The 144,179-nt window shown below is 32.4% G+C and overlaps 1 protein-coding gene and 1 non-coding gene across 5 annotated transcripts; both read left to right on the top strand.

The window, feature by feature from the left end:
* Positions 1-47,285: 47,285 nt before the first annotated feature.
* Positions 47,286-132,831, top strand: LOC118185726 (AN1-type zinc finger protein 4-like). 4 transcript variants are annotated; one of them, XM_035355631.2, is made up of 11 exons: positions 47,286-47,408; positions 90,633-90,800; positions 97,070-97,191; positions 101,631-101,774; positions 102,092-102,143; positions 103,004-103,129; positions 105,709-105,838; positions 109,150-110,089; positions 113,983-114,041; positions 118,525-118,679; positions 132,624-132,831. In XM_035355631.2, exons 3-11 carry the CDS (start codon positions 97,074-97,076, stop codon positions 132,757-132,759), a joined length of 1,860 nt encoding a protein of 619 aa, XP_035211522.2. In that variant the 5' UTR covers positions 47,286-47,408; positions 90,633-90,800; positions 97,070-97,073; the 3' UTR covers positions 132,760-132,831. The 4 variants fall into 4 exon arrangements, with proteins under 4 accessions (XP_035211522.2, XP_085662796.1, XP_035211521.2 ...); XM_085806670.1 differs by lacking the exon at positions 47,286-47,408 and adding an exon at positions 69,807-69,944; XM_035355630.2 differs by lacking the exon at positions 47,286-47,408 and adding an exon at positions 87,393-87,547.
* Positions 132,832-140,175: 7,344 nt separating this feature from the next.
* LOC118185730 (U6 spliceosomal RNA) lies at positions 140,176-140,278 on the top strand. The gene has a single exon (XR_004757636.2). It is a non-coding gene; the product is annotated as a U6 spliceosomal RNA (small nuclear RNA).
* The last annotated feature ends 3,901 nt before the right edge of the window (positions 140,279-144,179 follow it).

Genomic DNA, 144,179 nt, shown 5'->3' with positions numbered 1-144,179 from the left:
TCATGTTCTCAATTTTTTTTTTTTTTTTTTTTTTTTTTTCTGCTATGCCTAGGAACCTTGCCAGAATTTAAAAACCCTTCTTGGTTCAAGGAATGAAAAAGGTTAAACGGCATTTTTGGTAGCAGCCATTAATATTGCGCTTATGACTGTAGTTCCAGAGGCGTGAAATCTCAGAGAAATTAAACTTGTTATCAAATGCTCTAAATTTGAAAAAAATACGGCTAATAATACATTTAGTTTTGTATGATAATGACATAAAACTTTGGTGTAATAATGTATATAATTACCTGTCAAATTAAGGAAAGAAAATGTCTCTATTAATAGGAAACTTAGCCAATAGGAAGACATTGAGAATTGTAAACGAAATAGTTCAATCTATTTGACAAACGGCTGAATAGGATAGACCTATATTTTGCTTTTCTCTTTTTATAGCGGACACTTGCCATTTTGAGGCTTTCGCCACTGCTAAGGCCAGATATGCTGAAAATTTTACTAAGGAGGCACCTAGTTGCCACCGTTACCTCCTATGAAGGGACAAACAATTTACATCCATGCCTTCTCCAGGATTCGAACCCAGGCCTCTCGTTACAGCAGGCGGCTCCCTAAACCATTATACCGTCAAGGCGGCTAGCTTAGATTATCTATAAGCAATTTCGGCAGCGGTACTATTCATAAGACAGGATGTATTTCGGAAGATTTTTTGAAAATAAACTGGCTCGTATTCATGCTATACAAAAGGTAAATCTTGATAAATTCAGCGGACAGAAAACAGATCATGACGCTAACTGGTAAAGTTTCGCAATTTTGTCAATCAGTCACTGAAGGGTGGGGGTTCAGAAACAGTACTTCTGTTTCCTTAATTAGTTATCTTTCCTTTTAATATTATACGCGATTCGCTAATGGAAGTTCAATGTACAAAAGATAGTTGAACAGATTTTGCTATTCCTAATTTTCGAATGCTCTTAATTTGATCTGTGCCTAATACAATAATTTAATGAATCTTAAATAGCTGAAGAATTATTTTAAATGCAGTAGCATTTTTACATGCAAGAAATTAAGTTTGTATACTAATAAATGCTTTTCAGTAAAATACTATGGCTGCCAGTTATTTTAATTAAGTGCATAACATGCTTCAGTTTTCAAATCCTCTATATTTTTCAGCAAAACTCGTTTTTTATCTGATGTCAAGTATAGCGGACACTTTTATATCTATTGTCCAAGCGCTCTTTGGTTTTTGGTATTAGTAGAAAAGGCTAAGCTGAATAGTTTGTAAATAACTATAACCTGCATCTCATCATCCTTTACTCATCCTCTTATTCGTATTAATTATCTATACTATTAAAATGTGTACACGTTTGTTTGTTTGTTAGTGACATCATCGCCTCCGGAAGGAGGGGAGTTGAGCTTCGAAAGAGGTATCCCCGGATTCCAATAATTAGTCTGATCTTCGTACGGCTTTACTCATCCGAGATATTAAGTAAAAACTACGAAAACGCTAATTTTCGCCTTCATTTTTCCGAGTGGCAATAGTCTCGCGCGCTAGAGATAAAAATGTGCTTTATTTCGAAAAGTATTGCCGTTGCTCGGTTTCATGGTTGTAGAGTTGGTTAATAAAAATTTTGTAAGTTTCACAAAATATGAAATAAAATAGCGTTTCCAAACATTAAATGTGTTATTATTATATAAGTTCATATTATGACGTTGTAGAAAACTCGCGATTGCATGTGACGTCATTGTATGTCGGAAATGTTTCGTGAATGTCAGCATTTTAAATAAATATCTGCTGTTGGCAACTTTTTTTGTTTCAGGTTACGATAACTGGCATGGTATGTTAGTGCCATGTTAATTCTTTCATTGATATTGAGAAAAAGTTGTTAAATTACATTAAATTTAAATCATGATGACATACGTACACGTATTAACCTAAAGTGTCAAATGTTTTTGCTTCCTTCTTTGGCAACCAAAAAATTAATTATGAATTAGCTGTTGCTTGGAAAGAATGAACTGATTTCATTTATTCTGAAATGTTTTTATGCATTTTCTTTTCAGGTGTATATAGAACTTAAAAATTTTTTATTGGCCGCAGCCAGCTCATCTGCCGGGCTTACCCGCTAGTAACTTATATGTCTCATAACAGTTCGTCTCATACATCAAGATGTTCAGTTTTACAGAACATTCAGCTTTGCGGTTGTTAGAGTTTATAACTTTGCTCTAAAGATAATATCTTCTGTAAGAATGCACTCATACTGTTGCACATGGCATGATTTGCTGTGAACAGATGTCAGCGACTGGACATCTTGTTTCCCGTTCTCATGAAAACAAAGGATTTTGTATGATGTTAAAGATACAATTGAATTCGAGAGTTATCTAAAAAATAATTCTGTGATAATGTAGCTTGCTTTTGATTTCTTATTCCTCTTCCTCTTCTTGCCAATCTCTCAATCAAACCAATCTACTTGAAGACTCTTTTCGATTTTTCTCATGAGAATCTTTTGTACCATTACCTTAGGAAGTTAAATTATTTCTTAATTTGCTCGATAGAATATCTGGAGAAACACAAATAGAATGAAATTAAATTAAATGAAACATTAAATGATGGAATAGAGTAGTAAATAACATTTAGTTCATTAACACTCAAAAAGAAACATTAATACTGCAAAAAAAAAATGTTAGTGTAAAATTTAAAAAGTAGGCAAAAAACAGTCTTAAGCTGGAATAAAACTATCGGTTTTGAGGACAATCAGACATAGATCCTTCTACATCAGTAGAAAAAATTTTCCTGAAAAAGAGGAAGCTGTGTCTTATTGCCATCGAAGTCAACAGAGTTTTGTTCAAAATAAACAGAAATCTGTAGTTGCTTTTTACTGTATCTAATTTTAAACATTTAGTTTGTAGCGGCTTACTTTAATTTCCTAATAGTTATTTTTAGTTTTGAATAAGCTTTCCTTTAATTTCTTATTTTCCACCTACAATTCCCTGCCAGAATGAGTTTTGAGGATCGTCTGTAATGTAAATTAGGTAGAAGCAGTATTTAAGTCGAAGTGTCCGTCACTTCAGTAGAAGTAGAAGTTCTTAGCAGAGTGTGTTCTGCCTTCTGGCCACGTCGTTGCTCAAGCCGTTTCTTACTACGTTGGGCAGTATTGTTACGTGGCTGCTATTATTCGCCGGTGGGTTTGGATAAGTGCCGAATCTGTTTGTTATTTCTGTGCAGCTTCGCCTCGTTTTTAGTTTAGTTAGCATTAGTTTCTTATTTTCTACCTTAAGTTAAAACCCAAGTGGAAGCTTTCTGCCGGTAAGCCGGAGAGAGGCCATTTGTGAATCTTCTTGAGTTGAATAAAAGAGTAATTTAACCCTTCTTTGAAATTTGTTATTGAAGTATTAGAATGTAGCGATTATTCACTAACAGTTCTTAAGTATTTTAGCTGCTAAAACTACAAATATAGCTGGAATATTAGTAAGTTAACTAAAATTATTCAATTTAATTAATAAATTAACTAATTTAGAAAAGTTTGAAACATTTTATTTAAATTAAATTTATTACGTCTTAAGCATTTATTTATACTGTTATGTACAAAAACATAAAATACTCAGCCTTTTTTTTTTAAAGAAAACAATATAACGAATTAAGTATGCCTTTAAAAATAAATGAAGCAAATCAGGTTTACTAAAAATGTAAATAAAACTCACGGCCATAGAACAATTTTCAGTTAGCATTTTACATATAATTAAAAAAAAAATCCTTAAAATGAATCAATGAAACTTTAACATGCTTATCAACAGAAATTAATTTTCGAAATTAAATCTAATTTGTTTGATGGACTTATGCTGACATAATCCGACTACAGATATTATTTGGCTTGCTTCTGCATTTTCTTATCTTTTACATGAGCCGCTTTTGCGTGGGTGTGTGTTTATCTCAGATCCGAAACCAACGAGCTTTCTTTTGATGCACCGCTCCTACCTCCTTCTAAAGGTTTTTAAACCAGTCCTCCTCACCACGAAAACTCAGCTTTGAAGATCACTATTCCGTCTCCTATCAGATAAGGGCGCGCTAGCGTTCCGTCTGAAGCATTCCACCTGTCCCTTCGTTTTTACTGCACGACAGAAATCTTCAAAGTAATCGATGCTGCTCAATCAGCGAAGCGACAGAGATCGAATGAACCAGTCACTCACCATCTTCCTTGGATGGCAGGAGATGAATAAGAGTCTGAAGACCCTTTGCTTTGGGGTTCTTTGCCTGGGGCGTTTTTTACCAGCGGAAGTTTACTCTCACTCTAGGGCTTATCTCTTACTCCGATTTTCTTTTAAGTGCACATGGATAAGAAGAAAATACGTTTTGCTGGCATTTAATTGTCAATGTCACAAAGGATGAAGACGTCCAATCTTTTATTTGGTGAATAAATACTGATTTTTAGTTTTTATTAATATTAAACCTTTTGATTACCTGAAATTAAACAATTATGACGGCCATGTTTAGCTTCAGTACATCAATTGTTCCCTTTCTGGAAGCCCCGCACTTTTCAAGGGAAACTTCTTCTTGTCTGTTAACAAATTTTTGTCAGATGTTTATATTGTTTTCATTACCCGAGTTAATTATTGAATCCGATCTTCGTGTAAATATTAAAAAAATGTGACAGAGATATTGCATTAATTTGCCTAAAGACTTTTAGCATTTTACAATTACAGAACGTTGAAGAGCTAATAAACAGCTACGACTTCTATATTTCAAACTTCTCATGTTTAGAGTATTCAGTTCCGTAATACATTCAGCATTTTAACTGTCAACACCAACACCTTTGTTCTAAAGCTAATGTTTTCGGTGGGAGCGATCACTGTTCTGACTATTCCATATGCCGTAATTTACTAGCAGCTGATGACAATGATTAGATAACTTGTTTCGCATTCTAAGGCCAGCGAAGAATTTCATATGATGCAAAAGGGGCAGCCGAATTAGAGAGTCATCCAAAAAATTATTTGCTGTTTTAATGGCATATTTTAAGCAATTGAAAATTTTCAACAAAAATTTCCTGAATGTATCTCATCCCAGAATTGAGTTCACCTTTTTTCTTTTTTTTTTTTCTTTTTTCTTTTTTCTTTTTTTTTTTTTTTTTTTTTTTGCTATATTCTATTTTGTTTACATAATATGAAAATTTCTTATACTCAGAAAATCTTTTCGCGTTTCATTTATTTACTTTTTATTTAACCATTTATTGTGTTACAATTTGTATATCAATAGTAGATCAAAAGCACGAATCTGAGTTTTTGGTTTTCCCTTATTTGTATGCAATTTCTAGGCTGTTTTTTATGTTTTTCATTACAACCAAAAAGCGATATTCATATTTTATTAGGAAAAAAAGGAGTGAGACTTGTGGACAAGTTATAAATCAAACTATGATTTTTCAGATTTGAGATTTTTGACTGATGCTGAAGATATATACCTATATTACTCAATAATAATAATAATAATAAACTTTAAAAGAAGCGAAATTATTACAAATCAATGACTCCCCGCATATCAATAGATTTTCTTACTTATTTTTCTCAATGATAATTATTAGTTGGAATCTGTATTTTTTTCAGTAGATTATACTGTTACGTGCATACGTGTTAGTAATGAAATGATGCACAGGGAATCGATGATAGCTTGATAAAATTTAATTTCACAAAAGAAACATTTTACAATTCTAGAACTTTCCACAAAAACAATTGTACAGCTCTTCTCAGTATGACAGAGCGCAAACATTAATTAACACCTCAAAGTACTAAAGAAAGGTAAATACAAGAGAATATACAAAAGCCTCAATGCATTAACTCGCAGAGTTATCCCTTAATACTCTCAATACTTTTTTTATGGCGAGTACTAGCCATTTTAGGATTTAGCTATTATTAAGGCCAGAAACGCCGGTCATTTATCATAAAGCACCTAATAGGCAACCATCGTTACCTTCCATGAACGGATAGACAATTTACATCCATGTCTTCTCCAGGATTCGAACACGGGCCTTTCGGTACGGTAGCCAGAATCACTACCTAGTTTTCCAGTCTAGGCGGTTTATTCTCAATACTCGGAGCTAAACTCTGACCTAAACTAACTGATGTTCTCTCCGGGTTTATATAGTTTTCTCGCATCCTCCGAGATATTTCTAGTACATTCGATTTTTCGAAATTGCTAGAAGGCATGCACAGTTGCAATTTAGGCCGGACATAGTTACAGTTACATAGAAATTGGACCAGAATGAAGCCAAATTGTTTCCAATCGTGGCGCTCTTAACGATTTCTCGCCAATATTGGCGACAAAAAATGAGTCGCTAAATCCGTCACCAACTTGGAGCTTTTTTGCCAATTTGGCGAGATAGCCATTAACCTGAAAATTAAATGGACCTGCTTCTGTAGCCTTATTTTTCTGGCGGAGCTTCGCATTCTTGAGACCTTTCATGTTAGATTATACAGAAGATAATGCAACTTACATATATTTTCACTAAAATTATTTACATATTTATTTATATATTTATCACCACTGAGCAGGCTTCTGACCTTTAAGGTGTATTATTTACATATCTACAAAATTCGTAACAATACAATAACAGTGGAGAAAACACCGACATTGTCCCATGTTTTATCATTCCAAAATTTTTCGCCTTATCCGAGGAAAGGCCGACATAATCTATGATGCTGAAATTGAGGAACTCAAACTGAGAATCTCTAGTTATTCGTTGCTTTAAAGATATTACGACTTCTTGGTCAATTATTCTTTCAAAATTAATGTTCCGTTTTTTCATATACAAGTAATGGATTTTAAATAAGTATATAAATTTATACTTTCAGAATACCTTCTTCAACTCTTTCTTAGAAAGATAATCATTCTTGTAACATAACTAATAAACAACAGGCTTTAATCACTCTACTATTAACGTCTTTCAAAGAGATATATTCAACAGACCTTATTGCTCTAGCTTTCTAGATGACAGCTGGTTTATTTACTATTCCTTGACTGATGCCGATATTAAAACATTCTGTGACGTAATAATTTTAGTTTAATTTTTGTTGTCCTTAATATGTCATGCGATGTATTATTTCAAAAAGTAGCTTAAATCATTTTAATTAAATCCTTTTAATATGTTTATTGCTTCGGATAGTTTTCAAAATAGGGGCAGTGAGTTCACATTTATAATGAGAATGAACCAGAAAATTAGAAGTAAGAATAAAAAATACGAAGCATGAAGTAGCTATTAGTACGATGTAATTGAACTGCTACTACGCCAGAAAAGGCTGATTAATAAGAACATAAAATGAATTGAAGTCTAGTACATCGTATTCGTATTTAATCGTATATTAGTATATATAAAAGTGTCCCAAAAATACAAACATATTCTAACAAATCACAACTAAATGAATTTTTTACTTTTTAAGCTTAGCAGGTTTCAAATAGTTGATGGAAACAAACTGAATTTTAAACAAAGAAAATTTATTTTAAAGTGTTACTGGACGTTTAAAAACCCAGTAGAAGTGCAATGACAGTTTAAGAGAGAATTCCAAACAGAAATTGTGTGATTTATTCAATCACTTGAATTTAGTGAGATCAGTTTGGTAAGCTGTAACTGTTCTAAATATTCACAGAAATTGCTCGGAACATAGTGGATACCAACACGCCTTACAAGGCAAGAAAAACTTTAAAAAAACTAAATTCAGACGATAGAAACTTATCGTCTAAATTTAAAAAAAAATGTTAGGAACGTGTGTGAATGAGACACAGTTTCAAAATTATATGTCTGTTGCGCTTTGAAGGACCGTCATTGAAAATAATTCATTTTAAGAATAATCCATTCTCTCAATAATGATCCAGACCAGAGATTAAAACCTTGCAAGCTTGCTTGACGAGAAATTTAGAGGCTGAAGAACTTCCAAGATTGGAACAATAAGACTACTATAAGGTATTCTCTCCTTCCTTTCTGCATGTCTTCGTGGTGTAATGGCCAGCACGTTCGACGCGTAGTCGAGACGTTCGAGTCTAGGAGAGGGCACTGCTCGTTTTTCATGTCTCCCGCATAAAAAAAATTCTAATGATTCGACATTTACACTACATATAAATATGGATATTAACAAAAAAAAAAAAGATATTTATACTCTGTATTCTTTTAAAATTTTAGAGATAATCTACTTGTTAACAAACCTTGCCTTTATAATAATTCAAAATGTACACACCTTAATTATAAGGTAGCTGAACAGTGTCACTGCTTTATGTGTTGGAACAATTTCATTTATGACAAAGACATAAGTATTATAAACTGCTATTACTTTTCTTTAAGGACAACCTAAATGCTAATGTAAACATCCTAATTTATTTACTTCTACAGATTTCCATCAAATGAACATCTAAAAATGTAAATATTTTGATGTACACCAGTATAATTGAAAAAGAAAATACTGTTTCGAAATCAGAGCACAAAAAGGACCGGTTAGCACTGGACTGATTTATTTGATCAAAGCAAAGCAAATTAGGGCTATCTGCCTAAGCGAAGGAATATCTTCGTGGAAGATTTTTTTAGGAAACGTTATTCATATTCATGTTACACATGAGCAAGAAACAGGAAAACTTCCAAGAAGTGGCCGCTGGTAGGCCCCCATTAAAGAAAAAATGGATTAGCTTGGAAATCTGATTATGAAGCCTACTAAGACATCTGATTAAACGTAAGATGCCTTCTTGGAAGAATTTTAAGGGAAAGTAAGAATGATCAATACATCAAGTTCATCTCAATTATGAGCAGTTTTGATACCTCTTCCCAGAGGGTGTCATTATCGAATAAATTCCGTCTATTGTAATTGTTGTTAGACGAGAAAGGTTATTAGTCTCGAAACGGCATTTTGCGTCGGTTCACTACAAAAGGCGTATTTTAAAATATTATTGTCCTTTTACATTTAAAGAAATTAAATAATGAAAAATTTGCATGAATGTATGTATCTTTCTCATATTGTGAAAAAACAATGGTGTCTAGAGCCATCAAATTTTTCCACCCAAATATAGGCACCTGGAAGCCAAATTTGGAATTTTCTTTATTGTTTATTTCATATTTTATGAAACTTAAATGAATTTTTGATTAACAAACTCAAGGATTTCAAAGGGAGTCATGGCAACACTGCACACACACACACACAAAAAAAATCTTTTTTATGTTTAATGTGTGAGAATATCTATCGGAAATTCTAAAGGTATACTGTTTTTAAATATTTTTAGCTCAAAAAGACACTAGCTGAAATTCTCTCGAAATGTGTATGTGTGTGTAAATGAAGAAAACGCCACTTGGGCGTAATATGAAATCTTAAAGCTTTCAAATTCTTTTGGTGTGTTTAATTTTAACTTATTTTCCAGATGCCCGAACACTTGACCTAGTCACCTTATCGTCGAAAATATTGTCCAGACTGCACCTCAGGGAGGTGAACCAATACTATACTTTGGAAAAGGTGTGATAATACATGTAAACAATCAAACATTAAGCATGAGTAGAACATGAACCGTTGATTTCGGACTAGCAGCCAGCGTCCATTGAGCAACTAAACTATCCAGGGCGACATATCATATGTTATTAAAAGGTGTAATTCTTTGTGTGCGATTAGATTTACAACTCGGAGTTATACAGTTTTGTAATAAATGTGATACACTCACGTTTGTGAAAATTGCAACACCAAGAAGGAATCGTCATAATTGAAAGCAATTTAATACACAGTTGAGTGGTAGTGGTACAAATAAATGATTAAATGTTCAAAGCAAACAAACAAGAACAAGAGATCAGAATCAGTATTTTGTGTGGCCACTACGCGCCGCAATAAGTGCTGCTACACGACGTGGCATGGAGTCAAACAAAGTTTGAATGTCTGACTGAGGAAGAGCATTCCATATCGTTTGTACGCGTACCCAAAGTTCGTCTGCAGACGCAACAGGACGAGGATCACGAGCAAGACGCCGACCAATGACATCCCACACATGTTCAATTGGCGACATATCCGGGGAACACGCAGGCCAAGGAAGAAGCTGTACCTGCTGCGCTGCAAAGAAGGATTTAACAATCCGAGCAGTATGAGGGCGGGCATTGTCTTGTTGAAATACAGCGCCTGGCAAGCTTTGAAGGAAGTGAACAGCTTCGGGCTGTAGAACTTCACGGGTATACCGGTTGCTGTTCAGATTGCCCACAATTCGTAGCAATTGAGATCGTCTATGATATGCTATGGCGCCCCAGACCATAACTCCGGGTGTTCTTCCACTGTGGCGTTCGATAATGCACTCCGGAAGGTGGCGTTCACCGGCATAGCGTCTGACACGAATGCGGCCATCATGGTACCACAAATTAAAGCGGGATTCGTCAGAAAACACGACATGCTGCCAATCAGCACGCCAGTCTCTATGCTGATTGGCCCATTGTAGCCGCAGGCGGCGATGGTCGTGCGTTAGGGGGATCCTGTATAAAGGAGTCCGTGCGCGCAGTCCACACTGCAGCAGACGTCTACGAATTGATGAAGCACACAATGAAACACCTGTAGCTATTGACCACAGTGCTGCCAATTGTCTAGAGGAAGCTGTACGGTCCGTCCGCGCCATGCGGACCAGGTGTCTATCATCGCGAGCTGACGTCACATTTCGGGGTCCACTCCCGGATTTCCGAGTTGTCCGACACTCGTCCGTCCACTGCTTCCAAACGCGCATCACTGTGCTGCTGTTACGCTGCACACGAGAGGCTACTGCACGATACGACAATCCAGCTTCACGAAGGCCGATGATTCTCCCTCGTTCAAACTCTGTAAGTTGTTCAAATCTCGCTCTCTTTCGTCGACGAGCCATAAGTACAGATTGAGTTAACGTTTACCACTAGCAGATAACCACCGATAACCATACACGCCTCGCTACAGCCGTCTATTTATTCGAATCCATCAGCCGTTCAGAGGGCGCTGCTCAGCATACGCATGCGCTACGGATTTGCAATTCTAATCATTTGCATATCATGCGCTACTTTGCATTTCCTGAAAATTTCAGCTCACTCGCGTAAGTCCTTCATGGTGTTGCAATTTTCACAAACGTGAGTGTATGTGAGTGCCCATCAGTAGTATTTCAGAGTGATAACTGGTGCCATTAATTTAATTAGGTGACGTCTAAGTCATTTTAGGGAATAAAGAGAGAGTTTTTGAGAACAAAATTTGTTAATTTAAAAAATGAAACGAAATTTAAGGAGTCAATAAAAACTATGATTTATATTATAAATGTATACAGATAGGTAAACACAACAATAGCGTTAAAAAAAAGTTAAAAGTTGTAGTTTTTCAAGATTATTCAGCAAGGATTGGAAATAACCTAAAAAGCAGTATTCCGCTCTCTTGTTGCATATTAAGAAAAAAATTTTAAAGCAGTGAACCGTGTTTTATTAGCTAAACATATAAACGGGGAACGTAAGCAGACAAAACAGGTCGGTGAAAACAAAGACTTCTTATTCATAGAACTTTGAAGACAATGTTTCTTTTCCTCGAGATGTATATGGCGAACTTAAACAGAGAATCCATTTGCTTAATCATGAAAGCGTCTACAAAACAAGAAACTGTAGTGTACCCCCTAATAGCTAGCAGCTGTGCCTTTTCTCTGGGTTAACCTTATCTCTTATCATAATTCCGCCGGAGTGACCAGTGAATCAAGGGAAGACATTTTCCGGAAAGAGCTTATCGGATTTGGTTTCGCCGTTATCTGCGTGTCCATTTTCTTTTTAAGCTCCTTAAGTAATTCTAAGAAATGCTTTCGAGCGGATGACGGCCTTTTTAGATGTAGTTTCAGTCTTTTAGTGTCTCCGATGCTTTTAAGCTGTCTCTTTGTTTTGATATTTTCAGACGCTTCTTTTAGTTATGCATTATCTCTGATTAAGGATGCGTTAGAAATGGCATTTTTCGATAAATTGGTCGGATTTATAGCCTTGGTTGCAGCTTGATAACCTCGTTGTTGGTTGATATATTCGCCCTCGGGTGAAGTTTCAGGCCATCATAAAAAGACTGGAATGTGGAAGATCAAAGGTAAAAAAAATTACCTTTGAACTTTAACCAAAGTAATATAATGATTGAAGCACAAACTTTGTAAACAATATTTCTGGTGTGTTTTATTGTCTTTTTTTTTTTTTTTTTTTTTTTTGTGAAGGTATTCAATCAGTTATATTTGACAGCATCCATAAAACATATTCATATTCTTCCAGGAAGTATGATATCATGAACAAAGTTTTAGTAACTTCGGGATATCTAATTACTTGAAAAACTGTCGAAGAGGTTAATTTTCTACCACGGAAAAGTTTTTTTTTCTACGCATAAAAGGAAAGGTTATTGTTCATGTTACGCATTAAATGCAGAGCATTAAGTAACCGGTTTCTAACAATCTGAAACTCCATATTTGGATCGATTAATCTTTTTTTTAATAAGCAAGGAACGTTAAACTTCTTATTGTTAATTTCGTTCATTTTTTAAATTCTCTAGTGATTTAAAAAATCCAGTGAAATAAAACAAAAATCTTAAAGCTTTCAGATTTTATATTACGTCCAAAGGTGAGTTTTTTAACGATTTGTGTGTTATTTTTATTAATTAAATATCATGTTCTTCGCACTTAAACCATAAAATTCAATTGAAAAGCAATATCGTAAAATATTTAAAAGAATATATCTTTAGAATTTTCGATACACAGTCTCGCGCGCTGGAGATAAAAGTATTTTATTTTTCGTACAGTGTTGCCATTGCTCGCTTTGAAATCGTTCAGTTTTTAATCAAAAACTCGTAGGTGCTTAACGAAATATGAAATAGATAATAAACAAATTCCAAATTATGGCTTCCAGACGCCCGTATTCGGATGGAGATGTGCGTTATTCAAAATTGGATGGCTCTAGGTACTGCTGTTTTATCACAATGTGAGAAACATACCAACATTTATGCAAATTCATCATTATTTAATTTCTTTAAATATAATACAGAGATCTAATATTTGGTGACAACAATTTAAAAAATGGTTTGCCGTTTATAGTGAATCGACGCAAAATGGCAAAACGCAATTAATAGCCCTTTTGTGCAAATTGCCCCTTTGGTCTAATTAAAATGCTATACAGGTCTACGAAAATAAAAATTAATTTCTTTATTCTGTTTCGGTTGAAATTGGGGTGTATTATTTGCTTAAGCAGTAAAAGTTAATTAAATTGTTTATTTTTGTCAGGCGTGATTAGTGATTTGTTTTCCGCAAACGTTTTCTAAAAGCTGTATAGTTCTTTTTAAAATAAAACAAGACTTCAAATTTCAAGGATTTAAATTATATGCTTCTTTTACCAAATTTCATTTGTATCTTCTTAATAAATTTTTAGAAGCCTATGGTGTTAAATTTGTTTTCAATTACATTCACTGTATGTAGATTTAAAATTTTTCAATCAATAAAAGCATTTAATTTTATCGTCTTGTAGAGACATTAGGATTTTTGAAACCAAGAGAGATGAAAAATGAGCAACTGCTTTCGCCAGCAATCGAACCACGGACCTCTGAAGTACCAGCTCAGTGTGCGGACCACGACACCACGAAGGCACGCTAGGAAAGCGGGAGAAGTACCTTATATACCCCCCTTTTAAAGGGCGACTAGGTCTTTAGGGGACCCAATCACCAAATCCTGGGCATGGAGAATCCTCATCCAACACCCTTTTAGTTCGTGCGCCACTGTAGAGACATCAGAATTTTTGAAAGCAAGAGAATGAGCAACTGCCTTCGCTGGGAGTCTAACCACGAACCTCTGAAATACCGGCTCACTACACCACGAAGGTACGCTAGGAAAGCGGGAGAAGTACCATATAGCCTTGTTCGTGTTTTTCATTTATATGAAGAATACAAGATATTTAATATTCAAAAGATTCGAAACCTCTCTAGGGTTCGGATTCGGAATCATGAAAATTTAGAATTCCTTCTGGCTGTGATTACAATAAGTACAAATCAAGCCTACAATAGGAGGAAGCAACATAATTATCCATCTGGACGTTTTTAAATACCCGGCTGTGCTCTGTTCTCGTTAGTTTGAATCGTTGAAGGTTTGCCACATCCAAATGATAAATATTATTACCTTATCTTAATTTAATGCGTGGATAATTTCTGATGCTTCTGAAAACCGGATAAAATACAGTAATTTTCGAATCCTACTTCGAATAGCGTTAATGACTTGAGTTAAAAAATACTAATTTTCACAGTAATCGCTTATGCTTTTGCTTTTCTCAGGTTTTACATGCTCAAGAAGAAATACAAGAAGAAAGAGTAGGATAGAATGCAATTTTTATCACTTCGTTTGTGGTTAGTTTTAGCAATGTTAATGCAGAAAATATTTTTATAGTTTCCAATGGTATTAGAATATGGCGGAAAATTTTTTCATAGAGTTGTATTAAAGGTTAGAAAAATTTTTCTCTTATGCAAAGTCATTATTACTTAGTAGAAGAGTACTCGTAAGGCATTTTTAAAGTTTATTTCGTGACGTGATTTAATAAAATTCATTAGAGACATATAAATTGGAATAATTTTGTAATTAATGTGAGCTAAGAAAGTAGTTGCTTAAAAGGACGTTGGACGTTGCGGTTGTAACCAGTCTTTTTATTTTTGTTTCAGTTCATAGAAGGAGACAAGAACGCTTATACTAAATAAATAGGAATACAGTCGACATCAGCCTCCGAGTTTTCTTATTCTTTCTTGCGGAATTCCCAGACAAAAATTATTACATTAATAGCTCAAAATATGTGAGGAATGTAATAAACCTGTAGAATGTGAATTTCTTTGCTAACATGCGAAGTGCTCACTTCAAAACAGACGTTAAGACACTCAACGCTAATTCCAAAAGAGCAGAAACTTGAGAAGGGTGTAAGACCCTTTATTTTAAAGTAAATAAGATGAGCAGAAGGTACTCCTGGTGCCTACAGATCCTCCAGCACTTATGGCGAGAAACTCAAAGTAGTAAGTCAAATGTAAAGCTAGACATTTGTATACCAAAGGCTACACACAGAATTTAACACGAAGTTGGCTCAGAAGTTCATCGGCATGAATTCAGCAATCGGCAAGTACAATACAAGGCCAAAGACAGGAACTCTTATCTAAAATAACAAACCTAGCAGAGTAGCCTTCATGAGGCAAAACACGTTCTGCCCCAGAAATCTGAAAATATACGAAAGTTCGAACATAAAAATCTAAAATACATTCGAACTCGTTTGGGTTCTGGAGAGAAAATGGAAAGAGAGAAGTTACAGTACGGATTCCAAAAATAAAATAACATTAATATTATTCAAATTAAAGAAACCTCACAATCCAATAAAAATTCTAAATACTGATTTTAACAAAGACTACTTTTCCAAGAATTTGTTTACTTCGTTAATGTATTAACTGCGTGTTTTGTCATTTTTACGTCCCCCTATATAGCGCATAGAAACAATAATAAAGTTAGGATTATATGAACCGAAAAATAATTTAAGAAAAAAATCTTGAAGGAAAACTTTTCTAGGTGTGTGTTGTTTTCAGCAAGCGGCTTTGGCATCCATGCTAAAATAAAAAAAATCTGATGTGTACACCACATGACTTCCTTGTACGGAATATTAAATTATACGCATTTTTTCTTGCATTTCATTTAAACTTATTGGATTGAATTAAATCTACTTCGCCGACAGCGCATAAACCACAATAGAATAAATGCATTCTTTAAAATTCACTCTAGTATTTGTTTACCATAGCGACACTCTGGCGCTAGATTCACTTAACAGTATTATATTTCGTTCATATTATAACTCATAATGCACAAAATTTATATCATTTAAAGAATAGAATTATCTAATCGTTGCCACATCTTCTATTCAAATACTATAATAAAGCTAGAATGATGTATAAAAGAAATTAAGCAAACAAAACAAAAAAGAAACAGTTTTTCAAAGACGATTGAGTCTTTCTCATTCAATTAATTCAGTTCTCACATCGCGAAAAGGCAAAAATACATAAAAACTCAAAATATCTATATTAAAAATTACGAAGTAAATTTTAATATAGATATTTATAAATTTTAATATAGATATTGCAGAAAGGATTAAGCATGATTTAATTGGCAATAATAAATGAAGGCGTTATCTTTGCTGTTGCGAAGCTAAGTTTCTCTAGATTGGCAACAAATCCACTAGTCTGCTGTTTCAAATGTAAGCAATCAATAGCCGCCGTCAAAAAAAAAAAAAAAAAAAAAAAAAAAAGGCTTAGCGGCACTTAAACATCTTTAAAATTGTTGATAATTCTAAAAACATTGCACACAGATTTACTAAAGGCATAAAAACTTTAACCGGAAGATAAAAGCAACATAATTCAATCATTTTTAAAACAAAAAATGTACAATTTACAAACATATAAGAGTAAAGAAACTGAGATCATTGAGCCGGGTAACAGAGTGGATATATATATAAATATGTTTATATACGTTTGGTGCGGCCGATTGCAACCAAAATACGAGGTGCACATCTACATGTTATAGTAGTCCTATATACAAAATTTCAACGTTATGAGGCTACTCGTTTTTGAGTTATGAGAGATACGTACGTACGTACATACGTTCGTACAAACGCCACGAAAAATTCTCTTCAGAATTAATTTTAAAGCAGTTTTATAATTTTTTTTGGAGGAAACGAGTCTTTTATTCTGTTCTTACGTACAGCTATCATGCAAAAACATCGTTAAATTGCATTCGATAGCGGTCAAAATGGATATTTTCGTTGAAATATGCTGCCTGAAACTTTTCGCGATTACAATACTTCCTTTTTACTTCGTACAAGGAAGTAAACAGTGGCTTTTAAAATATTTTCTTCGAGTGGGAGGAAAATATTTCTTATTGACCTCATCTGCAGACGACCTATTGAAATTAATTTATAGATACCTGTTGAATATTTAAATAATTTCTTTATTTGGTAAGCGAATAAATTTTTGAGGTGACGATAATTTAAGATGAAGTATATCGCAGCCATTTTTTTTTTCTCTTACCGTTAAGCATTGCTGTTTTTAACAGTCAGTTTTAAATATAGGATTTTATGTTCTAAATTTTGAATTAATTCTTACACTAACTGAATCTGTTTAATTTAAAATCATTTTTAGGCATTAAACTGGAATCTCCATTTTTAAATGCTAGATTATAATAATAATAATATAAATAACAAGAATTAAGAAAATGCATAATTGCAGTTTTTAAACGCTATTATGGTTTTATATTTTTCACTATTTTTGAATGCTTTTAAACTTTAATAATAAATTCTTCTAGACGATACACTTTAACACAAAATTTTCAAGGTACAATTTATTTATTATTTTTTAGCCCAAAGCAGCTTTAGCTCATAAGGGTTCGAAATGAGATATTGCGTTAAGTCAGAGTAAAAGACTGAATTACTTTTCAAATTGTTGCCAGCAAATATTATCGCCCTGTATTAATTTAAAGAAATTAAATAAAGGAGAATGAGCATGAATGTATGGATGTTTCTCGCGTTGTGAAAAAACAACGGTACCTAGAGACCTCAAATTTTGAATAACGTAATCCCCCACCCGAACATGGGAAACTAGAAAGCTGAATTTTGAATTTCGAATTTATTTTTTTGTCCGTTTCACATTCTGTAAAACTTTAACTAATTTTTGATTAACAAACTCAACGATTTCAAAGCGAGCAATGGCAACATTGTTAAAAAGCATTTTTATCTCCAGCGTGCGAGACTGTCTATTGGAAATTCTAAAGGCATGCTGTTTTTAAATTTATTGTGATATTGCTGCTAAATTGAATTTTATGTGGTTTAGGTGCGAAGAACATGATATTTAATAAATAAAGGGAAATACAAAACGTTACAAACCGCCCCTTTAGAGTAATATAAAATCTGAAAGCTTTCAAGAGTTTTATAAAAATTTTTTAAATTTATATTTTTTACATTATTTATTTATTTATTATTATTATTATTTGAATAAATTTTATTTTAATTTTCACGGAATCGTAGCCAGACACTGTAAAAAAATCTTCGCTGAAATTAAAAAATTATTTAATTTTTATTCTAGAAACATTTAGAGAAATTGTTAAATGCTGAATTAACGACATTCTATTGTTTTCAGTGTCATTAATCTGTTAAAAAAAGAAAACCAAATTGTAAACAAGAAAAGGAGCCATAAACCATGGAAGCTCATCATTTGATTCTGAGAATATTTCAAGAAATCCACTGTAAAATCTATTGGGAAATGCAGGATTAAATTAAATATTTGATACATCAGTTAATGTATTATAGTAGGGCCCTATGCCCGCGAGCATCATTGCTCCCGCCAGCGGTTTTACGTGATCCACTGCTGTGCGACCACGATAAAATATTATTTAAATTTTCAATAAAATGTTATGTAAAATTTTGTAAAGTTAGTAAATAATTAGAAAAATACAAGCGCATTGTTCAAAAAATATTTATTTATAATTATATGTGTATCATTTTAAATGGCCTTAGCGGACATCCTGGTTTGCTCGGGATTGCCGCAGTTTGAAAGTTTGGCCCCAGCGTTCTAGAGCCAATCTGTCATTTTGACTAGGTTATTTGTTAAAATTACAAAACATCAGAAAATAATAAATATCCCAAAATTAGAAAATAAGTCTGAAATTTTAATATTTATCTATGAGCAGGTGTGAATTCAAAAGCGTAACTAAATACAGATCTTGAATTACAGATGAACGTCTTGATGATTGCTTACGAGAAAAAATATCATGTAAAATATCACATTGACTTGACTAATTAAATTTTTATAAAGAATTTTTACACCAACGAATTGTAAATCATTGTAAACCTTTGTCTGTATTATTTAGTAATTATTTATGTTATGTAAGAATATAATCAGTAATATCTATATTTTAAAATATTATTATGTATATTATCAATTATGTTAAAAAATATATTTGATTTGAAAGAATAATTGTGTCGCCATCCCGCTGGTATTTTAAAATGTGCTCTTAGCTACAAAAAGTTTGGAGATTCCCGTATAATAGTACCGTTAGTTTCCCCTAGCTGTTCTAATAACGTATTTTAAATTATGCAAATGAAAATGCAGATATGAAAATTAGAATGCAGATATTTAATTCGTGAAATATACTTTGTTTCAAAAATTCCCTCTCAAAATAATTATAAAATAATTACTTCGGGGGCAGCTAAAATAAATTTACTGGCATGAAACCTAAATAATCTAAATTATTTTTGTCCAAATAATAAGCACTCTCGTTTTCGTCTTTTAATTTCACCTCTTATCTGACGTGATGATAAATGATGTTATTAATGAGACTTTCAAAAAGATAAAACGTCAGGCTGTATATATAAAGTATGAAGATAATGATCTGCCGTTAGTGGTATGTATAAACGGAATGGTTGAACTTTTTATGAATAAACTTTTTATGGATAGGCATGGGAATAGTTTGTTTACTTTACCATTAAATTTTATCCCATAATTACTTTTTGACATTAAGCGTTATTTAATCTCGGTAACATCGTTATTTTTTGACGTTTTTATCAATCCCTGAATGCATTTTTATTTATACGCACCATAATTCTGTAGCTCCATTTCTAAAGTTCTCAACGTCGTTTTGAATAATTGATGTTTCAAACTCCAACCTTTGCTACGCTAAACATATATTTTGCTTCATTGAAGTGCGAGAACACTTTTTTAACTTTTATTGGACTTATATTGAATACAAGTCAAAAGTGACATAATTTTCTTTTGCATTTGCTTCGTGAACGTTATGTTTCAAACATCCGCTGACGAAATCTTGTTGATTATCTCTGAAAATGGGAAAATAATAAAGAGAAAATACGAGCAGTAAAAAAGTTACTTGACTAGGAAATGGTAGGTATTCTAGTTTCTAGGTATCCTAGTTTCTCCACTCAAAGGTTTTCTGCACCTTACATTACGAAACCTACCCAACCATCTAATAAGGTTTAGTAAAAAAAAAAAAAAAAAAAAAGTATAAAAGATTTTACAAAATAGCTTTTAATTAAATTTCATAAAATAGTTAATACACTAAAAGAAACAGGAAAGCAATACTTTTTAGTCAAAATGGGAGTTAGCCCAGAAGGTTTGCACCTCGAAGCACCAGTTTGCGCTGAATCACTAAAAGCGTTATACCATTTTTCAAATTATTGCCATCCAATATTATCGTATTCTGTAAAGAAATTAAATAATGAAAAATCTGCATGAAAGCATGTATGTTTCTCTCAGTCTGAAAAACAATGGTACATACAGCTATAAAATTTTGAATAACGTAGTCCTCCATCCGAATATGAGCACCTTGAAACCCAAATTTGAAATTTCGAATTTCTTTTATTGTCTATTTCCTATTTTGTGAAACTTTAATGAATTTTTGATTAACAAACTCAACGATTTCAAAGCGAGCAGTGACAACACTGTGCGAAATTGTATCGAGACTCTCTGTCGGAAATCCTAAAGATGTGTTGTTTTTAAATATTTTTAGCCCAAATGCTGTCGAAACGTGTATGTGTGTGTAAATGGGAAAACAAAAGTTTGAGTGTGATATAAAATCTCAAAGCTTTCATTTTTTTTTTTTTTTTTTTTTTTTTTTAATTTGAAAGGTTTCAGGTTTTAACGGTCGCCCAAAATGGCGCAGTCCAAAAAAATTTGTTTTATTGAGAATAGAGTGACGAGTGTGTGTGTGATTATGGCAAAGCCTCGAGAGCTATTTGCCTAAGGGGTGGGATGCCTTCGTGGAGGACTTTCTAAGGGAAACTGGCTCATATACACGTTACACATGGGGAAAACCACGAAAACGCCCATGCGGCCAGCCCGTTCGCGGAACTGGAACCTCGTACCGAACTACCGGTGTTCAGCGACGTTACCGCTCGGCCGCTGGTGGGCATAGAGTGACGAAATACCTAAGTTAAAAATAAGAAATTAAGTTACTATTACTAAATTAAATTATAAAGCTGACTTATGTACTTTTTATCTTACACATATAATAAACCAAAATCTCAAAAATCGGAACGAAAAAGAAAATGCCGCATTAAATATTTGAAGGCTAAATCCATTTTCTCCGTGTAACAAATAAAACTGGTAAAACTCAAATTAAAGAAAAGTACCAAATTGAAAACACAAATTTCGTTTCAAAAGAGGAAAACTTCTAAAGTACGAGAAATTAGTGCAGATTAAAACGGAAACAATAAATGTTTTTTAAAAAATTATTAATCTGCTTTGTTTAATGTTTCAAACAGAACTTGTCAAGGGAAAAGTGTTTTAAAGCCTTAAACCAAGTTAATAAACGAGTGATGAAAAACATGTTACGTTCCAATGAATTCACTGAGACTTAAAACCGCCTTAAAGTAATCCAACTTTCTTTACAAACGTAATTTAATTTAATAGTCTCATAAAATTCATGTCTTTTTCCGACATGTTTTCACCCTCCTAGAGTACAACATTTATACATAAAGGGAACAAAATTATCTAAAAAATGAAAAGGGCTTAAAAAGGCTAAAGATCTAATCTGATGTGTACACCACATGACTTCCTTGCACGGAATATTAAATTATACGCATTTCTTTCTTGCATTTCATTTAAACTTATTGGATTGAATTAAGTCTACATCATCGATACCGCGTAAACCACAATTGAAGAAATGCACTCTTTAAAATTCACTATATTTGTTTACCATAGCATACTCTGGAGCTAGGTTCACTTGATAGCGTTATATTTTGTTCATATTATAACTCAGAATGCAAGACATTTATATCATTTGAAGAATTATCTAACATTGCCACATGTTCTATTCAAATACTCTAATATATCTAAAACGATGTATAATAGAAATTAAGCAAACAAAACAAAAAAGAAACAGTTTTTCAAAGGCGATTCAGTATTTTTCATTCAATTAATTTAGTTCTCACTTCCCGACAAGAGAAAAATACATAAAATATCTATATTAAAAATTACGAAGTAAATCTGAAACACTTATTTCCTCGAATAAATTTCAGAATGGATTAAGCATGATTTAATTCGCAATAATAAACGAAGGCGTTATCTTTGTTGTTTTGAATCTTAGTTTCTCTATAGATTGGCAACAAATCCGCTATTTTACCAAGTTTGAAATGTAAACAAACATGTCCGCCATCCGCAAAATTAATTAGAATAACAGCTTCACTTAAACAACTTTTAAATTGTTAATAACTCCACAAATATTGCATGCAGATTTACTAAAGGCATAAAATACTTAACAGGAAGATAAGGCCAATATAATTAAGTCATTTTTAAAGCAAAAAAAGCACAATTTACAAGCATATAAGAATAAAGAAACTGAGCTCACTGAGCTGGGTAACAGAGCGGATATACAAGTATATATCAATATACGTATTTATATATTTTTTTTATATATGTTTATAATGTTTATATATGTTTGGTGCGGCCGACTGCAACCAAAATGCGAGGTGCACATGTACATGTTATAGCAGTCCTACATACAAAATTTCAGCGTTATGAGACTTCTCGTTTGAGTTATACGAGATACGTACGTATACAGACACCATGAAAAATTCTCTTCAGAATTTATTTTAAATCAGTTTTATAATTTTTTTGGGGGGAAACAGTCCTTTATTCTGTCCTTACTTGCGGATGTCACGCAAAAACATCATTATTTTGCATTGGATAGCGGTCAAAATCGATATTTTCGTTGAAATATGATCCCCGAAATTTTTCGCGATTACAATACTTCCTTTTTACTTCGTACAAGGAAGTAAAAAACAATTTAATTTTCAAAAATGAAACTTGTATGTATAGTCCTCTTAAATATATCCAAAAATGAGGGCTGGCTCATTTAAGTGAAGTATCAGAACCAACATTTTCTGAAATAAAAATCCTGCCGAAGTAAAAAATAGGAAGCTAATTTTACTGAATAAGGAAAGAAATATTTTACCCGGATAACAATGAAACTACTGAAAAATGAAACTTACCCTTCTGTAAACGCCTAAGCCGGCAGTATATATGAACTGCCAAAATTTCAGAATGATGCCTCAGTTCTCGATAATTTTTAGTTCAGGGTCCGAATTAGCTATGTCATCTGCGTTACATAAGTCATGCGAGAACGATTGATCTAGGAATGACGCAGCCCAGTAAAGTTTTTATGATTTTGAGAATAGACTATTACTAATTTACATTATAATTTTGATTTATATTTTTTGGTCTTATATACACACACACACATATTTATGATAAATAAAATATTAAGAGAGAAAAACATATCAGGCAGTAATTTATAATTTACTACAATTTATAACCAGAAAAGAAACTGCTCCAAAGCAGTACTTCTAAATAAATCTAACAGGGGGAAAAACCGTAAGAAAAATATCATTTGACTATGCCAAAATATGTAATTCTGAAACGAAATAAAATAAATAATTGTCTTGAATAAAAATTAAGTAACTTACCTTAAATATTTTATTTATGCGTGTATACATATGTGTATATATAGAAAGAATGCTTTGCTCTTTCATTACAAGACTACTTAGAGCAAAATATATCATCAAGGATAACTGTAAATTTTGTAAAATTTTATGCCGTTATTCGGAGAACAATGCATTTTATTGAAAAGGAGAAAAGTAACTCAGAAATGAAATCTGTAAGTAATAACCGTGTTTTTGTCGCTAATGGATCAAACAAATCGAAAGAGAACGAAACTGTACCGCAATACGAAGTTCTTAATGGAAGAATGTCGTGTAATGGACTGAAATCGGATTTTGATAGCTTTCTTCAATAAGCGGAGAAGAAAATCTTCCATCAAAAAGCCTCCATCAATAATTCTTAAATATTTAAGCTCTTGGTTGCCATGCTCAAGTAATATCTACTTCAGAAATAAAATAATAAAATGTTATCATTTTTGTTTACCAGAACTGAAAACTTCAAATTGAAAATAATAAAACTAAAAATTGCTCTGTAAAGGTAAAAGCAATGAAAAGGAAATGGCCTTTCTGTAAAACAAGAATGTTTTTTCCTGGAAGAGTTCCTATGTGAAATCTTGTGAGACTTTTATACTTGTGAGGTTGTGTACCGTTTATACTACTTACTTTTACTTTTTTTGTGATTGAGAGATTTATTTTTAGAAAGGTAAGACATAAATAATTTCATGACTGTATTTTCAGTAAAGGTCAGAAAGTCTTCTATTTCGAAAGAGAAGCTATAGAAGGAAAGACTCTTCTCGAAATGCTCCAGCAGCCGAGCATATAAGACTGTTGAACATAGTCCAGGTTAAAACCTCGGGGAACTGGGGAGATTTTCGTGTTTTTATTTCCAGAATATTTTCGTGCGTTTTCTATTTGTAAAACAAATACAAACGGTTTTCCTAAAAACGTAATCCACAAAGGCATCCATTTCTTAGGCTGACAGTTCTCATATGCTTTGCCTTAATCAATTAACCCTACTTTAGGAATGCAAAATTTTCGTATAAATTTGTAAAGTAAATAGAGTCCTCTTTATTCTGTTGCAAAGTTTAAATGCCCATTAAGTTATATGGGTCAATGTTTAAAAATGTATAGTATATCTTTGAATAATATTTGAAATTATACCTGGCTATTCATTGATATCAGATTTTATATTCTTCTTTTCGTAATGGAACGTTAAAAGGCGCATGTGAAACATTGTTTACTGTAGAATTTCCCGTTCCAGTATTGCTATACAGTCTACTAGAAGCATCCAAAATAGTCATAGTGACGTCATTAGTGTACATCAAGTACTTTACTAGTTCGTATTTTTCACATAGTTATCACCTCAAAGCCCTTCCAAAATGTACCAAACTATTGGAAGCAGATAAAAACCTACTGGCAGCTACGGTTAAAGTTGATCCCATAATGTTAAATTAGTGAACTGACTATCGTGCGTTTAGTGTCATACCCAGCTATATATATATATTTAAAAAAAACTTGCATGAATTCGGAAAGATAAACAGAAATATAATTTGGGTGTTTTGTCAAATCTCATCTGAAAGCTATCATTTAGCGTTCTCTTCTGATAAGCGAGTAGGCTGACTAATTTTTTGAACCATATCTTAATTAGTAATGAAGCAGGGTTAATATCCAATGCAAGAAATAGTAAGTGAGTTCTAGCGAAAAACATTTTCCAACAAGTAAGTCCGGGCTTCATTTAATTTGCGGACAACCTACTCCAAGTTCTTGGACATGAACCAGGGCATCGATTCCAAGTTACACTGATATTAGCTCGAGGAACTGAATAGTCTAGCCCTCCGTAGCTGTCAACAGAAAAGTAAATATCCTTAAGCAAGACAGTGCTAGACCACAAAATGCAATTATAAATAATTGCTGACCCATCATATTCACCATACATCGCCTATTCGAATTACACCTGTTTTAGTCTCTGCAGCATTTTATGTTAAAGCATTTAAAGATCAGGATAATATCCATCAAGCAAACTCAGCTTTGAAATTCGAAACTAAATGACTTTTATAAGGAGGAGAAAGCGAGCAATGTTAATAAAAGAAGCTTCTTTGTGACGGGGGGGCACATTTCTTTAAAATCCATTTAAAAACGATTTTACTTTCTTTACAACCACCCATATCCTCATTTATTTTATAACCGTTGTTTCTGTTATTATAATCTCTCTTATCCAGAATATGCTTATGATAATTAAAGAAACTTACAATGCTCCCGCCTATGGTGAAATACGCAAATCCAAAAGGGAAATCAGATTACAAGCATATATATATATAGAGAGAGAGAGAGAGAGGATTGCCTCTTTCCAAATATCTCCTTTGAGCTGCTTCTTAAGCAACATCACCAGCAGTTTCTTTTATAGAAATCCTCTGTTTTGGTATTTTTATAATGCCTTTGACTCTCACTGTAACCAATTTTTCACTTCTGCTTGAATATCATACATATCATACGTGTTCAATCCTCATACTACTTAGCCAAATCGACTACTTGCACACCTTGCTTATATTTATTAATGATTTCACATCTTAATTTTAGGGTCATCCTCCGCTTTTGCACGTCGCTCTCTTTCTTAAGATCTATCGCTAGAAATATGACTTAGCAATATATAGCTACTTATATTAACGATAAATATAGATAAATATAACTTAATAATAATAAAAAAACACGAGAAGAATGCAAAATGCGTCTGAAGTAAGGTAATCATATGACTTAAAAAGCAAGTTTGTTCTTCGTTTCATTTACAACCTGGTGGGCCGTAGAGAATCTTTCGTTAGAACTCTTATCCAGGTACAAAGATTTGCTCGAAAGCCGCTCGTGTTCCGAAAATCTCGTACACTGAGGTACCGTTTATTTTGATTGCTTAACCCCCTGTCATTCCTGCAAGTTTTGTTGGTTTTCCCAGTGGTAACAAGGAGGTTCTAAATTTTTAAATGCAATGTGCAAAATTACGGTTCCTTCAATTATGAAACGTTAAATCTGAGTCCTTCGTCTCGATCAAGGCTGACTCAAGTAATTTCACAGCGAAAAGTCTATAATGAAATTTCTGTGTGCTGAAACAACTCAAAAGTGATCACGTTGCATTCTTTTTTTTTATAATAAAATATAAAATGGGTTTTTACTTTTATATATTATATTTGAATATTATGACATTTAGAAATGATTTCTACGGAACATTATCTAAACAAGTTCTGTTTCCTTACTTTACACAAACATGCACACAAATGTGCATATATATTCATAAGGCGTTTCATTATAGCGTGTACAAACTTCTAGAAAGAGTAAACTGCTCAAAGACAGAAAAGAACCACTTAGCTATGAAAGCGCACGCAATTCCATCTTCCTGCGGTAGATGCTGTCGAGGAACTGCAAAGCATCATCCTTTGCATCCTCTTTCAAAACCGTTTTACACTGTTGAGGGACCGAAAAGCATCATCACAGGAAGCTGTCTTTCGAGCAGAGGAGAGTCTCAGTGCCATATGAACATATGAACATATGGCAGTTGCCGGAGTCCAAATAATATGCCCATGCCACATAAGTGTTCTTCAAAACATGTGGAGCTGCAGAACATGTGGAATTGGAAGAAAGCTTGCCAGAGCTTTTGTATGAACAGCCGGTTCAACAGTCACCAACATGGTGAAATGTGGTTCCAGCAAGACGTCGTCCTTGCCCATTTTAGAGATAACATTCGTCAGTACTTAACGTGACATTTAGGGTAACAGCGGATCGGGAAACTAATTTCATTCATTGCCCTATACTGTTGGTGGATCAATTCTACCTTGATTACTCTTTCTGAGGTTTCTTGGAAGTTTTAGTATACGATAACCCAATGGACAGTTCTGATTGTCTTGTCACTCACTATCGCGACCACCTTTAATCTTCCAAAATAAACTTGGAAAACCTGGAATCTTCCAAAAAGTTTTCGATTCCGTGTGTAGATTATGTTAGGCATATTTAACAGCTCATGGGCACATCTTCGAACATACTTTGTGACCTCTTGATAATTTCGCATCACGTAGATGCCGCTTATTTATTTCTCATGTTCTCTGCACCTTAGCACACGATAAAGATGTTTTTGACCCTTGATAGCTGTATGATTTCAACCGGTCTTCAAGTAACTTAACCTTCTCAAAAGTTTGTATAAGCTGTACTGAAACACTGTGTATATGTACACAGAAACCGCAATGTTTTTTAGTGCAAAATTATTCCACAATTACAAAATCATTACTGTGCCTTCTTTATGTACCTTTTGAGAGGTACTAAAACTACAGGTATGAAAGTTATGAATATAAATATTTTACGATATCATTAGATGCGTTACAAGTAACACTAACCAAATGTGTAATAAGAATCCGTCTGTAGAAAGAGAACTTCAATGAGGCTTATGATGCTATCAGATCGAGATATTCCACCTATAAAAACTCAAAAGTGGCAAAAGAACAGGAAGAAAAAAGTAGAATGAATCAAAGAGTGCTAAGGTAAAGCCACAGGGAAACATTGAAATTTATACATAATTGAAAACGAATTAAATTTCATGACTTCTTAGATTTGGGAAGTGTTTGCAGTGCTGGCAATGGTTCTTATAAAAAATGGATACATCATAGGCCCTCAAGGGAAAACTTTAAAAAAAAAAGGTTCCACTATTATTTTAGTTAAAACGCGTTATAATCAATGCACTGCATGAGTCGTCAAAAGCTCATTTTGTACAATGAACAGACCTCTAATTATTATTTTCTCTGTTATGTGATCATCTGTGTTTAGTATTTTGGATTTCACATACCTCCAATTATATATCTAATTAAGGCACTAATGCATTAATTAGCACAGATAATAAGGGTTTAAGTCAATTAATACTGCAATTAATAAACTAATCTCAATGTTTAATGAATTTTATTACTTATTATTTGAATAACATTTTTGTTTTATTATTTGAATTATTTCAATATATTACTATTGATTCTCACACGTTAATTATTCAACATTATAATATAAGAAATTATATATGAGAAATATATTTATAAGAAATATATACGAGAAAATTGAAATTAGTAGTGATTAAAAAATGCGTGCAGCTTTTCATAGAGAGGTGGATTTACGAGATCGGCGTAAGCTGCTATCGGGAAATGTTCTATGCTATGTGAAAAATACATATCATACCTTGTGTAGTAAGATATATACTGTATTTCTTCGTAAATATGCCCAGCCTTTGTAATCACTTTAAAGATTTTCCCGTAGAAGTAACTTATGTTGCTAAATTTTTTAAACGAATGCGAGAAACTGTAAATTATGTGAAATTGCTAGTACTAATTTCTTCATAAATATAATAAAATTATTAGACTTTTTCCCCCTCGTTAATTGTAATAACAGTTCTTAATAATAGCAATATTGTAAAATGAGACGAGATGAGTATGAACGTCACCATCGAGATAGATATGAAACGCCAAGTATAGTGGCGCCATCTTTAAACCTAGTTTTGAAATAATATTTTGGAAAACCACGAATTATTTAAAATTATAAAAGTAACTATTATTTTAGAGATATATAATGTAATATTATTACAGGCAAGCTCTTAATATGCGTAAAATAATAAATTACTGTTAATTAGCGCTAAATATAAGCTTCTGTTCTTATTGTATTAATAATCTGCGTAATGCTAACAAGAAATTTAGAATTTGATATTAAGTAAAAGATTGAAAAACAAATTACTTAAAAATTATTTGTTCAATTTTATTAAATTAAAATGTTCATGAAATAAACCAAGTTGTAATTAAATATTCACTAAGCAGAAGTCTAGTCCCCTTAGGTACAAAGCTGCATTCGTTGGTGGTGGCGCCATCTATTATGAAAAATGCCGCAGACAGTGAATTAGTCTAAAATATACATTGTTGTTATAGTGTTTTTCATCACTAAAGGCGTTAGCCCAGAAGGGCTATTAATTTCGTTTTGGTATTTTGTTGCGTTTAACTATAAACGGCGTTTCAATTTTCATATTGTTGCCATCAAATATTATTACCTTGTTTTATATTTCAAGAAATTAAATAATGAAGATTCTGCATAGATGTACATATGTTTCTCGCATTGTGATAAGACAACGGTACCTAGAGCCATCAAATTTTGAATAACGTACGTCTCCACTCGAATATGGGCATCTGAAAGCCGAAATTTGGAATTTGCTTTATTATCTGTTTCATATTTTGCCAAACATTAAAGAATTTTTGATTAAGAAACTCAACGGTTTCAAAGCGGGCAATGGCAACACTGATCGAGGGGGGGGGATATTCCTAGCCTGCGAGATTGTGTATCGGAAATTCTAAAGATATGCTCTTTTTAAATTATTTTGTGATATTGTTTTTGAAATGAATTTTATGGTTTAAGTTAATAAATAAACGTAACACAAAAAACGTTAAAAAAAAAAAAAAAAAAAGCTCCTTTGGGCGTAATATAAAATCTAAAAGCTTTCAGTACTTTTACGAATTATCTTCTGAAATTTTTTAAATTTTTTCTTGAACGAATTTTTTTAAATTCATTTCTATGTCTCGTAGAATCTTAAAAAATGCATAAAATAGGATAGTTTCCAGATGTCTAAATTTAGTTTTTGTTAGACTAAATAAACAAAATCTGTGTCATATAACATGTTTACTTACGAATGAAATGTAAAAATTATGAAAAATTATCATTATTCGCAAAATATGCTTAAAGCGGTGTAAAGGCCAATATATCTGATTAGCTGTTACGAAAACTATTAAGTGACGAAAACTACCAGTTTGCATCTGATAAATAACTTTAATCTTTTCATCCGTAAAAAATCACCAAAGAGCGCTAAGTGATTGCGTTAATACTTAAGTACCGATAGGCCAAAAGATCAATCAAGAGAATTCACGAATGTTACTGATTATCGCTGTACCCTTTCTAACGTTACTATGTTTCTCTAATGATTCCTCTAAGATGACCCCCGACTCGATTAACAGACACCTCGGTTGATAGAGATACCTATCGATCTGCAGATCATAAAAGACCATGGAACTCTATTTATTACAAGAATTATGTAAAAAATAAAGATTTTATTTCAAAGTGTTAAAAATAAGGAGATATCAAGAGCAAATAACACTTTGTATTATATAAATTCTTTAGAAAGTTGCTTAACTTTTTTTACAAACTTCCAGAATCATAATTAAGTGCTTTATTCTTAAGGTGAATAAAACTTAGCGATGCCTGTAATCAATCTTATTTCGCATTTAAAAATTTCCCATTTTATGAAGTGTAATTAACTATTGCTTGTTTAAAAAATTTTCCAATAATTGACTAAAAAATTCATTTAAGGCGCATTATGAATGCGTTAGAAAGGAAAGGGGAAAAAAGTGAATCATTCCGATATTATATCAAGTTTTTGTTTTATTTTGAAAATCAACTAACATGATTAATTAACACGAGCCTTTTTAATCAAATATATTTAAAAAACTATGCGTAAAAAAATCCTCCATTGCGGTGAAAACAGATTAATAACAACACATAAAATAATATTCTTTATCAGTCGGGAGCGGTAAAGTAAAAAGTCTATAAAATTAGCTACAGGAAATGGAAATAGTCGGATGTAATGTTAGCTTTGCTTTGAAACAATCAATTACCCAACCGAGAATAAAAATACACAGCTCACAAATGATATCCAAAGTTAAAATGTTCCAGATGCGAAGGAGATGACAGCTCAGTTTGTTGATATTCTGGATAGGAATAAGGTATATCTCATTTTCTCTCCCCAGCAACCGGTAAAATCGCTAAGCACTCGTAATTCGACCCAAGTTTACATTCCAGCTGACTGCATGGGCGTTTTCGTGATTTTCCTTGTGCGGTGTAAATACGAGTCGGTTTCCCTTAGAAAGTCCTGTACGAAGGTACCCCTATTCTTAAGGTATCCGACTACGTTCGACACCCAATTTGGGCAAATAGTACAAATAAATATATTTATTATTGGTGTTATTTAGCAGAATACTACTTAAAATGATAAAAACATGTGATAAACATATTATCAAAGCATAATTTTTTGGTTTTCTTTTCTTATATTTTGGGTTAAAAACATATTAAGTTTTACAATTACTATATTTGTTTCCACAAAAATATTTATCACTACTTTACTTTTATATTTGTTTGTCCATTTAATTCACAGTATTTCACAAAATATTTGTGGAAAGTTTCATAGAATTACTGTAGTAATATTTTGAGTTAAAGGGTTTTTTTTTTTTCAGAGAAGTTTTTTAAAAAATCAACTTTTCAAAAAAAAAAAAAAAAAAAAGATAGGTAATGCAAACACAAATGGAAGGAAAAGTAAGAAAATTAAATTGCAAAACTAATCTTGTTCCGAAGCATTTAATAAGAAATGGATAGGTTAAAAATCATCTTTTGAATCATCACCAAAGGTATTGAAATGAAAAATTCTCATTTTAAAGTTATTTAGAGTAGTCTCTACAGACATCATCCGGGTGCTTAAACAGGTTCAAAGTGACCTCCGGTTTACAGCGTAGAATAAGAACAGCCGTGATTCTGCTTCTAACTATCGGAGAAACAAAATAAAAGTAGTTTTGGGAAACTTTAAAATAAAGTAATAACTTTTTTTTTTTTTTTTTTTTTTTTGAAAAATTTCATCAAATTGATGATTAGAACGTAGTCGAATACCTTTAGCAGATAGCCTTCGAGCGCTACATCGTAATCTAAATAATATGATACAATACAAACACATTCGATCAAAACAGAGGTTGCTACGAGTTGAAGCCTTCAGTTGTTAGCCATCAGTTAGCTAAGAAGCTCACAAAGAAGACAATCTAAAAACTCTAGACTGCGAATAATTCAAAGTGACTTAGGATTGCTGTGGTAAGAGTGATAATAATACTGGTTGGAAAATTATGTTAATATGGTATGCTTTGTAAAATTCTAAAGAAGCTTGCTAACCATATCCAGCTGCTATACAAAATGTCAACAGTTACTTTTGGTAAAGAGATACATATTGTTCCACAATAAAGGTAATCTCCGTACTAGCGGACCATTTGCTTCTAATAAGAATTGTGACTCAGCACTGAAGTAAATACGACTGCCAGTAAAGAACCTCACTTTGACTACCTGATAATTAGTCAATGCGTGTTAGAACGTAATGCATGTATTCCAGGAGTTATTATATTCCAGAAGCTTGTATTCCACTCCTGGAATACAGACATTACGTTCTAAGAATTAATGTTTATTACATTCTAAGAAACCGAACTTCGGAACTCATAAAATCTTTTAAAAATAGTAAAATTCTTCCAGAAAGATTAAATACCATTACGCAATTCCAGACGAAGTAAAAATTTTCTCCGACCCGTGGAAGAATTAAAACATGACATTGGAGATGAAACAAATGGGTAAATATCTAGGAGAACAAAAGATAAATCTGCTTCTGAATGCAATGGGAGCAAAAGAAATTGTAGAACCAGATCTTTAATTGGTCACTAACAAAATGACAGATCAGGGAGAGCGTTGTCTGATTATTTGTCAAATGATTTAAAAATCGCCAGCGCGCGTGTGAAACGTTAGGACCCATATGGGAAAAGATACGAGTAGAAAGAAGAGATGAAGATGTAACGCTAGAAAATAATGTCGGTCAAGGGATTCTGTACAGATGGCACAAGGATCATAATGTGGAACCCTGTAAATTATTAGTGGTGACAAATATTTTATAGAAAGAAAATTCTAGAATTGTGTCATGATGTGTGGGCGAGCCATTTTTGTGTGAGGAAAACCAGGGATAAGTAACTTGTTATTATTATTCATCGCATTGTTATAGAGAAGTCGAAGAATTTATAAGATTTTGTGATGGATGTCAGAGGTCATGAATACCTAAGGAAAAGGTAAAGGCTCCGGTAAAACTTGACGCAATCATCATTTTCTCAAAAACTGATACAGACGTGTGCGGCCCGTTAATACTGAGAGTGAGTATTAAGGGGTCCCGTAATAGTGAGAAGGACAGTCGATACATAATAACCCGCACAAAGTTTGCTTGACCTCGAAATACTCAGAAGCCATACCACCAGTTATATAAAATCGGTAGCGGTAACGGACGCAGTGTTACAAATATTTAGCACCAACAGTTTTTCGAAAGATGTTCGCTGCGACGTTCATTCACTTGTCACCTGACTTCTCAGGTTTTGACCATTTTGCATTAAAGTAAGTCACAGCTCAGTTAAATTTTTCTAGTATAAAGTTTCATAGGATTATGAGAAGACTATTACGGGCATTGCGCATAGATTTGGGAGCATGATGGGAGCGTAACTTGCCTGCGGATTTGCCGGCATTGATAATAATAACTCACGATTCCATCAGGTTTTTCGAGAGGTGGGTAGAAATTTGACGAAGCTGGGGGAAATTCTGCTATATAAATAAGGACTAGACTCTGGAGCAGAAGATGAGAGTATTTCAACCCCGCATGTACACGATGTCATCAACCGTTTGAGAATCTTTCAAGTTTTAGTGATTGAGAAAATGGCGGATGTGCAAAACAATCGCGAAGTTTGGTATGAGGGTAATGCGGTAAAGAATTTAAAGAGGGTGACAGGGTGTTGATCTTAGTACCCACGCAACCCATAAACTTGCAGTGCACTAGAAGGGCGAGGGTACCAAAGAATCTAAGTTATTAGAGACTAATTATGTCATGATATTAGAAGAAAGACGATAATGATCTCAGGTTTATCATATTAAAATGTTGAAACCTTATCATCAAAGATCTAAGCTTATATATCGATATGAGATGATCATAAGAAATGAAATGGGAATCCGTATAGGCGTGTTCCGTGGCTGGGAAATGGACCGAAAATCTTCAGTATTGAGGAAATTGTTGATAATAGCGCTTGAAAAATAGGTTGTAGGAAGCCGAGGTAAATCAGTTAAGGACGTTATTAAGACACCATGCAGATGTGTTCTCCAATACCCCTGAATTTATCCACTTAGTAGAAAAGGATCTCTTACGTCGAAGAAATCAGTCAGAGCTAGACCGTGTAAGTGATCTCAAAGGTAAAAAAATATTTAAAAATGAGAGAGAGAATAAGCTCAAGCCTAAAATAATTGAGATTGGAAAATCATATTGCATTTTCTCTATTTCAGTAGAGACCCTGGGATATATCCTGTATAGACAATTGGGAGTTGAATTGTGTGATTCGGATTGAATTTTTCCCTTTGTCAACTACTGAGGAATGGGTACGTCAGGTAGCCTTCGCCATGTATATAGAGGTGTTAGATCTAGGAAATGGATATTGGCAAATTTATTTCAATGAAAAAGCTCAAAGAATAGCTGCTTTTGTGACATCCTTTGGGAGCTATCGACCGCTTTGAATGCCTTTCGGGTGCAAAAACCCCTTTATCTTTTTGGTAAATTGCTGACCGAATTATTGGAAGGATGTGATAACTATGTTCTCCCTTATCTCGACGATGTTGCATTTTTTAATCGAAATAGGAGGAACACTTAAAACACGTGACTGAGGTTTTAGAGAGATTTCATCGGGTTCAACTAAAAATCATACCCTCTACGTGTAATTTCGCGCAAGGTAACGTATGGTATCTCGGACATTAAGCTGGAGTTGAATTGGATATACAGTAGACCAAGGCGAGGTATAATTGTTAGTTAATCAGATTTAGATTTTTTTTTTTACTTCTTGCTTCAAGGTTGTTAAGGCAGAGGACTCTATTGGTGTCTATATTGTTGTACTGAGTCATCAAGTTAAGTGCTCAGTTGATTGAACCGAACAGTTCTGATGAAACCTCTTTATCCTAAAAACTTCTCTTGCTAAGGATGTGCTGTAAAGTCAGCGAGTTGTAGTGTTTTGTAAACGCATGTGGACAGTTAGGCTTACACTTTCGCAGTGGTGCTAGGAAAAACCACGTGGCAGATACTCAAAAATGTTCCTATAACCATGTCTACTCACCTGGGAACTAAGACAAATCAACTCGTCCTATGGAATGTCACGAGCTCAGCATGTGTGCATCTCATTGTGCACTTCTTGAGAAAGCTGCCTTATGAATACAATGGCAGCTCGGTGTAAAAACGAGAATCGCAATATAATAATTATGTGTTTTTTTATCTATTGTACATAGTTTTCGTATGCGTTTTAGTACAAAAATAAAGGTTTTTCATTCCTTTAACTTCGCAGTTCTAATTTGATAATTGTCTGTGATATTATATTATAATATCTTTAGAATTCTTGATAGTGTTAAATGTTGCCATACATTTCTTTTTCGGTCTTTTCTCTATATATGATAACAGTCTTCAATTTTTTTTATCAAATGACCAATTTTTGTATTTGTTGTTTTAGCTTTATTTATTAAACATCACTTTCTTTGCGTTTGCGCTGCATAAAATTCAACAACAAAATTTTTTAAATCAGCATGGCTTTAGAGTTCTTACCCGAATACTAATTACTGCCATACATTTTTTATATTCGCTGAGTTTATACTTCCTGTATTATTTCTTTAGAAATAATATATACATAGCTGTAACATTTGGTAGCAGCATCCTTTTACCTGAAAAGTGATTCACCGCAAGAGTGAAACAAAAACAAAATAGAGGTATCATGTTTTTAATTATTTTAAGTAGGCTTGACTTCATAGAAACATAGTTGAACTATGTAGCGACTTATCGCTGAGTCCAAATGCGTAAACGACAGTCTACAAAAAGGATAAACTTACCCTTTATTATCTCAAATTAAAAGTATAGTTGCCGCTTTCTCGGGCTTACAGAAAAGCCTCCACTTGGGCTTCAAATCAGGATAAGAAAATAAGAAACTGATCTAATGCTAAACTAAACTAAACTTAACTGGAGCTGTGCAAAATTATCTAACGTAATTGGCCCTTAATTAAATTGAAGTCCTTAGTGGCGCTGGAAACACGGGCTTCTAAGGACTCCTAAGCTCCTGAATTAAACGAAACTCTCTTTATATACCTCATTTACATGTAACGCGCTACTAGAAACTTATTCTGGTAGGGAGTTGTAAGTGAGAAATTGGAATTTAAAGGAAAGAGTTTAAAAATTTAAAATAACTATCGGAAAATTAAAATAATCCTTACAGAGGTTTGAGATTAATGCATTTAATTGCTTCATAACGAGAGTTCGTCTTTATAATGAGCTTATTATGATTCCATTTAGTATAATTCCAAGATTAATTTAACGCTAAAAATGCAATAGGTTGTCTACAATTACATACCTATTTTATGTACAAAATTTGAGATGTTTTGGATGATAACGTGTTTTTTACGAAAGTCTCTTCAGATCTTCAACTAAAGTAACAGTTCAAGTTTATCAATTTTAGACAAAAATCGAATATTTTATTCCCATTAATATAAAAGTCTTAAATACTAAAATTGAAAGTTTTGGATTAAATTTTAAAATAGGATTTCATTAAAAACTATTATGGGCTTCAAGTAAAGTACTACTTTTGTTTGTCAATTAAAGACTGTTATGGGCTTCCTGTAAAGTGTTATTTCCCGGTTGTCGAATTTTGCCCAACGTCTGTTCATATGAATGTAGAACTGCTTATATGAATATTGGAAAACGGAATATTGGAATACGGAAAATTTTATATTGGAAAACGGAAAATTTTTTCGTTTTGCGATTTTGAGTTGAAAACTTTAAAAGCACTTTAAAAGGAAACTTTAAAAGACTGTATCACTTTTCAAATTGTTGCCACCAAACTAGTCAAATAATTCCGTAATTAAAATATTTTATGTTTATTTGTCTTCTCTATTTTCATAAAAGTTATTTACATGCTAAAAAAACCATAATAATGAAGGCCCTATGTTATATTTAAAGAAATTAAATAATGAAGAATCTGCATAAATGTATGTATGTTTCTCGAATTGTGTTAAAAAAACGTGACCTAGAGCCCTCCAATTTTGAATAACGCACCTTTCCACCCGAATATGGGCATCTGGAAGCCCAAATTTGGAATTTGGAATTTGTTTTATTATCTATTTCGTACTTTGTAAAGTTTTAACGAATTTTTGATTAACAAACTCAACGATTTAAGAGCAAGCAATGGTAACACTCTAACGGGGACGGAGAACCTTTTTATCTCCAACGGCGCAGAAATGTGGATGAAAAATTCTAAAAATATGCTCATTTTAAAATTATTTTGCGATACTGTTGTTGAACTGAATTTTATGTGGTTCAAGTGCAAAGAACATGATATTTAATAAGTAAAGGTAACAAGGTAACACACAAAACGTTAAACAGCGCCCCCACGTAATTTAAAATCTAAAACCTTTCCGGTTTTTTTTTTTTTTTTTTTTTTTGTGTGTGTGTGTGTTATTGGAAGTTTCATGTAGAGGAAAAAATTGTCATACACTTACAGACACACAGACATAGAGACATTATTATAAAAATAGTAAAATCTTGCTATGGGGATCCTAATTTGTGGTTATTCACTGAAATCTCATTGTCGAATTTCTGGAGCGAAATTGGTACCTCCGTTACCTCTATGTATAAGTTGGTGGGAGGTACTAATATAAAATCGCAAAATCGACATATAATAAAATTTAAATGAGTAGCAACATATAACAAATGAATAAATGCAACCTATAATAAAATTTCATAACATATTCAAAAGTAAACTAGTCAAATATTTCCTTAATTAAAATATTTTATGTTTATTTGTCTTCTCTATTTTCATAAAAGTTATTTACATGCTAAAAAAACCATAATAATGAAGGTTCTTTAAAAATTAACTATTTAAGTTTCGAGTGCAGAATTCACTTTATTATCACTACGTATTACTACCGTGTTTCGATTCCCGGCAAGGGCGTTGATCATTTTTCATTACTCCTTTAAAAACAACCTAATGTCTAAGTTATGCAATAGCGGCAGCTGAGCTTTTTCAAAGGAGGGTGGAAGTTCGTAAGACAGTTCTTTCGTAAAGACACCTGTGCTGTCGGAGGGAGGTAAGAAAATATTTTTGTGTATTTGCCTGTACCATTTCAGAAAAGTTTCAGTTTTGTGCAAATGGAACATTTTTTGCCCATTTTTTGGATAATCGGACCTTTCTTCAAGAGAGATGCAAAAGACATAGACCCAAAACTATAGTAAAATTAGACGCAAAGCAAATAATAGTCTCGTGATTTAATTTTTGTTTGTATGTAATTTGTAAAGTAACACAGCATTTATTTATTTATTTTTTAAATTTATTCATTGGCACTTTTTGGTTAAGTACTCATCGAGATTTACGGTCGAATCTCGGACTATCAGTCGAGCCCCGCTACTTGTTATGCCTTTCAGATTGGGTTGAAATTCGAGCAAAAATTGCAATCAGAATACTCTAGATTAGAGTCTAAAACGTTAAAATATAGTTTACCATTTATATTTTAAAATCTGAAAATTTAGAACATCATAAGAATTTTTGAAAAATGACTCCGGGCTTGTAACATGACAACGTATGGCATTAGGAGTATCTTTTATTAATTACAATAAAGATGCAAAGGCTCATGAAAATTATCATTTGGATATATGTTATAAATTAAGTACATTTTATTTTATTACATTTTGTTTTCCAAATCACTTCCTTTTTTAAATCCAGTAACAGACTGCATAAACCTGAAAGGTAAACCTTACGCTTTACTAAATAACAACACTGTAAGAAACGGCTATGCAGGAGGGTGCGTGATATATAAATTAATTACTGTTACGGATTTTGTATTTAGTTTGCTATGTTTAGTAGAATTATGATTAAAATTGTTTTATATTCCCGTGCAATGCAATACGAGACTTATTTGAAGAGAAAGCTACGCCGAAAAAATTAAAATACAGGAGCATGCGCATTAAACATTTTAATAAATAGATATCTCGTAATTGTACTCTTTTGCTATCCAGGAAAGTCGAGAAAATACAAGAAGATTCTTGTGCGTGATTTAGAAAGCTTATAAAAGCTGAACGAAAACATCTCAATTCAGCTGTTTAGCAAACTGTTGTTTACTGCAACGAATTCGCGGCGAGATCAGATTAGCTTTCTCTACGTTACTCTGTTTTGAATTAACTTCTGTTGAACGTTTTAGTAGTTTAAAATATAACTACTGTGAGATATTGAGATACTGTACGAATATCTCTGAAGAAATTTAAGCATTTTGTATTTTATTCTTGGGATATGAACAAAGTTTATTCACTTTTCATCGGACTTGTGCATTCAATTTATTACGAACCCGTGCGCACGCAACAACACTTATATTTAAGCTCGGTGACAACATTTGTCAGGTGCTGCTGATAGTTTCTTCATTTCATACCTTTGTCAATTATTATTATTAGTGACAGGATATGATTTTACACTAAACTTGAAAACAATACCCAATACAACAATATTTATGAAATAAAAACAAACACGGAATACAAAATAAGTGAAAATTAGCAAATAAAATATTTAATATATATTTTATAAATTTTCAATAAAATTTTATTAATTTGCAAAAAATTTATTACGAAAGTAAAATGCTCAAATGCAGTTTATTAACCTGCCCAAGAATATAGAGGTCAATGCTCTGCTTTTCTGCCTTTTGTTTTTTGTTTTTATTTTGTTTTTATTTTTGTTCTTTCAATACACCTGACCATTGATTCTTCTAATTCTTCTTTTATTGCACGGAACAATTGATTTTTGAGGTAAAGCCTCCTATCTTAAATCTTTAATACTCATGCATTTTATTCAAGTAAATATTTTGATTCCATGAACATCAGTAATCCATTAGTGATATTTAATGTAACTGAAATCAAATCATTTCTTGCCTTATCAGATAATTCCCGATCACATTTCATAGTGATGGTACAGCTTATATATATATAATTTCAATAACAAAAGCTTAATTTTTGAAACCTGTTGAGTAAAGTACTATTGAGTAGGATAAATAATTTATATTTTTATTAAATGTTCGTAAATTTTATGTAAAAATTAATTATAACATACCAATAAAATTTAATTGAAAACTAATTATATGCTAGGAGCATAAAAATAAAAGCAATTTTTATTTTTTCTCGAATTCGTACTCTGTTACTAGTAATGAAATTCGTGAAATAAGTTTTAAAAAAATTTAACATAACTATATTAAATAATTAAATAAAATTAATACAAACTATTATAATATTAAAACGTGAGTTATATTGAGTAATTTTTTTAGCTGACGTAGTTATATTTATAAAAACGTATTTTCTCCAAGTTAAAATAATAATAATATTTCTTATACTTCCTAAATTTTCTGTTACTTCCTAAAATATCCTAAAAGAATTTTTCCTATATATCCTAAAATACGTTATGAGGTACCGGTTTCTTTGGTAGTATCAATGTACGAAACTTCTAAGAACCTAAGTAAATATCACTATGTCACAGAGACTGAGAAAGCGCCTAAAGGGCCTTTTTATTTAACTCAACTAAAAGTTCAACAGAATCCACCAATCGTGCTTGCAGTATAGCCAGCATTTATGACTTAAATCAAAATAAGGAATTTTGACCTAACTAAATGTAAATTAACCCAACAACAACACAGATAAAGAAACGAGCAAGTTGGCTCTGACCTAAAGTCGGCGGTGACTAACCTAATGACGAGAATAACGCAATGCTGCAGAATATGACTCTCAAGAGAAACAAATTAGCAACGTGATCTTCAGCAGGCGGAACACGCTGTGATTCTACCCTTCAGAACCTTCTTTTAAATACTATCTCCTTTCTGCCTCATTTGAAAACACGCGAACTAGAAATTGACATTTTGGCAGAAAAGTAGAACAAGAAGAACAAAAAAGCGAATCAGCATAAAATAGCTAGTTAATAAACTAAACGAAACCTCATTTGAAAGCTAAAAAGAAATGTTTAAAGCATCTCATTAAAGCTCCAAATAACGATTGTCTTAAAATAATATCGAAATCAAATAATATCAAATCGTTTTAAAATAATCGTAATAACGATTCTTTTAAAATCCAGTCGATAGCCGATATTTTGATGGAAATTCAAGGGATAATAGTAAATGGTGTAACAGTATTTAGGAATCATTTTTATTCGTAGCAGTACGTAATTTAATTATAAGTAATCTGGAAAATATAAATATTGTGGAATAATCTGTTAAAAAATAAATTGTTAAATCGGGAAAATTAATTAAGTGTTAATCGTCTGTTTCCCGTTGATTCCTATTGAAATGAAAGAATATAAACAAACACTTTCTTTAAGTGTTTTTTTGTTTTGGATGCTCATTTAGTTCACATAAACATGCGAATATAATCTTCAACTTAAATGTTTAAAAATGCAAGTAAATTGTTTACAGTATTTTCTGCTAGTTATAATATGGAATAATCGTCTTCCCTGCAGGAAGAGGACTGGGAGACCCCGGTGAATTTTGAAGAAGAGCACACCTCTCCGTTGTGCTCTTCTTCAAAATTGAGGGCAGAACTGTTCAAAGTGGTACTGTCGCCTGTATGGCGCACAAAGCTCTTGCCAACGGCAGCCGCAATCTTGCACTCCTTGCCACGATGAATTTCGTGGGCTTGCTCTGATTTCAGGCAAGCAAGATTAAACACAATAACAACAGTGAAAGCATATGGAAGCACATACGGTTTCGCTGTATTTGTTGTTGTAACTTTTCCTCGCTTGTCTGACCGTAACATCCCAACAAGCTTACGAAATGCATCGTGGCAAGGAGGGTAAGACTGCGCTGTGGTTGACAAGAGCATTGGGCGCCACACAGGCGACAGTACGACTTCACTCAACAGTTCCGTCCCCAATTTTGATAGAGAGCATCCCGGAGGCACGGGTCCGAGAGCCTTCCACCACTCTTCTCCTATCACCAACCTCTTTAGAAGACTTTCGGCTGGACTTATATTTAGAGTGCGCCTATGCCGCAAAGACCCTATGCATTCAGAAGCATCCAGGTCCTCTACAGGATTCGAACTTGGGCCCTTCGGTAGCGTCTAGGACTTTTCGCCGTCGCCATTTCGCCGTGGCCGTTTCGCGTCGGAACGTTTCGCCGTCAAGACATATTTTTCTTTACCTGACTGTATTTTGTCTTTCCGTATTATACTCGTATTAAATTTATTTAGTTTAATAATTCTGTTTACCTTTTGCATACTTAATAAAGGTTGCTTTTAACATATATAGCTATTTACAAGTATGAGATATAAAGAAATTACACATAATTAGTTGGAAAATGATGTCAGTAACAAAGAAAACTGGCGCTAAATTTTAAAATTATGAGGGTACAGTATTTACATGATTCGTCGAAATTTCTTGAAATTTTTTGGCTAGTGTAGAGAAATCACTCATACAAGCAGGAAATTCACATTTTTATGAAATCTGAATGGAAAGCGGAATTACTTTGTAATCTTGTCAGCACCTCACTCTCTTAAAATTAATATGTCATGTGTAACGGTGTATTTGTATAAAACTGTACACAAAAACATTTTACATATTATTTTGCATAAAATGTTTATCAAATTAAATTAAATTATTAAACAAAACAGAGTTATTAGTTTAAATCAACGTAATATAATACGGCAATATATAATACAGTCGTATAAAGAAAATATGTCTTGACGGCGAAACGTCCGACGACGAAACGGCCACGGCGAATGGTCCCATTCCCCTTCGGTACCGCAGTAGGCTCCCCCAACCACTATACCGTCTGTGCGGCAAATAATTTTACTAAAGTCACGCATTATTCTGGGTTACGTTTCTGGTTTTTTTTTTTTTTTTTTTTTTTTTTTTCTCATTTTTGATAATAAAAGGTAGTTAATAAAAATTTTTCTAGAGAGAAATTTCTATCGGCAGAGGAAGCAAGAGATTTGCCTGATTAAATAGCAAACGGTTCTGTACCAGCTACCTAATATGCGACAACAGAAGCGAGTTTTATTTATAAAAGGGCAGCAATTGTTCATACAACTCTAGACTCTATAACAGCTGACTTATGCGGGAATTTGCAAGAAGATAAACACTTTATATTAGTTGTCTCAAACTGGTCACCTACGAATCAATTTTATGCTGTCTGCAACTGCTTTTCAATTAAGTACTAATTGCAAATACGGTATATCGAAAATTCTAGGAATTAGTTATTTGGAGTCCGAGTTAACATTATTTTCATTTCCATTAAAAAAAAAACTTGAAAAATGCATATGAAAATCTATAATTGAGCTAATTAAGTTACAGTGATTAACATTATTCAAAGATTTGAAGATACAGATTTGATGAGCTCTTGTTTGAACTTTGTATAAAAAATAAGCTTTTTTTAAACAAAAGACATGAAAAATAAGCAATACCCTCGCCGGGATTCGAACCTGTACCTCTCGAATACGCGCCGAGCGTGCTGACCACTACACCACGAAGGCATGCTAAGAAGACGGAAGAAATACCTTACATACTCCCCCTTCTGAAGGGCGACTGAAGATTAGGGGATCCAATCGACAAATCCTGGTGGTGGAGAATCATCATCCACCAACGTTTTTAGTTCGGGCGCCACTGTACAATAACTTAGAATTTTTCAATGTCAGGAAATTGAAGAAATGAGCAATACCCTCGCCGGAATTCAAACCTCTGACCTCTCGAAAACGCGCCGAGCATGCTGACCACTACACCACGAAGGCATGCTAAAAAAACAGGAGAGATACTTTGTTATATAATTAATTTGAATTGGGTAAAATCACACGTGGGTTTTACTGGAAATGAGAGAGCGGCCGCATTTGCTAAAGGGGCTATTACAAATAATGACACTGAAATCGAAAAGGAAGACCCGTCAGGCCCTATGAAGAAGTATATCTACAAAATATGGAAAGAAAAACGGAAAATGTCTGATAAAATTAAAAACTATATGAAACTGGTAACAATAAAAAAAGAACAAACATGCAGTGACTTAGATTTAAATCAAACTTTAACGGGTCATGGCCGTTTCCTTACATACTTTAAAAGATTTAGTTTTCAAAACTTCTACCGTTGTGGCAGTTACTTTGAAATTGGAGACTGGACTTCCCCACTTTTAAAAGATATAAGGAAAGATTTTTATTATAAATGGAATTTTTAACGTAGAATGGATTTTATCAGATTTTGATGATGCGAGATGTCTATCAAGAAAGATTATGAATTATATTAATAATAATCGATCAACTGTGGGAATTCTGCTTTACTGTGCGTGCTACGTTTGTCCACTTGTCAGGTGGGTGGCTGCTCCCCACAAACCAACAAACAAACCCATTATGATATCTGTGACTTCAAGCAAAGTTGTAATTACTCTGGAAGAAAAACGTTTCATTATTAAAAATGCGTGAAAACTGCATTATCAATAATTTTTACTTTTTCAGTTACTTTTGTATCACTTAGTATATTAAAACGTAACGAAGCACATTATTGGTCCAAATATTTTGCACGGACTCTATTTAAAAAATTTTTGTGAAAATAAGAACTAAATTTGAGCTATATATGTTAACAGCTAGGATAAGATAACTCCAAATACTATTTCAATTCTATTTTTTAAGAAGAAAGAGCTACATAAAAACGCTCTGCATGGCTTCAAAAATGGAAAACGTTTTACAACATGAAAACTTTGAAACTAAAATCATTATATCGACCCAAATATAATATAATGTTCTTTTCTTTTTCCATTAAATGCCGCATTGGAAACCGTACCCCTTTTACATCTGCTGCCTTACACTAAAATATCATATTAAGATAATTTATCTTTTATTCTTTAACTTTCACGTTCAAAGAAAGCATATATTTACAGTTTTAAAATCAGAAGTAGTAACCATACTATATAATTATCAGTTTTCCCCGAACACCTTGACCTTAAATATGAGAGGTCTTTCAGAAAAATCTTTTTCTATTCTTTTTATTACTCCAAAGGGGCTTTGTCCCTGAACGACTATTGTTTTCGTTTTGCGATTTTGAGTTGAATCACTATAAATGTCACTTTTACTTTTCAAACTTTGCCACCAAATGTTAAAGTCCTGCATTATATTTGAAGAAACTAAATATTGAAAAATCTGCATAAATGTATGTATATTTCTCGCATTATGATAAAACAACGGGACATAGAATTTTGAATGACGTAATTCTCCTACGAATATGGGCATGTGGAAGATCAAATTTGAAATTTAGAATTTGTTTTATTACCGGTTTCATATTGTAAAACTTTAACGAATTTTTGAGTAACAAACTCAACGATTTACAAGCGAGCAATGACAACACTCTACGAAAAAAAAAAAAAAAAAAAAAAAAAAAGAAAAAAAGAAAAACCTTTTTATCTCCAGCGGGGCGCGGAACTGTGTATCGGAAATTCTAAAAATAGGCTCATTTTAAAATTCTTTTGCGACATTCCTACTGAACTGAATTTTATGGTTTAAGTGTGCAAAGAACATGATATTTAATAAATAAAGGTAACACACAAAACGTTAAAAAGAACGAAACCTTTCAGATTTTTTGAGGGGAGCTTGTATTTTTTTTAAAGTTTGTTGTTTCGTTTATTTTAAAAATATTTCTGAAAAATTCATGTAAGATTTTACATGTAGGGTTTCATCCAGGGACCATCTTTGAATAAATATTGTATTTATTCTCTTATTTAATTTATTTTTTTTTAATTTGGCTATTTGCTTTTTCTATCCAAAAGATAGTAATACACAAACAATAAATTCTCTCAATTACGTCATGTCAAAATAATCTCTGTCATTGGACTCAAGTAGAAGTGAAACAGACAAACTGAAACATTTAATTGCCCAAATAAAATAAAGCGGAACGGAATTTTACGATTCTTGATTCAATACCAGTATTGTAATCTTCCATCTTCTCGTGCTTTTCTGTGATACTAACGTTTCTCGTCTATTCTTCTATTGCCATTCACTGAACTGTAAAGACGTGGAAACATAACTTATAGAATACAGAGCACTGATCTTGCGACAGCTCAGCTATGGATGTTCCAAGAATTCTTTAAGAAGGTTAAAGAAGTAAGTCAAATGGCCATGAAATTCAATTTTGTTGTAAACACCCAATTATCATCATCATCATTATCATTATCTACGACAGATTCAAAATTTTCCTCACATATATATCTATACACCCGAAATTCTCAGCAAGTACCCATGATTCTCTGTATAGTAAGACCACAGAGCAGTCATAATTCGTTTTGTGTTTGGTTCTTGACGATTAATCGACTTGACCTCAGGGAATTTGGGAAGATTTTCTCTGTCAAATAAGATATTTTTTGTCAAAATGTCCTTCTCAAAGACATCCCTTTTAAAACTGATAACCTTTAAATATTATGCTGTAATAAATAGCTTCATAAATAATCTAACCAAATTCTCATCAAAGTCGCAATAGAAGAGAAAAATTGGAATAATGGAAGAGTAAAAATTCAACAAGGAATGACCATCATTCTAAAAGTCGCTCCCTTTCCTCATTTTCCAAAAATTTTCTACTAGAATTTCTATTCAAAACTTATTTATTTAATATTCATTCTGAAAGCCATTAAGCCTTAGTTACGCATTCTCGAGTTATCTCATCCTATTCAGGCAAATGGGTATTCTGAAATGAAAAAAATAATGTCGTTGAATTTCGAAGCTCCTTGTTATGTATAACATCCTCGGTTTTAAATCCTCTTAACCGTATCCAAGTTGTCCAAAATCATGACATCTAATTACAACGCCAGGCAGAATTTAAAAATTTAGGTCAATCCTATGACTCAGAACGCCGATGATTAGTTTCGAAGCTGGATTAGCGAAAAGTGACAGTTAACGTGCTTGTAAATTTTCGATCCACTAACGTTCCTTTTAAAGGACGTCGGGTAACAGTTGCAGATCAATAAATTGAATTCTAAACTTTCCCCATCGCGTTATTTATTTACTTGGTAACTATCAACACATGTCGCAAACTGTGAGAGACAAAGTTGGCACGAGATGATAGAGAAACGCGTGTGGAGGACAAGGTAAGCGTTTTATAAAATTATAAGCACAGATAAATTATGCAGTATTATTATTATCGACAATTATGCATTACAGATAATATAATTATGCATTATAGAAATGTATTATATAGATAATAATACATGCAAATAATGCATGTATTATTATCTATAATGCATTTCTTAAACAATAGGCTGTTGGTATAATTTTCGTTAGGGTTTTAGAAGAGTATTCTGTGGAATTAAAACTGTCTATATTTGAGCTAATGCAGTTTATTTCTGCTAGTTGGTAAATGGCAAAACCTTTTATTAAAGCATTATCATTCTTTAAACAATAAAGGGCAGTACTGTTAAAAATGATTTATTTGTGAAATATTATCTATGTGTGATTATGTAATTTCACAGTAGAATTAAGTTCATTTCTATCATATATTTAAAATTCTATTGAAGCATTCTCATATGCGTTCTGTTTCTTAAAAATAATAACTGTAAGGGATAGATATTTTTTTCGTTTATATCCAATTCATTAGCATTTAAATTTTGCGACTGTTATACAGTGGCTATTCGCACATTTTTTAGATGATTTTGCTTTGCTGTAAAAAAAAAATCTGCTTGGAATTTTTTTTAGCTGTAACTATATTTTTCAAAGTAAAAATATCGTCTGCCACTTGACAGTTTAGTTTTCATGGAAAATGGCGCTTTTAAATAAGCAATGGATGAAAGACTATGTTTGTACTCTTTCTGAAGAAAATTATTCGCCTCTAATTATTAAAAACCGCTGTGAAAGCCATGGGTTTTTCGGTATCTAAAGCTACGATAAATAATGTTTGTTAACAACAAATGCAAAAAACGTCAAAATGTAGCTTCAAGTGAAAAAATTGTACCAAATACGTATCCAAGGAAAAAAACGGAATATTTCAAACGTTGCAAAAATAAGATCTTTAATGTTAAAAGAAAATCCGCCAGATCAAAAGACACTTTAAAAATCACTAGTGCTAAGTGTCAGGTGTAAGCAAAGTGATTAATGGTGATTTTGAATCTTAAAAAGGCGAAAAAATGTAAGGTCCATAAAGAAAAATGGTATGGTTTCTCCACGTCGTAATGCCGAAAGCAGAACGCGTTGCAGAATTCTGTATGAGAAAACTTTTTTCTGACATAAACCGAAAAATATTGTCACAATAGGCGAATCTTGTGCGTACTTAAGTAACTACATTAAAAAGAGATCCATTTATTATCATCAAGGAGAAGAAAACAATCCTATTACATGGTTCAAGGAATCTAAAGTTTTTCGAAGGTATTTATAGTTGTTGCTGTTTTTTCATTTAACGGCAAATTAAAAATAAAGAGAGCTTAGAAAAATGTTAACACCAACTCCACATAGTATGAAAAACATATTTTAGACCCAATTTTCAAATATGAAATACCTATTCTTTACACACAATGTCATCAATCACTAGACTTGCATCAAGACAAAGCAAGCAGCAACACATCAAAATCTACTGTTAATTCCCTCGAAAAAAATGGAACAACAAACGGGTATCAAAGCCATACGCTTCACTCACATCCCTACTAAATCTTCTGATCTATCACCAATGTAATGTTGGGCTTTTGTACTTTTAAAACGTGGGTTGTCCAAACGTCGACCTATAACCTCCTTAGACATTGGAAAGGTATTCGAGAGCAATGGGATAAAATACCTCTTCCGATACTACAAAAGGCTTTGTTATCTTGGAAATTACGTTGTATAAAGATAGCGATGAATAAGGATTACCAAATAGATTATTTACAACATAAAAATTTTAGGTAAAATATTTCTGTAATTACAATGAACATCATCTAAAAATGTATGAACAGCCTTTGTATACGGAGAACTAAATATGTTATTATTAGTTAAGTACCTGTTCCTTTTTCATACGTCTTCAAAATCCCATCCATTAATTAATAAATATCGTATGCCCGGAAACTATAGTCATCTAATCTGCGAGGCCGATAAATAAGATTGCATTTTTTAAGATGCTTTACGAGGGAAAAGCTAATCCCAAGGATGTATATTTGATGTCTTTAAGATGTTTTGCAACAGAGATAAATGCACGATCTTAATGATCAAGTTGGAAACCAATTCAGGTACGTACGTTTTACTCCAACGTAAAATTTGAGTCAGAAATAATAAACTAAAATGTTACATTGAGTATTAATCAGAGCTTTGCCTAAGTATTCCTTCATCTAAGGCATACAGAAAAATGCGTGCTTTTTACTTATATGTGTAATATAAAAGCAGTATATATATATACGTCTCTGTAAAAAGAAATTTTAAGTATGCTGTTGCATAATCTATTTTAAGTAATAACGATTTGTCTGTTATATCAATTCTGACCAACAGCTTTTTTATAGCCTTATAAACTCTGGGGTTCTTAAGCATACACTACAGACTTTAAAAAGACTATAGAAGAATTATCTATAGAAGAATTATCTATAGAATAAGTCTTATGTTTACAAAAACAAAAAGTCAGAAGAAGGATGTATAAGAAAGACCCTGTTGTTTGAATGCAAAGAAATAACAATGACCCAACTTGGGTTTACACAAGCCAACACTTCTGTGTTGATTTAAATACATAATGTTGAACTAAAAACAAATGTAGTAAGATTAGCCTAACGGCTCATAGGATAAAGTAATGCACAGGAAGGGCTCTGGTTTGTAGAAAAATCGACTAAACAATCCGAATGGCTAGAAACACTCAACGTCACAGAATGAAATCGCTATTAAGTCCCGATAACAACGTGGCCTCAAGTAGGCAGAACACGCTTTCCAAGGCTGGCGAAACCTTCGAACAAATAGTAGTTATTTCTCCCTCAGTCTGAATAAACACTCGCTATCTCATTTGCATTACGGCATGAAAAGTATGAGTGAAAAGAGAGTGACAGAAAAGTACTTAAAATTAACTATTAGTTAAAAATAAATAGATAAATCCTCACAACCTGGAAAATAATATGTCTAGTTAATAAAAAAAGTATCGTAAAAGGCAACCAAAGCATCAAAATAAAAATATTGTATTAATTGTTAACTTTTTGTATATTTGTAACTTTTGTATATTAAATAATTGTTAACATTTTAGAAAAACAAAAAGATATGGTTTGCCCCCAAAATTCTTCTTGATTATTTTAAAACGTTTTTTGTCGAAATGAGGATCTGAAATTATTGCTCTTGTTTAAAGCAGTGGTTTGGGATGTTTTCCTACAAATGACCTGCATCCGGAAAGAAATATGTTTTGCCTAAAAAAAAATATGTGAAAGTAAAAAACTTACTGTGCATTTGAAGATAGCAAGTTAAAAATCTAATAAGTTCTTTTATTTCTTCCATGATAACTTTTAATTATTAACAGTGTAAAATACTTTGTTTTATCTTAAGTGCACGATTTCTTAAAACAAAAGCATTTTTTAATTAGATGCTCTGTGTCTGTATGACTTCAATATTTATTATTGATTACTAGCACGAAAATGCGAAAGGTTTTCTTGATGTTCTCGAACAAATACGGAATAGCAAACGTGTGATTGATAAGCAAACGCTTCTCCAGTATAAACTACACTAAGGCTGTTCGCATATTTTTAGACCATTTTCATTGTATTTACAGAAATATTTTAACTAAAATTTTTGTCTCTGAAATGTACCCATTTATTAAGCTTTATTCTTCACTGTCTTTCTACACCGTAATTTCCAAGGCAAGCTTTTGTTTAGTAGGTATTTAATCCCATTCCTTTTGAACAGCTCTCCAAAGTCCAAGGAGAAGAGCAAAAATCTGCGGATGATACATTAGGAGATTTAGTAGGGGTATGAGTGAAGGGTATGGCTTTGAGACACGTTTCCTGTTCCATTTTTTTCCAAGAAATTAACAGTAGATTTTGAAGTGCGGCTAATTGCTTTGTCTTGATGCAGTTCTACTGATTTTATTGATGGCACTGCAGGTAAAGAGAAAGTATTTCATATTTAAAATTAGGTATAAAATATGTTCCCGACATTTCGTGGAGTTGACCTTAACCGTTTCTGCACTCTCATTAATTTTTATTTGTCGTTATATCAAAAACCAGCAACAATCATAATTCCCTTTGAAAACCTTTCTTCAGATTCTTTGAATCACGCGCTTAGATGATTTTTCTCTTTGATAATAATAAGTGGATCTCTTTTTACTGCGGTCATTTAAATATACTCAAAGTTCATCTATTGTGACAAAATTTTTCCATTTTTGTCTGAATAATTGTTTTACATAGAGAATTCTACAGAGCGTTCTGCTTTCAGACCATCCACGACGTTTTTTCCGCCTTTTTAAGATTCAAATCATCATTAATCACTTTGTTTACTGTTAACACTGAGTATTTTAATGATAATAGAACTATCGAAGATTTTATTTTAATTACCTTTGCAGCATTCGAAACATTCCGTTTTTTTCCCTTGGATATGTATATTAAATAACTTTTGTCCTTTAAGGTAAACTTTGATGTTTTTTTTTTTTTTTTTTTTTTCCTTTCTTGTTGACAGTACTATCTGTCGTTGCTCGATAATCCATGGCTTTCACAGCACGTTTTAATAACTAAATACGAATAATTTTCTTCGGAGCACAAAGCATAGCCTTCCGTCTACGTTTTTTAAAAAGCGGTATTTTGCATAAAAATTAAATTGTCAAATAGCAGACGATAATTTACATAGCTGCAAGTAAAAGAAAATTTCCAAGCAAGCGACGGTTTTATATAGCAAAGCAAAATCTTCTAAAAGATGTGCGAAAAGCCTCTGTATATCGCACTGTTAGGATAAGTTAAAAATAAAACGAACGATAATTATGTCAATCTGATCACTTTTTCATTAAAAGAATATACTGCAGATTATATTTAATTTATATTTGCATTAAAAGAATATATTATTATTACCGCAGGAGATAATATTTTCAAATTTATTGGCTACAGCTGGAGAATAAAAGCTAATAAAAATAAACAGAAAGAAAATTATCCAGCAGCTAAGTTTCCCCGTAGCTTAGCAACGGTATGATTGTTTGATTTGGGCGGAATGACCTTAGATTATCAGTTATGGCTTTTTTCATAGTAGCGATTGAAACCATAGTGCTATGAATAGAAACAATAAAAAGGAAAAATCTAAAAGGATATAAATTTGATTTTGCATCAAATTTTCGATTTTGCAAACAAATATTGTTCTTTTTAGCACAGATTACACAGAAGCCCATTCAGAAATGTGCTTAATTCTCTCTTTTCCAAGCACATATTCAGTTATATCGGATACGTTGGTATTTCAGCATTCGTTCAAAATAATCAAACAAAAAGTGTCGAAACAGTAAATCAATTTTTCAAAATGCTAGAGACTTCATGAATGAAATTTTACTTTTGCTTCCCTGTTAGAAATTAGATAAAATTTAAATAATTTTTCTGTTAAAAAATTGAAACTATAACTAAAGTATGTTACATCTGATAAGGTTAAAAATCTACGGTATAAACCGAAATTCGGAATTCAGTTCAAGATACCTATTCAAACATAAAACACAGCAAAATTCTCTTTCATTTCTTATGAAGTATAAATACAAATATTTGCGTTTCATTAGCTAAATAACTAATATTTGTATTAATTTGGCTGCATATGAATTGAGTTCAATAAGTAGCCTTGTAGCCTTTAAAAGGCAGAAAATTTCTATTTTTTCCATAGAAATATATTATTTTACGCATATATATACATATATGTATAGGGTAGCACAAGATAAACAAACCCAAAGGATATAAATCTCCCATATACAATTCGGTTCAGTGAATCACAGCATATAATATCGCCTTACGGTTTATGTGTTCTCTTGCTTTGAGTTTGCTTTTCTTGGGTCACTGTGCATAAGCATAGAGAAGGCATATTACGCCCATGATTTTCATTGTACGTATGAGCCAATTTCCACTAAAAAAATCCTATACAACAAAATTGATTGGTAAAGCACTCCTTTCAAAATAATATATAAGAACTCCCTTTTTATGAACTAAAAGTGAAACAGCCATTTTAACTAAAACTCATTTTCCGGATTAGCTATTATAGACTTGGTTTAATAAAAGAGTACAAACATTTCTTTTTTGCACAAATAATTAATAATTATAGTTATTATTTTTGTCTCTTATTTAAAATAAACTTTTAACTTCTTTTATAATAATAATTTATTTAATTTCATAATAATTTATTTAATTTATTCAACTTTTATCATTCATAATAATTATTAGCCTAATGGGCGTTAGGCGTGAAGGGCTGTTAATTTCGTTTTGGCATTTTGTGACGTTTCACTCTAAACGGCGTTTCACTTTTCACAATGTCGCCACCAAATATTATGGCCTGGTAAAAGAAATTTAATAATGTAGAATCTGCATAAATCTATATATATGTTTCTCGCATTATGATAAAACAACGGTACCTAGAGCTATCAAATTTTGAATAACGTAATCCTCCACTCGAATATGGGCATCTGGAAGCCCTAATTTGGAATTTGGTTTATTATCTGTTTCTTATTTTGTAAACCATTTATGAGTTTTTGTTTAAGAAACTCAACGATTTCAAAGCGTGCAATGGCAACACTGTACGAAAAAAAAAAATTATCTCCAGCGCTCGAGACTGTGTATCGGAAATTCTAAAGATACACGATTTTAAAATTAGTTTGTGATATAGCTGTTGAACTGAATTTTATGCTTTAAGTGCGAAGAATATGATATTTAATGAATAAAGGTTAAAAAACGTTAAAAAAAACGCCTCTTTGGACGTAAAATAAAATCTGAAAGAATTCAGATTTTTTTTTAAATTATTAATTTTTTTCCCTGGTTAACAGGGAACTGTAATTTTTAGCCCTTGTCATTAAGCTTCGGCAGCCTGAGAAATCCAAAAATTGCATTTCTTCTTTGAGGTGGAGTTGGAAATGGAGAAAGAGAAAGAGACATCTTTCTTCTGTACTTACTTTATTGTATATCGTAAGCTCTCTAAAGTATAATTTATTTATTTATTTCATTTGATTTTATTTTTAATGTTTATTGATTATTGAGCCAATAATTTGGGATGTGTTAATCCGAAGTATTTAAATCCTGATTTTAGATTTATTTTTCAAATTACGAAATGTCTTATAAGACAGACACATTTAAGTAAAGAATATCAGCGCCATAGATAAGAAGATTTCATGTATATAAAATCTAAAACTTTTTATGTCCCATTGAGCAAACATTCCAGTTAGTAAAACATGCATCATACTTGAATAAATTAGAAGTAAATTGTTCCATAACTGCATATGCAGAATTAATGAATTTACTGATTTAATACTTAAGGCCGAAATTTGAAAAATTTCGTACGAAACTAGAGAGCAACTACAGGGAAAATAAAAAACATATTTCAGCAATTCCTGTTTTTGTATAAGCGCCAAATGACTCGTCTTTAAATTTGTAGCCATTTCTGTGAAAATATTAATTACTGCGACCTCTGCGAATTAAACCTCTGGGAATTTTTTTCGTAAATATATGTAAAATTGCGTTTCCCTTTTATGAAAGCAAAATTAATATTACATAAATTGGAATTTTGTTCTGCCGGGATCATACATAAGTTTAGATTTTTACGTTTAGAGGATCCATCCACCTGCAGTGGTGAACTTGGGTTTAATATAAAAGTCTTTGCCATAGCTGAAAAAACATGTTTAGAATTACTATCTCAGAAAATGAGGCAACAGTCAACGTTTTCGTAATTTCTTGTATACAAGGTATATAATAATTACACAACTATCTGTTGCATTGTTAATCTTTGATCTGCAATTACAGTTTCAGAAATGGATCCCATTACATAAGCTTTCAGACTAAGACAATTTTGGTTGTTTGATATTTTTATTAAAACTATGCAATTCAGATTTTTACAGGGAGAATATTCTATTTAGAATGGTCCCATTAATATTATTGCGATCTACGGGTTCGTGGATTTGGAGTAATTGATAACAACACTTAGTGAAGAATCAAAACACAGTTTATTTTTCAGTTTGTGAATTCATCAGAATAAGACAGGGCAGTTCCAAAATCGCGTTACAATCGGGGAAAAGCTACGATAAACACCCTGAAACATTCAGAAATACAGCCTTCAGGCTATCAGGCTATAACGTTGAAGACAGCTTCACTGCAAAGCACTAAAGTACAGCTCCCGACTCGGTTGATGGCTAATCTCTCACTAATCTCTGAACTCAAAGCACTACTGTTGAACTCAACAAACTCAAGATACTCTTCACGATAAACTGTTACTCCGCGCAAAGGCAGTGTATTTATAGCTTTTGACGTGTTTTCGAGAACATTCCCGCGAAAACCGATAAGAATTCGTTCCATTGCCGATTTTGTCGTCAAGTGGGCGATTCCGCTCTAAATCTGGCAACCCTGCCTTTACTTGCCATTTTCTGGCAACCCTAAACCCACTTTGGGGAGAAGCTATCTCACCGTAGCTGGGAATTTTACAACAATATGTTATGTTTTACCCTATTAAAGATCTTTTTTTTAATTATAATAATGTGTAGTATGCTGATTTAGTCTTGAAGAAGCATTTAATCCAATGCATTGCACAAAATGCTTGCCAAATTGCATTGCTCATCGCAATTAAAGGGTAATCTGCAAAAATATGTTCGGTTAAGTTTTCAGTCAATGCCCAATGGCATTACAATTTGCATTTGTATTAAGTAGGAGCAATTAAATGCAAAGTTGGATCTCAGCGCATTAGCAAGCGCATGTTATAAGCAAATTAAACGACCGATAATGGACGCATACTAGAATTCGGGTATGTAAGGTTGTTTAAGGAGTGAATGGGGCATAAACCATTGGATTTCTCTAGATTTCACGAGACACGGAAACTTCACGAATTTGAATTTTGTACCAAATCCACCCTCGTAAAGTCTTCGTGTCTCTTGAAGTCTACAGAAAAACCAATGGTTTATGTCAAATTCCTTCCATCTTCCAAAAGATCCCATTTAAAATTGTGTTATCGTCGTATTCAGTGGAAAAAGGAATGGGGCAGTTTACTGTTTACTTATGAGTCCAGATGTATCCTAAACTGTGATTCTAGACAGGTTTTGATAAAGCGATACATATATATATATATATTTGTTTTTATTTTAACTAATTTGAATTGGTAGAGATAACGAAACTGAAACTACAACAACCCAGTTAATAAGATAACTAGGTTAATTGACAAAACTTCTACAAATTATTTGAAACAGGGCAAATAAAATAGTGACCACCTATGCTTCCAGATAGTTTCGGCATCCCGTGGAGGTGGTCATCTTAGAGACGATGAATATCTGTGATGGCGATTTTCGGTTTACATTATGAATTAACTGTAAACAAAGCTGTTTCAGTCTAAGATCAGTTTCTCAGTTTGTTAATAGCATTACATCAGCAATAATTACAAATTAATCACAAAGAATAATGTATCAAAACAAAAACTCTTCACGTGAATAATATTTTAAAAATACCGAAAACAAATCCTTTGTATAAAGAGGAAAATTAGTAAAGAAATAAATGAAAAAACGAAAATAATAAAACGTCTCTCTCTTTCTATCTCTCACTCTCTTTCTCTCTCTCTCTCTCTCTCTCTCTTTTTTTTTTTTTTTTTTTTTTTTGTGTGTGTGTGTGTGTGTATTATTTCAAAAGCACTTTCCATTCGGGCAAAGGAATTGCATACTCGATTTCCTCCTTTGGTTCATCCTTCTTTTTTAGAACAGTTTAAATCTTATTATTTCCTAAATTATGACCTAATTATTTAACATATTTTGTGAGGTCCAGTCATAATTACACTTAATCGAAACACCGGGTTGCTTTCGTAAAGAATGACTAATTCTATTAATACTGCATGACCCATTCGAGCACCATGTCTAACTTATTGAGTAACGCAAAAAAATTATTACAGCAAACATAAGAGTAACTACGCTAATTATTTGCACTTCAGCCCTAAAATAGTTAACAAAAACGTAACATCTGCTTCTAAAACGTGAAAATGAAAGAGTAGTTTAATTATTTAAAAAGCAGTTCTTAAAGAACCCGACTCCTATGTTAAAGTACTTTTTATGAGGACGGATCAGAGGGTCTCCCACCCCTCTTCCCCTATGAAAGCCTCTCGAGAAAACTTTCGGCTCGACATATATTTAGAGTGCCCTCATGCTGCATGATTTCATTCATGGGCTGATTCTTCAGCCATTTGCAAACATCCATGCCTTCTCCGGGATTCGAATGCGGGTCCTTCGCTACCGCAGTAGGCTCCCCTATGGTGGTCGTGAGTAAATGCATTTGAGGTTCTAATTAGGAATATTAGAACCTCTGAAGAATATTATAATACTAGTACCAATGTTTGTTCTCAGAAATGTTAGCCATTTTTAGGAGTGGTTGTCAAAAGAAGATTTACTGAATTTATAGTCCCTAAATGTCCCTAGATGTTCGGAGACTATTACTGCATTTACGTGTACAAGTCAATCCTCGAGTGTATTATTTAAGTTTATTTTTTAAATGCTAATGCTCCTGGCTTTCCCTTTTATCTCCTTTGTTATTTTTCAGAATATTAGAACATGTTTGATTAAGTATATTAATGTTTAAACCTTTTCACTTTTAGTATATTGAAATTAGAACGGTTAAAAACTGTATAGTTGTTATAAATGCTAAATAATTGTTACATATCTTGCATTTTAAACCAACGAATAATCTCAGAGAAAAAAATATGTTCAGCGGTAGGAAATTAAACAGGACCTAAATAGGAAATTAAACATTTTGCTCTAAATAGATGCCGACTTGGAGTAACACTATCTATTATAATAAGATCTTGCTATGGCTGCCACGGAAGTGTTTTTAAAGGAAAATATAAATGCTCCTCCATCGAAGTTACAAATGTCATGAAATCGAAAAAGACAATACTGCTTAATAAAATGTTTGTATTACAACCTCAACTCTTATGTATACTAGAAAACTAAAATATTTTTTGCAGCTGTATTAACCATTAAACGAAATAAGCACGTGCTTACGGCATCAAGGCAAAGGGACAACACAAAAGGGTTCTCAGAGATTCAAGAAGTATCACAAAAATTTCACATTGCCGATTTTACCAATATTGCGCCCAAACGGGAGTTTTTTTTTTTTTTTTTTCATTTACAGACATGCACACCTTTCGCGAGTCTTTGGGCTTACGCAAAATTGTGCTAAAATATTTAAAAACAGCATAACTTTAGAATTTCCGATAAACAGTTTTGCGCGCTGGAGGTAAAAATGTTTTATTCCTTACAGTGCTGCTACTACTCGCTTCGAAATTGTTGAGTTTTTAAACAAAAATTCGTTAAAGTTTTACAAACTATGAAATAGGCAATAAAAGATATGTCAAATTCGGGCTTTAAGGTGCCCGTGGAGGACTATGTTATTTAAAATTCGATGACGCTAGGTATACCGTTGTTTTCTCACAGTACCAGAAACATGCATACATTCATGTATATTCTTCATTATTTAACTTTTTTAAATAAAATACAGGGCGATAATATTTGGCGGCAACAGTATGAAAAGTGATTCAGACATTTAAAGTGATTCAACGCAAAATGCCGTTTTGAAACTAATAGCGCTTCTGAGCTAACGCCCATTTGGGCTAAAAAAGGCGTAAATTTATGCCGGGGCAGTAAAGTCTTTTAAGTGCTTAGGGCCTCTAAAAGTAAGTCTTAATCTGGCACTGCAGTTCACTACAACTGAGCAGACAATAGTTCCTGATATACGTCTGTTAAGTATTTATCGCGTTTAACTGCGTATTCCAGGCAACAGTTTTCATTAAAAGAAGTTACAAGTTCGCATAATGTTCATAGTTTGCTTAAATTTCTTACGCACAGTTAGTTATAAGTTAATAAATGTGATTGTTAAGAATATTTAATTTCTATATGGAATATTCATAAAATTTTCATAGAAAATTATAATGAGTTTCTGCTCAATCTCGACAGAAATCTTATTTTTATCGCTACACTTTCCGATTATACTATTTCATACATCCTTTTTCACGAGTATTTGCTCTGCAGCGTTGTGCTGTTTTATGTATTCTTTTTTTATGAATATTTGTTCTGCAGTGTTGTTTAAAATATGCTCTATTGTACAGGTTCGAAACTTTTATAGCTAATATTTCAAATAGCATGTATGATTGTCGTACAGAAGTTCCCACGGGAGACATAAATCTGTCAAAATCACGAAACGAATTTTCGAAATGATCGAAAAACCTCGTCTCTGCGCCAAAGAATACTTTTTCCTTTCTGGCATGTGAAAATATCAAAATCGGATCAGGGTCTCGCGAGGCTTACCCCAGAGAAGAAATCACGCGATTCTGTAAATGGATAAATGGGGCATTCTGTGGCAGCTCATAAAATCCAGAATTCGAATAAAACGTCTAATTGTAAAAAGGCTTTGCTGTTCTAAAATGGAGAATGTAGTAATTATATTTTATTACAAATAACATTTACGAAACCATGAAGAATTATTTGACCATTTTCAAAAGTTCCCCCCCCCCAAAAAAAAATAATACAACCATTTTGCTAGGGTAGTAGTTCTTCAGAGTAGCAGTTCTTTTTGGTATAGTTCATTCGTTACTACAACATTAACTTTTTGTTTTATAAAAAATATTCCAGTATCGTCTATGTTTGATTGTTTTAGGTCTCATTATTGACAGAATTTATAAAAGAGTTGAAGATTAGCTGATTAGAATTTTTATGAATTTTTCTATGTGTAATACAAATACGAAATAGTTTCTTTTAGGAAGTCCTTCACGAAGGCATTCCTTCTAAGGCCAAATGTCATACTTCATTCGCATACTTTACTGTAATCTTCTAATAACCAGCCGCATTCTTTCTCTCAACGTAGAAATCGAAACAGATCGATTTTTAGTTCAAAGGGGCAATTTATCCTGAAGGACTATTAATTTCGTTTTGGCATTTTGCGTTAAAAACTGTAAAAGGCGAATCACTTTTCAAATTGTTGCCACCCAATATTAGAGCCTTGTACTATATTTAAAGAAATTAACTAATGAAGAATCTGCATAACTGTATCTATGTTCCTCGCATTGTGATAAAACAACGGTACCTGGAGCATCAAAATTTGAATAACGTAATCTCCTATAGAATATGGGCATGTGGAAGCCCTAATTTGAATTTGAAATTTGTTTTATTATCGATTTCATATTTTGTAGCACTTCAACGAATTCTTGATTGACAAACTAAATGATTTCAGAGCGAGTATTGTGGGAATACTGTGTGGTAAAAATTATCTCCAGCGCGCGAGACTCTGTAACGGAAATTATAAAGATGTGCTCATTTTGAAATTATTTTACGATATCGCTGTTGAACTGAATTTTATGGTTTTAGTGCGAAGAACATAATATTTAATAAATAAAGGTAACACACAAAATATTTTTGAAAGACGCCCCTTTGGAAGTAATTTAAAATCTGAAAACTTTCAGATATTTTTAATAAATTTTTAATTTGATATTATATTTATCCCCAAATCCTTTCTACTAAACTTTCAAAAAAAAGTCTATGAAGAGTAACGAAAACATTATAGTTAACCTAACTGGAAGAGAAAATGGACGCAAATGTAGAATTTAATATTAGATAAAAATGAAATCTTAGGGTGGCGCTAATTTATAATAAAATGCTCTCCATTTTGAGGACTATCAGATATAGATCTCGCTCTTCGGAAGGGGAATTTCTTTGAAAACGAACATATGTCTTAACTGACAGAAAATCAAATGAATATATTACTCGGAAAAGGAAACAAAGATAAGCCCGAATAAGAAAACATTAATTAAGCAATTTTAACTTTCTCTTTTGTTTGTCCTTTGATTTACGTTATATATTATTGTTCTTCAGCTCACCTGAGCAAATATTTTTTTCTCTTGAAAGAGACTGTCCTATGCCTGATCGCACTAGAAATCTTAAAACTGTATTCGAAATCTACACTAATGAGAACTTACGTTTGCATAATTTAGTTGACCTAAAAGTTTTTTTTCTAGAAATCATTCAGTAATAGTTCTGGCTGTATGGCAGGATATTGGAATCATTTAAGTCTTATAGTCACAATTTTTGCCATTGCTTTGGTGGTAGTGTATTGTACAAACTGTAAAAACGGACTTCAGAAATAAGATTCTTCTGTTTTGCTACCAATGGAGAGCACCCATGTCATTAAGTAAAAAGTAAATGAAATAAAATCAAGCTATATAATAAATACCCTCAAATTCGTGAGTGAGAGCACTGCATTCTCGAAATATACTTTGTTCCACTAATTAAAATATCCTCTTTATATATGGTCATCAAAGGGGTAAACTTACTTTAATTATACTTTTTATTTTCTTGTACGAAGTAAAAAGGAAGTACTGTAATCGCGAAAAGTTTCAGGCATCATATTTCAGCGCAAATATCCATTTTCACCGCTTTTGAATGCAATTTAACGATGTTTTTGCGTGATATCTGTACGTAAGGACAGCATAAAGGACTCTTTTTCCCCAAAAAAATTGTAAAACTAATTTTAAATGAATTCTGAAGAGAATTTTTCGTGGCGTCTGTGCGTACGTACGTATGTATCTCGCGTAACTCAAAAACGAGTAGCATCAGAACGTTGAAATTTTGTATATAGGACTGCTATAACATGTAGATGTGCACCTCGTATTTTGGTTGCAATCCGCAGCACCAAAAAGTATATAAATATATGTATATATACATCCACTCTGTTACTCGGCTCAGTGATCTCAGTTTCTTTATTCTTATATGTTTGTGAATTGTGCATTGTTTACATTAAAAATGATTGACTTATGTTGTTCTTATCTTCAGGTTAAGGTTTTTATGCCTTTAGTAAATCTGTATGCAATATTTTTAGAATTATCAACAATTAAAAAATTGTTTAAGTGCCGCTAAGCCTAATATTTTTTCCATTGCGGCCATTGCTTGTTTACATTTGAAGCAGCAGAATAGTAGATTTGTTGCCAATCTAGAGAAAGTAAGCTTCGCAATAACAAAGATAACTCCTTCTTTTATTATTGCGAATTAAATCATGCTTAATCCATTCTGGAATTTATTCGAGGAAATAAGTGTTTAAGATTTACTTCATTATTTTCAATACAGATATCTTGAGTTTTAATGTATTTTTGCCTTGTCGTGAAGTGAGAACTGAATTAATTGAATGAGAAATATTGAATCTTCTGTAAAAAACTGTTTCTTTGTTGTTGTTGTTGTTCTTTGCTTAATTTCTTTTATGCATCGTTTTAGATTTATTATAGTATTTGAATAGAACATGTGGCAACGATTAAATGATTCTTAAGATGATATAAATTTTGGGAATTCTGAGTTTAAAAATGTGTACTGCAAATTGTGTTTTTCATCATTTTACTTACCAATTATTGCATATCAGAAGAATAATTTTTATGAAATTTTAAAAATGCCTTACAATACATCCTGCAAGAGATGGCGCAACCAGAGCTCCAGTCAACTAAAATGCTTTTGATCCCTACTAATAGTTGGGGCCACACGAGTACCTCATTTGTTCAAAGTTTACTTATTCTACAGGAGCCTCCGTCGCTAGTAATCTCTAGCACAGCATGTGTACAAGTACTTCCATATTATTGGATACAACTTATTCGATTCTTCAAGAATTTCAAAGTCAAGTATCATATATTGGTAAAGGCCGTTGATGGTCGATTGCCTCTTACTAAGTGATAAGACATAGTTAAAACATTTATGAAATGTAACGCTGTTAAATGAACCTAGGACCAGAGTGTCGCTATAGTAAACAAATATAATGAATTTTAAAGAGTGCATTTATTCTATTGTGGTTTAAGCGCTATCGAAGAAGTAGATTTAATTCAATCCAATAAGTTTAAATGAAATGCAAGAAAAAATGGGTATAATTTAATATTCTGTACAAGGAAGTCCTGTGGTGCACACATCAGATTTTTTCATTTTCGTCTGCAAGCGATCGTTGTATTAAGTGAAATGATCAGAAGCGTCTGAGCAATGGTATAATGCAATGCAATGCTTTATTTGAAAAAGTGTTTCATGGCTCTTTGGACGCCAGGTTCATTCGCTAAAGGTAACCATGAAGCTGATACGCTTTTGTTATTATTTACGAAGAGCTAAATTCGTTTAATGCATCACTTTAAGGTAATATGACCCACATTTTACAACTATAAAACAAAATCAACCTTCAGAAGAAGATAAAAAAATGAATAAATAAACGAGGAAGGTTTAAACGATTGCGTTTTTTACAGCTTCCGTTTTGAAAAGGAATAAATTCAAGTTGAATGGGCACAGAAATTGGTGATTTTTTACCATTTATTATAGTTCTTCCCCAGAAAAAAACTGAGAAATAGACTAATTAAAAACTGTTTTTTTTTTTTCGATGCCAAGATTTCATCAATTTTTCATGTAAAATATAACAAAAACGTTTTTAAATTTCATCAGATTTCGCAATAAAAATCTAAGCTTGCTTTGTCTTTTCTACCGTACATCTGAACACTGTTATGAAAGGGAATGTTCAAAAGTGGAACTTCCTTATTAAGGGAAACTTCTGGGTACTTTACGATAATCCTATAATTATACTGATTTCCTATATGATTCCATACTTATAAAAGGCAACATTTTCAACGGTAGCAATCATCGAAATCAAATTTAGATTCACAGAGTAAACCAAAAAGGAAATGAGAATAGCTGTTCAAGCTTCCATCAGTTAAAGCAGAAGTAATCTTGCTTTTTCAATTATTTCTCTCTTTTAATACATAATATCTTTGGAATATGTGTTGATAAAAATACTTTTCTTTGAAACAAACGTGCCTGAGTTAACGGTTTGTTAATTTTTTTCCCTCGTTCAAAGGTTTTAAAGCTTTTAAGGAAACTTTTCTACACCTTTGCGGCCCAATAGCTTAAGAGCACAAAAACGTGCATTAAAGCATGCATATGTGAAAAGAAGCATTTTTGAGTCTGATTTTTTTTTTTTTTTTTTTTTTTTTTTTTTTTTTTTAGCTTTTCTGCAAAGGAAAGCCATAATATCAATATCGTAATACATGCAAAGGCAAGGAAATGGAAGACAAAAAATTATTTTAAAAACTGTAATAATAAGCGAAAGGGTGACAAAATTGCTAAAATAAAGCTTCTTACGTGTTCTGCGTTTAAGGAATTATTAATTGTTCAAATTCACTTTTAAGCTGAGCTCTGATGCTAAAGTCATTAATAAAAGCGTAAAAACCCTCTTAAAGGTTTGGTGAATTCAATCAGTCAATTTCGAGATTTTTCCTGCCTTAACGTTGATCTTGTGATTCGACTTTTCCAATGATTAATTTTGCCTGCAAAAAAGAAAAACTTTATTTCAGCGATGGGCAGTACCACTGATGTAAAAGAAATAGCTCTTATCAAAGTACGATACGGTCCCCAAAATATCTTCTGAACTCTTATTCGTGTCTTGATATCGGAAAGGCAGCAGTTAATTGTTGAATTATTTAAGAGTAATTTGCATATCTGAAGCCACTATAGTATGCTACTTTAAAATAGGTTGTTCAAGGCCGTTACGAGCCTTCTCCATTTGCAACTATAACCCGTGTCGTCATCACTGCGCAGTACTTATTTTCTGCACTACAAGACTGCAGTACAAGTCAGCCTTCATTGGCGCGCTTTTCATGAAGCAAAACACGCTAAAAGGAAATGAAATGAAGGGAGAAAATTAGGCGATTCAAATCAGGGATAATCAGGGCTAGCTCATTTCTTTGTTCGACTCCTCGCCGACGCGAGCCTAATGGGGGGACGTAACAGGCAATAATCTGACGTCACTGTGATGCCACCTGTCCTGATTTCCCGCGTTTAAAACAGTAGTTTCATTGAGCTGCGAGACGATTTTCTAGAGGTTACATATCCCAAATTAATTTTAATAATATATATATCTGTTTTCTAATAATGTATATATTTAAAATAATTTATATATATGTAATTTTAGTCAGTTTTTATTTTAAACTCTATATTGTAAAGTATCGTTTACGTAATATGGCTTTTTGCGCTGCAGTAACGTGCCGTAGCACTTACAGAAGTATGAAAGGATGAGATAGTTTATTTCATGGGACCAAAAGATCCAAATGAGAGTTTGCTTTTGACGAAAGAATGGATACACAAATGTCAAAGAGAAGATTCTATTAATGTGAAGAGCGTAAAAATCTGCAGCGAACATTTTCTATGCAGTGTTTATGAAGATGATATGAAAAATCGCTTGTTTGGATAGCCACAAAAAGAAACTGTTGAAATGGAATGCTGTGCCGAAAGTAAATTATGATGACAATAATAAATCAAATTTTAATGATTTTGAAATAAAACTCACAAATGAAAATGTAGATCATCCTGAATGTTTAAGGATAAACAAGAATGCATTGATAATTTGAAGAACAAAATAATATCCTTAGAAAATTGTATTAAATTGTATTAAAGTATTGAAAAACAGAGAAAAGAAAAATTTTAGAATGTTTGTTCAGCGACAAAGAAGGTGGACGACATCTAGACAGAAATTGGTATCAGAAATTAAAATGTCAAATAGCGAAATTTGGGGGGGGGGTGAGCACAAATCGGAGAATTTGGAAAAATGTCTAAAGCCTATATTTATAAAGACGCAGATTAATGCATTACTGAAAAAGAAGAAAAAAAATCAGGTGGACTAGTGAAAATATTTCACGTTGCATCGTCATAAGAGCTCTGTCATCTTAAAACTATGATTTTTGGAAAGAAAAAAAATTCAGAAAAAAATTCGAATATCTTTACCTAGTATTATCAAATTAAAGAAATGTTGTTTATTTTATTTTTTAGTGTTTTCTAAATTTTAGCGTAGTCCAAGAATTCAAAGTAATGTTCTTACTCTAAAGAAGGCGTATGTATGTATTTAATTATGGCAAGGCACACTAGGGCTATCTGCCTAAGGGGAGGGATGCCTTCGTGGAGGACTTTCTAAGGGAAACTGGCTCGTATACACTTTACACATGGGGAAAGCTACGAAAACACCCATGCAGCCAGCCCGTTCGCGGGATTCGAACCTAGGACCGAACTACCAGTGTTCAGCGACTTTACCGCTCGGCCGCTGATGGGCCCTCTAAAGAAGGAAAGAGGCGAATATTTGTATTCTGTACAAAAAATATGCGTTCTCAGTTTCGACGAAATGCATATAGATTGAAAACTCTGCTATGACTCTAAACTGGACTAAGATGGTTCTTTTCAAAATGTGCAGTTTGTTTTAATCAGAGGTCTCATTTCGCGCTCTGCCTCAAATTACTGAGAAACCGCGTTTTAGATAGAGGATTTGTTTTAGAAGATGGAACTGTTTTAAATTTTGATATTATTAAAGAGGTTTTAAATAGAGATTGAGAAGAAATCAAATTGTGTCACAAACTAAAACCAAATTATTTAATGGTCAAGGGAAACGAGAGACAAAAAGTCGCTCCAGAGAAAACATTATTTTCAAAAAGTACCGCAAAAGGTATACTCTACCCCACAGGAAATCAGAAAGCATCTGACTTCTATGAGTTAATCGATAATATCTTCGGTATTATGAATAGTACCAAAATAGTACCAACAAGAATAACAAGTATTTAACAAACTAATTTTGTTAAGTACTTGTTAAAGTTATTCTTATTGTATCCTTTGTAACTAATTATTGATTAGATTTTGTGCTAGATTAGCATTCTAGATAAAATATAATAGTATAAAACATCAAAGTAATTGGCATAAAAAGACCTGCTTCCTTTACTCACACTTTTGAAAAATTAAATAACTGTTTTAGGTACTCTGAATAAAGCTATTTTGTCAAAATTAAGGTAACAATCTTATATACATTTATTTAATTGTAATATAGATATAAGTATAAATTACAAAATTATTTAAAATATATCTATTATATTGAATCGGAAGAGAATTATAACAATGTAAAATTTACAATTAGGCAAAAAATCAAACGTAGGTTAGCAGAAATGTTGCCATATATGTCATAAATGTTTAAACCTATGTCAATGTAAAGCTGTTTTTTGAGTAAATTTAAATAGCTGCTATTATAGTTATCTTAGAAGCAGTATAAAAATTCCCTCAGTTACCATGCAAATAAAGAAACGATTAGAAATAAACGTGCATTACATAAAAAAACCTGCAAATAAAAATAAAATAAACACGAAACTTTATGTTAAAAGAGTAGCACATTTTATCTATTATTTTAAAATTGAGTAAGCATTATTAAATTTTTTAATGGTTCAGTCTAAAATGCATAAAGCAGTAACATTGCCTCTTCCAAATTATAGCTATCTTTCACACACAGCTCATTTTAAACGCTGGTTCAAAAACGCTAATTTCCAAGCTGTGGATTATATTGGCGCGCTCAGTGTTAACATGGCTACGTCATCACTTCTCACTTTCTGCTTCAGGGAAAAAAGCTCTATGAGCTCCCTTCTCTTCTAAGTCCTGGATTCAAATAGTCTTTTGCAGCTGTCGTTTCTATGGTAACGAGGCGAGTTGGGCTGCGAAAATAACCTTGAAGTTCCTATTTTAAAGAAATAAACTGTAAAGCTACGGAGAATAAGATTCTGGATTGTGTTTGATGCCTTTTTTAAATGTGTGTTTTCCAATGTGCAGCCATAGATTTGCTTTTAAAACATAAGAAATTCGTATTTCTAATAGATGATTAAAATTCGAAAAAAAAAAAAAAACTATTTTACCGCTAAATAAATGTAATTTCTTACACACAGTTTCGTTAATACTGCTTTAAATGATGTTAAATCTATTCTATCCATGCGAACTGTTGTGGTGTAAAAGGTTAACATTTCCTTCTACCAAACAAAATTCCGTGGTTCAGATCCCGACGAATATGCAGTTGATTTTTCACGTTTCTTGCTTTTCCAATTTTCTACTAGTCTTTCTTTGCAATGGTGTCTTTGTAAAGAAATGTAGTAGACAGTAAATGATCAGAAATATCTCTTAGAAAAGTATGATAAGGTCCCAAAAATAATATCTTCCGAAACCTTTTTTGTGTTCTGATATCGGAAAAGCAGCAGTTAATTGTGCAATTTTTAAGACTAATTCGCATATCTGAATCTACGTGCTCAGTCGCTCTTTCAGTAAGCGAGAATGCAAGGAATTATCGCACCACCCGCGAGTATTCTCGTGGCCATAGTGATTAATACGGTCAGCTAGCATGTGGAAGGTCCGTGATTCGTTAAAGCATGTTTGATTTTTGAGAGTTTGTTTTGAGCAGTCTGTAAGAAGCTGTCCAGAAAGCTTATCGAACCGGATAGCGTTAAAAAGTTCAGAATTATTACAAGTTAATAAAACTTAATACATATGCAGCATGAGCTTATTAATTAAAATTAAAAATTCTTTGATTAAATTTAAATTAATTTAAATAGTCTATACATAAAAGATCTAACTTCTCAGGTTATGTTCCTTTGGTATTTCTTTACATCTAATATCCTTTTATTATTCTTTAACTATGTAATTCTGCATGTTGTGCAAGACGTACGGAAAATTCTACAAGTAGCAGAACTCTCTCTATATAGGAAACTTAAATTCAAATTGTCTCTGCAAAATGAAATTTTAAATTGTGAAATTCTTTAAAATAGAAAAAAAAAAAAAAAAAAAAAAATTAATATAACCAAACGAACAAACAAAACAAAAACAAAAACAAAAATAAAAAAAAAACTGCATGAAAAACATTAGAGACTGATAAATGCTAATTTAGATGCTGGAAACGTATGGAATAAAGGTTAATGCAAAATAGCATTCATAAGCTCACATGCTGCTTCCGAAATCACGCAACACGTCGAGTTTTATAAGAATGATGCAACTGGTTCATATGCTCACGCACATAATCGTAAAACAGCCAACTCAAACTAGCCACACCTTAGCTTTTGTGGTTTTTGAATTACTTGTCATAACTGTCTCTTCTGACCCAATTCTGCATAGTTATCTTGAGGTGCTGCGTAGCAAATCAATGAAAAATCAATTCTAATTTTTGATTAAGAATTTGTAAAAACTTTTATGATAATTATGGAAGGTAAGAAATAAAGCAGTGCATGGAATTTTTCATAAAATTATAAATCCTGACTAATCAAGGTTTCTATTTTTTAACATCTGTGTGTGCTTTTATCAAAATTCAAACATAATTACAATTACTTGAAATCTTTTCTTTTTCATAATTATTACCTGTGTAATCAGTTACCAAATTAGGCAAGACTTATCCAGATTAAAAAACTGCTTCAGATAATCGAAACGTCTCTGCAAAGCATTCAGAAGTGTAAATAACAGTTATGAAATGTATACTTCTCTGACGAATGGAGTTTCTAAATCAAACACTCTCTTTCAGCTTCTTATTAACTGGGAAGAAGAATTCCATAAGAATCTCAGCTCCATTTTAGGGCGTTAATAACCGAGTGACAGGTTTTTCGACTTCCTAAGGATACGTAGAGGAAATGGCCAAATTCTGGTTGTTTGCCGTACTGTCCATACAGAGAAAACTTAACTCATAACTATGGTTCGTATATATTTCCCACTCTCATAACGAGGCCTTTTAATTTATATCTAACCAAACAAACACAATAAAGAGGAGAAAAGTGAAGTAAAAGGAAATGATTTTCTGCAAACTTGGCTCTCTCAGTGAGCGTTCGTTTTGCTTCTGAATATTTGATTTATAGGTTAAATATTGGTGCCTAAGGTAATGGTTAGAGCCAAAAACATCGCGGACGAAAAAGTCACGGAGAAAACAACGCAAGGCGAAAACGCCGCATCTGCACAAAAACTACGTGGGAGAAAAGAAAGCAAAGAGAAAATATCGCAGTTCTAAAACAAAATATCGTGGTCGAAAATAGAGCTGTTCAAGAACTTCGCAATTAAAAAACATCGTCTTCGAAAATATCGTGGTAAAAAATGAAGTATCTACAAATCATCGCATGATGATAACATCGCACACATGCGTTTATCAGATCCCATACTGACATATTATGTAACTGACTTTCGTCATAACTTACAAATCGACATCCAAAACATTGATCTCACGCTATACACGAAAATGTTAACGACATTTTAAGAATAAAATGAAAGGAAACGAAAGTTTAATTTTCCCTAAAACTATATCAGATTAACAAATATGAAAGAAAATAATTTGCTAATTAACCAAGCAATTTTTATAGGTACCCTCATGCAGTTAATTATCCTCCTTTTCCCAAGCATTTTTAGACTGTATTTTTCATAAAAAATTATCAATAAAACTCTATAAAAAAAGACTAATTTATTAATGACCTTTGTTAATTAAGTATGCAAATTTAAAATTCTATTAAGTTCTATAAGTTGCATTAATTTTCTATTCATTTTCAATTTTTAAATGCTTAAGTTTCCTTCTTATTTTTTCAGCAATTTTATTAGTTCATTCAAAAATATGAAATATAGAAGTAAAAGAATCCCTCTTTCTTCTTGCGCTCCCAAATCATTATGCAAAAATGCATTTATAACTTTTAAAACCTGAAAATGCATGGGTGCGATGATTTGTAGGTAGTACTTTATTTTATACCACGATATTTTTGACGACGTTGTTTTTAAATTGAGAAGTTTTTGAACAGCTTTATTTTGGAGCACGATATTTTGTACCACTATGCTTTAGAACTGTGATGTTTTCTCTTTGCTTTCTTTTCTCCCATGATGTTTTGTACCAGGGAGTTTTCGCCCTGCGTTGTTTTCTCCGCGACGTTTTCGTCCGCGATGTTTTTGCCGCGAAGTTTTCGGCGGACACCAAAGTAATTACACTTAATTCTGTTTTTACACGACAGATACGGTCCTGAAAAATGTGAATAAAATTTTAGTGTGAAAGAATATTGTATTTATAAAAGAAAAGAAAATTGGTTCCGGATGTAAAAAATAAGCAAATTTTAAAAGGCGTCTGAAAATATTAGTTTTAAGTTTATTATTTTATTTCGACAAAATACACAAATAATGATATGTAATAAAAATTTGCATTTGGAATGAAAATCATTCTTCATAAACTTCTCTTCCCCTCCCCCCCCCAAAAAAAAAGAAAGAAAAAAGAAGTCTGTTTTACATATAACAAGATTTTATTCATTTTCTGTTTCTAACAATAAACTTCGCATACGTTTCCGTTTCTGGAATATGATTGCTATCATTAGAAATGTTGTGAACATTGTATTCCTTCTCTATTCATGAAATTTCTGTGATCTCTTGAGCAAAATCACCGCGAGTCTCAGTTCTGATATTTCAGCGGTTTTACAAATGAATTCAGTTATTAATCTTTGTGTTCGTGTTTAGGTTGTAGGATTTATATTTATTTTAACTAACAAGTTTAATTTAAAAAAACTTTCCTATAAGCCTTCATTCCCCTAATTGTCAGTGCCAGAATAGTTAAATGTTGTAGCGCGCGTGAAAGGAATGCAAATTTCTACTTCGCAGGAAGTATTTAAAAGCCGAGTTTCGGTAGGAGTAAAAGAGAGAGTTAGGCTCTAGCCGCCACCTCTGCCTTAGGTACGTTTGCTTATTGCTGGTTCAAGTGGCTTAATTGCATTTATTTGCTGCCACTAGCTTCGAAGTGGGTTTAACTTACGCGATCTTGCTGAACCCTGTAGTCTAGTTCTATCGTTTTTTAATATCTTCAAATTTCAGTTTCGTTACTTGATTTTCAGTTACCGCCCAAGCAGAGGCGATGAAGTTTGTTAGCGTCGAGTTGACGCATTGTAAATTTTCAAAGATTTAATAAAGGGTATTTTAACCCTTCTCTTGTGTAGTTTCCTGTTACTCCATTTTGCATACAGAAATTTATCTACTGGAGTCTACACGGTTAAAGACTGTCAACAATTTTAGCTCACTTTGAAATTTCTAAGTGCGTTCCTCATGAGAATTACGTTTGACAAAATGATTACTTATATTTTCTGGCTAGCTGCAGACCTTCTTTTATTAAATCTGCTTTTAAAACTAGATCATCTTCTTCATTATCATTACCTTCTTTGGGATTATTATTCTCAAGGTCAAACTCTAATACTTCGTCTTCGCTTAGAGCTTTGTCAACTAATAAGTCATACGGATTTCAAACAGCAGATTATCGAATCTTTGCCCGCTACCTATGTGTGGCATTGTAATGATGCTGGGAAATTCTGCTGTTATTAGGGATGAGACTTTTCTTTTCACATATTGGCCAAACTACTTTCCGACATGCATTTAAAGTTCCTGGTCTTAATTCAGTTAGTGCCAGTCCAACTTGATTAATACATACCATAATTGAGAATTCCTTTCACACATCAATGACTCTTAGTGTTTCAACATTCAGTTCACCTAAAGTGTGTTGGAATACGAGTTTTAAGTAGGATACTTCAAATGCTGCAATTATACTTCGGTCTAGCGGTTGTAACAAAGGTAAAGTATTAAGACGCAGAACTAAACTTTTTATATTTTGGTTTTCCAAGACAGGTTGATTAGATGCAATTTCAGAAACTGTCTCGGCCCGCTCATGTTAAATCAAAATGGCACGAGTAAAAAGAGAATAAGAATTTCGAATTCCCATAAAAAAGTTCGTATAAAAATGAAATTAAGTATATGTAAAAATTGTATGAGCCGCATTATGCTTGTCAAGATGAGCAACCCTTCCGCAAGTATCCAAAATGCTGTATTGAAGATTCAATAATAATTTTCCTCATGCACCAAAACAATTCTTCAACACATTTCAGAATGTTTACAATTCGTCTCTCATAGTCCCTGAAAATGGTATAACTCAAGAAGAATTTAAAACACGTCTCACAGATCTTGCTGCTTTTCCATCCGCATTTCGTCACACTTACTGTTATTTATTTTACACGTAATTTTATTCGTGATTCTTTCAAATGCATTCACTGTGTTACCTTCTTTGTATGGAATAAGAGCACTCTCCTTTCGTATGTCCTTAACATGTTACAGTCAGTACACCTAATTAGTAGCGGATTTAAAACAAATACGAGGCATTCTTCCGAACTTCTCTCGCTGTGTGCTACAATAGATAGTTACTCTTTCAGTATCTTTTCCTCTTCGATATATATTAGAGACTTTCTGAAACTTCCTTGATGAATGCAGAACTCTAATTGGATGCTTTTTAAAAGAAGTTCCGAAACTTTCAGAGAAATAGGAATTAGAACCTAACAAAAAATCATCATAACTTTTTAGTGATTCGCTTCATATACTCATATTAATTTGTAGAAGCATTAGTTAGAAGTAATGTTACATTTTTTAATACTGCTGCGACAGAAAGAGAGCGAGAGAAATAGCGTCCAAGCAGTATAGAAGTTAAAGCTAAGAGTGCACAGTTATCCAACATGGAAGGTTTTGGTTTAGGTTAGAAAAGTTTCAGTTCACAAGAGTTCAGGTTCCGAAAATAACTACTTCATTAGCATTATGCAAACTTTGTGGCATAGATTAATCTAGAAATGGCGCAATCCAGAAATGTTATAGTTATTTTTAAAATGGAGAAACGAAATACTCAAATTAAAAATAAGGAATTAAGAAGCCATTAATAAATTTAGTAATTATAAAGCTGACTTACATATTTTTTATCTTATAAATATATATATATATGTGTGTGTAATAATAAAATTCCATAGTAAAGAATATACTTAAAATTCTAACTGTATTTTCTTTTCATTTTTAATGGCGACGTTCTCTTATTTGAAAGTACGTGGAATTAAATTCACAGCCCCGTAGTCGAGTTGTTTTTCCCACCTTTTCTACACGTACAGTTATAGAATGTTCTGAAAATATTTAAAACGAACTGGATTGGCTGACGAGGCTGACGTCATTTCTTTGAAGCTCCGCCTTTCCAGAGGCTTTAAAAGAACTCGCAAAGGAATATCGGGGGCTTTTTCTTAAATGTCACGATGCAGTAAACTTCATACAAAAAGTTATTAGTAATTCTTTTTATTTACTCCGTATATCTGATTTTGTAACTTCTATTTCTCCTGAATAATAATAAATGGATCCTGTTTTTTTTTTAAACTTATCGTCTGATAATTTAAGCTACGACTAAAGCTGGTACATCACATATATATATAAACAGTATGATTCAAAAGTAAGAAAAAGTGTAGCAAATCAATAATTCGAAAAGTATAAATAATATCAGGATGTAGGTTTTATAGAAATGCACAGAAAAGCATGGTTTTTTTAATTATTATTTTTCTTCTTTTCTTCTTAATAGCGAAATATTTTATTGCCAGAATATATATATATTCGTCGACAAACATAACTTTTATAGTGGTCACGAAGGATTAGTATGTTCTAAGGGACTATGTGAAGATTACTCAAGATCATTCACAAAATATGTCTTTATAAAATCCAACATGTGCAGGACTAGAAACGAATCAGTTTCGAAAGATGTCGCGAATTTGAAAAATAGGCTTTTAAGAAGGTGGAAAGTAATGTGAATTCACTTCAGTTGTCCTGTGGACTGACAGGCGCACTTATGAAAGTTTAAATGCCACATCTAAACGAGAGAATTCGCACGTGTTTGTGGAAACCGTGCAGCAGCTTTCTATATCAACCAAATATAACAGCGTAAAATGGCTTCACTGCGTCGTTCATTATGGGTTCCTTCTTCTTTGAGGATATCCACAGCATTTCGAATTGTTTCCGTCACCTTCGAAAGTTATGAGAAAGTGTATTTAAGAGAAAGCGTCGTTCTCTTCTTGCAAGAGAGGATCGATAGTCCAGATTAAGTGATGTGGTTAACTAATCCTTAAAGCGATACAGTCAAGATGTCTCTCATCAGTAGCATTAATTAGCGTGGACCGTTGAAATTCCACACATCGCTCTGCATGGCTTTCTAGATTGGCCGATTCCTGATTATCATTGCAGTCATTGAATCTCAGAACACCAACAGCAGCTGCACAGTGTTGTAATCCACGACGCCAGCTGACTACGATTCTGCCACGATCGATTTGTGATGAACACTGGTATGAGTTCCTTCTTAGAGCCATAACTAGGGTTTCATTTCTAAGATTAAAAGTCAAGCAACTTTACGAAAGACATTCAAGACAGGAAAACCAAATTAAATAATAAAATAATAAATAATGAAAAACAAAATTAAATAAACATTAAAAAGATTAATAAAGTATGTTAAACTGATGACAGATAAATAAACAATCAATTAAAACTTTTCGTTTCTATTTGATGATTCAGTTGGAAATTCGATTTTTCTTGAGTAAGCTGCACCGGAGCCATGCACCGGAGGCATGCATGACTTTAAGCTCTGAACAAAAAATATCGAGTAAAAAATATATAAAAAAATCGATTAAAAATATCGAGTTAAAAATGTCGTGTAAACCCGTTTTTTCGTGTGTTAATAATCGGTATTTCAGTCTGTCTTCTTATATAACTTTCAAGGGTCAATAATTTTGACTGTACTTTGTGCATGGCATGAAACGCTAATCATTTGCATATCCCGGAATATTCTACTTTTAATGAAATTTTCGCGTTCGTCGCTCGCTTTCGTTGTGATTCTGTAATTTTAGTGGACTACATAAATACACTACTTTTAAAACTTCTGATTAATATTTTTTCGTTCCATATGTTAGGTAACAGAAAAAAAAATAATTATGTAACTACAACTATTGTATAACTTTTTAAATAAAATTTACTATTGGCATTGAAATAAAAAAGTATTCCCTGGCTATTAGAAGTGACTCTTATAATTAGATTGTGAATAAAATTTCAGTCTGAAATCTTGACCGAAAAATTTAAAGTTTTCATTTTTTCTCCGCTACAAGAAAAGGCTGACTGTAACAGATTCCAAGTGGAAAATTTGTTTTCCTGCTTTGAATATTTGATCTTTTCAGACAGTCTTTTTAATCAATAACTAAAATGTTTCCAGTAAAAATGACTGATTTAATAGTGAAGAAATATTGCTTTTTCTGTCAAAGAGTAGCATTTTGAGATAGAACACTCAATCGCATAGCAACAAATGTTTGTTTTAAAAAAAACCTTGCATCATAAAATATTCATTACCGTTATTGGCATATTTAACTATTTTTATTGGCATATTGTTAGTAACTAGAAAACCCAAGTCATTTAATACTTTCACTTTTCTGGTTAAGACATAAAAAAGTATGTCTGTTTTATGTGTGTTTATATATACATTCAAACACTCTCTCACACACATATTATACATGTACACACAGAGAAGTAGAGTAACACACAAAGAATTCCAGGTCTATTGCGCCCAAAGAATAATACGAAAAATAAAATTATAAGGTATTTCTCCCGCCTTCTTGGCATGCCTTCGTGGTGTGGTGGTTTGCACGCTGGGCGCGTATTCCAGAGATCCGTGGTTCGATTCCCGGCGAAGGCGTTGCATATTTTTCATCTTGCTTGCTTCCAATTAACCTAATATCTCTACAAAATATATTAACTAAATACAGCATTTAGTTTAGGTCTCACATCAAGTTTTACTTGATGTGGTCTTTTTGAAATCGACCAATTTCAGTTTCACACTGCAAGAGTAAGTAAGAGAAGTTCCCATTTCAACCTTTCCATTGACGGTTCATGTTAAAAGCGGAAACAAGATTATTACGTCGTTCCTTGCTTTAAATTTCATGCTCCTTAATGTTTTCTTTGGATACAACATTAATAACACTGCATTAATAACATTAATAACATTGATGCCTAATACAGTAAGCATGAATTTTTTTTTTCATTAAATAAGAAGGTATAATAAAGCACGTGTTGTCATTTTATCCATCCTCTTTCTTCAACTACTTGCTTCCTCCCCAATGTCTCTCCATCAACTATAGCGAAGAGGGGGGAAAAATAAAAAGAAAGACATGATTTTTGATATTAACACCTCGGACACTTACAGGCGTATAAAAAAAGCTTGCAGTGGCGATACTTTTGTTACCACTTTTCAAAACACATGAAGTAGAAAAGGCTCAAATCGGACATCACGATCAAATATGCATAGAAGTAAATACGTATATATATCAATATGACATTTGTGAATGAAAACAAAAATAAGAATTATCTTCACTAGTACGTGCCGGAGCATGTTAGACTTATATGAGTAACCTAAAATTGTTACCTGCAGGAATTTGTATCAAAAGCAACACAAAAATTATGAGAATAAATAAATTAGTAACAAAAATAATCGTACAAGCTGTATAGAAATTGAGAAAGTAGGATCATATTTATCATGGATACGAAAGTATGAATGAACAGGGCTTCAAACGAGCAAACGTTCTAGACCAAAAAGTGCAGGTTAGGTTAGGTTATTTGATTAAAGCACATGACAGCTATTTGCCTGAAGGGAAGTATGCCTTCGTGAAAGGTTCTCCCGGTGGTCGAGTGGTTAATACCACTGAGTGCTCGGAGTTCCACTTGGACTCGATCCTAGGCGAACAGGCTGGCTGTATGGTTGGTTTTCATGATTTACCATATATAACGTGAATAGAGACAGTTTCTCTTCAAAAGTCCTCCACAACTCTTCCTTACGCAGATTATTCTCGCGTCCTTTTTCATATTTAAATAAATTAATCTAGCCTTCGAGGCAACCTTCGAGAAAAAGAAGATAAAGGAAAAAAAGGAAGAGAAAAAATAAACTAAACGATAATACAATAGACAAAATAAAGAACGAAAATTTAAAAAAGTGTAAAAATACGAATTTGCTTTTCCTCTCAAGAGAGCAAACGAACTCGTATTTTCGTACATTTTTAGAGATATTTTTTATTTTTATTTTTTACTTTTTATTGTTTGTTATATTATTACTTACCCACTTTTGTTCTCTCTCATTAATTTCTCATCCAACAATACGAGATTTTCACAGAGGATTTATTTGCAGCTTACTCGTTAATTGCATTATTATTTTTCATACTGCAGATTATAGTGAGTATCGTTCAACTTCCTTCTTATGTTTTACTAGGTACATAGTTTTCCCGAGTTTAATTAATGTTCCTGAACATATATATACCAATTTTTGATCTTTGTGAAAAATTAGTTCTAATTTTTTTTATATGTAAGATATAAAAAATTACGATGGCTGCTTTAAGAATAATTGGCAACCTCAAAATTAATTATTCTAGATTTTATGCTCTCCCCCTGAATTCATCTGTTCTCCCAAATTCGATATCTTTTCATGTTGCATAACAAACAAGCTTGGCCAATCATACAGTAGCTGTGCTTAAGTATCATACTTAGTATGAATACTCTTGGAAAGACAACTGCTTCATTCTTTTCCCTAACCGTTACTCTGCCAGCAACGCGCTGCTTTACTTTGCTTAAATGCTTACGTCTTACTTTTAAAACCAGTGTATATAAAAATTATCGTATTCCATTGTGATTGGATAAATGTCTACTAAGATGGTATTAGATGCGTGAAAATAAAGATTGGGACTCCTTCAAAATTCATTTTTGTCAGCGTTATCTTTTCGTCTTTATACTCAGCCATCTAAGACTGCAAGCTGTTAAAATATCCGAATACGCGAACTGAAAACAATAAACATTCCGAAGAGTTTTCCTTCGAGTTATTTAGAAGCATGATTAGAGGGTGGTGTGGAGATGTTTGGCCTTTCTATTTCAATTTTTTTAATCACAGAATTTGAAACATGGAATTATCCAGTGCTGTAGGTTAAGAAACGATTTTATAAAATAATTAAATTGCTTTAATCTCTACAAACTCTTTGACAATCGAAATTTTTACACAGTAATTTTCTTTTTTACTTCTTTCTAAGAAGCAATCGCGAAAAATTTCGGGTATCATATGATATTCATTTCAACCGCTCTCGAAACCATTTAAACGATGTTTTTGCGTGAGATCTACGTACGGACAGAATAAGTGACTGATTTTGCCAAAAAAGGTAAAATTGTAAATTAGATTTAAAATGGATTCAGGAGAGACATTTTCTTGACGTCTTTAGATAGGTATGTATGTATCTCGCATAATTCAACAACTAGAAACATTGAAATTTTTTAGTATGAACGTTGGAATTTTGTATATGAGACTGTTATAACATATAGGTGAACCTCCTTCTTCGTTGGAATGGGTTACACCAATTGCATATCAATATGTATATGTATATATATTTCCACTCTGTTAATGGCTCGGTGAGCTTAGTTTTTTTTATTCTTATGTGTTGATAAGTGATTGAATTATGTGGTTTTATATTCCAGTTGAGATTTTTATGCCTTTAATTAATTTGCATGCAATAGTTGTAGAATTATCAATAATTTAAAAGTTTAAGTGGGTAGTTAGGCCTAACAAACCGCCATTCGTTTACTCAGTAGAAAAGTGAATTAACGGAGTTTCTGCACCTTCACTGTCTTTTTGCCGATTGGAATCAAAAGTAAACTTTCAGTTTTGTGTATCGAAAAATTTGATTTCTTGCCCGCTTGCCGAATTATCTCTAATGAAATTCGAGGAAATAAATTTAAATGAAATACAGCAAAGAATGCGTATAATTTATTAGACCCTACAAGGAAGCCATGGGACGTTCACATCAGATTTTCATTTTTTTTAACTTTATAAATTGACCTGAATACGATAAATCGAAGAATCACCAAAATGTTTCATATCTCCTTCACAATAGTATGCTTTCCGTTTGCGAAACAAGTTTGAGCAGTTTCATGATTACATGTACTGGAAGAACTCTTTCTAGACTTAATTTTAATCTAAAAAACTCTTGTATGAAAAGTAAAAAGTAAATACTTCTTTTAAATCAAATGGTTCAGAAATAAATCAGAAAATGACAAAATTATTATTAAATTAACAAAATTTACTATTAAAAAATAACTTTATATTTGAATTAGTATAACTTCCAAGTACAAATACATAACAAAAAAATTACTCACGTTAATAACTCGAGGAAGGTGTAGAAATTAGAATCTTAAAACTTCAGTTTACGATTCAAAATTTTGTAGAGTTTAAAGTTTCAAGAAATTTCATTTAAAAATTTAAAGCAGTAAAATTACTAAAATTTAAGATTTAAATAAAATTCAGCAGACTTCATTTTATCACCTAAATGAGTTTTAAGCTGAATCGTTGTGGTAGGCTTCTTAGTTTAAGAATTAATCCTCTAGAAATGAAAAACATAAATGAAAAAATCTTAAACTGTTCAGAATGTTAAAGCCAAACGGTAGAAAAAGAATTTCCTATGATGTATCTTGTGACTTATCTCACTTGTCTGCAGTAATATCAGAACAAGTTCCCAAATTTTTTAGTGCCGCGGAGCGCAGGATTGCGTCTGTTCTTGGCATGAGCCTTGTGTGCCTTACAGGTGACAATACGATTTTATCCGAAATAGGAAGGAATCAGAGAGTCTTTTACTCTTTTTTCCATACCACCAACTTCTGTAGAGGACTTTCAGCTCGATATTACTTTAAGCATTCCCACTAAAACACTAAACATGTACAACCAGTCATGCATGATTATTGGATATCAAACTTAACGGCTATGGCAGCTGCCTACCTTAAATGTTAGTAGAATAGTTGCTTCCGTGTGATAAATTAAATTTCTTCAACCCGCATCAAAAAGCTGTGTGAAAGTATCTGAATTGTAGGAATTGGTATAAGTTGCAGACTTTTATTTTAATATTCCAGGGAATAAAGATATATTTCAGACCTTTGTATTAATTTATTGTTTAATATGTTATGATTTATGATAGATAGAGTAAAATGCCAAGCACTCTTCTAGGTTATTCAAAACACGTTTCTTTTTACTTTGGTTAAATATTAAAAATTGTTCAAACGTAGGGTCATGTAGAACTTACTGAAGCGATAAGAAAGGTAATTTAGGACTAAGTATAGGTAAAAATCGATTGCATTCATTCCTTATTTATACATTGTCCTGCCACCTAAAACAAGAACCTTCAGTACAATGTCTCATCTAACAAAAAAAAAAAAAAAAAAAGAAAAAAAAGAAAAAAAAGCAATACTCTATGTTCCAGAACTTTGGTTGTCGAACTGATATTAAGATAAATGGAATATGACGCTTTAGCAGACGGTTTAAAAACTCCGGAAATGTGTAGCTCCAGTCAACAAGTAATGAAATGATGAATTTGAGAATTATGGTTATTTCTGTCAGACCAAAAGGCTAGCCAAAAGAATTTTTTCCCCAAAATTTAACTTTTTCTTGGATGTAAACAGTTAAGGAAGGAAATATTTTTTCTTTCAGGTTAATCAGTCTTGACTTTCAAAGAATTAATTACTTTATAGTTTAATTATTCAAAATATCGTAAAATATTTTTTTAAAATTCAAATAGTTTAAATTTGAGACAGATTTTTAGTCTTCTATCTTATATTACTGTACTTAATGTTAGTACAACTGACTTTACTAACGGTCTGCTATTTGAGGTTATCTGAATAACGAGTTTTAGTTTAATAACTATAACTATAAATTAACTTAAAATTCTAAATTATAATTATCTTGTAAACTAATTTCAAATGCAAATAAACAAGCAACAAAACTAAAATTTATCAAACGCGATTTACTGATTCTAAACCGAAAAGAATTTGCAGTACAACTTAAGAGCTGTTCATTGTAGGTTCAGAACTAATTCATCTGCCATTGATGTGAAATTATTAATGGAAAAATTGAACTTGACTCAAATTCCGCTTTCCCTAGTTGCCAAACTTCTAGCAGTTTCTTAATAATATTTTTTTTAATTTCGTAATTGAATATTTCATTGAAAAATTTGCATTTTTGTTTATATCTGTATAGAGAAACCTGATTAAAAATAAACTTGTTCAATTACTTTAATATGACTTTTAATAAGGAATGCTAAAACATTTAATACTCCTTATTAATACTCTATATATACATATACATGTAATGATACTGAGTGCGCAGTCGAAGCCTGCAACTCTTAATAACTTTCAATATCCATCCTGGCTGTGGTTAAGGCATAAAGATGAAGATAACGACTTGGATTTCTTTAAATCACCCATCTTTATTCTCACACATATCCAATTAATTTCGAAGACACTTATTCAATAATTAAATATGATAAATTTATATGCGCATTGGTTTTTAATTTTAAGACGTATGCATTTGAAAAGCAAAGCTGCGCGAGTGTGACAGAGTAGCAGTTAGAAGGGAAGAATAACAATAATGACGTAGTTAAACTCGCCAGCTATATTTACACCAAGTCTGAGGTATAAGTAGAGCTAATCTGTGATTGGTTAATTTGACGATGTTACATAACAAAGAAGATTCTCGACTTTGGTAGAACAAATAAATTTAGGGGGAGAGCACCAAATCTAGAATGTTAATTTTGAGGTCTCCAATTATTTTTAAAGCAGCTATCGCATTTCCTTTTATCTTACATATTTCGTATTTTCTTATATCTTACATATATATGTAAGATATATGAGGTATTACATATATCTTACATATATATGTAAGATATATGAGGTATTACATATATATGTGCTATGTATTTAAGCACAGATATACATACATACATACATATATATATATATATATATATTAACTTACTAACTATGGATTCACTATTTTTAGATAATTCTACTAAAATTAATGTTAGGAGATAATATAATCAATATTTCTTTAGTATATATATATATATATGAATGTATATGTAACAGATTCTGTAGTACGAGTAGAAATCAGGCGGTTGAATTCCTAATGAACAGCGGGGATTTGGATGGCGTAGAAGTGCTGATCCATAATGAATAGCAAAACTGAGACGAAAGCAGATTAAATCTTCATTTTTTATTTCAGTAAACATGTTGCGGCCACAAACAAGTTGGCACATTTTGTGCCTATTCCAAAAAGCTTACATTTTAGATAATTTTGCAGTAAGGAAGGAGGAACGCACATACTGCAGTCCAGCCAGGCCAAAGCGTAGAAAACAAGAGCGTTATGATCAGGCTGAAATCTTAATTCAGATTGAATTGGTTTTGGTTCTCAATGCATTTTGATTGGATAATTAATATTACTGTAAAATTACTATTGGCTGCTTGAGTTTTAGTTTAATTTGCATCACCAGAATTATGTAAGAGTCATATGGCATGGATTAATCTAGAAATGGTGCAGTGCAGAGAGAGGTTACTATTTTTAGAATTGAGAAGGGAAATTTATGTTGCTAATTTAATCTTTTTCATATTCTTTATTTTTCTTACATATATATGTGAGTGTGTGTGTGTGTGTGTAAGATAAAAATATGTAAATCAGTTTTATAATTTAATTTAGTAATAGCCCCTTTTATCCTGTCATTTTTAATTTGAGTATTTCTTCTCTGTATTCTGAAAGTAGTCATAACTTTTCTGGATTGCCCCATTTCTAGATCAATCTACGTCACATGGCTTGCGTAATGCTGATGACGTAGCTAATTCGAACTTTAACTCAAAATTTTGAGAACTGAAAATTTCTAACCTAAACCCAAACCTTCTCTTAGTGAGCTTCCACACTGGATAACTGCGCACTTTAGCTTCAACCCTCTCTCTCTCTCTCTCTATATATATATATATAATAAGATGATTTGGAGTAAGCTGCAACGGATTCACGACGGTTCTCTGCGTTATGACATGGTGCGTTACATTACAGCGTATATCTCTATACGCTGTAATGAATATGCTATATATGTAATGAATGTTCTATATATAAAGATGATGCATGCAATTTTCATTCATTTTATACGTATTTCTTATTTAAAACATTTAGCGTATATCTCTATACGCTGTAATGAATATGTTCTATATGTAATGAATGTTCTATATATAAAGAAGATGATGCATGCAATTTTCATTCAATTTATACGTATTTCTTATGTAAAAAATTCTGATATATGCTAAATTACTGTAAATTATTTTACTCAAAAAATATAGTGAATGCACAGAAATTGAGCAATATGAAATGAAATGAAAAATATTAAATATGTATGGGGATTTAGGCATATATAAAAAGGCTTGTAAGAAGCATGTATTTACCTTTAATAAAATATGTAAATATTTATTAAATTAATTATAAATGTATTTAGAAATGAAGGATTTATTTATTCATAAACTTCTGTGAATGTTACTGTGAAAAAATCTAGTTATTAAATATATCCAAATTTATAATGATCGTAAATATCATATAAATATATAATAACTTTAACATTTGATTGAAAGCATGAAAGCATAAATTGAAATTCTGTTGACAAATATATTTATAAAAGTTTTTTAAACAAGAATTATTCGTACTGGAAAACAGTCTGTTAAAATGTGTTGTAAAGATATATAGTCTATGTCAGTGATGGCGAACCTATGGCACGCGTGCCACAGTCGGCACGCAGAGCCTCATCAGCTGGCATGCGACTAAAATATTACTTCCTTAATCAGTAATCTCAATAAAATGATACTATGTAATTTAAATACGGTTTTTAGTCTGTTCTTAAAATTTTCACTTACTTACTTATCGCATAATGCCACTAGCATAGGGCCTAAGCATAGATATAAGGTTGTCATGTATCACCATAGAAATACCCAATTTATGACTTTCAATTGTTTGGGCTAATCATCTTACTTGTTACATGGCAAAGAATACGCCAGAGTTGAAGCAGCTAATGTTTGCTAACAGAATTCAAATTTATGGCAGACTTTTGTTGAGTTTTAATACTTGCATTGTTAAATGGATTACAGTTTTCAGATCTAAGCATTTTGAGACAACTTATGAATAATTCTAATTTAATATCTTAAACGGAATGGCACGCGGCCCAAAAAAGGTTCGCCACCACTGGTATATGAAATGCGCACTTAAGGAGGTAGTAAAAGAGGTTAGGTTAGGTTATTTAATTACGGCAAAGCCTCGAGGGCTATCTCGCCTAAGGGGATGGATGCTTTCGTGGAGGACTTTCTAAGGGAAACTGGCTCGTATACACGTCACACATGGGGAAAACCACGAAAACACCCATGCAGCCAGCCCGTTCGCGGGATTCGAACTTCAGACCGAACTACCAGTGTTCAGTGACTTCACCGCTCGGCCGCTGGTGGGCCAGAAAGTACATGAAACATCAGAAACATTTAACGTATTTCAGTATTAAAATAAAAGGTGAAATTAACAGAACAGAGCGTTAAATTAGAGTGACTATGATTTTTGATTTAAAAGAAGCCTCAGAAGCTGAAAATAATCTTATACTTTGAGAAAGTATTTCAAAAAGAAACTGTGTAAATAGAAAAGAGACAGTGCGCAATTTTAATATTAATAATACAATAAACTTTGATTTTAATTTTTGTAATCCTTAACGGAATAAAATCGACTTACCTTAGAATTTCTTTCTAATGTAGTTAACAAAACTTGTGAAAATATTTCAATCAAATTAAAAGTGTTCTGAGCAAGCTGTTTTAGTAAAAGTATAGTATTTAATTCCGTTCAGATAGAAATGTCATTTAATAACTTATTTTTTCACATACTTAGGAAATATTGTAGAAAAAGAAAATATATAGATTTATACGTATACTAGAAAGCCCGGCGGTCATACGAAACGACTACTGTTCTAGCTATTATAAATTGTAATTAAAATCATTTGTGCAAAGGTGTCTATTAATTCAAACTGAATTACCCAGGGCAGGCGGCGAGGACGGCCCTTTGCTTACTGACCCAGGGGGTTCCCCCTTCTACTTGCTTAATTGCTTAAAGTAGAGTGCAATGAAGGAAACCACTGGCGGTACATTTCTTAAGAGCCACCGCTAGCTCAGTAACTAAAGGTGATTTAAATAATAAAATGTTAATTCACATGTTAAAGATCTCTCTGTACACAACATTTCTTGTGTAGATTTTTCCATCATTTTTAAGCTCGCCTTACAGAGAACCATCAATTATTTTTAATTTTACGTCCATTCTTTCACGAACTCTTGAAGAGGCAACATAAAGTTGGCCGTGTCCAAATGCAGGCTCAGGTGAAAAAATGTCAACACGCTTAAGCGTTTGGCCCTGAGACTTATTGATGGTCATAGCAAAGGCAAGTTTTACAGGGAATTGTCTACGTCTCAAATGAAACGGCAACCCTGTGCCGTGGCAACTTCACCCCATTGGCTAGTACAGTTACGTAAGCAACCAATAAACTATCGGCGACAAACGGATACGTAAGCCGCATATAATAAAGATATTTATTTGTAGCACTGGATCTGGATCGTAAATTTAAAGTCTGGCCTCTACTACAAAGAGTAATTACCAGTAGATATCTTGGCCCTTGGGCTCTTACTTTATTATTATTGTTTTTTTTTTTTTTTTTCAATTAAAGGTACACTGTCTTGTGTGCCGCGTCCTGGAGACGAAAAAACTAAGAAACACAGGTGGCAAGTCAGGAAAATCATTCCTTCGTGAAAGTTAGAGCATTTAAACAATGATGCTGAAATTAATCCATTTAAGTAATAATACCTTCTTAACTATACACAAACTAGCCAAAAAAAGTGAGTAAATAAGATGCGAAAAAAAAATACGAAACATTTTTTGTAGCACCTGTAGCAATCTTGCTTTTAATCAAGAAGAAAGGAGATGAGGATTTTGGCGAACGCCGTTTCCTCCAGTCCGTGAGGATTTCATATGTAATGGACGGTGACCAGATATTAACATGCATACGTCCACGGGTCACTTCAAAATCAGATATTTGTTTATTTCATTTTTTTTTTTTTTTTAATCGTTGCCTATTTTTACCGGCTACATATTTCCGAATTCTATTATACATAGATGTTAAATTTATTTTTTAAATGTTAAATGCACGTGCTTTTGTAGTTTTAATTTTTCCGGCTTAGCTTTCTCATAATATTCGTCACGCGCTGCACTGCACGGGGAATAAAACAATTTATAGTTACGCAAGCAACCAATAAACTATCGGCGACAAACACTTAAGCTGCATATATATAAGATGTTTACTAACATTATTTATTTAATTAAATAGCGTGAAACAATTTTACAAACTGAAATAGATTATAGTTGTTAACAATGTTGAATAAGAAAAGCCAGTACGGTGTTCCAAACCGTTGACTGAACAGCGCTGCTTTAAGCACAACACCGGTTGCTATTGGATACGGCGTAAAGTATTTTACTTAGCTTTGGGAACTGTATTTTGCTTCTCGATTACCGAACAACCTTTTGGTCTTTCGTTCGCCCTTCAATTTTATGTTCAGCGAAAGGTGCATTTTATTGACATTCTTATTCTGCAGTCTATTATTCAATCGAAATGGATATAAAGTTTTATTATTGTGGACAAATCGAATTTTGTTAAGTAGTCTGCGTGAAACTATTTTTAAAAAGCATGCATGCTAAAATATAAGTATGTTTATTTTTATATGCATCAGAAACTTTATTTTTAAATAGTTTAACTAACTACGGTCATATGGGTTGTCATTCTTCTCATTCGTAATTACCAACATATTTTACCTAAAAACTTAAATTATGATACAAAATTTGTAGTTATTTTAATGCAGTTTCATCTGGCTTATTCAGTCTTTGTTTTAGTTGTAAGAATGCTAATAATCTAAAACTAATTAAATATTTTGAAGTGCCTATATTTTTATTTTCAAATTATCTCTTATTTTTGTCTTACAGTTGTAGATGTATTTCTAGAAACACGGTATAGGATGTATAATTCTTTGAAAACAGCTGCTTAAGAACATATTAATATATGTGTGCAAATTGTGAATCTAGTTGCTCATTTTTCAGCATCTGAATTTGTCAAGAAGATATTATTCTGTATAATAGGATTCAGTAGATTATTATTATTATTATTATTATTATTATTATTATTTTCAAATAAGTAATTTGAAATACTTAATTTCAAGATTTAGGCAGGAAATTATCGCTCATGTACACTGCTCTCCAAATGTTAAGGAACGGTATGTTGCTCACCATTATAAAAATGTCTAACATTAGAAACGGAGCTTAAGGAAATATATGCAAAAACAATAGCTGCCACCTGTATTTTTTAGAAATGAATACTTTAAATGAGAGTTGGAGAAAAAATGCAAAAATTGTGAGTTTTGTTTATGAGCGTTGATTTTCAATTTTTATTAGCAATTTCATTGAGAATATCCAGGGGTGTCTATTAGTATTTCACTGTTTGCAGAGATTTCTTGTGTATCTTGATATTAGTGTCCAGGAGAAGTCATTTGCCTGCTTCACTGAGGTGGCGGGCAATCAGATGGATAGAAATGGGAATGTCACAACCTGATTCTGTTAGATGTCTCTCATAGTGTGGTCCACCAACTATGGAATCAGTCTGAATCTGAGGATTTTGTGTTTAGAAGACATGTTCCTGGTAGACCTAGAGTTACAACACCTGCAGGAGATTTCTTTCGTTTCTTTTATCCGAAGGAGGAGTAACATTATTGTGCCCTCAGCTCATGGCAGATCATTTAGTGACAATAAGAATATCAGCTACCACAGTGTGCAGATGCCTGCACCTGTATGCTAGATGACCAGTTGTTTGTGTCCCCTTGACCTGAGGACACAGAAGTGCCTATTTTGTTGGGCAAGAGAACATGCCTCCTAGACCAGTCAAGAATGAGTGTTCTGTTCTCTTCACAGACAAGTCCAGGTTCAGATTGGAGTCCAGGTCATCAGCTGATCTGGAGGGAACAACGCACCAGATACAACCAATCCCACATTGTGGAAAGACATAGTTACAGAGGTGGTGGAATAATGGATTGGGCTAGGATCTCTCTCGGTGGTCACACTGATCTGCATGTATTCCACGGATAACTTTGACTGGTGTAAGATATCAAGACAAGATCCTTGATCAATATTGTCTGCCTATATGCCACTGCTATTGGTCCTGGATTTCTTTTGATGGACGACAATGCACAACTGCACCAAGCTTGGGTTGCTGAAGAATATCTTGAGGGTTTACAGTATGGAGGGAATGGAATGACCAGCTCAATCCCCAGACCTGAATCCAATAGAGCATCTTTGGGAATACTTTGGGAGACAGGTTGCTGCTTTAAGTTCTCCAAGGGGTTAGATGAGCTTGAATAAGGATTACTCCATGTCTGGTCATTGCTTCCCATTTCACTGACCGACAACTTAATTGACAGCATGGAACGTTGCTGTTGCGAATGTATAACATCTAGGGGTGGACACATTCCTTATAAGAACCCATTTTTGTAATTTTACCACCCCATTTTTCTTTAAAAAAAACTGCAATATACTGTTTTTGGAAGACTTGATTTCTTTGCAAAGAGTGAAATTTTTTGTTGTAATTCATGTTTGTGTTGAATGTTAGAAACATTTTATGTTGCATTCATTAAAAAACTGTTTAGTGAACATGTCCTCTAAATTCCTGGTTTCTATGTTGCTTCATTCTCAGATTAGACACTAAAAACATGCTGTTCCTTTCCATGCTGCTTTTGGAGGGCAGTGTATTTTACTTTTATTGTAGATATTGTTATTTTAAGAAATAGATTATGCATAATTTTCAAAGCTGTTAAATATGCATAAACATAAAAAAAAAAAAAAATTGGAGAATTGCACTTGTTCAGCATCTGCAAACTTGTGTATTGAAGCATAAAAATGAACATATCAACATGTGTCCGTGGCTTGCCACACAAGTACTTTTGGGTGACATCGTGGGTTGTCTCATAACTATTGTTTGTGACATGCTTTCTTTACCTGATAAATACTTTTTGGTGGGTGTGTGGATAATCAGAATGTACTAAGTTTTCTTTCAAGATAAGGCAAATTTAATAGAATTAATAATACTGATAAAAGCAGCACTGAGATATCTGTGCTGCTTTTATCAGTATTATTAATACTGAGATATCTGTGCTGCTTTTATCAGTATTATTAATACTGAGATATCTGTGCTGCTTTTATCAGTATAATTAACTGATGCTGAGTTTTTAATGCTAGAACTTTTACCATGAAACTTGCACATGTAAGGAAATTAAATAATATGTATGTTACCTAAAATGTCTTCCTTATATCTCAGACTCCTCATATTCAGTTTAGAAATCTGTAATTATGCAGAGTTGGGGTAAAATCAGTGAACCTGAAGCATAAAATGTAATCTAATTAGTAAATAAATTTTATATGAAAGTTAATGTGGTTGGTGCTTTAAAATTATTAGCTGTGTCACTTTAATGTAATAAATGAATATAGTCATAAATTACAAGTATTAAATGCATTTAATTTCTGCAAACATAGTTGGTATTTTCCTCTTTTTTTTTTTTTTAGCATTTGATGTAAAAAAAAAACTTTTGTTTTAAATTTTTATTTTTACAGATGATGTGAAATCGTAAAGCATTTGAGAATATAAAAATAGTATGACAATGAAGACATTCAAAAGTACAGATACTACTCGAGAGCATGGAAGAAATGATTTAATCAAAAGTATTCCAGTAACAATGAAATTAATAAACTGTTTTCCCCCTTGCTTAACATAAAAGACTGGTAAATATCCTGAGCATTTTGATAATTTAACTTCTGTAACATTTTGTGTTTTAATAATATATAAACTTCTTTCGATTTGGTATTCAGATATAGCTGAATGTAACTATTTATTCATAGCAAAATTTTATTATATTTTCATTTGAAATAAAAAAATTGAAGTGCTTTTCTTTGTTAAAAATGTCCTCTGTGCTTCGTCACTAAAACTGGAAAACTTAATCACCAGGTCTGTAACATGCAAAGATCAGATGTCACTGAAAGCTTAGGAACACAGTAGCCAACACTTTAACAAGGAAGTACCAAATTCGATTAGTTTTTTTTCTAATTCAGTTATGTTTTCTATGTTTATACATACCCAAATCTTTCAGTGAAGATTTATATATATGAAATGGATGTGACTGATTATGAAATAATTATAACTAATTAAAATGGCATGCTTGTTTTGTGACAGTATTATATAATTTTTATTTAAACAGCAATTTAGAATCCTTCATTTAAACATGAGAGTTAGCTTCATAATAAGGTTTTTCTTGTTTATATACATTGTCTTCTGTAAGTTAAGCACAATGCAAATTAGCAATTTTTGAAAGCATAGTTGAATTTGAGTGGCTGAAAATCACTGCAGATGGAGTATGCAAATATTGTATGTTACAGCCAATCATGATTGACATATACTAATTAGGCATATTGAAGGCACCAGCACTCTGAAGGGTTTAAGGGCGTTCATTTAAATGATGAAATGTTTATAACTTTCCCTGGATAATTTTGATGATATTGATGTTTCTATAGCTAAAGGAAGATAAATGGCAGTTAGTGAGTTCTGGCATGCTGCCATTTGCATTTAAGCAGGACAGTCAATCAAAGATGTCTTTTTTTTTTTTTTTTTTCTTTGCCATTGATCATTTGGTAATTTTTTTGAATGGGAAAACACTTTTGAACAAGTCTAGAACACAGTCTTTGAACACAATTATCCAGAGATTTAAGCTTGACTAATCAATTGTTAGCACCCCTTCTGAAGAACATTATGTTTCTGTATGATTAATGTACAATTTTATGTATTCTACCAACTCCCTGATCCTCCTTTTACACTGTTTCCTGTATTTAGTTATTGTATAAGGTATTTCTCCTGCCTTCTTAGCATGCCTTCATGGTGTAGTAGTTCTGCACACTGGGCTGGTATTCCAGAGGTCCGTGGTTTGATTCTCAGCGAAGGCGATTGCTCATTTTTCATCTTGCCTGCTTCCAAAAAATCTTAATGTCTCTACAGTGGCGCCTGAACTAAAAAGGGTGTTGGATGATGATTCTTCTCACCCATGATTTGTGATTGGATCCCCTAAAGACTCCAGTCTCCCTTTAAAAGGGGGAGTATATAAGGTATTTCTCCCACCTTCCTAGCATGCCTTCATGGTGTAGTAGTTCTGCACGCTGCACCGGTATTTCAGAGGTCCATGGTTCGATTCCTAGCGAAGGTGATTGCTCATTTTTCATCTTGCCTGCTTCCCAAAAATCTTAATGTCTCTACAATTGGTATTTTGCTTACATGCGGATGATTGTTTTGGGATGGTTTTTTGTAATAAATGGCATTTCTTTCATATAAACATGCGCTTACCTTTGCTTGCAGTTCATCTTCTAGGCAGCAGTCTGGTATAGCTTCAGTCTCGAACGGCTTACATCTTTCATTACATAGGTTTCCTATTTTTATGAACTGTTCCTATTTTATTTATTATGTGAGACATCACTGCCGGATCTAATTGACTTATGCCACTTCTTTCTATGCTATGAACTTTTCTTACTGTTAGAACATTTTGTGTTAGAAAATCGGCATCAGGTTACTCTGGGGTAGTGTTCCAGTGTGGGAACCTGTGTTGCAAGCCATCATCTTGCCTGAGCCAAGGTGTTGCAGTGTGACATTATACAAGACCTTCACTTTGTCTTTTTTCATTTTGAAATTATATGTTGTTTAGCTAACCAAGCAATCCAAAATGGAATATTTTTGCATCTTTGTAATTTATATTATTATTTTATTCTTAAATAATACATTAGAAAACCAAAAATCTCCCTGCACCTGAAACCAACACAGTCTGTCAGATGTTTTAGAACCACAGTACTTCCTTGGTTGTGTGGCACATTGAGAAGTACTCTGCTTCTACTGTTCCAGAAGACAGCTCCACCTGCTAGCAATGCAACATAGCTACTAAATGATCATCTATCAATCCTATCAGCAGTCCAATTGAACACTTCCAGAACTCTTCTAAATCCTTTCCAGTCTTTTGGAAAGTAAATTTTAATTCTTTGGTTTGTTTCTGGTAATGAAGAGTATATTGTATGCCAGCCCAATGTGGATAAATCAGGCCTTGTTCCTCCTGCTAGGTACAAAAAGTCCTCTAATAACCTGCCTATATTTTAGTGCTCCTTCAGCATCCAACACGTTATCCTTAGTGAGCTGGTTTATATTTAGAAAAATAAAAACTGTGTTGCCACACAAGTTGCAAAAATACATTGGGAAATATAATTTAAACAAATTTTAATTTTAATTTTAACAAACACATATAAAAGTAAAAAAGCAAATTTAAAGCCAAAATAATTTTAAAAAAATGTGCAAACATATAAAAGATTTAATTCTCGAACTAATCTACAATATCATTTAAATTCAGAAATATAAGCAAATCAATTGCAAAAACAATCCATGAAAATAATTTCAATAATTTAGAAAATTAAAATTAATTCAAATATTTTTTTTTTTTTTAAATGCATAAGTGAATGACTGTTGAGCAGGCAGGAGACAGACTTATCAAGGGGAAGTTGCCTCTAAACCTAACTCTCCAATCATTCAATTTGTGTTTCGTCATTCATGTAGGCAAGGGTAAAAGTCAAAACCAAAAGTAAAAAGTGAAGAATGTCCAAAAAGAAATACAGTCAAAAGTCGTTAATCCGGACTCGTCGGGACTTCGGCGATTCCGGATTATCGATTTTTCCGGATTATAGATGATCAGTTTAAATCTCGTAAGATGGCATGCAGAAATTATAAAATTAAAAATATGAAACCGTAATTTATGAAATAAAGAACAATTATGATCTAAAGGGTATCAAAATTTGCAAAAAGAAAAAGCTTAATACTTATTTGTTTACTTTATTAAACATTTCTTTCAATGTAAGTTGTTTAAGTTTTGCTTCGTTTCATGTGATAATACTTTCTCTTTAATTCTATTAAACAGACATAATTTCTTGTTCAGTTACAAAGTTCCGCCGTTCAAGTCCTATAATTGCTGTGTCAAGAATACCGACTAATTTGTCAATCGAAATTTTTTTGTTTTCAATAACCTCTGTCACTTTTCTTCGCTATCGGAAGCGAATTATAATGACGAGGAACTTGTTTTAAATCATATCAAAGACGAAGCATATCGAGATGAAATACTACATTTGGTAAGGAATTATAAGCCAAATAAAATAAAAACATCTGCGCTGAAGATAAGGATAGTGCTGACAAATCAACTTCCAATTCATTACGCGCCCGCCGCCGAGCAGCGTGAAATTGATAAACAGATTTCGGATTTCAAAACATACTTTCGCTTTAGATCCTTTACATATTAACAAATATATATCGGAAATTCTATTTGATATAATCCAAAGTTTAAGCTTACTTTTATAAAATTGCTCTTACAGTCTGCAAAAAATAATAAGCCGGATGCAATTCGAAAATTAAGGAACAACGCAATCATCAACATTAACTGAAATAGATAATTATTTAGCTTATACGTCCATTATACATAAAATGCGCGCGCGAAAACGTATTCTGCACTTGCGCACACTCATATGCGCAGTCGTAAAAGGTCTTACGCGCACGCGTGAACGCCTCTGCGCATGTGTCAACGCGGCGCATGCGCAGAAAGTTTTTAGTTTTGATGTCCGGATTATAGATCATTCCGAATTATGGGTGTCCGAATTAACGACTTTTGACTGTACCAATAAAGTGGTACCCTTATAAATTAGCATTTAAGAATTAAAGTTAAAAAATTTGTTTAAATTTAAATTTCATTCCTTGCAGCAATGGCGCAAAGAATTATTTATTTAATTAAATTCAATTTATTCTTGGGAAATATAATCATATATTAAAAGTTATTTGCAGCAGGTGATTTAACTAAGCATAGTTTTAATGAAAACAAAAGTTCAGTAGCTGTAATTTTTATACTTTTGTATTAATGAAGCAGAAGCTAAAATCTGCATGGAGTGCTAATGATAGAAATTGTACACCTCAAGTGATATCAAACATGCTTTGATCTAAATGCATTTCTTATTTGTTAGATTATGATGAAGGAATGGAGAGGGATTTTACAGTTTGCCAAATGCTAGATTATAAAAATCATTAATTTCCTTCATGAAAAAGGAATTATTTATGGTGAAAGACTGTTCAAATAACTTCAAAATGAAATTATGTTTAGCACAATGGCAAAATCGCACTGTAACCAACTGTCAGCCAAAAAGAAGAAAGGACTAGAAAATTAAAATTATTCAAAAATTCAAAATTATTTCTATCATCCTGTTATAATGAGTGACAGGACTTGAATGAAGTTCAGTAATTACACAATTATTCAAGGACAGTTATGTTTTTGAGCAGCAGTGTATCTTGAATGTATCTTTCTGGTTCTAATTACTATTTCAAGCTACATTTCACTACAACATTTATGTTTGGTAACATCTGTTGTCTCATTGAGGAAAAGTTCTGGAATTTCTAATTTTCATTAAGAATAGACCTAAAAATAATACTTTTCCACTGTATCAGAATAACATGTAAATAAATTCACAGTGCTCCTGCCAGGGGCATAGCTAGAGGGGGGCAAGAGGGAGCATCTGTTCCCGGGCACAGAATCCAAGGGGTGCCAAACTGATGTTACGACATTTTAGAATTAAGTGTTTTCCATCCTTGGCAAGCAATAGGGGGTGCGAAATCTTCAGTTGTCCCTGGGCGCTGAAAACCTTAGCTACGACTCTGGCTCCTGCATAGTGAAGAAATAAATTTAGGATAACAAAACTGTGTAAAAAATCAGGTAGTAAAGATTCTATATAATTAGGATAAGGGGACTCAAACTGAAACAAACTATAGTAATTCTATAAACAGATATTTTTAAAATGTTTTTAAAAAAACTTTTCATTTTTATTTTAAGTCAAATTCTGAAATATTTTCTTCTGAAGTATTTACATTTCTTGATAGAAACATTTATCATGTTTATGCATTTTTTTAACTTTGATTTTCATTCATAAAAATTTTTGAGCCTATTGAAAGTCAATCTAAATCTAATGATTTTTTTTTTTTTTAATGACCAGAAATGCACAAAAATATAAGATCATAATAGATCATCATCTCCCAAGTTGAGCACACATTTTTTGCATTCGCATCTATATAGTTAATAATATATCTTAATTCATAGGATTTAAAATATGCATAACTGGTCATTTTCATAAACATTTGTATAATTAATAAAAAGTATTTCTTATGCTATAAATCACAAAGCTCATCACTGAATTATCATTTGCAGACCATTGGAATTAACAGATTGCAGTTTTAAAAATGAGTTTCTTTCTCTTTGTTTGTTTTCTTGGCTGTACTAAATCAAACACAAAATATGAATTTCTACAATTATTTGCCATAACTGCAGTTTACAGTAAACACTGGCTTAAAATCAAAGACCTGTGATTTGTTATGTTGTTGACTAATGCTCACTTGTCTGACCTATAGTCAGGCCAAGCCTACAAAATTCCAAATTATCTTGGCAAGGAGCGCAAGATACACCTTTCCTTGGCAACAGCCTTGAGCACGCACCTTACTGGTGACAGTGCGATTTAGCTCAGTTCCACCTTCAATTTTGATGGAGAGCCTCCCTGGGGGGAACGGGTCCAAGGCTCACCCACCTCTCTTCTCCTACCACCAACCTCTCGAGAGGACTTCCGGCTTGCCACATATTTAGAGTGCCTCCATGCCACGCAGACACTATACATTTACTAACATCGATGCCTTCTCCGGGATTTGAACTCAGGCCCTTTGCCACATCAGTCAGTAATACTAATCATTATACTGGTTGAGTGGCATGATTTGTTATAAAATCTGCTATAGCTCTAGTAATCTAGTAGATGCAGATAATGGCAAATTAGCTCCCAAAATTTTTATTTTATGTGTGTTTTAGTTTTTATATTCTTTGCTTAAATCTATAGTAATCAAATTTCATATTAAAACATATAAATTAACATGAAAAGTCTTAATTTTCTTGATTCTATAGTGCAATGGCTGAAAATCGTATGGAATTATTCATTGAAACTCTAACTGGGACTGCATTTGAACTCAGTTGTTCTCCACTAGAAACAATTGTATCAATTAAAGCTAAAATTCAGTATTCAGAAGGTGAGTATCTTCATATTCTTTCTCATTTCAAAAAGTATTTGCATAGAAAATTAGAATCAGAATGAATCACAAAATTAGAATTTATTTGATATAAACTTTAAATGGACTTACTAAATTGAATCCCTGTTTGCTTACTTAAAACTGAGAAACTTAGCAATCAATAATTTTATGAGGAAATAATTGCTGTTAAAATTAGGATTTGAAAGTATACTTGTTCCTTCAAAATGAATATGTTGCATCTTAGTCTATATTTTTAAAGTACTTATTAAAATCACTTCTTTTTCAAACACATTTGAATTTATTCAGCAGCTGAGTTAAACAGATGGCAATTTGTGTATTCAAACAGTGATATCAGTAAATGTTTCGAATAACTAACAATTAATTCATTAATTAATTTTAAAGTAATGATAAATAAAAAAATTAACACTAAAATCAACTATTTATGAAACTTTAAAATTCATTTTTTAAAATTTTTATAAAATTTATATTATTTTCCTCAATATTGTTGTGAATTGATAAATATTCTAAAATGAATCCTCATAACTTCATTCACTGATATCTGAAACATTAGCTATATTTTGCAATTCCTCTGAGGCTTCTATGTAAAAACAACATTTTTAAAAACAGTTTGCAAATGATTTTAAGAGGTCAAACCCTGCATTGACTATAATATACATAGCCTGTAGCAAAGGTATCGACTTTGAAAATGCCAGTTTTTCTTTCCTTTTTTCTGGGACAGCATATGTAAGCAAAATTTGATAATGGACCATTTATCAAAGTATCTGTATTGAATCTGTCACAAGTTTTCAGCACATGGCAGTTGGCTCCTTTGAGAACAATAATATTCTTACAGAAGAGTAGTTATTTGACTGAAAATATGTATAAGTGATCTTTTGTTCTCAAAACTGAAGTTGCAATAAAAGGGTACTTCTGTCACCATCTAAAGGGCTGTAACTAGGGTTGGAAAGTTTCTTCCCCGGCAGAAAAAAACATAGGAAAAATTAGTTGGAAGAAAAAGTTCTCTTCCACTAGAAATTAATTTTTTAACTTATTTATATTTTTAGATCTATATTTTATTCATGTGTGTGCTGCTGCATTATATATTTAAATATTTGCATTTTTTATACAACTAGCCTCATTTATATGCTTAGAATTACTTTTTTTAAGGGGGTTATTATATAGTTTTCTTCAGAAGGAAGATATGTATTTATTTTTTAATTTTTTGCTTTGAGATCTGTTTTCATATCTGTGAATTTAGATTCTGAAAATTAATTTCAGTTCACAACAGTAACAAAAATAGCAAAATAGAATAATTATTTTAGAAAGATTAGAAAATAAAATTAGGTACTTTAATGTTTTCCAGTTAGCTATGAAACTATCACCAATCAGCATGATTCAGGGCCAGTTATGGATAAACGTGACCTAATGACACACATATAATATCTGCACTTTCATTTATTCATTCTTGATAAGCCATGTTTTGTTTTTACAAACAAAGAGATAAGTTAATTGTTATTGCTGTATTTTTCCTTCCATTTGAAACAAAAACAAATTATTAAAATGTGAGACCTATTTACTGCAGAACAATTAGTGGATTAAGTTCAAGATTTTCAAAGTTAAGGAATCCTACCATCAAAAAAAACTGTGTATTAATGGATACGATATGGTCAGCTGAACGTGACTGACAAAGCAAATATAAACTGCAACAATTACCTACAGGAAGTTTGAACTTTATGGAAGTTCTGAACAGAGCTTTCAGTAAAACTGGAGAGTTTAGCAAAATAGTAGAAAGCAATGAAAGCATTTTTCTGAAATGCCAAAAATGAAACAGGTAGAATACAGATCATTTATTAAATCAAGAGGCATCCATTCCTTCACAACTCTGCAAGAATGATTGGTACAACTTTGTTTAGATCTTCACCATCTTTCGTGGTTCGATGGTAGCCATTTTTCATGTTGATGAGATAGTAGATAAATAATCAAAATTGAATTTTTTTTTAAAAAATTGTACGTCATCATAAAAATGATCTTTCAAAACAGAATGCTTTTTGCCATTACATATAGCTATTTATTTGAAAATGAATGAATTCAAAAGAGAAGAAAATTTGCTGTAATCCGGAGAAACATTAATCTCAGTTACATTACACAATTCATATGAAATTTCATAAATATCATTCTTTTCTACTATACAATATTTGATATATTGGAAACGAAGTCAGCATAAATTAAGATTTTGGAAATAGTATATTCTCAGCAAAGTTATCAAGTTTCTTCCATGGAGAAAAAACTGGGTATAAAAATTTTACTTTCCTTACTTATTTCATATTATTATGCTTATTTTTATTCATATATAATCTGACTATATTTATAATAATTTAAATATATTCATTATGTGAGTTTTTTTGGGGGGGGGGGAATTATTTAATTAATTAACACTTTGTCGCAAAAATAATAAAACTTTTATTTTTATTAAACAATTTTAATTAAATTAATAAATTTATCCCCCTTTAGCAGCTCAACAAATGCATTAAAGTTAATTTCTTCTGATTTTCCTTTTATTCAGATTTTTTTTCAAGTTTCTACTGTTGTAGAAGAAACCCATCTATGATTGTAACTATGGTTGTAAATCTTCTGGCAATATCACAAGAAAACTTATATGAGTCTTTTCCCTTTATTAAATCATGCCAACCAATGTAAAAGTGTCATATTTTGAATAAAAAAACAATATCCTTATCTTTTATTTTATAAACTCTTATAATTTAATTACCAGATTGTGTATATTGGATTTGTCTGATAAAATAAATTTTTTCTGCTTTTTTTATTAATAGTTAAATGCATTGTTATATAGGCAAATACACTGGTTTCCAGATATTAAGGAAAAATCACAAAAATAACAATAACTCATTCAAAAATAAGAAAATCCATGTAAAATTTGAATGTGTTGTCAAGTAAGTGTAGCTGAGTAAAACTGAAGTATGCAAATTAGTAGCGCTGCAATTGGCATATGTCATTTGCTTAGAGAATGCATGTTTGAGAGCAAGCCTGCAAATTTCGTTGTGATACTGAGGTAAGAAATCTGGGATAGCCAATTCATAACAATGACCTCCAGACATCATTTGCTTGAAGAACTGCGATGAAGAGCTACTGGGAGACTAGAGGCAGAACAACATCATACAAAATTGGCCAGATGGCTAAATGCGAGTCCTTTGGCAACAATTTCTAAACCACAGATTCGATCCCCAGGAGTTCAGTCAAGGATGGGGTACAGCTACAAGTGCTGATGACTAATATTTGTTGTTATGTGCATGAAGGAATAGAACCACACTCAGATCTGCAACTCAACTTAGATCCTCCCTTGTTGCTGCTACCGGAAGGTTGGTGTCAACTTCAACCATGCATAGAAGGCTTTATGAACGAGGTCTGTATGTAAGATGACCAGCCATTTGCTTACCTTCTCATCATGTCATAAAATGAAACATTTGAGGTGTGCACATCACTGGAGGTGTCTACTGGACAGCTGATCAATGAACGACTCCTCTCTTTACAGACGAGTCCAGGTTTAGCCTCTAAAGTGATAGTTGGCATTATTTGGTTTGGAGAGAACTTGGAATGTGTTATAATCCATCAAACATCCTTGAAAGAGATACATATGGAAGGGGCAGTGTCTGACCCTTGCCATAATCGCAACTGCTTTGAAAGAGCAATGGCTGTCATTTCTTACAGAATTGATAGACTACATAATTAACATCATCACACGTCACTGTATTTGCTGTATTGCTTCTAGGGCAGCTCATACTCCACATTGAAGGTAATTTTCCTATATCAAACTCTGACACATCCAATTTGTTCATTTTTATACATATGCTATAGTCTATATCACCATAATAGTCTGGTAATTTCTTTTCATGTTATTTTATACTTTATTATGTGATGTACACTGTGGGTCAGTTTTGTCAAATTCTACATACTACAACCTTTTGAGTAATTGTCATTTTTGTGATTTTTCCTTTATTAAGGATAATCAGTATACTAATTGGCTTATTTTCCTCGTAATTTATGACTTCTGTGTTTACACAAGCATGATTTATTCATTCGTGTTTAATTTATTTTAAATTTATTAATACCGTATAAATTTAAAATAAATATAAATATGTATTATTGAATCACAATATTCTACACTGTGTTTCAAATAACATAATAAGTAATCTATGCTGTTTGTCTCCTGAATGATACTTTCTTGACTGATGGTTAGTTAATTAATTCCAGCAGCATTTTTAAACAAATTTCCATCAACTTCATAAAGTTTTCATTTAGTTTCTATGCATATTATTGTACTACAAAGAGAAAATGTCTGGATACTTTGTGACCTTATAAGTACATTACAATATTATATCTGAAGTATTAATTAATTTATTTTTTATATATTTATTTTTATTCAGGTATTCCTGTTTCTCAGCAGCATTTAATATGGAAATCGCAAGAACTTAATGATGATCTTTGCTTACAAGACTATCGCATTACTGATGGTGCTACCCTGAAACTTGTTCTAGGTATGAGAGGTGGGCCGATAAATACCAGGCAAGGTATGGTTAACATTCTTTAATTGCTAGACAAAGTTTGAAATAAATTAACACAAGTTGCATCTCTTTCTGTATCCAGAAATAAAAATAATTCAAACAAATTAATTTAAGGAGTTACTGATTCTTTGTGTTAAAATGTTTTTATTCATTTGCAAAAAAACATTTCTTTCTACTTTTCTGTTATTTAATTAGGTAACAAATTTTCAATAAGGTATAAAAATAATTAATTAGAACAGTATTTATAGATACCTCATAATTTTTTTTCTTCATTATTTTGCAGTACTTGCTTACTTTGTTTTTTTCAATATATATTTGTTTAGTTTCAGATACTAAAAAATTGAAAGATCTGGCAGATTATGTTGAAAGGCGAAGGTATTTTTCTTACTTAATTTTTCTCACAAATTCTTTATATGCCTGTAGATATTCTAAAAAATGTACTTACATTATTGTAAATGTCGTGTCTAATTTCATTATGGACAAAATAAATTCTGTTTGTTTTATAGACAAATTCTGTTTTATAATCAAATTCTCTTTGGTTTGTATATTTTAATGTTCCTGTTTCATAAATTTCTTAGCATTTTGTTTTAAATTATATCGTATAGAATGTTGATATATATTGTAAGTCTAAAGCCTCTTTGCAGTTTTGCATAATTTCATAAATTGTGTTATATATATCTAGTGCAAGCTTAGAATTTCCATTAGCATATTACAGAGATCATATAATAAACAATATTATTACCTATGCCAGAAACATAACAAATGATAGTAAAGTTGAGGAAATAAAGTTTTTAAATTTTCTTGTGATATTAGCAAAAAAATTAAATTCAAAATATTTTTTAAATACTTGTAATCTGCTTCTTTATGGTTTAACATCAAAAGATTTTTATCTTTCACTTTTCCTTAATATTATTTTCTGTAATATTTCCAAATGAAAGTGGTAAATGCTGATACTCTATAATTGTCTATTCAGATGTATCTTTGTTATTTATTAATGTTTGGGTTTTTCATCCCCCTTTCTCCCTCCATTTTTGTCTGCTAGTATTTGTCTAAGTGCTCTTTTTTTTTACTTGAAAACTATCTGATGCTAGAGGATATAGGAAGAATCATTTATAAAAAATGCGAAACATACTTTGTGTATTTATAGACAATAATCTTGTATAAATTCCAATAATTTTCCTTATTTATTTTCTGACTTTGTCTGTAGTCAAAATGAATTACTCATTAATTTTTAGTGAAACAAGTGGATCTAATGGAAGACCTTTTACTGTGTTGGTATTTCATGATGGTGATAAAGTTCATATGTATACCTTAGTTGAACAAGGTGAATGTTCTGTTTCACCTCTTTCTGGAACAATCAGGTAAGTATAGAATATTTATATTTATTAATCTAAAGAGTAAATTTATGTCTTTTTTTATGGTGCCCATTAAAAGTTATTGTGTAAAATAAACTTTTAAGAATTTCACTAAGAATTTTTTAAAAAAACTTAAGTGTATGAAGCATCTTGAGAATTATAAAGGCAACATAATTGTTTATGTAATTGTAAATGAATGTATATGTAAAAAATATTATAACACATATTTTACATCAAATTTTTATAATTAAAGTGTTTCCAATTTAAAATTAAATTTTGAATAATTATAGTTTTACATGAAGCTTTTCTTTATAAAAGTGTGATGAAATGAAAAATTCAAATTCCCAGCAAATTTAAGCTAATATTTTGTACCCTTTTTTGATTTAAAATAAGCATCAGTAATGATTTTAATGAATCTTGTTATAATTTTAGTTTACCAATATTTTTTTTATATGCATTTCATTAAGCATGCATTTTCATGCCAATTTATACAAATAGAGAATGTTAATTTAATTACCCTCATTAGCTAATTAGTTGCAATAGTGTGCCAATAAATTGCTAATGCACATATCATTTTCAGAGCCAATCTCGCATATAATTTTCAGAGCAGGTCTCTTTGCTCCTTACTTGTTGTCCATTATAGAAAATTGCCGTAATTTAAATATATATACGGTGAAATATGTTTAATGCGAAAATGCTTAAGATGAAATATCGGTTAACGCGAAATAATATAACGTCCTGACAAACTGCTAAATATTTTCCTGCATTTTGTTTCTCTTAACACGAAAAAATATTGCTTAACACAGAAAACACCGAGCTCGCAGCCGAGATTTAAGAGGGGTGTGAAATAAAAGAGAGGTTGTTTTACATGTTTCATAGAAAGGAGGTTAACTTGTATTTGAAATACCCTCAGAATAGCCTGTGATACGAGCCAGTTTTATTTTCCTAAGCTACTTTCACGTTCCACCCCCTACAAACGCCACATAAACAACTCATCTCTCATCAGTTGGCTTTGGAATTCAGTGGCGAGTATATCGCAGTGTGAGTAAAAATCTGTGAGTTTGGTTCATATGTTTCACTTTGCATGTCTCTGTCTCTTTACATGTTATTGTACTCTGCATGGAATTCAGTGACTCCAAGGACGAATGAAATTGGTTTCATCATGCACGATTCTCAAAATTAATCATATTCTTTGGCGCCAAAAGAAATGGAGAAGGAGGATATTGAAACAGAGCCGACACTTAATGAAATGTTTGAGAAAGTTTCTGTATTATTTGGACTGTCCTACTGTATTATCGGATGAATTCGTTGCAGTAGTTGATGATAATGTGTGTACAGCCTCAATTATGGCAGACAGAGACATTTTGGCGTTTGTTCAAAATTAAAAAAATATCATTGATGCTGATCCCAATGATGAAATTGAAATGAATGATGCAGCTCCTACTCCCACGTCATCTGAAATGAGGAACATCATAAAAAGTATGTGCAGTTATTTAGACGCATATTCCAATGCTGAAATGAATAACAAAATGGATGCCATTGAACAATTTGATGCTAAAAAAGACAATGCAAAAAAAAATATCAGATTATTTTCCAAAAAATAAATGTTTTTTTTTTTTAAAAAACTTTAAAATTTTGTATTAAATTTCATCAAGTTTTTGTGGATGTTTTTGTTTCATTGATTTTTATTAAATACAGGCACATATACATATCTATGTAAATAAAATGTACTTAAATAAACTTAATTTTGTTGATTTTTTTTTTTTTTTCAATATCTTTTAACAAGAAAAATATTTCAGTCCCCTCAGTTTCGTGTTAAACAATTTTCATTATATATATATATATATATATATATATATAAAATATTGTATGATCTTAAATTCATTTAGTGCGAAAACAAGTTATTACTACTTGTGCAATTGCTGATCTAGAAAGTCTATGCTATTTTGTGAACTAATAATTCACAAAATAGCATAGACTTTCTAGATCTTCAAATCATTAACTACAAAAAAATTTTACTTTTTAAATTGCAGCAATTGCACAAGTAGTAATAACTTGTTATCGCACTAAAGGAATTTAAGATCATATAACATTTGATATGCTAAATAGCAGCTATTAGCGCTATTTATCTCTTGCCTAATGTACCCACTTTATATATATAAAATAAGTTTTTTTTAATTTAAAACTCATAAAATAATTAAAAAACTTAATTTATCATATAGTTCAATCAGAAGAAGAATTAAATAATTTTCCGTACAGTTTTATATCACAAATAATAAAAGTTTGGGCTTCTAAGTAACAAAATCCAATAATTGAATTGCATTGTCAGAAGTATCAGCCAAAATCTCTATAAATTTATCAAAGGTGGAGTGGAGCATTTTAGCACCAGCTGACAAAGCAAATGGATCTCTGAAAATGCAAAAACTCCTACTTTTATGTGGGTTTAACTGTCATTCCAACATGTCAGGCTAAAAATATTCTATCTCATTTTTAATAACTTTTAATGATTCTTGTCCACAGTATTGTAATTCTTGAAAACAGAAGTAATGTATATCTTTATTTTTATATTTTTTATTTCTGTTTAGTGAAACGTCTTCGGTAGCATCCATAAAACAGGTAGAAGAACTTGATGAAGAAATAATTAGAGAAAATGAAATTACCAAGGAAAAAATTGCTCTACTTCAGGAACAGATAAAAGCTCTGAATATAAATAGAGTAATGTATATGATGTTCAATGAACAATTTTTGTCTTTGCTATTTTTTTAAAATGAAAAAAAATATTAATACTTTTCTTATCTCTTAAAAGAAAGATAAATAAATAAATAAATAAAATTTCTTTTTATTCCAAAGCATATTTGTTAAGAGTTTAAACAGCAAAAAAATGTTTCTTGATTGCTTGATAAAAATTTCTCTCACTTCCTTTAATAAAAAACCATTTTGTTGTTGTTGTTATATATATAGACATAATTTATTATGTTATGAAATCTGAAATAAATAAAATTATTTACCAGCATAAGCAATAATTCTTACTATTTTTTCATTAAAATGCTCCTGCACAGATTTTTCTATTTACCATGAAATAAATTGAGAAATCAAATAGACATTTTTTTGTGCTTCAGTTTAATAAGCTTTTAAAAATTTTTTTAACATAAATAGGCATTAATTACAGAAAAATGTGGGAAGTTTCTGGATGCCGGATCCAGAAAAATTCCAGATTGTTGAGCATATAAAAGATACAATTCGTGGCAGAAAAGCCAACTGAATGGAAGGAGATTCCAGTGAATCATGCATGTTATGAGTTTGAATATCATAGGAGCTTATAAAAAAGTTTAGTTCAGCCATAAAAGCTAGCATATTCATATGAAAGAAAAATATTGTATACCTTTATGAAATCCTGTTGGTTTAGAAAGTTGACTGAGTACATGCCAAACTGGCAACGGATCAATCTTTTATTTAGTTAGATAACCAACAGGAATGAGTTACAAGTGTAATATATAAAAAATTTAAATTATTTATCCTAAGTTCCATCTTATCCATTCCAAATTATCTATCCATTGCATTGCCAATATTTATCTGTTTTCAAATAAAATTATATGTCGTGCCTTTTAGTGCACACTTTTTTACTTCTTTGTACGAAGTAAAAAGGAAGTGTTGTAATCGTGAAAATTTTCAAGCAGCATATTTCAACAAAACTATTCATTTTGACCACTATCAACCACTATCACTAACAAAACTATTCACTTTGACCTATATCACTAACGAATGCAATTTAATGATGTTTTTGCATGATATCTGTACATAAGAACAGAATAAAAGACTCGTTTCCTCCATAAAAATTATAAAACTGCTTTAAAATTAATTCTGAAGAGAATTTTTCGTGGCGTCTGTACGAACGTATGTACGTACGTGCGTGCGTACATGTGTATCTCACATAACTCAAAAACGAGTAGCCTCAGAACATTGAAATTTTGTATATAGGACTGCTATAATATGTAGATGTGCACCTCGTATTTTGGTTGTAATCGGTTGCACCAAACGTATATAAATATATTTATATATATATCCACTCTGTTACCTGGCTCAGTGATCTCAGTTTCTTTACTCTTATATGTTTGTAAATTGTACATTTTTTGCTTTAAAAATGATTGAATTATGTTGTTTTTATCTTCCAGTTAAGGTTTTTATGCCTTTAATAAATCTGTAGGCAATATTTTTAGAATTATCAACAATTTTAAAGTTTTTTAAGTGCCGCCAAGCCTTTTTTTTTATGGCGGCCATTGATTCTTTACATTTGAAACAGCAGACTAGTGGATTTGTTGGCTATCTAGACAAACTTAGCTTCGCAACAACAAAGATAATGCCTTCATTTATTATTGCTAATTAAGTCATGCTTAATGCTTTCCGGAATTTTTTCGAGGAAATAAGTGTTTAAGATTTACTTTCTAATTTTTAATATAGATATTTTGAGTTTTTATGTATTTTTGCCATCTCGCGAAGTGAGAACTGAATTAATTGAATGAGAAATACTCAATCGTCTGTGAAAAACTGTTTCTTTTTTGCTTTGTGTGCTTAATTTCTTTTATTCATCATTCTAGCTTTATTATAGTATTTGAATAGAACATGTGGCAATGATTAGATAATTCTATTCTTTAAATGATATAAATTTTGTGCATTATGAGTTATAATGTGAACGAAATATAATACTGTTAAGTGAATCTAGCGCCAGAGTGTCACTATGGTAAACAAATACTAGAGTGAATTTTAAAGAATGCATTTATTCTATTGCGGTTTATGCGCTGTCAGCGAAGTAGATTTAATTCAATCCAATAAGTTTGAATGAAATGCAAGGAAAAATGTGTATAATTTAATATTCCAGTCAAGGAAGTCATGTGGTGTACACATCAGATTTTTTTATGTTAGGATCTGTAATTTTGGAAATACTTTACTGCATGCTATTCCATCGAAGACAGGTCCAAAGTGTAATTATTTTTTTTCAAAATGGAACAATAAATAGATAAACAGCACATAGCTTGTATTGTTCTTCATAAAAATCAAACCAGCTTATCGAGAACTAACCAGATTTACATAAAAGCGAGGCTAAGATATGATTGTGTTGTGTACATTCTTATCCATTATTGTCACTAAATCTTCTGTTTGTTGACAGGTAACAGTTTTTGTTTATCAACAATGGTCAGCAGGAAAGTAAAAAATGGTCTATGTTAAATATGCTGGTGACATATTTTTGCAATAAATAAATTCAACACCTAATTTGAACTTTCAGATGTCTCATATGATTAGTGTCCAGCCCTAAGGATGAATTCCTGGAACATTACAGTTGGGGAAGGGAAGTAATCAATATCTGAAAGAGAGCCATATATTATATACATGATTTTAGATGTTATAATCAGGGTTCTGAGTGGTAGTTTTATATATGCTGTTTGATGGCTCTACAAATCTCGCATTTGCTGAATTTATTGTTAAAATTTTTTTTAATATTTTGGTCACTTGAGCTTTCCAATGAGTTGAATACTAGATAGTTGAGAGTTTTGTTGTTTATATGTAAAGTTTTTTATTTAGAAATCTATATTGGCATCATATTCTGTTGCATTTTTTATATTGGGCAAGAATTAAATGCTATTTAATTAGGTGAATGATATGAAATTTTAGCACAATAGTAAATTTTTGTTTATTTTCTTGAAAAAATTATAATATTTATGCTTTTTTTATTTTCAGCAGTAGTTATTGTTTAATTCCAGTTTTGCAATTTATTTTTTAATTAAATTGCAGGAAATGCAATATTATTGTGTATTTTTAAAGGATAAATATCAAATATCCATACTTTAGATTTCTTTTATTAAAGTTCTTGAAAATTTGGGAGTAAGCATGGGAATTAGAAACAAGCTAAAAATAAGTTTATTTTGTAATTGCACAATATAGCACAATTCACTTGCACATGCACAACTTCTTATGTATAGTCATTAAGATCTAACACTTACTTGTTACATTTTGAATATTTTTTATTGCAGTCGAGAAAAGTTTTGTCCACCTCTCATGTAGAAGAACAGTCTTTGCAAATAAAACAATTAAATAAAGATGTAGATAAAGAATTTCATCTGCCTCCATTACAACAAATTGATTCATATGGTCCTCAGGGGAACTATTCATCAAGCTATGCTCAAAATAAAGCCAAAACAGCTGAAAAGCCATATCTATCATGCCTTACATCTGATGTAGGCAGTCAATCCTTGCAGGCAATAACCCCTGATAATGCAGAAGATATAAACTTTACGTATGAGAAAAACAAAAATAAACTTGAAAAAGATTTCATTGTGAAAAGTAAAAATTCAAGACCATCATCACCCCTTGATTGTGTGTTAAATAGTGTTTCGGCACATATGCTGACATTGCCTCAGGTAGATTCACCAGAACCCATTACTAAATCTTGCTCAAATTTTTTGCCTTACATTGCATCTAATCAAGGAAATTCTAGGATTCATGAAAAGTCTTTGTTGAACTTTTCTGCTCAAAATGGTCAAATCTTAGCCTTGAGTATGCACAATTCTCCTTTCTTAAGTTCTGTTGTTAAATATGATTCATATAGAGCTAAAAAAGTGCACAAGTATTTACCAGCAACTAGTAGTGAAGCTTTGTCTTCCCGAAAGTTTCTTGATTTAGATGATTGGATTCAAAATAGGCCAAAAACAATGCCAGAGGAGACAGTTTGTAAGGATGAGCTTGAAAGGAAAACACCATGCAAGAATAAACTTTTTCGAGAAGAACGTGGAAAACGAAGAATTAAGCGAAGCATTAAAAATCCTCTGTCAGTCAACTTATCTTCAGAAGAAAAGTCTGCTCTGTTAATGAAAACTTTTAATAATCAAAGGACTCATTTCTATGATGTGCCATCTTCTGTTCCATATAAAACTAATTATGGTCATTCACAAAATGATATCACTAGTACTGCAGGTTAGTGATTAATTTTATTTTACATATTTTTATAATAGTTTTAAATGCTTCAGTAAATTGTATATAAATGGAAGGAGAAAATTCCTTGTGGCATTTTTAATATTTATTCTAACTCAGTTTAATGCATAAGAGAAATGGTTGTTTATGTAGGAAATAAACTAATAGTAACTGAATAGGTATGATTGCTGAATTTATTGAATGAGTTAAAACCCAAGTAATTACACAGATCCATCACTTGAATTTTATTTTTCTTCTGAATTTTCAACCTTACACAAATGTATTACAATTGCACGGAATTATTAAATACTTCTTGATGTTTTTAAAAGTGAAATTTCTGTTGTCACTCTAAACATCTGTTTCAGTTATTGGAGCATATCTGACAAACTGCATCATTTATCATTAACTCCACTTTAGCTTCAAGAGTCTGCTTCTCCTGCCAAAATGAGGGATATTTTTCACATAGTTTGAAGCAACAGTGTTTGGAACTTTGTTTTTTAAAATGTCACCTAATTTATCAATAAGTTCCATATTTAGCTGTTGTAAGGGTTTAATAATTGAAATTAGGATTCTGAAACTGTATCTGATGTTGCAGGATTTTCTTCAGTTTTGTCTGTGGAGAAGAGATTTTGTGCAATTTGAATAGAAGCAACAAAATTTGCTTCAAAAGCTATTCACAACTGACCTCACAGTTTGAAAATTTTTCTGTAGTATTCTACAGTAGATGCATGCATTGAGCCATGGGCCCCAATGTGTTATAACAGTCCTTGGTGGCAGAACTAGATTAGAAGCTTGTTATTTAAAATACTGTTGTACATGATATGGTGCTTTTAATAACATTTTCTTTATATTGGGTACAAGCTTCTCAGTATCAGACTAATTTTCTTGGATTTCTTCAGCAAAGATGATGTGAAACGTGAGCAAGACAAGTCACATGCACTAGCTTGGGATAAAATTCCTTTACTGCTTTTTCTACTTTAATCATGTACGATATAACATTACTTAAAAAGAACAGCACATCATTGTGTTGTATGTTATTTGGCCGTAAAATGTTTAGAAGCTCAGTTTTAAAAATAGGAAACTCTAATTTAGCCTGACATGTGAAAGGACATTTTCTATCCCAGCCCCTTGCAAAAGATGAAAGCAGAGATGCTAAATTTTTTAAATACATTGTTCGTTTCGGCAGCATTTTCAAGTCAAAGGAGTCGTTTGTGAAAATGTATGGTCACCAAACCCTTTTGCATTCATGGCATCCCTGATCCAATAGTCCCTTTTTAAAAGTGGAAAGCTCCAAGGTCATTCGCTAACTTACCGATAATGGACCATACGAGCTAGGCAAGGAAAGAAAATGAAGGAGATTTTATTGTGGTAGAAAAAATTATTGCATATGGCTGTGTAATTCTAAGAACGGGCCTGTGGAATAGCTTTTTCCTCTCTGCATGTAATCCTATGGAACTGAACAGGCACGAAAAGTCTTAAAGAGTTAAGAAATGCTGGTATGGAGAAATTCTTAAGAAGCGACTTTAACTTTTGGGGAAAGCCTGTTAAAACTGTAAATAAAAAACTTATTAAACATTCCAACTAAAATAGAATAATATATTATTGAAAAATACAGCTTTTCTCAGTTAGTATATATTATAATAATTTTTTAATGTAGTTTTTTTACAATTTTTAATCTCAATTTCAACTGAAAATGGTCATTGCATTTCAAGAAGTAACTGACGCTTTTCTAAAAAATGTACTAAACTGTCTAATTTAATGCCGAGCAAAAGTCTTTTTATTTTTTCAATTATTAAAAGTTTAATTTATTGTGCATGTTTTGCATAATAAATTAAGTGCATGTGAAATAAGTATGCACATATCTTGTATTAAGGCTTATTTATTTTTAAGACAGGCCTGGAAGTCTTTGTTGAACTATTATTATTTATTATTAGTATTATTATTTAATTAGATACACTGACTGTTCTATCGTTTGTGTATTTTATTTATTTATTTTTTCTGTACATAAAATGGAGTAATTCATAACGGTTCATGACATGTTACTTACATAGTATGTGAATGTTATAAATGTGGCATTACAATTATTATGAAGTAATGAAATTGCTATCCTTAGCTTGACGTTTCTTTGTTAGAACACTCTTATCCATTCAAGATTATCTCTGTGTGTTATTTATTACACACTGTTAAAGAAAGTTGGCTTTATTTCTTTAAATATTTCTAGAACATACTTCCTATAATTTTAATTAGTGAAATTTCTTTAACTAAATTAGAGAATTTTATAAAAATAGTTTCTTTGTTGTGATAACTTATTGTTTACTTTTAATATGAAACATCCACCATCTGCTTTGAAGTACCAAAACATTAACTGAAATTGCTGAGATAAATGTAATCAATTAATCGGCAATCCTGAAGATTGAGCGTCTGGTTAATGATCACATTCGATATAGAATTATATTAAAGCCATGAATTAACTTTACATTATGTTGCCACAATTATTAAAGGGCATATTTATCCCCCTTCCCAACTTGCTCTAAATGATGCTGATTTTGAACAGATAAGAGTACAGTTACGTGTACTGTCTCTACTTTGCGTTAGATAAAATAAGGCATATATTACTGTTTTTATAGTTTATGAGCTCTACACTGAATTTACATTTAAATATTATTCTTTACATAATATTAGCACCAATTTTCATTAGTCATTGCTAAAGAGTTTTATATTCTTTTTAGTTAATATTCTGTGAGTGTTTATGAAATGAATTGTAATTTTTAACACATAGTTTGGTTAGTGAATCCTTATTAGACAATCTAAATCATAAAAATTGTATGCATGGAATGCTCTGCTAACAAAATAATTATTAAAGCATAATTGAACAAAATTAGTCATATTCTATTTTCATTGTCAATTAGAACATTGTAACATCAGAGATTTACAGGAAGAGCAGATAAATGGAGCTCAAAGTACGTAACTACCGTGGTTTAATCCGACCAGGGAAAACATATTCTGCAGTAGCATAAAATTTTAGGCGCTGTCATTTTTTATGTTCTTTTTTCTCTGATAAATTTTTGTTCTTGTATACTTGCCTTTAATTTGCTTAGCACTTGTGCTAAATGTTTCTTCTGTGAACTTCTTTGCTTAGAACTTGTGGAAACACTTCTTGGGTCGTATTGTGATTTAATTACAACTCTCTAGTAATTTTTAACTTGTTAAATCGATTTTAACTGTGTTTAATTAAAATGGTTTGTATGTTAATTTGATGTTATTTGTATCCCTTCTATTACTACAACCCCTACATTGGTTATCTAAAACAAGTTTTTTTTTTTTTTTTTTTTTACGTTCTACATTGTTTGCTTCTTTAGATCTAATCTCAATTTTATATATTAAGCAACACTTTCATGTTGCTAATTAGTGTACAATTCAGTTTTTCTCAACAGAAAAATAATAGATATTTAGCAATAAGAAACAATTAATAAATTAATATACTATAATTGAATCTTCCTAAGAAAATCATCCATGGTTCCATGCAGCTTTGATCTGTAGAGATGTCAAATTCAGTACAATTATTTATTCATATTCTAAGAAATATAATTCATTTTAACAGGGCTTTAGCTGAGGGTTATAATCATCATGAGAAGTTTCATTGTATCTTTGGAAAAATTATGAAAATTTGCATTTTGTTCTTCATTTTAGTAAATATCAAAATTAAGCACTAGAAATATGATCATAGCTGTTTTTGTGAAATTAAAAAGATAACAAGGCAAAATGAATGTGAGTTAGCAGCTTTAAATGAAAATTGAGTTATTATGTTTACCATGAAGAATTAGAAAAATATGAATCTTCTCTGTATTTCTTGAGAAAACACTATATCTGCTTATTGTTATTTCTAATATCTTTAGCTTTTAAAGAATTCTCGTCCTCTGATGCATCATTAAAAAACTCAAATACAGTTTCAAATGTAAGTACATTATTATTACAGATTTTCTTAATGTAGTTATTTTTTATAAAAAAAAAATAAATGTAAAATGTATATTACCCTCTGAGTGACATGATATTTGGATTTACTCATGAAGAGCTATATTTGAAATGGATTTCTGTGCTAGATTTATATAATTAGTTATTCTTTCTTTTCATAAACTTTCATTCATTAAGATGATCTTTTTATCACTAAAACATTATAAGATAATATGTATCAAAATATATACCAAGTAATAACAGAGCTAAATGTCATGCTGTTCAGAAGCAGATTTTTTTATTATGAAAAGGAATGTTAATTTGCAAAACTTTGTTTCAAAATTAATTTAATACAGTTAAACATTAAAAAAAATTAGACATTTATTTTTGTTTTAAGAGATAATATTAATGTGCTTTATTTTGTTTCTAAATTTAATATCCTTATATTTTTTAATCATTGTGTGCTAATTAGTGAAATTGTATACTTTTTTATAAGAAATAATTAGTTCAAATATTCTAACACACGTGTGTGTAAAAATAATATGTATTTTTTATCACATTGTTAATTATTTCTTTTGCTGTTCATAAAATAAAAAAAGTAGCCTTGTCGAAGTATTAATTCTCCAAAAATGTTTATGTGCAGCAGTTGTGGGAATATATTTAAATAAAAATTTTTATTTAATCATGAATAAAAAAGGCTAAAAATATCTTAAATTATTTTTCAAGTGATTTAATTTTTTTTCCTCATATGTTGGTATTAAAATTTCTTCAATTAATTTTTTGAATGTCTAATTTTATTATTAACACTTGTTTGAATAAATTTCTTTGGAAATAGTTATAACTCTTAAGATAAATTTGGATTTTATTTTTTTCTAAGGTGCATTTAAAAATTTAAATTCTTCCCAAGAATGTGAAATTGATAGATATTCTGCTTTTATATTTCAAATTTTCATAACATAAATTTTTATTTATTGAAATAAAAATGCTCAAGTTTGTACTTATAAAGGTTGTCTTTTAATATGTAACTTTGAAAATATTGTTTGGGAACTATCAAAACTGTGAACATGTGTTTAATTTAATATTAACAAATACTCAGTTTCAACAAAAATGCTGTCATTTGTGTTACTTTCTGAATCCTACAATCTATATATATAAAAAAAGTTGTTTCTTCTCTTTCAAAAGTAATCTGGTATTTTATAAAAGTAACGATTGTCAAATAAAAACAAAACAATATGAATATTTAAACTGTAAAATAATATATTTGAAACTGTAAAATTAATATTAATTAAAAATTAATTGTAAAATTAATATTAATTAAATTTAAACTGTAAAATAATATATTTGAAACTGTATAATTAAACTGTAAAATAATATATTTGAAATGGATTTCTGTGCTAGATTTATATAATTAGTTATTCTTTCTTTTCATAAACTTTCATTCATTAAGATGATCTTTTTATCACTAAAACATTATAAGATAATATGTATCAAAATATATACCAAGTAATAACAGAGCTAAATGTCATGCTGTTCAGAAGCAGATTTTTTTATTATGAAAAGGAATGTTAATTTGCAAAACTTTGTTTCAAAATTAATTTAATACAGTTAAACATTAAAAAAAATTAGACATTTATTTTTGTTTTAAGAGATAATATTAATGTGCTTTATTTTGTTTCTAAATTTAATATCCTTATATTTTTTAATCATTGTGTGCTAATTAGTGAAATTGTATACTTTTTTATAAGAAATAATTAGTTCAAATATTCTAACACACGTGTGTGTAAAAATAATATGTATTTTTTATCACATTGTTAATTATTTCTTTTGCTGTTCATAAAATAAAAAAAGTAGCCTTGTCGAAGTATTAATTCTCCAAAAATGTTTATGTGCAGCAGTTGTGGGAATATATTTAAATAAAAATTTTTATTTAATCATGAATAAAAAAGGCTAAAAATATCTTAAATTATTTTTCAAGTGATTTAATTTTTTTTCCTCATATGTTGGTATTAAAATTTCTTCAATTAATTTTTTGAATGTCTAATTTTATTATTAACACTTGTTTGAATAAATTTCTTTGGAAATAGTTATAACTCTTAAGATAAATTTGGATTTTATTTTTTTCTAAGGTGCATTTAAAAATTTAAATTCTTCCCAAGAATGTGAAATTGATAGATATTCTGCTTTTATATTTCAAATTTTCATAACATAAATTTTTATTTATTGAAATAAAAATGCTCAAGTTTGTACTTATAAAGGTTGTCTTTTAATATGTAACTTTGAAAATATTGTTTGGGAACTATCAAAACTGTGAACATGTGTTTAATTTAATATTAACAAATACTCAGTTTCAACAAAAATGCTGTCATTTGTGTTACTTTCTGAATCCTACAATCTATATATATAAAAAAAGTTGTTTCTTCTCTTTCAAAAGTAATCTGGTATTTTATAAAAGTAACGATTGTCAAATAAAAACAAAACAATATGAATATTTAAACTGTAAAATAACCTTGTTTATGAAAGGCATTCAAATAAAAAGTTACAAAACAACACTTTGGTATAACTGAAGTCTTTATTCGCAAGGAATTACCAGAGACCTGAGCACAACTATCCTACTGTTTCACAAGCCAGAGGATTCCCCTGTTCCCAGAATTCATGTGGCTGTGACAGGAGCCAGTCCTCCACTGTATCCTTCTGTTCGTCATCTGATTTGAAGCATTTCCCTTCAAGATGTTTTTTAGTGGACCGAGCACATGTCGCAGGGTGACATATCTGGGCTGTAGGATGGATGCTTAGCTGCTTTCACCTGAACAGGGCCATTACACTTTGTGTCATTTTGGAGACATGTGGATGCATGTTATCATGGATCAGAATCATTCCTTCCTGAAGCACCCCAGGCCGTCTGCTCTTGATAGACTTGTGTAGGTTATGGAGTGTTTCACAGTACACGTCGCTGTTCATGGCTTTTCCATGCTTGAGGAATTCGATAAGTATCAGACCTCAGATGTTGAAAAAGATAGTGAGCATCATTTTGCCTGCTGAGGGCACAACTTTGAATATTTATGGGGACATGAAGATTGATGCTTCCATTGCATGCTGTCCCACTTTGGCTCAAAGTGATGGCAACAGCTCTCATCAATGGTTACAATCTGCTCTAAGAAAGCAGGGTGTTTATTATACTGGAATACCATACACAGTTCTTTTTGTTGTTTGCTGAGCTCCTTCAAACTCACTGCATGCACACCTTCCGGTAACCTCTGTCATGCACAGTTGTCCATACCGTTCCAATGCTGGCCTCCTTTATCACTGCCAACATTTACATAGTGACATCTCACCAAGTCGTTCACCTTGTCGATGAGGTCAGCTGTGATTACTGAGCTTGTTTGGCCTGGTCTTCAGTCATCGCTCAGATGCTAACGGCCTTCATGAAAATGGGCACCACTTTCTCACTGACTTTCCCATATAAGAAACATAACCTTCCCCATATAAGGCCACAATTCGGCAATGAATATCAGCCAGTTTAACCACTTTCACACTCAATCTAGTAACACCTCACTGTTCCTCACTCATTGAATTTTACAGTGAGACTGCCATGACATCCTTACATGCACTGCTGCATCTGTTGCAAAGAACACACAATTGACTGCTTCTCTCCTGCATCCCATGCAGGCACCCAACCATGTCAAACACAACATTTGTGGCCCTAGATGTCTCACTGCATTATCCCAAAGGGGCATGTTTTAACCGGTTTGTTGTTGCGACTTTCTGTACCTTTTTATTTGAACATCTTTCTTAAATGTTTTGCAAAATTCTTTTGTTTTAATTTCTTGCACCATTAGGTATTATATTTTTTCATCATATGACTTTTAATAACTATCTATTCCATAGCGATTACTATATCTGCATAGAGCATTTTATGGCTGGATTCTTTTACAAATATTAAATATTTGAAATTTCAGAAAAAATTTTTGAAAATTATGTAAAATGGAGCTAGCTAAATGTATGCTCTTAGTGTTTCCCTTCACCATAACTATGCTAAAACAAAGATGCCTTTCCAGGAAATAAATATACCATATATCCGTTTTTTACCCCTAGGAATATTATATAGAAATCATATCTTAATTTCTCTTAAAAAGATTGTTACCAAATTGTTAAGTATATTTTTCTCAAAATAGTGATTTTGCAGATTTGTGTGGTCATGCAATATGAATTTTGTAAAATTAAAAAAAAGTTTTGCATCAATTTCATTTTCCCTTATGAATAACACTGTTTGTTTTACAATTTCAATATGAACAGTTGTAGAGTTATGAAATAGGTGGCTCATGGTTCACTTGGCTAAACTTTTGGTGTTCCAGCATTTTAAAATGGTATATGTTAACTTTTTTTAAAAAAATTAATTAATGACTAGGGATGACACCTATAAACCTTTAGCTCACTTTAGATGTTAGACAATATCTAGTCATTCTTCAGTACATTTTTTTTTTCCTCAGGAAAAAAGCACAAAAATGTCACTTAGAGTTAAAGAAGAAAATAATAGGCCGCATTCAGGAAGAAAGTTACCCTTTATTAAAGCTAAGAAGAAATCTTATAAAAGGTGCAGTTTGTGTTCAAAAAAGACTGGTTTAGCCACAAGTTATGTTTGTAGGTAAGAACTGATTATTCTTAAATATAAATAAATAAAATATAATACATAAAAGAGATTATTTTATAGGTTGTTACATGTTGTTTTGCAAAATATTAGTTCAAATATTTTACTGCAATGCTTTCTTTATGTTTTATTGGTTCATTTATGTCAAGTTGCATCGTGTCATTTGATGGAACTAGTTTAATTTTGTTTAAACTTATTTGAAATGGTCTGATTACTTTATTTAGAATTGTAAAATTTTATTTATTTTGCTTCAATTATTACCAGATTTATGTATTTACTTAATTTGGCAATGCTCATTCACTTTAGGAGTATAAAAAGGGCATAAGAATTTATGGCACTTTTCCGTTTCGCCCCCATAAATCTCGCAAAGTAGACTTTATTGGCAACAACAAACAGTATACAGATAAAAAAATGTTGATAAATGTTAGTTCTAAGAATTTTGTATTTTGAAGGTATAAAATTTTGTAAAAATGCCAATAAATAAAGACAATAAATTTGTAAAAAGATTTTAATTTAAGAATTTACCATGCTTTCATGGTACAACATCCTGATTCGCCATTTCATATCACATGGCCTCAAGGGATCTCATCTCAAGTAAACTACGCTACAAAAATCTAATTCTCTCAGTAATTATCTACATTAATTTCAAGTTAAATCTTAATTTGGAATACGAGTTTAAGTGCAAGAATTATTTCAATTGGTATGAGTAGCTTACTCAGAAATTGTGTAAAACCGCAGTGCTTTACTTTACTAGTGCATACTCATTAGAATTGATGAATTTAACCATTGACTTTGCCTTTTCTATATTTTCGCCATCGGGTGAGTAGTGTGATTGCATCCTAATTGACTTAATTAACCGCCTGCAAATGGCCTTAGGGCATAAAATTGAACTATCTGGTAAAAATTCAATGTAGTTGTATGCCAGTATTGAAAGAAACAATCAATCTGATAAGAAATGGCTGCGACTTGTTTTGAAAATGAGGAGTAAAACGTTATCAGCGAGGATATTCCGTTTTGCATTGGTTATACCATTACTGGTGACTTTATCGCCTGCGCCAGCAAACCGGAAAAGTATCGAATTTATTTATTTTTGTTTAGAACTCTTATTACTAAGATCTGATTTAGATAATTTTTACAGCTGGTTATTTCATAATTTAAGTTGATTAAAGACTAATTTATGTTGGTTATTTATAAAAGCATAATAAATGAAGTTTGGAGAATTCGAAAGTTGAGACCTTGATTAGTAAGCAATACTTCCAGATGTTATAATGGTTCTGGAAAAGATATTAATTTTTGTACTTTTTAGCATTTTTCAAATCTACAACTTTTTAGTTTGTAAACCTACTGTGCACCCAAGCCAGAAATTTAAAAAAAATATTAATTGTTCTTTAATATTGAAAGGCCTTGGTGCAAATATTCATTATGTTAGTAATTTCAGCGAGAGCGGGGAAAATACCAGAGCAGAATGTGAAGTAGATATAAAATAAATCTGAAACTACAATTCTAAGGAAATTGTAATACTAGGAAAATGTTCTTCCTTTGAAAATCTATCTGATAACATACATGAAGGGTGACAAGTTATCATATATGAATGCTTTATCTGTTCTTTTATTTCATAAAAAATAAGGTGACTGCCTTTTTTGAAAGATTTTTCAATATAAATAAGCTTTCGTCATTTTTAGAATTACCTCTTAGGTCAACCAACCCAAGGGAAACAATACTCTTAATTTATAATTGTTAATCAACCATCATAATCATTGATAATTTTCCTTAAATTTAAGTAATAGCTTTTTGATTTCATTGGATTGGTTCTTTCTTTCTTCCTCCCTCTGCCTTTTTGGTGTACTTGCATGCATGCGTGCATGCATGTGTATATGTGTGATCATGTAAATAACTTTAGTTATCTGATATTACACGGCCATTTTAAAAGAAATAATGAAGTAAATAGCACTGAATCAGTGAGTTTGAAAAACTTTCATTATCTTGAAATAAAAATATGTTTCAAATGTAGTCAAGTGAATGTCAGTAGATTATGTATCAAAAGAGAAAATTTCTGCCTTCTATGTACATTGCTTAGCAAACAGTGAGAAAAGATGGTTATGTGTCAGCATTGTAAGCAGAAACTCAAAAGGTGATCACATTACTGTTTTAATTGATAAATATATTTGAAGTTAATAATGATCTTACTTCTACAAGAATAATAAGTGAAGAAGAAATTTTAAACATAGTATATTCTCTTGAATGCTAAAACACTTAAGGTAAGAACTTCATCATATGCACACTCAGGAAATAGAAAATATTATAAACTTGTATATATAATTTGTTGATTTCTTTGAGCCAAACATGGATAGGGAAATGGCTAAATGTGTTGTGAAACAAGTATTTAAATATACTGTTGTGCAAATATATACTTTTATTTCATGTATTTACTTCTGTTAACTACCAAGTATTGTTCCCACATCTTATCCGAAAATATTATCATCCCAATAATTATGTGACATTAGTTTGTGCAGAGGAGTTCTGCTGCATCTACTCCACATTTTTAATCAGTTTGATTTTTAATTTATATTTAAGTTACTGTAACTTAAGTCTCTTTATTGGTACTACATAGCTACATATATATATGTGTGTGTGTGTGTATAATGATATTTTATTTCATAAAAATCAATTAATTAAATTAAATTCTAATTATATTCCTAAATAATGTCTTGGCAGTTCTGTACTCATATTACATTCTTGTTTCTATTTTTTTGTGAAATCCTTTCTTTCTTATTATATTAACCTGTTGGCACCCACCAAATCGCCAAACTCATAAATCTGTCATATTATATAAAGTCCTTCTAGAACACTCTGATGAGAAAATAGCGTCACCTCATGATCACAATTAACACCGCTGATTGGATGAGCACCATGACTCTCACATATCTATAAATAGCGCTTCTTCTCGATGTACATGAGGAACACTTGGGAGATGGATGCTAAAGTAAACATATCAGTTTAGATTCAAAATTTTGTCTCATTTCTGTTCCCCTGACTGCACAACACCAATAATGTACGAGAATCTACATCATGTACTGTCTGTCTACGGTAAGAACAGCTCCCGCCACAGTGTCTGGCAAGTGGCGGTCACTATAGCAACAGGGCTAGTATATTTCAAATAGGGACGAACCAAGGGTTGCTTTATTGTTATTTTGTTTTTGGCGACTGTTGGCTTAAGGGAAGTTTATCATTCGTCTTCTCGGCTTCATTCCAGCTGCACGCATCTTTTCTTAAGCCTTATATTATTACTATTAGCTATTTTTATTCTCGTTGTTATATCTTTTGTGCTAGCATTTGCTCAAATTCGCTTCTATTTAGCTTGATTTTCGTAGTGCTTTGTTAATCGCCAATTTTTTAAAATGCCCTTCCAGTTTAAGAAAGGTCAAACTTTAAAGTCTCAGTCACGTCAAATCGTGTATAATGTCGCAGAATTTTACGCTTCTGAAGCTTCGGCGAACTCTTTAGTAGTTCCTTTTCCTTAAGTTTGGAAGAGCGAAGTATCAACAATGGGTGAAAATAAACTTCTGAATACACTTGGAAAGAAATGTAAAAGCCCTGCTAATCATAAGTGTGAAATTGACGATTTTGACAAATGCGTTCTACGGCAGACAATACAAGACTTTTACATCAAAGAAAAGAAAGTGCCATCTGTGCGGAAATTACTGCCTGTCTTGAGGCAAAAAATAGACTTCCCTTGGCAAAAAGACTCTTTGTGCAAAGTTTTGTGTTCAATGAATTTTCGTTGGAATGCGTAGGAAAAAAAAATTCTTATCGAAAGACCTCACATTGTATTTTGGAGGAACAATTATTTACGCGAAATGAGAAAACTCAGAGCAAGTGAACGCCACATCGTTTACATCAATGAAACATGGATTGACAGCAATTTAGCTTTTAAGAAATGTTGGCAACATGATACGGTTTTGGGCGCACAGCCAGTTTCCCTTAGCAAGCCCTCCATGAAGGCATACCTCCTCTTAGGCATTTAGCCCTGGGGGCTTTCCGTAATCATATAAACCAACCCAAACCACTGGTAATTAAGGAAAAAGCAGTTTTGATTTTAATTCACCTTCGCTTCCTTCCGCCATTAAATTAACCAGCTTTTGGTTTAATTTAAAGGTATGGGAAAGAAGAAATGTTCGCAAAAAGTATTTATTGAGAGCATGGGTATGTAAAAAAATGCTTTTACTTTCAAGATGATTCCACATACATTTAATGATGAAATTTTTAGTCATTATTAAAGCACAAGCAATAAATTAACAGAAAATTTTGAAATAAAAACATAGCAGAACGTCATTTAAAGACTGAAGAAATTGCTTTGAATGTTTGCGGTAGATCAGCTAGAGGGGAGAACTATAAAAATTAAATTTATTTTATATTTATGAAGTGCGTCTGTACTATATTACAGAGAATGGTGCAATCAAGTAGATTTCTAAGATGTCATCTATGATTTTGCAAGCAAACAAATAAACAAAAAAGAAGCAAAATAATAGCATGATTTTTTTAAATGTCAAAATTAAAATTTTTCTTCAAAAATAAACACGGATTTTTAAATGTATTTCCCTACAAGTTTATTTTTACTCATTGTACATCTAGAGGGATGGCAAATTCAGCGACTTGTACCTCACACGGCAAAATCAAAGACCGTTTCTTGACTGCAAAAGCTTTATCTATGCCATCGAATTTTCATTTTCGGAAATTGGATGTCGGGGTCGACGCAAAGGGTCAATGATAATTTTACTTGAAACTAAAATGTGAATATCGCCAAATCATCTTTAAATGCGCCAAGGTGGCAAACTCAGAAGTAAGTCTTCAAGACACCCCTATGAAAAATGGGTTAGGGCTCGTTTCTACGGCAACAGACACCTGCAGACAACCTGGCGAGAGCTGTTCTTACCATAGACAGACAGTATATATATATATATATATATTTACTAAAGAAATATTGATTATATTATCTCCTAATATTAATTTTAGTAGAAGTATCTAAAAATAGTGAACCCATAGGTAGTAAGTTTATTCCGAAAATTGTTTTAAAGTAACTTGAATGTAAATTGTTTAAAATGTTTTACGGGGACTTGAATTAAATCATGAATAACAAAATTTCAATTGGAAAAAGAAATTAAATTTTAAGCAAGTAATCATTGCCATTGATCGGAAATTAGTTGACTTTTCAAGGGAAACAAACCAACTCCCATTCAAAGAACAATAATTAATAAATAAATACGAAGGTGTTTTGTCCTTTACTCAAGTAATAAGGTGATGCCAAACTGGCAAATTAAGTTAACCAAATATTTCTGTCAAGTGAAGGGATCCAGAACCAATGCAGAGCACTAAAGAACTCATTCTGATTAAGAATTTTCGCTAATACAATTTTGAGTGAAAAGCAATTTATGCTGTAAAATTCATAAATTACTTGAGTAATTGTCCCCCGACACCCTCGTGTTTATGCATTTTAATTAAAATCTATTTGTAAAAAATTAAACATTGGAAATTGGAATTGTGAAATATAAGTAATTGAGATAAACATTAGAAAATTAAGAAATATAATGCAATCTTTGCAAAAACAAATCAAATAATAAAAAATTGAAAATTAATATATATATAATAAGAAAACGGAATGTACATGAAGATATAAAAGGCCAGAAAAATGATTAATTAACTTACGTTCTTTCTAGTGGGAAGTGGGCAAAGTGTTGTCTTCGGCGTCTCACTCAGAAGGGTTGTGTGTCCGAAATTCTTTATCGGCAGCGGGGGCTTTGAATTATTTCAGGCGGCGAAACTTGTGAGAAGTAATTTATGGAATAGGGAGAGACTAGAAATGCTTGAGGGACGTATGTTGTGAAGTTCTTATGTGAGTGAAAACCTCTGTTAAAATTTTGAATATACTAGTGAATGGAAATTAATTAATTTCTGGCTAATTGTCGTGTCGGAACGAGGAAGAAATTAAGAAAAGGAAAAAAGGAATTTTCACTGTCAAAGAGGTATTTGACAGACTAAAGATTATGAAATAGGCCCATTTTTTTTAGTAACAGCATAAGAAAAGTTTGAAAACAATTAGCTTTTTACATTATATATAGCTTTGTACAGACATGTCTTCCTTTTACTAGATCTATTTAATAAGCTATTTCATTCAATTTTTAAACAACAGCAAAATCCAAAGAATTGCTTTTTGCACAAAAAAACAAACAAAACAAAAAAAAAAAAAAAAATGTAAAATGAATATGTAAGAAAAGAGAAAAACGATATTGATGTATATTGATGTATTCTTTCCATTAAAATCTTGTATTAAAAATATTCATCAGCACAAAGAGAAATATCATAAGAATCTATCTACTCTAATAAGTGAAAAGTATTATGGGGATGATAATACCTTCTACATTGTTAAAAAAGTAAGAAAAGTAATTTTGCTAAAATTGTTTGAAGGCTGAAAAAACTATGAACATTCTAATTTTAATTATATATTTAAGAAATATGAAATATTTTGAAACAAACACAAACAGTTAGGTTATATATTGCTTTCCAATACTCCAACAATTTAATAGTGACTTGATACAGAAAATGAATGTTCTGATAAACACTTAGTGACCGATAACTGAGAAACACTTAGTGACAGAAATGCATTAATCCTAGGGAGAAATGAGTCTGTAAGTATATGCAAATGAACAGCTTCATCACTATAATTTTTAGCCCAAAGCGGTAATTTGCCCAGAAGGGCTATTAAAAATTTATTTTATGAAAAAATATTCAACGAAAAAAAATTTGCCAAACTTTTTATATGCATTTTGTGAGAGATTTAAAATTTTTGTTTACCTTTTTTGTTAAGTCTTGTAATTCCATCAGTTACTATATTATCATGCCAGATATCTCTACATATAATAAAATAAGGAGTCTGTCTGTGTGTGTGTCTTTTGTTCGCGCTGCGCGTTAAACTAATAGACCCACGGCTATGAAATTTGGTACATAGGTACATCTGTATACAACCTCAAAGCGATTTTTTCGAAATTCAAATTAGAATTTTTTTTATTTTATGTTTTGTGACGAAATCGCGTCATTTTGAGACATAATGGGCTATAGGAAAGCGAGATTTTACTCTACATACTCCATTTTCACATCGTCATGAAACGAAGGCACTTGGCTATTTTACGAACTTAAAATAAATTTTGTGTTTCAAAAAATCGATTAAATACGAATTTATTTAACAAAGGAAGCTTAACACTTTTTCAACGGGATTTTTTCTAAAAAAGTTTATTTTTAAAAATGTACAGTTTATTTTTCTTTGATTTTTGGACATGTTAAACTTTCATCCTTGTGACTGCTTTTACAAAAAGAATTTTGGAAAAATGATAATATTTTGTATTTTTAAAAGATTTTTTAAATGAAGCTTCCGAGTACACTTCTCACATCTTTAAAAATGTTATTTTGGCAACAGTTTTCCTTTCTTATTGTTGTTGATAGATTTTTGAGGAAATCACATCATTTTGAATAGTTTCATTCTTTTAGAAATATGGGTTTGGCAACGATTTTTCATCGTATTTCTTATGTCACTGTTTTTAAGAGATTGGCATATTTCATTGTCATTTTTAGCAGAGTAAAATTCTGCACGGAATTTTATGTTTTTGAGTTGCTTTCATGTTATTTTTTTGCTTATTTCACTGTTTGTAAGATATTGAGCAGAGTAAAATTCTGTGCGGAATTTTATGTTCTTTGAGTTGCTTTCATGTTATTTTTTGCTTATTTCACTGTTTGTAAGATATTGAAAAGTTTTGCATGATGTGTTTTCTTCAACGGAAAGTTGGTTAATTTTTTAATTAGGATACTTAATATTTGTATTAAGGGATATAGCTTATTTCATTGTAATTTTTTCTCTTGAAAATATAAGATAAAATATTGTTAATTATACTTTGATTTTCAGAATATTTTGTTTTTTCCATTCTTTTATGTCATTTATTGCTCATTTCACTGTTTTTAATAATATATTGAAATGTTTTGAGTGATATTTTTAGGAAGCAAAGTTCTTAACCTCCTTTGCACTGAAGTGACAAAAGTCATGGGATAGCAATATGCAAATATACAGATGGCAGTAGTATCGCGTAGAAAGTGTATAAATGGCAGGGCTTTCATTTGTGTTCAAGTTATTCATGTGAAGAGGCTTTGACGTGATTATGGCCACACGACGAGAATTAACAGACTTTGAACGTGGAATGGTAGTTGGAGCTAGACGCATGGGTCATTCCATTTCGGATATCGTTAGGGAATTCAACATTCCGAGATCCACAGTGTCAAGAGTGTGCCAAGAGTATCTAATTTCAGGCATAAAATCCCACCATGGACAGTGCAGTGGCAGACCACCTGCACTTAACGACCGAGACCAGCGACGTTTGCGTAGAGTTGTCAATGTTCACAGACAAGCAACACTGCGTCAAATAACCACAGAAATCAATGTGGGACGTACGAGGGACGTGTCCGATAGGACAGTGCGGTAAAATTTGTCTTCCTTGGGCTATGCCAGCAGAAGACCGATTCGAGTGCCTTTACTGACAGCACGACATTGCCTGCAGCGACTCTCGTGGGCTTGTGAGCGGTTTGTCCCTAAACGAATGGAAAACCGTGGCTTGGTCAGATAAGTCATGATTTCAGTTGGTAAGAGCTGATGTTAGGGTTTGAGTGTGACGCAGACCCCACGAAGCCATGGACACAAGTTGTCAGCAAGGCACTGTTCAAGTCCATAATGGTCTGGGCTGTTTTTACATGGCATGAACTCGGTCCTCTGGTGCAACTGATCATTGACTGAAAATGGATACCTTCAGCTACTTGGAGCTCACTTGCAGCCATTCATGGACTTCACGTACTCAAACAACGATGGGATTTTTATGGATGACAATGCGCCATGTCACCGGGCCACAATTGTTCATGATTGGTTAGAAGAACATTCTGGACAATTCCAGCGAATGATCTGGCCACCTAGATCGCCCAACATGAATCCCATTGAACATTTATGGGACATCATTGAGAGGTCAGTTCGTGCCCAAAGCCCTGCACCGTCAACACTTTCACAATTATGGACGTCTATAGAGGCAGCATGGCTCAATATTCCTGCAGGGGACTTCCAACGACTTGTTGAGTCCATGCCATGTCGAGTTGCTGCACTTTGCCAGGCAAAAGGAGGACCGACAAAATATTAGGAGGTATCCCATGACTTTTGTCACTTCATTGTATACCATTTGAGTTCTTAAGATTTTGCAAAGGGAAGTTGGTTAATTTATTTATTAGGATAATTAATATTTGTATTAAGGGATATTGCTTATTTCATTGTAATTTTGTTATACATAATAACTTTTTTTTATGAAGTTGTTCTGCAGAGTAAAATTCTACGCAGTTTTTAAATTTAACGTGTGGTGTTCCCTTCAGCCATTTTTCCAGTATATTTAAAAGCCAGACGAAGTCTGGCAGCGAAGCTGCTAGTTGTTCAATAAAAGATCCATAAGAGAAGTATCAGACTTTTTCAGTTTTTCTAAATACGTCAACGCCTATTACTGGCATAGCAGTAAAACTGCTGGATACTGGTAGTTAACCAGGTTCAAGTTCTGTTGAACATGGCTGGCTAAATGAAAGTTTTCTTGCTTTCCCTATGTGTAATGTATATATGAGCCAGTTTCTCTTAAAAAGTCTTCTATGAAGGCATCCCTCGCTTTAGGTAGAGAACACTTGTGTGCTTTGAAATAATCAAAATAAATCAAAAGCGAGACTTCAGCATAGCTGTTTTCCTATTTTCCATTTTATCATCGTACTCAGCATCACTGCAGTTTTTATTGCTTTTCGAATCTATACTACGGTTGATTTCTTTGTCACTCAAGATCAAGTTTGGTTTGCTGTTTTCGACATTTATCCATTTGGAAATATCATCCTGTTTTTTTAATAGTATCTGCAAATTAATTGTCAGTTAATATTACCTTCACTTTTAGCACATGAAATTTTTACCTATGAACTGTAGAAAGGTCATTAAATGACCCTTTACTGATAAGGTATGCGAAGAGATTAATCACTGATAATTTGCAAATGTTACTGACTTTCTCTTTATTTTTTCTAATATACATTTTCCTAATCTTTTCTTTGAATTGATGGCAGGTTTGATTAACCAAGACATTGGTTGATAAAGGCCTATTGAATACAGTTTCTATTGTATTTGCTTTATTTTTCTTATTTAAATGATATATTTGTCGCTTATGGTGCCAAATATTTTGTTTCATTAAAAAGAAACACCCATTGCCACTCTCATTCAAAATACGTGTTTCTAGAAAACTAAATGGGTTTCCTATAAAAGGAAATAAATACAGTAAATGAGCTTTAATTAGGGCACTTATATCAAGACAGGTCACCTTGTTGCCAAATTATCAGAGCCTTATCCTCAAATCAAACAATCTACAAAGCTATAAATAAATAATTAATAACATTTTCTTGGTTCAACTTTTAATATTCCAAAATTTGTTTGCATTTAACAAAAATTAATGTTTTCTATAGCTTGTAATGGGCCTGTTAGAGGCTGAATGGAAAGCATGCTGAGAATTCTCCTGGCAAACTGATTGGTTTCATGACAGTTTTTATGCTTTTCTCCATGAGTTCTATGCTTTTCTCCATGAATATGAGCCACTTTCCTTTAGAAATTCCTTCATGGGAACATCTCATCTGTTAGGCCTTGTGTGCTTTCCAATAATCCAATCTAGTCCTTAAAATATAATGTATCTTCCTTTTTAAAAAGAATTGTTATTTTAAAACAAAAATTCTTCTAAAGTTACTTTCACAATTCTCAATCATCCTTTTATTCATATGATTTGGCAGCTGCAGACTATTTTCTCTTCCATAAAGAAAGTCTGACTTCAAAAGTTGTTATTTTAATAGCACTGAAAGATTCAGAAAACCATAAACAGAGACTTAAATAGTTTTCTAAAAAATAGGTTCTACAATGGAATTAAGCTGCTGCATGACTGTGCGAAATATTTTATAGATTTATGAATGTATGCTATACACTGGTGAGCAAAAATTAAGGACGAGATGGATTTTTCAATATAACTTTGTACAAAAGCTTTCCAAATCAACACATTTAATACCGTAAGATCCCCAATACGTAAGGACATGAGTAATGTAAGCAACACTTACTAAAAGAGAAATGAGAGGGATAAAAAGAAGCTTTATTGAAAAAGTAGCATGGAGCGCAATGCGACTGAAGGCCGAAACATCCCTGTGATGGGTGTCCAGAAAAAACATCTGGTCTTTAATAGGGGATACGATCTCCCCTGACTGATAGGCAGGTTTCACAGCATCTGCCCATGCTGAGAATGAGGGTGTCAATGAGTTGTTGAGGCATTGCTGCCCATTCGTCTTGCAGCGCCAATCGAAGCTCCGGAATCGTTACTGGTGGTAAGGTACGAGCTGCCAAGCGTCTGCATAGAAAATTCCATACATGCTTGATGGGATTGAGATCCGGAGATCGTGCCGGCCAATCCATACGTTCAATATCCTCACTCTCCAAGAGCTGTTCGGCAGCTACTGTGCGATGACATGGTGCATTGTCGTCCATGAAAAGGAACTGCGGACCCATAGCGCCTCTAAAAAGACGCACATATGGAAGAAGAATCTTGTTACAATAACGGGTCCCGTTGACAGAACCTGCGTCAAAGATGTGAAGGTCTGTACGACTACCAAGCATGATGCCTCCCCAAAGGAGAACACCGCCACCTCCATACCTGTCCCTTTCAATGATGTTCGAGGGATGATTGCGGCTCCCCCGCTCTCTCCAGATGAGTATGCGATGAGAATCGCTACTCAGACTGAATCTGCTCTCATCTGTAAAGAGTACTTGTCCCCATTCATTGTCTCTCCAATTCCGGTGTTCCCAGCACCACAGAGAACGCTTTCTCCGATGGGCAGGCGTTAGAGGTACACACCGTACAAGGCATCGTGCAAACAGACCACCACCGTGCAGTCTTCTGGCCACGGTAAAACGCGATATCGGTCGTCCAGTCGCCTGTGTCGTGTGTCTAGCGATTTCTCCCGCTGTCTGCCGCCTGTTTCTTCTGGCCTGTAAGGCAATATACCGGTCATCTGCGGGTGTGGTTCCTCGTAGACGACCACTACTAAACCCCTGGATAGCTGTTCCTGTAGTTTGAAATTGTCTCCAAAGTCGTGAAACGATGCTGTGAGCAATTCCGGACTCTGCAGCCACACTTGTCACACTGCGCCATTCCTCCAACTTCCCAATGATTCGACCTCGGGTAAAAGCATCCAGATGTCGTCTAACAGATTGATTATCCGCCATTTCTCGCTGAGGCAGCAACTTGGTGTGATTCTAACTGCTATACGGCGTGCTATCTCTTTGCCAGAAATACTGATCTTACACCGACAACATGCTTTATACTACTCAGACACTCCCCCATTACGTCTACCTGCATATCTGCGCATGTGCTACTGTACATCACCTTACTTAATCTCCTGATTGGTCTTTCTGTCCGCTCTGCCTCTTCGTTCAGCTGATATGCTAATTTTTTGACTTCGTCCTTAATTTTTGCACACCAGTGTAGATTATAAAAGCTATGGAAGTAAGAATGTTAGCTTCAGCTTTTGATTTTGTGGGAATTTCGTTGAAACTTTGTAGTCACACACACACACCTTTGTTCGAGCAAGAAGGTAAACATATCTAAAAATCATCCAGGGGGGAAAAATCACTCCTACAACTTCGAAAATGAGTTTTCTGAAAACTCTGTTTCTGGCATTTTCGTTAGAAATCACCAAATGTTGCAGACTTGATGACAAACATTGTTGTGAACACTGTGTAGGAGGCTATCTTACCTGTAACCCAAATGTTGTTTGAAGAAAAGTTATTCCATATAATACATGCAAATACAGTGTAAAAATAGAAATTCAAGATTCAACAGAATATATAAAAAGAGATATTATCATGCAAAATGTATTTGAATAGGAAAATATCTAACACTGCAAAAATATATAGAAACAAATTCAAAATAAATAAATACAATTATTTACATAAATTACTATAATATGAATGAAGATTTTAAAGTAAAATTTACATTTACATGTATAGCCTAGAATTGAATTAAATCTAGATTGTTGTGAAAGTTTTTTATTTCATTCAATCTTTTGAGCATTCATAATTAAAATTAGTTCTTAATCACAAAGTCATTAATTTAGTTGCGCAGATACACATTACTTTAAATAAGCCAGTTTCCCTTAGAAAGTCCTCCACTAAGGCATCCCTCCCCTTAGGCAGATAGCCCTAGTGTGCTTTGCCATAATCTCAATAAACCAAACCACATTACTCTAAATATTAACTCAGAGAATGTAAATACATTTGGAGAACTTTTTGTTCCATCCTTACTTCTAAGTAGAATAACATTAACTTAGAAGCAGATTTAAAATATTTTTTTTATTATTATTATTTGCTAACCAGCTTTATGGTTCCACGATTTAGTAATAATAGCATAAAATCAAATCTCTGCAGCTTGCAGGAAACTCAGAACAAATGCTGAAATCAAATTTAAATATTAAATACGAAATGAAATGCAGTTATAAAATTTTTTGTTCAGTTATGCATAGCAAAACCAATTGAAGTGATTCAATCATAGAGAGCTGTAGTAGAGTGATGCATGGCGTTATACCTGCAAAAGGCTCTCTCTCTCAAACTCTGCGCTTGTAAATAATCAAGTTTAATGTGAAAGTTTAATGTTTTAAGTGAAAGTGCAAAAAAATAATAAGGTAACTGGCTAATTATCATAGAACACTACATAATATTTTATGGGTATTCATCTTAAGAAATAGTTCTCTTATGAATAACTGATCAAAAATTGCTATTTATTTTGCAGAAAAACATAAGTGTGTTTAATTTTTCAGATGTGGAAAAAACTTTTGTGCTTCTCATAGGTATGCAGAAGTTCACAATTGCTCATATGATTACAAAACAGAAGGGCGGCGAATACTTCAGTTAAATAATCCTGTAGTTGCTGCTTCAAAGTTACCAAAGATATGACAAATATTTATAATTAGTTAAATAGCTGTTTTTTGTATATTTTATTAAAAATAAAGATGTTTTCTAATTTTATATTTATTGATTTCTTTTAAATAAATATCTTATATTAAATAACATTTGTTACAATGAATACTGAAGTATATTTTCAATTCATTCTCATCATGCAGTACTATAGCTTCCCTACTTTTGTATTTGAATTGCAACTAAAGAATGTTGAAATATAGATTGTTTTCTATGGATGCATATGTTTGAAATTTGGATAGATGCAAAGATGATATGTAACAATCATAACTACTTTACTTTTAAAATTAAGCAAAATTTAACCTTAGACTATTGTTTTGGATTCTTTAGGAAACCTAACCAAACTATTGTCATAGTTTGGTTTCAATGCATTTCAAAACAAACTAATGTAGGATATCTCTTCTTCAAAGAGCAAAACAATTCAGTCATCTCAGCTTACTGTCTTAAAAATATCATCATTTTACAGAAAGAAATTTAAGTAGAATGATTCGTTTGATTTTGTGCAGCTGATATCTGTTGTTTGGATACAAAGGTTGAATCATAAAGTACAATGGAATTTTGCTTTTAAATTAATAAATATGCAACAGACCCGAAATGATTTGCGCAACCTATGAGGATCACATAGTAACATAATCCAACTTATTTTTATTCTTTCGGCTGGCGTATCAATGTAAATGTATATTAGGACTTTACCTCCCTTCGAGCTCTATGAAAATCTTTGGTTTGCAGTCAAAATTACGGAAGAAATTTGCTGTCACTTAGCAGCGTCATATGCGACTCTAACAAAATAGAAGGAAGTTTGAATTTGCTTTTTGTTCAGATTTAAAATGTGCAGATTGTAGCCTCCCTTTTTGCCCTTAAATTTAGAAATCATAACTCTTGACAATGCTTTGTTTTACTTAACCTGTTATCAGTTCGGAAAACAGTATCTCTGACTTAGTCGGACGAAAATCCTCGCTTCCAGAAATTTTATGTAGTTAGTTTACTGAGTTTTAATTGTTTGATGTATACGAAGCGTTGTGTCAATCGTAATTTTTTCACTCACGTCATTAAGGCTAGAAACCTGCCATTCAAAAACGTTCTGGGACATCTAAGAAATATTTCGCATTACATTTCGCGTCCGTTGGTGTGATGCCAACTTTATAATGGGAAGACAACGAGGGCAGTTCGGAAACTAACCCGTTTCGCTGTAAATAAAAAATTCGCATAGACTGAACCTTTTTTTTTTATTTATATCTGAAAGGAATAGCTTTCCCCTGTTTTTCAACGTAGTCATCGTGTACATTCAAGTACTTGTCATAGCGTTTTAGCAATTTACCAATCCCTTCTGTATAAAATTCAGCCGCTGCAACTTCAGCCAACTTGTCAGAATAATTTGAAGTTTCTCATCGTCAGTGAAGTGCTGTGTCCCAAGCCACTTCTTCACTACAGGGAACAAATCGTAATCAGGAGGAGCCATGTCTGGCCTTTAGGGGGGACGTTGAAACACTTCCCAATTGAATTGGCGTAAAAGATCTTATGTTCCTGAGCACTGTGAGCGCAAGCGTTATCGTGCAGGAACTTGTGGAGATCTGGATTGTCCCCAGATGTCAGCAGGGCGCGTCGTTTGTTCTGATTGGCTCTTTTCAGTTTTCTCAAAATGTTACAGTATATTCATATGTTCAGAATTGATTGCCATACCAAGTTCCATGAATTTGACAAGATTCCATTAGCATCCCAAAACACGATGACCACTTCTTCGATAACAAAGTTCGACATGCTTTCTACAGCCAGGTTGGAGAACCGGTATGATCCCATGCCATTGTCATTTTGTCTCAACATTCACTGCGCTACCCAAGTCTCGTCGCAGCCATTGTTCTATTCAAAAACTCTCTCCTTCCATGTGGTACCGGGTAAAAAAGTCTAAGGCAGCGCCCGTTCGATTGGTTTTGTGAATATGATAGGAAGGCGACTGTATCTACCAGGGAATGTTGATGATCTAGCCCGACAATTGGAGCAAATTCGGCAAGAAATACCGCAGGAGACCATTCGAGAGCTTTATCAGTCTATGCCACGCCGTGTGACAGCTTGCATCTAGGCTAGAGGTGGGTCAACACTTTATTGAGCTCGTTATTTTGTAATTATATAACTCTGAAATAAATCATTCAATTGTTCTGAAAATTTAATCATTTTCTATTCTGTGCATAATCTTCCTATCCACCATTTTTGTTTCCATTGAAGAACTCCTTCTTGGTGCGTCGATTTTTTTGTTATAGAATGTATTAGCATAAAACTTTTGCAACCTACAAAAGTTTTATTAACCTTGAAGCTACAAATTGACATTGTTAAATCTCTTGAAAATATCTGCCAAGTAAAAAACTATCACTCTTTACCGTTTTTAACTGTTGACACAGGTTGGTCTCATTATTATTTTTAAAAGATTATGTTGCACTATCATGTAATGATACAAATCTAGTCCTCTGACAGCCACAGAACTTCTGCGTGCAAAAGTAACTTAAAGTCTTCATTATTGTCCTGGCAATGCTGCGAAACATTCTATCATTCTTTGTATTGGATTTGATCTTGTTTACGGCTCGAACAATTATAATTAATGATGACTTGTACTTAGATATCTCCCTACAAGATGTTGTCTGTGCACCACACAATGAATACATAAAACATTTGGCACTTCGAGTTTCAAATAAGCAACAAATCCAGGATAGCGACCTACAGTTGATGGTGCTTCATCAGTAGGGTATGCAACAATTTTTATTCAAATGAATATTATTTTTTGTAAAGTATGTTCTCACAGTATTAAATATAAATAATCCTTTTGTATCTGTGATGAGATTTATTGCGAATAGCGTTTCTTTGCGTAAAATATTGTTTTCATCAAAATAGCTTCGATTATTCATAACCCATATAAAATTATGTTTCGGATTATAAATGCGGCTCAAAAGGTATGCCTGCGGGGAGTAACCACTCTCCCTTTAGTTACACCCCTGGGCTATTAAAATATACTTCCGAGATTAACACCGTTAACCAAATAGTCCACCAGTGGCAGAATGAGTCAGATTACTGGGGGGGGGGCACTGGTAGTCTGGCATGCTTCATATCCTGCTAAACGGAAAGGTTGTATGGAGGTTTTCGTAGTTTCTTCTATGTGCAATGGAAACGTATTTTTTCCGTTTTTCACATACGATGAATCAGTTCTTACAAAGTTCCTCAACAACAGCATCTGTTCTCTTATAAAGGAAGTCTGCCAAACTTGAATATTCAGTTTTTCACGAAAACTATTTAGGAATCTTCTTATTATATACATAGTAATAAAAAATAGCTGCTAATATTCCATAAAAATCTGTCAGAATAAGGAGATTTGGAAATACAGCGCTATTTGTCAACTTTCAAAATTTTCAAAATAAATATTTGAAAATTTGTGATGTTGCGTAACTGATCAATTCATGCAACGAAAATACAAAATAATGAATGTAGGAATAGAAAGTGAAGCAAACATGTTTTGACTGTCGATGCACGCAGAATTCAAGATTTAATAGAACTGATGGAAATTTGATCATTCAAAATTAAGTCAGAATACCAGAAATTCTAGAAATCGCGAAATATGTGTGATATTTTAATCATTTTAGCACGATACTAACTCTAATACCCTACGTGATAATAAATATACTTATTTTAGATTGAACGTTTAACAGAGATGAACTGTAGTAAAAAAATGATCAAAACAGTGGTCTATTTTACGCCAACTGCAATTAGCGAACTAAATATACTTACAAAAGTTTCAAAACCGCTAAACAATGTTAGTCCCACATGAGTTGAAAGCACGGTGAGCCTGTATGACATATTTTAAGTTTTCCTACAGAAGTCACAGAAATAAAAGCCATTTCCCTTAGAAAGTCATTCCTTTCCTTCTGCTATAAAATTTTTCCTGCTTAGTTTCGTTTCGAACACATTGCGTTACATTTCGATTTTTTTAATAATTTCTTTTATTACGCTAGAAGTTTTACGCTTTTTTTCCTTATAACTAAGAGAAGTTCCGTGATGCACTGGTTGAGGATGAGGATATTTTCCTTATAGTTCCGTGATACACTTCTTTTGTGATTAATAGAGCAAACCGTTAAAGTAGACAAATTAGCAGATACGTTTTACATTGATTAAAGGAGGGTAGAATAATGTTATACCGTTGAATGAGATCTCTATCATATAGTTGAATGAGATCTCTATCAACTCTTTTCATTGAATGGAGATTGCATGCGAAAGAGAAAAAACGCTGACAGATATTTATCACAGGAAGGAAACGATGCAAGTCAGTAATTGTTTTATGTTGAAGAATTTCTAAGATTGCTTTAGCATTTGTGGGTGCTATTGCTATTATTAAACAATTGAGAAACGGAGCATAGAACTGTTCAAAAATACATTTTGCGAGATTTTACGTTTGATCATACTCTTAAAGGCTAGCGAAAATTTGTTTGGGGGGGGGGGAATGTGTACATCTGAATTAGAAACAAAGTATCATCAAAGTAGAGGTTGAAGAAATCCAGACCTCAAGGGACAAGCTGGAGATGTCTGTAAAGTTGAGGCGGCGTTACGATGTCCGAAAGGCATACGTCAATACTCCATATATTCCAAAACGGATCGCTACGACAATGGTTTTAAATAACATCTGGGAATACAAGTATTTAGTAATATTGATCAGTCAGATCAATTGTGCAAACTTGTTTTTATTTTCCAGTTATTGTATACAGTGCTGTGATTGGCATTGAATCAACGGTAGTCAGTCTCCACTACCGCGCCAGTCTCTATCGATTTTAGGGCTATATGGAAGGGACTAGACGCAGCACTCTTAGACAGGAGGATCTATTAAATATTCACATCCCTTTTAAGAGCTTGTTGAAAGAGGGCCTGAAAGGCAAGCTGACCATTGATTTCGTTTGGGTGATATACCGGAGGATTTTGACTTTAACGTAAGATTTATTATAGTTGAAAATTGCCTCAACAGCTTGTAAAATGGAAAATTGTCAGGGCCGAATTAAGACTATTGGAGTCCTAAGAATTTAAAAGATTTTGTTGCCCTCACATATGTTTTCACCAGCTTTTTCTTCATTTCTTCTCTCTTTCTCTTAGTTTTGGTTTAGCTGCACCATGCATTCCATGGTAAAACTGGCGATGGGAAATTTTTTGGCACTTCGTTTCGTTAATATCTAAGGACCTTTGTACTCCCTTTCCTTGATGTCCTAAACACTTAGCGGTTAATCCAGCTCTGTGTACGGTCATAATACACTGAGTTTTTACAGTAGCCTGAACATTGCGACCTTTAACATGATTTTGTTGTCCATAAAGAAATTGTTACAAATGTCTAAGAACTGAAATCGGCCGCTAGGTAGACATCAGGGCGGAATTTAGGCTTGGCAAGGCTTGAGGTATGGGCCCTTTTATTAGGATGTGCGACAACTTTGGGGGAAGGGCCCTAACCTATAGCTTGTATTAGATTATACGTAAATCCTCCGCTGGGAGACATCAATTATGGATTGCGTTACGCCACTGTTATAACGAGTTTCATGAAATTGTCTGCCAGAGGATTTATAACTCTAAAATTTATATACACTTGAGAATACAATAACTTGTGCAAAATAACATCTTTACTCTAAAAGAGATGGTTATTTATCATTGGCTTACATAACGCCATATACATTAAAAAATAATTCTAAGCTTCTTTTTTAAAAATCAAAACATTTTCATGTGCGTTGCGAGTCCGAAAAAAAAAATTACTACATTTACTATTATGTAGAAAAAAAAATTACTGCATGGTTTACGTAACAGTCAGCTACAATGAATGGCCAAGAAAAATTTCCGCAGAGATTAATAGTCATGTATAGCAGTTTTATGCTGTAAATTAAGATTTGAATTCTATTAGCTGAAAATGAGATTAAATTTCCAGACCCTCTTGCTTTGCCAGCAAAACTTTTGGAAGCGATGAAGCATCCTTTCCAGTGTCAATAAGCTTTGATTGAGAGTTGGTCAAAAAATATGACTAATATGGGCGATCGAGACTGTCAGCCAGAAGTCGCCGCCCATCTTAAAGAATTGTTGAAAAGACAAAAGGTTCTTTCAACAATCCTTTAAACTAAATGGGCTAACATTCCGTTGCTTTGTCGCCAAGTTTAGAGTGATAATAACCCGCATATTATCAGAACTATAATGGAGAAGTCAGCATTTAAGAGTTATTATAACACAATGCGATAAAAATTATGTTAGTTGTGAGACAAAAATTTTGGAGTGTGACGAGTTTCATTATATGTGGTCGAAAGTGGCTATGTAAGAGAGTTTAATCAGAAAATTTTCGCAGTTAGATCCTGGCGAAGCACAGTTTTTCTCAGTTGCCCTTAAATATTGTTGCGTGCGTACGTTGAATGAACATGTCCGATTAAAAGTGAATAAAATTTATTCCTATCCCAAGAATAAAATACAAAATGCTTAAATTTCTTCAGGGATATTCGTACAATATCGCAATATTTCACAATAGTTATATTTTAAACTACTAAAACGTTCAATAAAACTCAGTTCATAATACAAAGAGAGCTAATCCGATTTCACCGCGAATTCGCAACAATCAATAACAACAATAAGTAAACAACTGAAATGAGATGTTTTCCTCCAGCTTTTATAAGCTTTTTAATCGTGTACGAGAACATTCTAATATTTTCTCGACTTTTCTGGATAGCAAAATTTTAAAACATTCTGTATATTACAATTACGAGATACCTATTTATTAAAATGTTGAATGCGCATGCTCCTGTATTTTAATTTTTCCGCCATAGCTTTCTCTTCAAATAAGTCTCGTGCTGCATTGCACGGGAATATGGAACAATTTTAATTACAAATTCTACTAAAAGTAGCTAAATAAATACAAAAACCGTAACAATATTTATAAGTACTTTATTATTGAAGAATAGTGGTAAGTTCAACATGTCACAAAAATTTCTTAGGATTAATGGTCGTCCCTTTGTTGCTTTTACGAATCTCAAAAATTAAAATCAGCTTAAAAGGCAGACACTGTAAGTAAGATGGAGTGATGTGCTTCAGGTTATTAAGATTTTGTGTCTTATACAGTTTGAAAGTTAGCAGTGTTTTTAATAATTTAGTTGTTATTTAAAGTATGTGTTTAACCAAATATCAATTTCGAGGGCAAACAGATGCAGGCTCCAGAATTTCTTTGAGAAATCTTTTCTCATGAAGAGGCACCTGTACATTTTTGCTCTGTAAATCCATTAGAGTCTTAGTTAAAATGTGAGCCAAACATAAAGTTGTTGCTTTGCCTTATTGGATTATCATCATTTGTGCTACCAATGCTACCGCGTGTTGAAATTTTTAGACTTTTTTAGATTCGGAGGAAGAATTGATTTGCTTCGGCAGTACATATACTAAAATTAGAACGATGCAGAGAAGATTAGCATGGCCTCTGCGCAAGGATGACACGCAAAATCGTGAAGCGTTCGACACTTTTTGACTAAATACCATCTCTCCTCCCGCCAAATATGGAGTGAGATTAACCGAGTGTATCGAAAAGTAGATTCACACCCAATTATTAGCCAGTCGACCAAACCACCCCCTGTCTAATACACGGGACTTAAGCTGGGACTCCAGCATGTACAGTTGCATTTAGTTGCAGGAGCACGCGCAAAGTTTGTTGTTGTTCTTCACTATATTGACGTGTGATTTCAATTCTGATCATTTTAATTCATATTTTCTCAATTGCCACCATTTGCGATAGAAATTTTTAATCGTCATCATCCAGTTTTCGTTTCAGTAACGTTGCGTAAAATAATGAGGGATCAATTGGACAATAACGTCTTTTTTCCACAAAGTTCCTGTGAAAATACAGTATATTGATGCTAATGAAATTGCTTGTGATTTTTTCTCACGTACTGCTTGAAGACTTTCTAGCTTTTGCTTCTTTCTAGCCCGCCGCAAATATCGCATTGGATTAAGACTGGGGCTAAGATTTTTCCACCAGGCACTTCTAAAATTTTTCTTACTTGAATTCTGCTGTCCAGTACAGTTGCACCTGTGACCCCAGTTCTGGTCTTATCACGACTTTCTTTAACATGTTGATTGTTTTGGTCTTCTTAATCTTTGATCCTCTTGTACGCCTTTACGAAAGCTTAGTACCCCAAAGAAATGTTGTGGTTATATCTAGTCACTGACTGATCACTGAAAATTTTATGCAGTCTGTTGTAAGATTCTGCTGAAGGTTTGTTCCACAACCGTTTCGTTTTGCGTAATTTTGTAATTGTGATTTTTCACAAGTCACAATATACCCATACACATACCAACTTTATTTCAAACAATTGCTACTTCAGAATGTCAATCTCTGAAGAATTAGTGGAAACTTAATTCATACCTTCAACTTCATGTAATATAAATGTATGTAAGTCGCGTCATTAAGAGATCAACCCTCTGTCAAACCCTGGTTTCCGCTACGAAAGCACAAATTTCAGAAAATTACCATCAGAAAGAATTATTTTCTTGATTTTAATGCCCAAATACCCCTGGTATTTTATACCTGGATTTATGTACTTTTAATGTTTTGCCTTAATTTCTTAGACATGTTTCAAGATTCACGTATATATGTTACCGTTGCTTATGTACGCACTAATGTACACTATTCGAATCACGAATGTCGCTGCCTATGCATCTAACTATCTAACGACGTATCTAAATGCCACATCTAAATTTCTGCAAGCGGTGGTTCAGCTATAATTCTATGATCAAATGCTCAATCTAGTTTTAAAAGGATTTATTAAAATACTAAAATTAATCTAATCTAGAATCGAATCTAATGTTACATCTCAGGAGCAGCGTTCTAGCTGCGTCATAACAAATCGAAAGTCAATTTCTCACTGTTGCTATTCTGAGGCAGAGAAAAGTTTGTTTCTAATCAAACCGGAACATCGGCATAGTGAAAGTTTCTAGTCAAACCGGAACATCCCGGCCCCCGTTGGACGATTGTCCAACATCATTTGGAAATGGGAGTGGGCTGATATTAGAGACGGCTCGACGAAAGATTCCATCTAAAGTTCTGTCGTCTACGACTCGTACTAGTCCATCTGGACCAGGAAAGGTTTCCTCGATGCGAGCTAGTGTCCACTTCATGGGTGTCTTGTTTTTATCCTTTAACAAGACTAGTTGTCCTGCCTTGAGATTGGACCTCACTTGATTCCATTTTGAGCGGTTCTGCAAATGAGTAAGATATTCCACACTCCAACGGTTCCAGAAATTAGCTCTAAGTTTTTGAGTAAAGTCCATCTAGAAGATAAGGTCAAAGAATCTACAGAATCATTCGGTTCTGGTATCGACAAAAGTGGAGCTCCTATTAGGAAATGACCTGGAGTCAAAGGCTGAAGATCTATTGGATCAGCCGAAATAGGTGATAGTGGTCGAGAGTTCAAGCAGGCTTCTATTTGTGTAATTAATGTATACAGCTCTTCAAAGTTCAAAATTGTCGTTTTCGCGACCTTTGTCAAAATTCTCTTCATTGATTTTATATTAGCCTCCCATAATCCGCTAGAATGCGGAGAAGAAGGAGGAATAAATCTCCATGTTATACCTTCTTCGGAACTAAAGCGCTAAATAGGATCCAATCTACAAATCCTAAAGAGTTTATCAAGAACATTCTTCGTTCCCTTGAAGTTCGTAGCGCTATCACTCCAAACAATGGATGGTTAAGATCGTCTGGCAATAAACCTTCTAAGACATGCTAGAAAGGCTTCAGTAGACAAACCCGATACTACTTCTAGATGAATAGCCTTTGTACTAAAGCAAATAAATATCTCTATGTATGATTTAAACGTAACTCTATATCTTTTCAAATTAGGCTTAGTGATAACTGGACCTGCAAAGTCCAGTCCTATTTTTTCGAATGGTCTAGTTATTACGACTCTATCTCTAGGTAAGTCTCCCATCATTTGGTTTATGGTTTGGTTCCTTGTTCGAAAGCACGTCATGCATTTACTTATAACGCGTCTAACTCTATCTTGTCAGGAAGGTATCCAGTATAATTGTCTAATAAGAGAAAGTGTTGTTTGAACGCCCGAATGAAGAGATTTTTTGTGATAATAATCTATGAGTAATTCAGTGAAATGATGTCTTTTTGGTAAAAGAAGTTGATGTTTCTGGTCTTCTGAAAGATTGGAGAAACGTAGTCTCCCACCAACTCGTAAAAGTTCATTTTCATCAAGAAATACATTTAAGGATAAAACCTTACTATTACTTGGAACTGATCGTTTCGACTGCAGGCACTTAATTTCAGGTTGAAATTCAGAATGTTGTACACATTTGACTAGCACCTTTGTTGCATTCTTTAGTTCAGAAGCACTCAGAAAACTTTCTTTTCTTAATGGTGGATTGGTTCTGCAGTTGTTCGCAAACCTTAAACACCACGCAATAGTTCTAATCAATTTGCTGAATGACGAATACCTTTTAATGAATTAGTTCTCAATGGAATTTTCACCTGTGACTGTTGAGTTCACTACAGCTCCCCTTCGAAAATCAAGCTCTTCATGATCCTTGAAATCTCTCACTGATTCTGCAAGTTTAGGCCACGAATCGATGCTCTGTAATAGCCACTTAGGTCCATACCACCACATGTCACTGTTTCGTAGTTCAGATAACGTTATTACTTTCGTGGAATTTGTCTTTGTTCCTCTGGTCAGCATATCAGCTGGATTTTCATCTCCAGGGCAATAATTCCAGGACTCAGGTGATGTTTTCTCTCGTATTTCCATTACTCGATGTTGGATGAATGGCTTCCATTTATTTAAATCGCCCTTTATCCAATGTAACGTAACAGAAGAGTCTGACCAAAAATATACATTCATCTGGAGTCTTTTCTCTAACTGTTCTTTCACATTTGAGACTAATCTTGCTCCGATGAGCGCCCCCATCAGCTCTAATCTTGGAAGGGACAGCTTCTTCAGTATCGCAGGTATATCACAGCTCCATATGCCTTCTGACTTGCGTTGGTAAAGCAAAGCATTTGAATATCTCTCAATTCAGACTTCTTAGTCTTTCGGAAGTAATGCCGCGGAATGTTTACATCCTGAATCGCTGACAGTTCATTAATCCATTTTTTCATTCTGTTTTCAAAGTCCAATGGTAACGGATCATCCCAATCTACCCCAAGTTGCCAAATTTCCTGCATTAGTACTTTTGCCCTAATAGTGAATGGACTTATAAATCCAATGGGATCGTAAAGCTTTCCAATGGTTTTAAGAACTTCTCCTTTTGTCATTAGATTTGTTTCTCCTTGAACTTGATTAGTTAGATGTTATTCTATCTTCAGAAGATCTTCCTTGTAATTCCATTTATATCCCAATACCTTCTGTTCCAGAACTTTCTGGATTTCA

Source organism: Stegodyphus dumicola, chromosome 1, assembly GCF_044657685.1.
Source record: "Stegodyphus dumicola isolate Sdum_Otavi_A_Nest chromosome 1, ASM4465768v1".
Classification (NCBI taxonomy): domain Eukaryota; kingdom Metazoa; phylum Arthropoda; class Arachnida; order Araneae; family Eresidae; genus Stegodyphus; species Stegodyphus dumicola.
This window is presented reverse-complemented; position numbering and strand designations above follow the sequence as displayed.

Excerpts from the sequence above, each read along its gene's own strand:
- LOC118185726 (XM_035355631.2), top strand. The coding sequence starts at position 97,074 with ATGGCTGAAAATCGTATGGAATTATTCATTGAAACTCTAACTGGGACT. Across the intron at positions 105,839-109,149 it reads AAGCTCTGAATATAAATAGA|TCGAGAAAAGTTTTGTCCAC; the intron begins GTAATGTATATG and ends TTTTTATTGCAG. Across the intron at positions 114,042-118,524 it reads ACTCAAATACAGTTTCAAAT|GAAAAAAGCACAAAAATGTC; the intron begins GTAAGTACATTA and ends TTTTTTCCTCAG.